Raw genomic sequence first — 144,179 nt, 5'->3', positions numbered from 1 at the left:
TGTGTGTGTGATGTGTGTGATGGCTGCGTGTGTGTGTGTGTGATGGCTGGGTGTGTGTGTGTGATGGCTGTGTGTGTGTGATGGCTGCGTGTGTGTGTGTGTGATGGCTGCGTGTGTGTGATGGCTGCGTGTGTGTGTGTGATGGCTGTGTGTGTGTGATGGCTGCGTGTGTGTGTGTGTGATGGCTGCGTGTGTGTGTGTGTGATGGCTGCGTGTGTGTGTGTGTGATGGCTGCGTGTGTGTGTGTGATGGCTGCGTGTGTGTGTGTGATGGCTGCGTGTGTGTGTGTGATGGCTGCGTGTGTGTGTGATGGCTGCATGTGTGATGGCTGCGCGTGTGTGTGTGTGATGGCTGCGTGTGTGTGTGTGATGGCTGTGTGTGTGATGGCTGCGTGTGTGTGTGATGGCTGCGTGTGTGTGTGTGATGGCTGCGTGTGTGTGATGGCTGCGTGTGTGTGATGGCTGCGTGTGTGTGATGGCTGCGTGTGTGTGATGGCTGCGTGTGTGTGTGATGGCTGTGTGTGTGTGATGGCTGCGTGTGTGTGATGGCTGCGTGTGTGTGATGGCTGTGTGTGTGTGATGGCTGTGTGTGTGTGATGGCTGTGTGTGTGTGATGGCTGTGTGTGTGTGATGGCTGTGTGTGTGTGATGGCTGCGTGTGTGTGATGGCTGCGTGTGTGTGTGATGGCTGCGTGTGTGTGTGTGTGTGATGGCTGCGTGTGTGATGTCTGCGTGTGTGTGTGATGGCTGCATGTGTGTGATGGCTGCGTGTGTGTGTGTGTGTGATGGCTGCGTGTGTGTGTGTGATGGCTGCGTGTGTGTGTGTGTGATGGCTGCGTGTGTGTGTGTGTGATGGCTGCGTGTGTGTGTGATGGCTGCGTGTGTGATGCATTTGTGTCAAAGCTGCATGTGTTTGTGAGCTGCGTGCGTGTGAGCTGCGTGCCTGTGTGTGAGCTGCGTGCCTGTATGTCATTATACAGTATGGAGCATCATGTGCGGTCATTATACAGTATGGAGCATCATGTGCGGTCATTATACAGTATGGAGCATCATGTGTGGCCATTATACAGTATGGAGCATCATGTGCGGCCATTATACAGTATGGAGCATCATGTGTGGCCATTATACAGTATGGAGCATCATGTGCGGCCATTATACAGTATGGAGCATCATGTGCGGTCATTATACAGTCTGGAGCATCATGTGCGGTCATTATACAGTCTGGAGCATCATGTGCGGTCATTATACAGTCTGGAGCATCATGTGCGGTCATACAGTATGGAGCATCATGTGTGTTCATTATACAGTATGGAGCATCATGTGTGGCCATTATACAGTATGGAGCGTCATGTGTGTTCATTATACAGTATGGAGCATCATGTGTGGCCATTATACAGTATGGGGCACTGTGTGGCCATATTTTTTTGTTTATAATTATTGTATATGAAACAGTGTGATCGGCAGTGCTAAATGGGTGTGGTTGGGATGTGGATATGGGTGTGACTAATTATGAATGGGTGTGGTCAGAGGCGTGGCCTAAAATTTGCCGCGGCGCGCAAAGCGCGCCGCAAACTTTGTCCCTCTTTCCCATCTTCAAAAGTTGGGAGGTATGACTCACCTCCGCTCCGCGCTGGATGAACAGCGAGAATGAACAGCCAGGATGAGGCAGCTCGGCCACTCCCACACTGATAGCAGGGGCGCCGCGCTCTCGGCTGAGCACGGGCGCTCCCTGAGACAGTGATCAAAGAGCTAAGCACACACACTATCACTGTCAGACTAGGCTGCCTGGCTGTTGCCAATTTCAATGCTGGACAGGACAGGCTGCAGTCTAGTCTGACAGTGGTAGCAGTATAGCAAAAATGCCCACCCCCTGCCTATGGATTAGTCCTTCCCTTCCCAGCAGCCCCATTTAGCAGTCTGAGCGCGCTCAGACTCAGAGGGCAGAGGGCACTGACACACTGAACAGGTGAGGGGGTCTGAGGGATGGGATGGGTTGGGCTAGCCTTTTTTTTTGGATGGGGACCCCCACACCTGCCCCCCCCCCAACCACCCTTGGGGCATGCTGATTTGGCATGCCCCACAGCATGAAACCCGGGAGGGGGCCCAGCTGACTTACCTCATCTTTGGCAGTCTGGTGGCATCCTCACCCAGGCGAGAAGTGTTGGAAAGAGTTATGGCAGTAACTGTATACCTGGCAACCAATAATTTAGCTTTTCGAGGATCGTCAAATACATTGTTTACACCAAATAATGGACATTTCCTTGGGCTTATAGAGCTTCTTGGAAAATTTGAACCAGTAATGAGAGATCATTTAAAACGAATTACTTCCCAGGAAATCCATACACATTACTGTGGAAATTTAATTCAAAATGAAATTATCTGCTTGATGGCCTCTCAGGTGAAGAAATGTATTCTAGAAAAAGCCAAAAGATCTAAGTATTTTTCAATAATGTTGGACTGCACACAAGATGCAGGTCACACTGAACAGTTGTCATACACCTTAAGATTTGTTGATATAGATGATGATCACGTAGCAATAAAGGAACATTTTATTGGCTATCGTCCTGCTACTGATACATCTGGGGAAAGTCTCGCCAATCTCCTTTTAGAAGAGATTAGTAAATGTGACCTGGAATTAGAAAATGAACTGGCAGAAAAGCTGAATTATTCGGAAGCTATTAATGCTTTTGCAGCGGCTAAATCTAGAAGAGTCAGTTTCTCATAAATCTGCAACCTACAATTTTTAGGATCTGTTTCCAAAATAATTAATAGATATTATTTACCTACAACTTTGTTCTCACCGTTAATAATTAGCATACTTGTCCCTTTTCCCCAAGTTCTATATAAGTTAAAGGCAAATTATAATTTATTAAAAAAAGGGAAGATACAAGCCTGCTCTCTATTTATTACTCAAGCCCACAAAAATAATGTTTATTATTTTCGGTGCCGGGGGGGGGGGGGGGGGGGGAGAAATTTCCTACTCTCGCCCTGTGTCATTTTTGGGCTAGAAACTGCCCTGACGGCCGTATTACGGACGTATAATACGTTCCGTATTGTCTTACGCCAAGTGTGACGCCGGCCTTACGGTCAATAATAAAAATCACTGTCTCTTATGAACACCAGCTACAAGTGTACCAGTATGTCATAATTCGGTAAGGGGTTAATGGTATTTACTCTGATTCTAGGTCTCTTCTGAATTGTTGGCCCTGTGTGACCCCATCAACGCATGATTTTGTAACCAGTGCTACAGCCATTTCTCCAAAGAATCTCAGGAACCGTTTTCTAGATGATAACGCCAGGCCGCAATATGGCCTTCAGTGTCTCCATAGTTGTGCCTCATTGAGCACACGTGGATCGTCACTCATTCTGTGAATCATGTATTTCATTGTATACAATACATGTATTACATTACCATTAGGCTATGTTGACATGTTCAGTATTTGGTCAGTATTTCACATCAGTTTGCATTTGTGTGCAGGTGGTGTCTCCAAGCATCATCAGAGCTGTGTTAAATTTGATGCAGCTGGCTCAGCCCAGCAATCAGTATTTGTAAGTCAAAATCAGGAGTGGAACAATCACAGGAAAAGTATGAGGGTACGTGTCCACGTTCAGGATGGCCGGCACTTTGAACGGAGCGGAAACTCGCTCCGCCCCTTCTGTAACGCGATGATGCCGGATGTGTTCATTGCACACATCCGGAACCATCGCACCCCACACATAGGGCCCTGTGATTTACCTTGCGGCGGCGCAGCGTCGCCGCAAGGTAAACGGACATGCTGTGATCTAAAAAGGCGCGCCGCATGTCCGGAATCGCAGGTCCGCCGGATGCATGTTACCACGCATAGTGGAGACGGGATTTCATAAAATCCCCTCCACTATGCTGTAACATCTGGACGCTGCGGGTTGAACGCTGCTGCTCCACGCAGCGTTCAATCCGCAGCTATTCCGGATGTAATACGGCACGTGGACACATACCCTAAGGCTACTTTCACACATCCGTCTTTTTGAAGACGTTGCAATGCGTCGTTCTGTGCAAAAAATGCATCCTGCAAAGTTGCCCGCAGGATGCGTTATTATGCACATAGACTTGTATTACCGACGCATCACGATGTATGGACACACGTTCCATACATCGTGCACTGGATGCGTCAGTAATTGGCGGACCGTCGTCACAAAAAAAAGTTCAATGTAACTTTTTTTTTGCGACGGGTCCGCCATTTTCGACAGCGCATGCTCGGCCAAAACTCCGCCCCCTCCTCCTCGGACTGCAAAATGGGCAGCGGATGCGTCCATCCGCTGACCACGTGTTGCAGACAATTCACAACATCCGTCGGTACGTCAGCCCGACACATTGCGACGGGCCCGTACCGACGGAAATGTGAAAGAGGCCTAATAGAAACATGTCACCACTTCTGTATTTTTTTGTATTGGCTTACAAATACTGATGTAAAATACTGAAGGTGGGAACATGGCCTTACTTTTTTTTTTCTCATGTGCTATGACTCTGCTATGTGCTTCACACTACCCCAGGAGCAAAGCGTGGGTGATTGCTGGGCTGAGCCAACTGCTTCCAATTTAACACAGCTCTGATGATGCTTGGAGACACCACTTGCACACAAAAGGCATGTAATAAGGGAATGTGAGCAGAGAGAGGAATTTCTGCATGCTGGGTATTTCTACTAGCTTTTAAGCAGTTTATATCTTGAGGTTCTGTGCATCCTTCTATCAGGGATAGTCCGGGGTCCCACTAGCATGACGCGCCCACAGGGCAGTGAGGTACTCGGTACCGGGTCCGGTCGCAGAGGGGGGATGTCATGATGTCTGCGACCCAGTCCATGGCCCTGGGCATCATCGTTAAAAGGGAAAGGTCTTTAAAAGGGAATAAAGCTTATGTTCGTGACTCCACCTGTGGTATTCGGTCAGTGGGGACCGATGCTGCTTTAGGGGTCCTCTGGGGTGATGTTATGGCAGCTAGATGGTATAACTTCCCACAGGTGAAGTGTATCCCCAGGGCTCCCGATGTGTAGATGGTAGATGGTGAATGGCGCAGTAAAAAACGAGGACAGAGTTTTGCAGTCTCTTTACCTTGTTTACTGAAGTCTTCAGGCAGCCACAGTCCAGGGCACCAGATCACAGGGCAAGCAGGGTCCAGCCAGCTTGGAGGCAGGTTAGGAGTCCCCTTGTCCAGGTGGAAATCAAAGCCTTCCTCTAGCGCCATGGTGTTGTAGTCCCTTACTGCCTATGGCTTCAGATAAGGTCCTCACAGATGTTCTCTCTCTGTCCCCCATATAGGATAGGACATAACCCGTATGACTGGTGACTTGAGTATGTTTATAGGGACTCTAGCACGCCCCGGGCTCTAAAGGTGTGACCGTGTCTCCTGGGTATTAAGGCGGACAGGTAACGTGAAGTTCAGCTGTCCTGTCGGTCTCTGATGTAAGTCGTAGAGGGCCTTACAACCTCGGTGTTCCGGCTACCGGTCTCTGAGCCTCAGAAGGAGGCAGCCTGCTCGTGGCTGGTCTCCCGCTGGTCTCCTCTCCTGTGCTTCGCTCTCCTACATGCTCACTGCAATGTATTCGGCTTTCTGTATGTCTCTTTCCAGGAGCTGCTGCACTGTGGCTACACAGCTCTGTAAACCCTCTTCTGCCTCAGACTGATCCAATCTGTTTCCTGGCAAGAACTGTTCTCCCTTTCCCTCCAAACCTACCTTATATATGGGGAGTCACCTAGTAAATATGATCAAAAGCTCCCCCTGGTGGCCTGGAGTGTGAATGTGTTGCATGCTTGTGTTTACATGGCGACAGTTATCCCTTCTTGCCTCCAAACGTAACATCACTCTCCCCGTGAGGAAAGCAATGCTACTGTGACGACCAGGACCCTGGGGTGCCACACTAACATATCTCATCCAATGCAATATGCTAATGACACTCAGCTCCTGCTCTGCTGCAAGCGTGATCCGAGTGTCAGTGCTCTGTGCTTCGATCCACCAACATGAGAGAATCACAGCACAGCTGTGGAGGAGATGGAGAAATTAATTTCTCCTTCTCCTGTGCTGCCGATGGGAATCTCACTACACTCTGGTGATATTTTAGCATGCAATTGCAGCATGCTACAATTTTTTTTCTGCCCAGTCGCAGTCCGAACAATGCAGGAAAAAAAAACAAGCAAAGGATTAAATTGGTAGAAATGCAATCCAATTTTTAATTGTATTGCATTCGTCCGATTTAACCCCAAGAAGTAACGAGCCTTTAGTAGAAATATCAAAGCACTACGGCCATATATCATTCGCAAGTCTAATATTTACATTTAGTCCTATTTAAGAAAATACTAGTCGACCTGGAATATATATATATATATATATATATATATATATATATATATATATATATATATATATATATAATGTGTTTCACAAAAGCAGGCAGCACTCCATGTTCTTTAAGACAATATGCAGGTGTTTATTAAGCCCACATCTCCATGCAACGTTTCGGCTCTAAGGGCTCATTTCCACATGCGAGGCACACGTCCGTATCTCGCATGTGGAAACCAAGCTGTGGAGCCGGCACTTTGGAGCGGAGCTGTGCGGCTCCATGTGTTCCTATGCGGCCGCACGCTCCGCTCTGGAGTGCCGGCTCCACAGCTTGGTTTCCACATGCGAGATACGGACGTGTGCCTCGCATGTGGAAATGAGCCCTTAGAGCCGAAACGTTGCATGGAGATGTGGGCTTAATAAACACCTGCATATTGTCTTAAAGAACATGGAGTGCTGCCTGGTTTTGTGAAACATGTGGACTGAAAACAACCAATGGACGGGTTGTCTGGGCTTTGCACCCGAAGATAAGTAGAGGATTTGTGCTGTTCCAATTTTTTTCTATTATATATACTGTATATATAATCTCATATAGGTGGGAGAACTGCAGCAAAGTCTGATGCGTTCATAACAGTGCAACTCTTGCAAAAATTGAGAGACTACTGCAAAATGTTGTTTGTCTGATTTTTCTCTTTATAGGTATGTTTTTGAGTAAAATGTAAATTGTTCATTTATTCTGTAAACTTCGGACAACATGTCTCCGAATTTCCAAGCAATAAATTTTGTATGTTTTTTTTTCCGAAAAGGAGAAATGGTCAAAATAAAAACAAAACAAAACAAAACCGTGCTTTCAGACCTCAAATAATGCAAAGAAAACAAGTTCATAATCCTTTAGAAACAACAATACTAATGTTTTAACTCAGGAAGAGTTCAGAAATCAATATTTTGTGGAATAACCATGATTTTTAATCACAGCTTTCATGCGTCTGGGCATGCTTTCCACCAGTCTTTCACACTGCTTCTGGCGCAAAACTTTAAGCAGTTCTTTTTTGTTTGATGGCTTGTGATATCCATCATCCTAGTGATTACATTCCAGAGGTTTTCAATGGGGTTCAGGTCTCGAGTTTGGGCTGCCCATGACAGGGATTTGATGTGGTGGCCTCTTAATTTTTGCCAGAGCTGTATATATTGGGGAATACACTTCTGTATTATATGGTCTATTTCAGAGGTGCAAAACATTTTATGATATCAGAGTTAAATTGCCACACTGAACCACTTGTGAAGGTTACCTAAAGGGAATCATTCACAGCATAGGTTTCACCGCCCAAACTGTTTAAATGTCCATGTAGCTCTTTCAAAAACATGTCCATTCATACTTTCAGCTAGCCAGTCCATCCCTCTGTTATTGAAAAAAAATCGCCATTTCAATTAATATGCAAATGAGGCTGAAGTGCTTTCGGGGAGATGAAGCACTTCCTAAGCCCATCTATCTCTTCAGCTCTATTCTCCTCCTAGTGTCACTTTCTTTGGCTTGACTGACAGATCCTTTTCTGGAGGGAAAGGCTTAGGAAGTACTTTGTCACACCTAAAGCAGTTCAGCTTAGTTTAAATATTGACTGAAATGATGATTTCTTGGTGACAGAGGGGCCACACAGAATGGCATTGTGGGCTTGATATGTCTCCCGAATAGCAGGTTGTGCATCCTTGGTCTATATAGATAGTGCAGCAAGGTGCTTCTGCTTTATGTCAGCTGCAGCAAATGGAAGTACATAGTCAGAAAAGTGTCTATAGACTAAATGTCTGCAGGAGTTGATGGCTTAAGGCCCTTTCACATTGTGTTCTTCCCCACATTCAGTGGTTCTGTTGGGACTTATGTCTGAACCCCGCCACAAAACAAAATTCGGGCATATGCACCGACAGGGCCATTGACTATAATGGTGCAGACGGAGTCACTGTGTGCTCTGTCGTGCATAATTTTCGGGTGACTACTGGAGGCGTAGTAAACTGCATCTGGGTGTCCCCCTCCAGTAGGTATACACGCCCGAAAGTCATGCACAACAGGTTATAACTGATTTTCTAGTCCCCAGCATTTAGACATCTTATGTCCAGCTTGTTGTCAGTCCACAAACATCAATCATTTTTTTTATATAATCATTTTCCAAAAATATTTCCCACTTTAACAGTAACTAGAAACATATAATTTAACTTTTTCTGAAGACTTTATACCTACTTTCATATGGTATTATGGTGTTTTATATGTTACGGGTAAATAACTGAGCCATATGTACATAGGCTGTATGGACACAGAGTCACAGCAGCTCCTCTAGTTTGTTATTCTCTTTACCATGAGAGTTATTGCGTCTAGAGAAAAATGACTCCATAACTTGACTTTCGAAGGCAAATGCCATGATTTTTTTTTAAATTCTGTATTGTCTATATGAAATCGGAGCCATGCGAAATACAATAGGACCCCACTGCAGTCTATATGTGCAGGGTTAGGTACCATCCCGAGGTACCTGTGTGTGCACAAGCCTAAAAAGAAATAAGATTTTTTGCTCTGTTGAGCTGAATAAATCACAGATTTTTACCTTGTGCTATTGCAGATGCCTATAAATTACATTTCCTGTACGTTACGGATAAGAAGTGTATATATGCATCGATAAAAATTCCACTCTTGTCATAACACCTCTAGTTATTGTCCAGCACCCCCATAATGTTTTATACCTGAATAATGTACAAAAGCCTGAGCACTACCTGTTTGCCCCTTGCTCCTGGAAATAGTTCTCCCCTTATTTTCTAACTCTGATCAGTCATAAAAATAAGCATTCATAGCAATGAGGTGCTGCACAGTCATGTGTGAAATTTCTGTGCATGATAAAGTACCAGCGTACTGCGATCCTGTCATTTTTATATAGTGCCGAGGATATAAACAATACAGTACAAGGTAAAATCCGACAGCCTCCCTGAGTTATGGGCCCTGGGAGATTACAATCTACTTTTATTAAAAGAGACTCAAATGGATGATTCTGCTTAGGATTCCAAAGAGCTAGTATAAGGTATAAACATGTGAAGAACTACTAGTCTCAGCATGTACTGCCAGCATTTGTGGTTGAACTGTACAAGAAAACTGGAGTGGAGTTCTCAAATTGACAACAGCAACTCTACAAGCCAAAAATTGTTCAAGACAGTTGTCACTTTTTATCCAGCTGTATTATTGAGCTTTACATTTTTTTTATTTGGTGCCTGTTAAGAAGCATCATCATACTGAACTTAAGATAAATTAGTATGAGCTCACTTAGTGGATTCTCTATGGTCTTCCTTTGCAGCACGGACCAAAGGTGATGGGGCAGTGGGTCTTGATGGATAATAAGTGGATCAGCAAGGACTAGGACAGCAGGGTATGCAGGATTTCAGACAAACAAGCAAAGCAGGTAGCACAGGTGTGCAAATACACAAGGGAACAGTAACTGAATAGGAAACGGGTGTCTTTCAGCAGGGCAAAGGTTAATCACAGAAATTAGGGAGTAGTAAATGCTGTTCGGTATCTTCCAAGAGGATAATGGTTAATCACAAGTATAACAGAAGAATAAATGTAGTCTGATATGTTCCAGCAGGAAGGAGGTTATTAGCAGTGATGTATACCCTACTGGAACTTGTAGCAAGGATATGGTCAACCGGAGGATAGCAGTGAAGTATAATTTAACTGGAGACGCGGTTGTAGGCATACATTATCTTGATTGCAGAGGCCAGGTGCAAACCGCACTGAGAACAATTGCGAGAAGTTGATAACTTGCTTGCTGAGAGGTAGGTGTGAACAAAACCTAGTAAGCTGGACAAAGCTTAGAAATAACGCTGGTTGTAGCATGAAATCCAGGAGTGGAACAGGAAATGACAGACACCTGGTTGGAGCTGAGCAAAGTGTAGTATTAGTAATGGCAGTAATGATCATCTCATATGAACCAAATGAACCTTTTTGCAAACCCTGTACTCATTATAATTGCATGCTTCTAGGGGAAAAAAAAACATATATTACAGCATGAAATGAAGAGTGCTATACTATTTTTCCTTAATTTCAAATAATAACTGAGGCACATAGAAGTCATGTGAGGCTCTCGCGCAACTATATGTGCTGTATCGTGGCTCCATACAACTTGATGGTTGTAATGAGCTGTATTATGCTTGTCATATGCCTGATTAAATCATTAGATCCAGTGGGAAACTTTGACTAAAGGTTAAACCAGAAAGAAGGGTATCAGCGACTGTTCGTTTTATACCCTTAAAAGGGTTGTCCAGCCTAATGACATTGATGATCTATCCTCTTGAGCAGTAGTTGCAGTTCACAGCACTGGTCACTACACAGAAGGTGCACCTCCTGTTGGTGGTGCTGGATATCAGACTACCCAATTATCTAATATTGATGACCTATTCTGAGGATGGGTCATCAATATTAGTAAGCCTGACAACCCCCTTTAAACCTTTGCATGGAGGTTTGAAATTCTTCAGTCCTCAGGTAATTTTCTTGGAATACCGTAATCTCTTAAATTAATAGTTGACACCAAGGCAGGCAGGATATTAGAAGCCACTGTACAAAAACGGTAGGATTGTACGTAGAAAAGGCTGAGTCTAGCGGAGTATTGTTGTACATGGAGATGATGTAGAGTTCAAGATGTCCAGAATCCAACAAAATGAGTTTCGGGAACAAGCCCAAAAAACATAGGCTTTGAGTAGAGTCATGGTTAGGCACTAGCCCTTTTAAAAGCCAGGAGCTGGCAGGTTTGAGAGGTAGCCAGTAGGAGAATGCCAATGACCCACAGAGGATTTGGCATCTTGTTAGGTATCCAAGTTTAAAACATCTCCATTAAATGATAATAAATAAGTTAGGCTGGAATAACAATCTACTATTATACTTTAACTTGTCGTATGTTAAAGAGGTTGCACAATAAAAATAATTTATGACCTGTAAATGTAGGATGGGAATGGTCATGGAGCAGTAGTGAAGATGTGTGACCACCGCTCCTATTGATAGTGACTGGAGCAGTGGTCAACATCCTCACTACAGCTCCATACACAAAGGACACTTTGGGCTCCTTGTTCTCCTGGGTGAAGAGGGTTACAGCGGTCAGACCACCAGCGTCAGGTCAGACCAACATTTATTACATATCTTGAGGATAGAGGGCATATGTTTTTTATATGACAACCTCTTTATATTCGTTTTACTTTTCTAAGTACTTTTTTTTTATTTAAAATGATATTTTATCACCAAAACGGATGGGCTATCTGTTTTTATAAATTAGATATAAAATAAAATCTATTATCACACTAGCAAAGATTATTCTTTATTTCAAAGGCTAAAGATGATTCCCTTTTATTTGTAAGCTAAGATGAATATCAGCATTTATGGGATTTACTGTATATTGTATTTATGCCTTTCATCGTTTCATGTTCCTCCGTTATTAAGGAAAAACCTTGAATATTCATGAAATCTGATGCTACAGAACCTATAAGCTATCAAACACGTTTTAATATTTAAAAAAATGTTTTTTCTTCACTGTTTTTTTCTTTTATCCTTTGTTTAACAGACGACAATGGTGCTGGCCAGCATAACATCAATAAGCAATGTTATAGTGAGCCAGCATTATATAGAGACATTTTGACGAATCCTTTTTCGTACCTTCTAAGCAACTGGAAACAAATTGTTTGTGCTTTTATTCTTTTAAAGCTGTCTGGATGATAAAATATTCACATCAAGTTGCACATGGAGCGAGTTGTAAGATTACCACTGACAAGAAATCCATATGGGGTCCTTACTGATAATATAGTTACTGTGAGAATATCATTTGACAATGTTTGTCCCTGTTTGCATATATTACAATTCTGGTTCTGAATATTTGCAGAATAGATACTTAAAAAAAAAACAACTTCGGAATTTTATTCAAAAGACTACTTGCAAGAACAAGATTATTACAAGTTTTTATTTATTTATTTTTTTAGAGTTTTTATCTTTAGGGGCTAAAATAATGTTTTTGGGTCTATAACTTGAAGATATAAAACTTTACAATGTACTTTCCTTACCTTTCTGTGCCTATCCACCTCTATGCATCCTGACCAGGACTGGCCTTAGGGGGCAGGCAAACTAGGCCTTTGCCTAAGGCCTCCACTCCCCAGGGGCCCCCAGCGTGCAGCACACCACACGTCCGCTATTGGGCCCATGAGTCAGGGGAGCCTGGCTCCGGGCCCCCCTTCAGGATTCAACTGTATCAGCATCATAGATGCCGATACAGTTGAAAGCAATGCTGGAGGAGAGAGCGTCAGCTGATGCTCCATCTCCCATCATTCCCCATTTGTGTCTGACGTCTGTTGCACCAGGTCAATAACGTCACTTCATCACGCACCACTCTGTGCCAGCAGTAGAGTTGCTATGACCAGAGCATTGTGGGAATGGGGAGAGGTCAGTATTGTATTTATTTATTTTGCATTATACTATATGAGGTTTCATTATACTCTATCAAAGACTATAGGCTGTGCCATGTACTGTATGTTTATTATGGGGACTGCATTATACTCTATCAAGGACTGTGGGGAGTGCATTATACTATGTGTACTATATGGGGACTGCATTATACTGTATGGAGAACTATGGAGTGCATTATACTGTAGGTAGGACTATGGGCAGTGCATTATACTGTATGGATGACTATGGAGAGTGCATTATACTATATGTAAGACTAGGGGGAGTGTATTATACTATATGGAGGACAATGAAGAGTGTATTATACTTTGTAGAAGACAATGGGGCACATTATACTATATGGAAAACTATGGGGCAGATTATACTATATGGAGGACTATGGGGTGCTCATTATACTATATGGATGACTATGGGGTGTGTATTATACTATGTGAAGGACTATGGTGTGCATTATACTATATGGAGGACTATGGGTAGTGTATTATACTATAAAGAGGACTATAGCGCTATATAAAAATAAAGATTATTATTATATGGAGGACTATGGGGCACATTATAATATATGGAGCACTATGGGGCACATTATACTATATGGATGACTATGGGATGTGCATTATACTATGTGGAGGACTATGGGATGCATTATACTAAGCAAGCAAAATGCTGCCTATTCACTGAGTGATTGTATTGTTTATGCTGAAACAAAAATCATTGTTCTCAGTAGCACATCGCCGATGTAAACTGTAGATATTCTGCTGATAACATATTGTATGTGCCCCCATACATTGAGGCAATGTGACTGAGCTGCAGAACATGATGCAACCGATAGGCCCTTCTTGAGGGCTTGTGCGCAAGACAGTTTAGATCGGACAAGTGCATCCTTTGTTTTCACTGGTAACAGTCATACCTGTGTCTATGGGGCTGTGCACAAGTCCGATTTTTTTCCTCAGCCAGTGTGGTCCGAGGAAAAGTATTGCAGCATACACAATTTACCATCGAGAATTAGATGGCACTCGGCTATTTAAGTCTATGGGTCCATGAAAAAAAAAATCGGACCGCACTCAGGTGACATCCGAATGAGGTCCTATTTTCACGGACTGACATAATGTAGAAGGTGAAGAAACTTTTTATTTTTCCTCTCCACTTTCGAAAAATCAGATCCTATGATCAAGCTCTGATCAGAGTCTGGAATGGCATAATCGAACCGTTTTTCTTGGTCGCAGAAAAACGATTGTGTGATCCTAGCCTAAGAATGATAGGAAAGTCCTTTGTTTTGGGCTGCAAAGTGAATTACGGTATTACCATCCTTCCCAGGCATTTATGAAAATTAAGGCACCTCTTTTTAATTGTGCTCAAGGAAAAATGGATGTTCTTCACTAGTGTGTGGGATCTGGTTTTCATTCATTTTTTGGTGCATGTGTCGGTTCTTACCATGAGCGTGGCATCTGTTTTTCTCGAATGCAAAAATGTTTCCGAGCTTGAGCTTCACTAACCCTTTAAATAGTAAAAAAAGGGAACAGCACCCTATGGACACATGAATGACATACTTGCCCTGTTTTTCCATTTTTTTTTTTAAATAAGCAAATTCCAATTCAAGGGTTAAGGAAAGGGTTCATAGTATAATTAATTTCTCTGAAATTCTCCATCCACCAAATAATTTAGCCAGCACCCATGTGGGGTGTGTTATTTGCATTTCGCTAATTGTGTTAAATAAAATTCGACTAACTGCAATCTAAACTTTCTTCATTAAGCCAATTAACATTCCTTGCAGCCTGTAATTTAGAAAAGCCACCAAAGGCTTCACTAAAAGGTTTTCTTGTGCCTTAAGCAGGTCTAAGGAAAGGGCTAGCATCTGTCTGGGGTAACACTGGCTCTGGTGCGCCGCAGGCAGTCAGAAGTACAGCAGATGCTCTCCATGGTCCTGAAAGCTTCAACCCACGGGTCATGCTACAGGACAAAATTAGCCATGTTTGCGTAAAGAATGTTCCCGTGTTAAGAATTTCCTAAAAGTCCGAGGAAAGTCACATTATTCAAGGATTCGCATTTATTTTTTCTGCTTTTTTGCTTCACATGGGGGATTAGTCTAGGGAAAACGCTGTCTTATTCAATAAAGAAAAGGATGATCGGCTTATAGAAGTTTCACAAAATGTGCAAATTACATCATAGTGCGAAAAAAAGACACTGCGGTACCAAATTGAGTGGTGAATGGGGTGAATTCAGTTTTTATAATTTACATTTTTGCAATTTACATTTTTAAATGATATCTTTGCTTAAACCAGTGAAAAATAAAAGTCACTTTGTTTTGAGGCAAGAATCCAGTGCCTGTGTGAATGCTACGTACTGCCTACCTGCGAATATGAATCCTAGGGAACATCAGGGAATTCTGCACTAACAAAGGCCACTTACTGTACCCTCACTCTCATTAACCTGCTACGTATCCATAGGTCAGAGTATGTATTTTCATGTTTCTGTTATTCCTTTTTGCAATGTATTGTCCTTTCATCGATCCCTTGACCAACAAAAACATATTTCTTTTTAGGCTTGTGCACACAAGAGTATCACAGTCCAGGGGTCTGACAACCAGCACCCCCACCCGTCAGCTGGTATCAATTCAATAAGAGCTGAACCTGCAGTTCTCAGCTATGACCCATAGATAATGTCCTCAGCCGTGCTGTTCTGGTCCATACGTTGTTCACATCTGGCCATTGCCGGAGTTTATAACAGCTGATTGATGGGGGTGCCGGGTGTCGGACCTCCTATGATATTGATTATCTATTCTACATGTTGAAATGGCTATCGGTTGAACGATGCTTTGGCTGATCATTCGGCTGACTGCCTTTTCAACCATTTCTCCCATACATAGGAGCACACGTTCAGCTGAGAGAGGCGCCAACAGACACCTCTGCCGGCAGCTTACCTCCAGGAGTACAAAGTGATTGGCAGTCCAAAATCGGGCATATTCAATCGATATCTCCCCCAACAATCAGTTGTCTGATGTCCCGCTACACATTAGAGTGTCAGCCGTACTCTTCAATATCGGTGGGTGCAGCCGACATTAATCTAATGTACAAGAGGGGTTTATGGATAGGCCATCACATCAAAGTCAAAAACATGACCCCTTTAACCCCTTTACAGCCTATGACGTATAGGTACGTCATAGCTCGCCTCCCTCCCTTTGATACGGGCTCCGGCGCTGAGCCCGCATCTTTCCCGGCACATGATAGCTGATTTGATCAGCTGTCATGTGTCCCTAAAATAGAGACACTATGGGTCTTTGAATATGGTGTCATTTTTATTTTTTTCTACAAACTTTGGAATTGTTTTTCACCACCAAAAAAGAACCTATAGATGTTTGTTATCTACGAACTAATAATGACCTGGAGAATCATTGTGGCAGGTTTTTTTTAGCATTTAGCAAATAGAGTAAAAACAAAAAACAATTATAGAATGCCACATTTTTTGACATTTTAATGCATTTGGATTTTTTTTCCCCCATTTTTCAGTACACTATATGGTAAGATCAACCTTTCAAAAGTACAACTCGTCTCCCGAAAAAAACCATATTGACTAAATAATAAAAAACGTTATGGCTCCGAGAAGACAGGGAGCAAAAACGAAAAGGCAAAAAAGGAAAATCTCGAGGTCATGAAGGGGTTAAACTGCTGTAGCTGTAGGTGGGTGTTAGGTGTCAGTTGAGGGTCTAGGGTGTTAAATAATAGCTGAAAAATCTTTTGGCAGTCAGATACTGTATGTGTATATCGTCCCCTGAAATGCAAGTACAATCGCACCAATACAAGTCCTTTATAAAAGGGAAGAGGGTCATGTGACACATCAAACTTATTGAGAATTTCACAAGAAAAACAATGGTGTGCTTGGTTTTAACGTAACTTTTTTCTTTCATGAGTTATTTACAAGTTTATGACCACTTAAAAAAAGTGTTGAAAGTGCTGCTCATTGGGTTGGATTGTCAATGGAACCCTCTTTTCCCACTCTTGACACACTGATAGCAACACCGCAGAAGAAATGCTAGCACAGGCTTCTAGTATCCATTTTATTTCATAAACTTGTAAATAGCTCATGAAAGAATAAAGTTATGTTAAAACCAAGCACACCATTGTTTTTCTTGTGAAATTCTCAATAAGTTTGATGTGTCACATGACCCTCTTCCCATTGGAAAAATAAAGTTGGATCCAAAATGGCCGACTTCAAAATGGCCACCATGGTCACCACCCATCTTGAAAAGTTTTTCCCCCTCCCATATACTAATGTTCCACAAACAGGAAGTTGATATCACCAACCATTCCCATTTTATTTAGTTGTATCCATATAAATGGCCCACCCTGTATATGTAGCCTTTCGTTACATGACTCCTCCTAATTTTACATGTTCTGTGGATTTTGTGTTATTTTACAGTTTTCTGCACCAAGATCTGATTTTGTATCATGTATTAGTTAACATATTGTATGTTAGGTTAGAAAAAGCTACATTTGTGCAAATAACAGTGCATTAAAAAAAGATCAGTTGTGTTTGCCAATATCAGGTGCGTTAACTATCCAATACCTACAGAATTTCATTATACAGTATGTGCTAGATCCTGCATAGTAATTAAGTCTTTTACGTGGCACAGTAATATTTATATTTTTAAAAGTGAAGTTTTAATGTGTGTGCAATGTTAAATGTGTAGGAACATTCTTCAAACAAACCCTTTCTTGGAAGGACTATTAGAAATATCAGGCATGCGGTCAACGTGCCGACAGTCCAGGATGGGGATTGTATGGAGAATGGCTTGATTACAGGGTCTGAGGCAGGACTAGTCTGGTGGAAAAGACATCTTGCCGGTCTAGTCCGGTCTCATTATCATATGCCAAGCAGCACAATAAAAGTTCATTTTTATAGATATAAATGTTATTGTGCCACTTAAAAGGTCTTATTAAAATACAGAGTGCGTCATATATAATGGTTGTGGTCTTAGACACATTGGTGACCTGAAAAGTTCTCCTTAATGTAAAGAATAAAGAGAACTATGCTGTATGTGTCCAAAATAGCATCAATCTTATATAGCATTGCCTCCCAATAACAGCACCAATGGCATGTGACAGGCATCCTCCATAATAATGCCAATTGTATACAAAAGTGTCCTCCATAATAATGCTAATTCTATACAACAGTGTCCTCCATGATAATGCTAATTCGATACAACAATGTCCTCCATAATAATGCTAATTCGATACAACCGTGTCCTCCATGATAATGCCAATCTACACAACTTTTTGTGGCTTACCCTCTTTGTGACGTGTGTCAATGACTGCCTTCTGGACATTTGTCAAGTCAGCAGTCTTCCCCATGATTGTGGAGCTACTGAAACAGACTAAGAGACCTTGTTAAACGCTTAGGAAGCCTTTGCAGGTGTTTTTTGTTAATTATTCTAATTTACTGAGATAATGACTTTTGGGTTTTCATTGGCTGTAAACCATAATCATCAACATTAACAGAAATAAACATGTGAAATAGATCACTCTGTTTGTAATGACTCTATATAATATACGAGTTTCACTTTTTGTATTGAAGAACTGAAATAAATTAACTTTTTGATGATATTCTAACTTTGCGAGAACCACTTTTATAATGTGATGTGTAATTTGAATAATGTCCTGCATCTTGTGTATATTGTGTCATGTGAAGTATAAGATGTTTGCTTATGCAAAGTATGCAGTAATGTTACTGTAATCAAAAAGCCACCATGTGTATACAACTTGAGAGTATAAAACTCTCCCCGGATGCCCCAAGGGCCTCCACTTTACTGGACAACTCCAGAAATATTGTGACGCAAGCAAATGGAGTACAGCAGTCCAAAGTATCATTATAATATAATTTATTAATCAGCAAATCAGAACAAACAAACATTCAAGTATATCTGCTGTCAGCAGAAAAATACCAATCAGGAAGGCAGTACATAAAAGATATGATGGTACATTAGGTGGGATGTGGAAAGGGTAAATAACACCCCTAACTGATGCACATGGTATAACGTCAATAAAGTATGTCACAGGGAAGTAATACCATAAGGCACTAACGTATGTGCGTAATCCCCGCCCCAATGAACATACAAAATACAATTGGCAATATTGATTATGTGCACTTACCCATGGTACAGAGGGAACCCAACCACAGACCACCTAAGAGCCCTGGACGCGCGTTTCGCGGTAAGCTTTTTCAGCAGGGAACTGAAAAAGCTTACCGCGAAACGCGCGTCCAGGGCTCTTAGGTGGTCTGTGGTTGGGTTCCCTCTGTACCATGGGTAAGTGCACATAATCAATATTGCCAATTGTATTTTGTATGTTCATTGGGGCGGGGATTACGCACATACGTTAGTGCCTTATGGTATTACTTCCCTGTGACATACTTTATTGACGTTATACCATGTGCATCAGTTAGGGGTGTTATTTACCCTTTCCACATCCCACCTAATGTACCATCATATCTTTTATGTACTGCCTTCCTGATTGGTATTTTTCTGCTGACAGCAGATATACTTGAATGTTTGTTTGTTCTGATTTGCTGATTAATAAATTATATTATAATGATACTTTGGACTGCTGTACTCCATTTGCTTGCGTCACAAAGTATGCAGTAATGTACAGTACAGGATGTGATAGTATAGGATAAGCATTATAAGTGTAAGAGGCTTAGTGTACAGGGATGTTTTACAATGTTAGTATGAAGCTGTAGGCTGCCCTGGCCCAGGTAGCTGGCAGAGACAGGGAGAGTTCTGATACAGTTAATGTTTGGGAATAACCTGCAGTGGGAGGGCAAGTGCCAGGGAAGAGTCAATGAGAAGTTGCAGAGCAACGAGTGTGCAGTGCTGCAAAAGGGTGATCCACAGATAGAGATGGAAACTGACTGAAGAGACATTATGAATATCTAAGCAGAGCAACGCAAGCAGATGCCCCTCCAGACCCGCCTGTCATGCAGCTGCAGTGCAGTACAGCGCAACCTCCACCATGGGAGCTTGATAGGGAAGTGAGACTGCACACACTGAGCAGCAGAACCGATGCCACCTAGTGGCAAGAGAGTGGTCAGAAAAGCCGAGTCAGAGCACGAGATAGCACGACAGTACAAAAGAATTAAGACAGAATGGATAGTCAGGACATAGCAAGAGATCAGTAAACCAGGATGGGCAAAATACGGTACAATAGGGACAATCCGAAACGGAGTCAAAAGCCAAGCCAGGAGGTCAGAACCGGAGAATCAAGCAAATCAACAGACAGACACTGGGAAAGGGCAGACAGAGGGAGATAACAGACACAGGACAAGTCAGGGTTCACGGCAGGTCAAATTAAGGGCTTCCAGAGTCAGGTTCACACGCCGAAGGCAGAACTATAGCTGACACCACCCTCAGAATACCTGGGAACTAAATAGCAAACCTGATCCCAGAATGAGGCAGAGCAAAGTTAACCCTTGACATGATCCGCCCAGAGAAAGAGAAGACAGGACTAAACTCCGGAATGGATCATGACACCGCCTTAGGGCACGAGCATATCATTAGCACAAAACTGAAAATAAAGATTAAAGAACACCCATAAGATGGATTTCATCACCCAGTTATCATTTTAATCAATATAACAGCGCCGACCTGACACTGTGTGTAGGTTACTGTGCACAATCCTGCTGACAGGTAGTGTACTCACTATCCCTTGTACATAACCCTTATTAAGTTCAGAAAAGTTCCCACGTTTGCATGGAAATCTCCTTCATTGATCTGTGGAAGTCATGGTCCTGGCCATCCAATACTATCGGCTAAAAGTGGCCTGCATGGGCACAAGGCCAAAAGAATATGGAGCGCCCCCACACCGCCGCAGGGCCGAGGGGTACCCGGAGCCGGGCCTCTAGGTCTCAGTCCTGGGGTTGTCACGGTGGCTAGACCCGGTCCGTGGCCCTGTCCGTCAGTGGGGGGACGTCCGGTGAAGTAGGTGCTGTTAACGGTGGTGTAGCGGTGCAGTTGTGGGGTGCAGGTCGCGGTAAATAACGAGGACACCAGGTTGCAGTCTCTTTACCTCTTTACTGGAGATCTCTTGGTCCTCAGTCCGGAATCTGGCCCACCAGGCTGCGCAAGTCCGGCCGGTCCAATGGCACCTCCAGAGTTCTCCTCACAGGTGGAAATCAGTGCCTTCCTTCTTAGCGCTGTGTGTTGTAGTCCTTCCCTGCTGTGCTCACGGAAAGTACCCCACAACTGTTGTGTCTGTTTCTTAAGTTCCCTCACAACTCGATTAGATGTTCCTCTCTTATTCCGTCCCTCCCTGGTATTCAGGTTGGAACGGCACCCGTTTGTCAGGTAGGCCTGGAGTTCTTCCGGGACCCTAGAGACGCCCCTCTCCCGCAATTGCCCCCCAAGACTTCATAGGTGATATGTGGTAGACAGCCCGCCTGAGACTGACTGTCCTGCCGCTGTTTGGAGTATGGCTTAAAGCTGTATATTATTCCACTCCCTCGGCGTTCCGGCCACCGGTAATGCGCCTCAGCAAGGTGCTGCCTCTTTCAACAAAACCCCTGCTGGTATTCTCCGTCTGCTTGATCTCGTTTCTCACTCAGCACAATCTATCTCGCTTCTAGTCCTTTCTTGGGCACCGCCGCTATGCTGAGCAGGCACGGTCCCGTTACGTTCTTTCCAATGCCAAGCCTCTGCCAGGGTCCCACCCCTGGCAGAGACCCTACTGTCTCTTCCTCCACAACACCCTCTCTCACTAGGTGTTGCTTCGTTCAATCCAGTCAGCGTTCTCTCTAACTTCCTGCCTGACCCCCAGTTTACCCACTATGGTGGGGAGTGGCCTAATGAATAGCACCCTTAGCTCCCCCCGGAGGCCCAGCTGTGAAACATATTGGTGTCTGTGATACCTGATTGGAGGAACTCCTTCAGTGCCATCGAACGCACCATGGCTCCCCTTAGTGGCGGAGCCACAGTACTGCAACGACCAGGACTCTGGGGCGCTGCACTCCCCCCTGGTTAAACACAGTACTCCGGGACTGGGAAGAAAACAACAATACAGGTTAGCAAAAAGACATACAAATTTGTTGAGTGCAAAACAATAAGCATACTTGAACAGGCTTCCCTTTATGGGAGGTGAGGACACTTTAACGTTACAAAACATAATCAAATATCATAGCAACAGGCTACAATTTACTCTCATTACCCAACCGGGTATTCTACTAAGTGCAAATGCTGGAACAATAAATTAACATTGCCTTTAAGAAACATACACTCTTAGTTTATCAAAGGCCTTCCTATAATCACATTACAGGGCAAGGTAACTCTTCATTCTCCTACTTTTGAACCTGCAGGACCGCCTGTCCCTATGGCACCAGACCTACTGCCTCTCCTTTCTTTTACAGGACCGCCCCGTTCAGCCAGGGCCTACTGCCTTTCTCTACTATACATAGTATAGACATAACATTCCTTTCAGTTTGAGAACATGGAGCCCACTCTGCCTGGCTCCTATAAGGACTCACTCACTAACCCCTACGGGTCTACTTTCTGTCCTTAGTAACGAACTAACTTTCTATGGGGACGCAGGGTTTACCTTCTATCCTCACCTTCATTATTACTTTCTTACGTTTCTATCCATGCAGAACTCTAGTCCACCTCAACAGGCTTTCTGCATCTTTCCTTTTGAAGAACATTATTCAAACTTCACATTTCAAACATATTAAACACATATAACTTTTCATGTAAAACGGTTACATTTCTTGCAAAGCATCATCATGACATTACTGTTCGGAAACAGTATCACTTTCCAAGTTCAATTCTAACCTCCCCTTTAAGAGGAGATCAAGTCTCTCTGAGGTAGCTCTTCTTCTCAGCCTACCAGTCCATACCAGAGCTCCGGAATGGCATCTTCGCAAAGTGTCTTTAACTAAAACCAGTAGGAAGCATCTTTAAGAAGGTGCAAACTATTTACAGGAAAGTTTGAATCATGCACAGTCCATGATTACTGCAGTTTGTGTAACTTTGTGCAAAACTTCTGGAAAACAACAATAGTGACCCCGGGTCAACAAAGGGGTCACCTTTTAAAGTTTACCCTGGACGGGTTTAGCAGCAACAGGAACAAAAGAACAAACAGTAACTATTTACATTTTCAGGTTTCCGAGGTTTACTCTTTTTCAGGCGGCTCGGGCTCCTGCCCCCCAACCACAGTGGTGCCAGCGTCCGCGGTTCGAACGTGAAGATGAACTCGACTGGCCAACTCGGTGGCCGCAACCAGGCGCACCGTTGCGATGGTGACAAGATCGGGTGCTCCTGGGACCAGGTCCGAGGCGGTAAGGGTCGCGGCTCCAGACATACACCGCCGAACATTCCGTGCATACCACCCGAGCGGGTTCTGGTGGCGGCTGTAGGTCACCGAATCCCCCTTTTGCAATGGTTCTCCACTTCGGCCACAGCAGGGAGCCCTCACGTTACAGTGCGCAACAAAAACGTCAGTATCCAATCCTGGCTCGTGTATGAGGCCCCACCCTCTTCTTGCATGGTAGGCCAACACAGTGCCCCGCCTTGTCACGTCTCTGTCATCCCATGCCGGAGGGGATTGTTGTATTCTCGATGGACCCATCGGCTCGGCCTCTTTCCGGCCTTTCCACTGTAGAATCAAACACTGTCTATATTGTTCCCACGTAAGCACCGCAAGAGTGGACCCGTTCTCCTGGGATCCATCTGTCCCAACCCAGGGGCTGTCCCACCGAAGAACTACTCCATCTAGACTCACATCCACGGGCTCTCCCACTCTAGTCGACAGCGGTGGCACCATCCTCCCCAGGTCACCAGGGGATAACACCATTAACCCTGCCGAGAAGGGTCGCCCTTTACTGAGATGGAGGTGGGTCGTGGAAGCGGACTCGTGAGGGGGAGCAGGGGCGTCTTCCGTACCTACGCCTGATGTGGTTCCACCGACGTCGATCCGGTCCGCTGACAAGAACGCTGGAGTCGGCTGCTGCTCGGACCGCGGCTCTTCCGATGCGGCCCCCGAACGCTGCTCCGCTCGCTGTGGTTCCTCCTCCTCTAACTCCGAGGTCGGGATTGGTGGACGTAGCTCCGCTGTCAGGTCCGCAGGCTCCTGGTCCGTCTCTGGTGAAGGAGGGCAGGCCGGGATCGCTCCTTCCTTGCTCAGGCACTCGCTGCTCATCATCGCTGCCTGATAGTCGGTGGCAGTGCATGCACCTGACTCCGCCATTTCTCCGAGGTCGGGCTTCTCCATCTCCTGCTTCCCGCTGTTGCAAATCAGGAGGTTGTCCTCTGCCTTGGGGCAGGTCATCTCCTTGCAGCCCGAAGCGCAGAGGGCGGTATCCATTTCTCGCGCCATTCTGGTAGTCTCCTCCCATAGCACGCCCTCCTTCTTCTCCAAAGTAGCAATGGCGGCGGCTTTTGGCGGGAACTTCTATTGGTCAATGGTAGCACACAGTCTCTCGATAAAGCTACAGTTCATGCACAACAAATCACAGTCTCTAGGCACACATGACCTGACTCTTCAGGCTTAAGTAGATCCTGTTCGTGACGCCAAGTTGGAGCGCCCCCACACCGCCGCAGGGCCGAGGGGTACCCGGAGCCGGGCCTCTAGGTCTCAGTCCTGGGGTTGTCACGGTGGCTAGACCCGGTCCGTGGCCCTGTCCGTCAGTGGGGGGACGTCCGGTGAAGTAGGTGCTGTTAACGGTGGTGTAGCGGTGCAGTTGTGGGGTGCAGGTCGCGGTAAATAACGAGGACACCAGGTTGCAGTCTCTTTACCTCTTTACTGGAGATCTCTTGGTCCTCAGTCCGGAATCTGGCCCACCAGGCTGCGCAAGTCCGGCCGGTCCAATGGCACCTCCAGAGTTCTCCTCACAGGTGGAAATCAGTGCCTTCCTTCTTAGCGCTGTGTGTTGTAGTCCTTCCCTGCTGTGCTCACGGAAAGTACCCCACAACTGTTGTGTCTGTTTCTTAAGTTCCCTCACAACTCGATTAGATGTTCCTCTCTTATTCCGTCCCTCCCTGGTATTCAGGTTGGAACGGCACCCGTTTGTCAGGTAGGCCTGGAGTTCTTCCGGGACCCTAGAGACGCCCCTCTCCCGCAATTGCCCCCCAAGACTTCATAGGTGATATGTGGTAGACAGCCCGCCTGAGACTGACTGTCCTGCCGCTGTTTGGAGTATGGCTTAAAGCTGTATATTATTCCACTCCCTCGGCGTTCCGGCCACCGGTAATGCGCCTCAGCAAGGTGCTGCCTCTTTCAACAAAACCCCTGCTGGTATTCTCCGTCTGCTTGATCTCGTTTCTCACTCAGCACAATCTATCTCGCTTCTAGTCCTTTCTTGGGCACCGCCGCTATGCTGAGCAGGCACGGTCCCGTTACGTTCTTTCCAATGCCAAGCCTCTGCCAGGGTCCCACCCCTGGCAGAGACCCTACTGTCTCTTCCTCCACAACACCCTCTCTCACTAGGTGTTGCTTCGTTCAATCCAGTCAGCGTTCTCTCTAACTTCCTGCCTGACCCCCAGTTTACCCACTATGGTGGGGAGTGGCCTAATGAATAGCACCCTTAGCTCCCCCCGGAGGCCCAGCTGTGAAACATATTGGTGTCTGTGATACCTGATTGGAGGAACTCCTTCAGTGCCATCGAACGCACCATGGCTCCCCTTAGTGGCGGAGCCACAGTACTGCAACGACCAGGACTCTGGGGCGCTGCAAATACAAACATCAACACTCAGCCAGGACCCACACAATGTTCCCGTTAAGTGCCAGAGCATGACGGAATGGCAGCCGATCGCGACTACCGCTCTCGGACTCTTTACAACAGGGCCAATTTTGTGTGAGTGTCAACTGCACCATGTAACAGTGTTGACCGCAAATACCCTTACACATTGCTACTCATTACTCCCAATATTAACCATACACATTGCTCCCTACATAATGCTCCCCATAAATTCCCTCATACAATACTATCTGCAGTGCCACATTCATCACCTAATGCTGTCTGTGTGATACTGCTCAAAAAAATAAAGGGAACACTTAAACAACAGAATATAACTCCAAGTAAATCAAACTTCTGTGAAATCAAACTGTCCACTTAGGAAGCAACACTGATTGACAATCAATTTCACATGCTGTTGTACAAATGGAATAGACAACAGATGGAAATTATTGGCAATTATAAAGACACCCTCAATAAAGGAGTGGTTCTGCAGGTGGGGACCACAGACCACATCTCAGTACCAATGCTTTCTGGCTGATGTTTTGGTCACTTTTGAATATTGGTTGTGCTTTCACACTTGTGGTAGCATGAGACTGACTCTACAACCCACACAAGTGGCTCAGGAAGTGCAGCTCATTCAGGATGGCACATCAATGTGAGCTGTGGCAAGAAGGTTTGCTGCGTCTGTCAGCGTAGTGTCCAGAGGCTGGAGACGCTGCCAGGAGACGTGGAGGGGCCATAGGACGGCAACAACCCAGCAGTAGGACCACTACCTCTGTGCAAGGAGGAACAGGAGGAGCACTGCCAGAGCCCTGCAAAATGACCTCCAGCAGGCCACAAATGTGCATGTGTCTGCACAAATGGTTAGAAACCGACTGCATGAGGATGGTCTGGGTACCCGACGTCCACAGATGGGGGTTGTGTGCACAGCCCAACACAGTGCAGGATGCTTGGCGTTTGCCACAGAACACCAGGATTGGCAAATTCGCCACTGGTGCCCTGTGCTCTTCACAGATGAAAGCAGGTTCACACTGAGCACATGTGACAGACGTGACAGAGTCTGGAGACGCCATGGAGAGCGATCTGCTGCCTGCAACATCCTTCAGCATGACCGGTTTGGCAGTGGGTCAGTAATGGTGTGGGGTGCCATTTAATAATAATAATAATAATAATAATCTTTATTTATATAGCGCCAACATATTCCGCAGCACTTTGCAGTTTAACAGTTTCAAACACAACAGTCATGAGTAACAACGTTAACAATACAATAATTAAAGCAAAATAAGACGACCCTGCTCGTGAGAGCTTACAATCTACAATGAGGTGGGGGAGACACAAAGTACAGGTGTGTATTTCTTTGGAGGGCCGCACAGCCCTCCATGTGCTCAACAGAGGTAGCCTGCCTGCCATTAGGTACCGAGATGAGATCCTCAGACCCCTTGTGAGACCATATGCTGGTGCGGTTGGCCCTGGGTTCCTAATGCAGGACAAGGCCAGACCTCATGTGGCTGGAGTGTGTCAGGAGTTGATGAAGGCATTGAAGCTATGGACTGGCCCGCCTGTTCCCCAGACCTGAATCCGATTGAGCACATCTGGGACATCATGTCTCGCACCATCCACCAACGTCACATTGCACCACAGACTGTCCAGGAGTGGGCGGATGTTTTAGTCCAGGTCTGGGAGGAGAACCCTCAGGTGATCATCCACCACTTCATCAGGAGCATGCCCAGGAGGTGTAGGGAGATCATACAGGCACATGGAGGCCACACACAATACTGAGCATCATTTCCTTGTCTTGAGGCATTTCCACTGAAGTTGGATCAGCCTGTAACTTCATTTTCCACTTTGATTTTGAGCATCATTTCAATTCCAGACCTCCGTGGGATATCAGTTGTGATTTACGTTGATCGTTTTTAGGTTTTATTGTTCTCAACACATTCCACTATGTAATGAGTAAAGGTTTACAACTAGAATATTTCATTCAGTGATATCTAGGATGTGGGATGTTAGTGTTCCCCTTATTTTTTTGAGCAGTATATATATATATATATATGTATATATATATATATATATATATATATATATATATATATATATATATATATATATATATACACACACAGAGAAAGTGAGAATGATATTGAGACATTTCTATGTATTTCATTCTTCAGTTTCATTGTGCTACAGTATATTCGGTTTCATGTCAGGATTCTTGATTTGATATGTAAATGCACCTTGATCTTGCATTGAATGCATTATTCAGGAGTCTGCTGACAGTTTCCATACAGAAGCATATTAATTATTAAGCGATATATTTTGTAAAATCTGAGGCACAATACAGATTAACTCATCATTTGTGTGGTTAAGGTCCAGATGTTATTAGCCACCACTGGCAGCAATATGAATCCATATGAATTATTTAAGGATAAAATAATGCGCTATATGTGGTGGATGGAAGGGACGACGTTTTGTCAGTAATTTCGAAAAAAAAAAAATGAAATATTTAATTTTTTATCAGGCGGTGAGAATATCCCACAGTCCCCATCTACCCGGTGCATCGTTAACACATTAATATAAAAAATGTGCATTTTACGAAATAATAGAAGCCGGGTTTTATGTATATTTGATAATGATCATATTATTTATGGGGCATTTTAATTGATTTGAAATGACAGCTGCCACCTAATAACACACGTTCAGCCACGGATGAATCTCTGAAAGCGATTAGGACAGTTTTCCTTGTAGAGGTTGGGAGGAAATAGTTGACGTCTTCTCTGCGCTGAGAACTCTTGTATTATCTATGATTAAAATGTTCTTATTCTTGCTGTTAGTCAGTGTTGTGCCCGACCTCCTCTTTTTTTTTTTTCTAACATGGTCCATAAATTAGTTAAAGCAATTATAAAGTTATGATTTAGTAAGAAAGTCATCTTGGTACATGTAACGCAAGGTGCCAAGTATTTTTCTCTCCTTAACCTTCTGACCATTATCACTCCCTCAGTATTAAACCACTCATCCCCCAAGAACACAAAGTATATTTTAAGAAAATATTGAAGAAATTATAATTTGCCCTTTGACTCCATAGTTTTTTTTGTTGTTGCTGAAATAAAGTTATGTATTGTGAAATTTTCATTTTTATTTTTCTGTTGCATTTTTAGTAATTATTTTGTTACCCTAGCCCTAAACTTAGTTATAGCCTTAGCCCTAACTGTAGTTAGGGTTTATAAAAAAAACATAAAATGAATGAACACCATATTGATTCAATAGTTTTTTCTTTCATTTGCTGCTTAGCCTGTAAATCTTCTTTGCTGCCTATGCAGAGTGCAGCAGTTGAGATGAGTTTGCTATTGACTATTGCGTTCGGCATAACCAGAAACTGAGATGACAAAGCTCACTGCTTTATACTGAGGTTTTTAAACTTCTGCTGACTTTATTGTCTTGTAATGAGCTTGGTTCACTGCCTATGCACAGCACAGCAGCAAATGACAAAATCATTTTGATCTTCATTGGCGGCGCCGGGATGGTACTCACTGCACCAATGCACCGCCCCAAGAAGATGCTTTGCTTGCCGGCCCCTCTCATTGGACAGTGGGGGCAAGGGGGGTGTAAAATTTTGTGCCCCCATAGACTTTGGCCAACGGGGCAACTGACTTTGTGGCTGACACTGTAAGCCACTGCCCTGTTCTCATCTTACCCCTGCTGTCTCTTTTTCCTCCTTATAGGGAACCCAAAACTGAACCTGCAGTTTCATCTGCCCGTAGCATGTTCTAGAGCGGGAAGAGCTGAACAGATTGATTTAGTTTTATGGGAAAATATTTAGTGTAACTTATAATTTATTGATCTACAGTAAATCCCTCCTAATTCTTGGTTAGGAGTCTAGAGTTCAGTCGAAACCAATGATTGACAGCCTTCCCGGGTAATCACTGATTTGATTTGCCCACTAGATTTTTAAGAATGAAGATCAATTAATTCCAAGTTTATTTTATTCAATTTATTACATGTATTTATTATTTAATTTATTCATTTATTGAAAATCAATAATTTACAAGATTAATTTATTTCACTAAAACTATATATGAATCTGCTGCTGTTTAATGTTTGATAGGTAAACCTGTCAATCACTCATTGGTACCTCCCAAGCCCAAAAGCAGGAGTGATTTAGGTCAATTAATTGCAAGTTATAATTAATAGTTTCCTACAAAAACTATGTATCAATCCCCTCAGTTGCTCCTTCTGTAAAACCTGCTGCTGGCAGATCTCGCTGCGCCAAGGTCCTTTTCAGTCTTACAATTACCGTATTTCAGTATGCTTTTAAACTCTAACTTGGAAAATGCAAAGCTTTCTCAAACCTGTCATTACGCTTTAAGAAAATGTTAATGGGGTTGTCCACCGGCTTATCCTCCTTACTACAGGTTATCATTATCCGATCAGTGGTGGTCCGTCACCTGCACCCCTGACGATCAGCTGTTTGCATCTCTGGTGTTACCTGGATGTAATCCGTGCACATAGCTGGAACCGCGCGACTCTCTACACTATCTAGTGGCCACTCTTAGGTACTGCAGCTCAGCGTCTAGCCCTTTAAATAGGACTTATCACTTGCCATATAAATGAATTTGTCTGCCTATTCTCCTGAATCTGGCATTGGCTTTTCTTTTATTCCTGCTCCTGTTCCTCTTCTCTGTATATAAATCTAATCTTGTTAGCCAAGTGGGCGTGGTCATAAACTCTTCTTCATGGGGTCTGTCATATACAGGCCATAGCTCAGGAACGGAGGGGTGCAGGAACAAAAGAAAACCGCCGCCGGATTCAGGAGAACAGCGGCATTTATATAACAAGAAGAAGAATGTTGGCACTTCGTTCTCCCGGGTTCAACACTTTATTGGAATTCCGTGTGCAAAAATGCCAATAAAATCTACAAACCATGTGACGCGTTTCGGAATACAATGACATCTACATCTGTATGCCGAAACGCGTCAGAAGGTTTGAACGTTCTATTGTCATTTTTGCAATAAAGTGTTGATCCCAGGAGTGCGGACTCTTTTCTACTTGTTATATGTTTCCTTGCCTATTCAGGCTGTCGTGCACCCAAGATGTTATTGATGCAGGTGTGATGAGCTGTCAATGTTCATGTTGATCAATAGTATTTACACCAGGTAAAAAATATGCATATTTAGGGCAAGTGACAGGTCCTCTTCCATAGCACCTGAGATGCAGCAGGCAGCATCACTAACACATTGTGGATTACACATCTATATTGCAATCTATTCCAGAAAAAAATTCATATTTCCTGACCGGCCACAAGGGGCAGTATTGCACCTGCTCGATGCCCCCATGCTTCTGCTAACCCTAATGCCTGTGCATGTGAATGTCCTCTGCTATCTTGTAGGAGCTGTCCTCTGTGGTTCGCTCCTGTCCATCACACACGCCATGTATTGTAGTAATGCATTCGCTTTCCCCTGTAAATGTAACCTTGCACCTGTCAACCATGACTGTAATTTCCCATTAAATTGTGACTCATTCTTAAGAGTTACTGATTTCGCTATCCTACAAAATGTTGTGCCTCCTCCAGACTTTGCCACATTGCTAGCTACAGTTCCCCTGCTAAATATGTATGAACTATAGATCACATTAAATATGGTAGGAAATACTGAAGAGCGTGCCGGCCTCAGCACAGGCTCAGGGGGAAATGTCAGGAGTTATTTTTCTGGACCAGACATTGTCTCTATGGCTGCGCAGCTTTTGTTCTCTGCCCATGTTAACGTATTTCAACCAGATTCCTATTTTAACCTTTTACATACATTGTCCGATATGTTCTTCCCTATATTAAATAGGATAGTATATAGTTAAAAAGCAAAGCTAAATTATAGAAAAACACAAGGAGCTGGTGCAACAGGGTCTCACTACCGTAAAGTCCTAGGAGGACCCCTAATTAGTTATAGATGTTCAGTGATTAGTGATCAGCGAACGTGCTGGGATAAGGTGTTATCTGAGCATGCTCGGGTGCTAATCGAGTGTCTTTGGCATGCTCTAATATTATGTTCCTGTCCCCGCGACTGCATGCTCCTGGCTGTTCGACAGTTGCAACACATGCTGGGATTACCTATCAAACAGACAATCCCTGCATGCATTGCGTCTGTCGGGGACTAGAACATATTATTCGAGCACGCCAAAGACACTCAGTTACCACCCGAGCATGCTCAGATAACACCTTATCCAATAACGTTCACTCATCACTATCGGTGATCCATTCCAGACCATAGATATTGACATGCATGCATGTGGCTCTCTCTTTGATACGTAAGGGCGTTACTTGCTCTTAACCCTCTGTATTCCACGGAAAAAACCCAGTAACCTCATTGCATTTATTTAAAGAGGCGCCAAATTCCATATGGTTGTTGGCGCCCCCTGGTGGGCATAAAATAAAGTCCTCATACAATTAAATGACATGGTCTCAGCCTCCTGATTATTATACGTGCGCACTCTATATCATTATGTATATTATGCATAGTAACCCCCTTTCTTTCAGGAGGAGACTGATGGTACAGTACATCAGCCTAGCAGGGAGAGGGCTACCAGGATTGGAAAATAGGTCATATCATTATTGTTATGGGTGTCACAAATATCATGAGTGCAATAAAAAAGTAAAACAAAAAGGCACAAATACCAATAGACATTACTGAAGAGGATCTGATACATGTCAAGCCTTCTGTCTATTATATGGCTGTTATAGGAGGTGTAAGACGGATCCCCCAATTACAGTAATTCAGTTTTTTACATGGGTTACATCCCTTTAAGTATCAATTTTTCTGCATTTGTTCCAACTGTGCATTGTCCCTTTACTCTGACTACAACCGCTGCACCCTGCTTATGCCCTAGGGTTGGCTTGCAGGTCATTGTGGAAGAGCGACTAACCCGGATTTATTTATTTACTCGCTTATACGGCACCATCATATTCCGCAGCTCTTTACAAACATCATCCCTGTCCCCAATGGGGCTCACAATCTAGATTCCTCATCAGGATGTTTTTGGAGTGTGGGAGGAAACAGGAGAACCTGAAGGAAACTCACGCAAACATGAGAACAATCAGGCTACTTGCAGATGTTGTCCTTGGTGGGATTTGAACGCAGGACCTCAGCGCTGCAAAGCAAATTGGCTAACTACTGAGCTGCCCGTTGATATGGCTGACAACAGATTTGTCTTTTTTTTTTGGCTGAAGATAGTACACTGCTCAAAAAAATAAAGGGAACACTTAAACAACAGAATATAACTCCAAGTAACTCAAACTTCTGTGAAATCCAACTGTCCACTTAGGAAGCAACTCTGATTGACAATCAATTTCACATGCTGTTGTGCGAATGGAATGGGCAACAGATGGAAATTATCGGCAATTATCAAGACACCCTCAATAAAGGAGTGTTTCTGCAGGTGGGGACCACAGACCACATCTCAGTACCAATGCTTTCTGGCTGATGTTTTGGTCACTTTTGAATGTTGGTTGTGCTTTCACACTTGTGGTAGCATGAGACGGACTCTACAACCCACACAAGTGGCTCAGGTAGTGCAGCTCATCCAGGATGGCACATCAATGCGAGCTGTGGCAAGAAGGTGTGCTGTGTCTGTCAGCATAGTGTCCAGAGGCTGGAGGTGCTACCATGAGACGGGCCAGCATCTTTTCCTTGTCATGAGGCATTTCCACTGAAGTTGGAGCAGCCTGTAATTTGATTTTCCACTTTGATTTTGAGTATCATTCCAAATCCAGACCTCCGTGGGATATTCATTTTGGTTTACATTTATAATTGTTATGTTTTATTGTTCTGAACACATTCCACCATGCAATGAATTTAAATTTGCAACTGGAATATTTCATTCAGAGATATCTAGGATGTGGTATTTTAGTGTTCCCTTTATTTTTTTGAGCAGTGTGATATATGACATTGTGATTGCATTTTATCACGTACTACTGTCCTTTCTTAGGTATTTATGGCATATCCACACGAGAGGCCACCTTTAGGACTTGGACCTATCTATAGAACCCGGCGGTGTCTCTGCCGCTGTGAATGGGGAAGTGGCCATGCATGCAGAGCTCTGTTCATTAACTTCAATCCCACTTCCACAAATACTTAACCATTCTCCGCTATATTCGCCACTCCAGAAGAGTGAATGGATTGAGTTGAGTATGCGCTGCCACCTCTCCACTTATACCATTTACAGAAAGACCTTTATTTAAAGGGTTATTCCCAAGATAGTAAGTTATCCCCTATTCCTAACATAATTTGCTGATTGCTGGGTTGTCTAACTACTGGGGAGCCCAACTATCCAGAGATCTGGGCTTTGGAGCTCGGGCAGCGTCCCTGCTTTAATAAAGTGGAGCACTTCTGTTTTCATTTAAGATAGAACTCCGTAAAGACCAATTACCTGGTTTTAGGGGACAAGATAGCTGGGGGTCCGTAAGTTATCAGTAAGGATCAGTAAGTTATTCCCTTACGGTATGGATAGGAGATTTACTATTATGGAGAGAACCCTTTAAGGGGAACATGTCGCCTTGGAAAGCGCATGTTAGGTTAGGCTATGGGTTGAACTACATGGACTTAAAGTCTTCCTTCAACCTTAATAACTATGTTACTATGTATTTAACTGTTTCCTGACTGCCTTACGGAACAAAAAATTTAGTCTGGGGAGTTGCTGGCTTTCAGTCATGGGGGCATGCATGGAATAAATAATAATAAATCAGCTGATAATAAATCCATTGATTGATGGCCGCCTCTGCACAGGTACACTGTAGAGCGAGCTGTCAATCAAAATGCTGGGGTGTACTTACAGCCAATCACTGTGCACTGAGCGATGACTGTAGCTGATCTGTACACGCCCCAATAACTGAAAGCTGGCGGCTTACAGGAGGAAATATGTTATCCCAGTAGCCATGCTTTCAGAACAATGGCCAGACAGCATTGTAGCGCTAGTTACCTGGAAAGATTAACCCCATATCTGCAGGTTTTCCAAGGTGACCACTTATTTTTAAGAGAACTTCTTGACCCTCCACTTTACTCTGACGTAGAATCTTATGTGCGTGGATAACTTTAGGTTACAAGAGTTTATGGTGATGGGACCCTGTTGTTATTGCAGTCTCATCACATCCCCAATGCTATGCAGCACATTACAAAAAGCCTCTATCTCCGTATATTTCATTCCTATTATTTTCAGCAGGGGAAGAGTTACTTAGCATGGAATGACATCAGCACGCAGTTGTTAAGGGAGGCATAACATTTCAGGGAGAGGTGGAACAGTCGTCCCCAAGGGATCCAATGCACCATCTCCTGCTGGGACACCACATGTAGTTTCTCTGGTCTGATTAGCCTCTGACTGAGCAGTTCTTGCACCAGCCTAACGGGCAGGTGTCTCCTGCATTTAGGGCATTAAACGTCTTCACGGCCTCGTGGAGCGGCAACATCCTGCGCCAGTTGTGTATAAATCATACACCTGAATTAAGATGTTTATTTCTGGTGTATGCTTATGAATATTCTAATAGCGCACATACCACATGAGTGATTTTATAAGCAGTGAAACACCCCAGCTGAACAAAGACATAGTCAGCGACTGCGTGTGCGGTTCCGTTGCCCACCAATAGGTGTCAGTATTGATTGTGCCACTTATACAGTATCTACAGACACCTTTGGGTGACGGTATATTTTAGATTTGGTAATGCAAGAAATACGCCGAGAATCATAGATTGCAGCAAGTAATCATGTTAATGGTTCAATGCACAACTGTTTTTTTTTTTGGTGGAGGTAAAAAAAAATTCAAGGAATGAAGTGTTAGTACCGGGCAAAGAAACAATACAAGTAACAGAGAGTATTGTTGGGAGATCTAGTCACCGACAAAGGTGCTTGAAGTTTCTTCACAGAAGGTTGCCCTTCTTGTGGCTCATTAAGCATCAGGTATGCAGGTCTTCCTGTATACAGCTGAACTGTCAAACATTCTGACAGTCATTTACTGGGACATTAGGCAGCTAATGAAGTCAGTTCAATATCTGCTGCCACATGCAGGTGAAAGAGACAACTTTTTAAGATTCAGTTTATGTTTAACTGTTTCCATGCTGCGCTGAATAGCAAGATTTGTATCTGGTTTTCTCACATTTATCAATCGTACAAATATCAACATTGTTACAAAATATGGATACAAGTAAAGCTGATACATTATTAATTAAAGGATTTGACTATTGAAACTAATGCTATGGCTGTATAGGTCCTAATTGAAGGAAACCTATCATCACGTTTTCAGCATATTTCCCCATACTGGAATGCTGTAATAAAAAATCGCCAATCCATTCTGCAGATCCCCCAAAATAGCTTTTATTATACATCCAGATGGGACAGCCTGGTCCGATGGGCATCTCTGGTCTTGATGCAGCACGGCCTCTCTTCTTGCCATCTCCATCCACCCTCTCTGCTTCGTGTGGATGATGTATCCTACGTCATCCACCCAGTGGATCAAGACTTGAGACACCCATTGGACCAGACCACCTATTTTCACCTAATAAACATTTCTTAAAATATCCAATACTCTTTTTATGTATAGTTTTATTTATTTTTCTTTAAGGAATGTGTCACACACATTTTTTTAAATGATAAATAATTCCACATAGAAGGAACAAGTACCGCCACAAAATGCCCAGACCACATATTACCACCACATAGTGACCAAATAATACCATATACAAGGAATAACTACCGCCACACCATGAAATGAACAGACCACATATTACCAACACATAGTGACCGAATAATACCACATACAAGGAACAAATACCACCACACCATAACCAGACCGCATATTACCACCACATAGCGACTGAATACTAATATACTGATCATTAATGAAAAACCACAATACTAATATTACCATACCCAGGAGCTCTGCGCATAGTATACAGTGTATAGTGTCAATGTCCAGGTAATACAGTGATCACCAGTGTCATTATACACAGGAGCTCTGTATATAGTATACAGTGTATAGTGTCAGTGTACAGGTAATACAGTAATCACCAGTGACTTTATACACAGGAGCTCTGTATATAGTGCATAGTGTCCAGGTAATACAGTGATCAACAGTGACATTATACATAGTGTTGTGAATTTGCTTTTTGCTCCCTCTAGTGGTTACTAGTTTTTTGACTCTGGTTTTTCTGTCATTCCTTTTATCCGCACCTGGGTCGTTAGTTAGGGGTGTTGCTATATAAGCTCCCTGGACCTTCAGTTCAATGCCTGGCAACGTAGTTATCAGAGCTAGTCTGCTGTGCTCTTGTCTACTGATCCTGGTTCCAGTTATCTCAGCTAAGTCTGCCTTTTGCTTTTTGCTGTTTGTTTTGGTTTTGTATTTTTGTCCAGCTTGTTCCAAATCTATATCCTGACCTTTGCTGGAAGCTCTAGGGGGCTGGTGTTCTCCCCCCGGACCGTTAGACGGTTCGGGGGTTCTTGAATTTCCAGTGTGGATTTTGATAGGGTTTTTGTTGACCATATAAGTTACCTTTCTTTATTCTGCTATCAGTAAGCGGGCCTCTCTGTGCTAAACCTGGTTCATTTCTGTGTTTGTCATTTCCTCTTACCTCACCGTCATTATTTGTGGGGGGCTTCTATCCAGCTTTGGGGTCCCCTTCTCTGGAGGCAAGAAAGGTCTTTGTTTTCCTCTACTAGGGGTAGCTAGATTCTCCGGCTGGCGCGTGTCATCTAGAATCAACGTAGGAATGATCCCCGGCTACTTCTAGTGTTGGCGTTAGGAGTAGATATATGGTCAACCCAGTTACCACTGCCCTATGAGCTGGATTTTTGTATTCTGCAGACTTCCACGTTCCTCTGAGACCCTCGCCATTGGGGTCATAACAGTTTGCCAGGCCAGTATTAAATGTTTAATGCATTGCAGAAGAGGGATTATAAGAAAGAAGATTCTGAGTTTTTTTTTTTTCTCCTTCCCCTTTACCTCAGAGTGGCTATGCTTGCTGCAGACATGAATGTCCAGACCTTGATTACAAGTGTGGACCAGCTGGCTACTCGTGTGCAGGGCATACAAGACTATGTTACCAGAAATCCTAGGTCAGAACCTAAAATACCGATTCCTGAACTGTTTTCCGGAGACAGGTTTAAGTTTAGGAATTTCGTGAATAATTGTAAATTGTTTTTGTCCCTGAGACCCTGTTCATCTGGAGATTCTGCTCAGCAAGTTAAAATTGTGATTTCGTTCTTACGGGGCGACCCTCAGGATTGGGCTTTTTCGCTGGCGCCAGGAGATCCGGCATTGGCTGATCTTGATGCGTTTTTTCTGGCGCTCGGTTTACTTTATGAGGAACCCAATCTTGAGATTCAGGCAGAAAAGGCCTTGCTGGCTATGTCTCAGGGGCAGGACGAGGCTGAAGTGTATTGCCAAAAATTTCGGAAATGGTCCGTGCTGACACATTGGAACGAGTGTGCACTGGCCGCTAATTTTAGAAATGGCCTTTCTGAAGCCATTAAGAATGTTATGGTGGGTTTTCCCATTCCCACAGGTCTGAATGATACTATGGCACTGGCCATTCAAATTGACCGGCGGTTGCGGGAGCGCAAAACCGCAAATTCCCTCATGGTGTTGTCTGAACAGACACCTAATTCGGTGCAATGTGATAGAAAAACCGCAAATTCCCTCATGGTGTTGTCTGAACAGACACCTGATTTAATGCAATGTGATAGAATCCTGACTAGAAATGAGCGGAAAATTCATAGACGCCGGAATGGCTTGTGCTACTACTGTGGTGATTCTACACATATTATCTCAGCATGCTCTAAACGTATAGCTAAGGTTGTTAGTCCTGTCACCGTTGGTAATTTGCAACCTAAATTTATTCTGTCTGTAACTTTGATTTGCTCACTGTCATCTTATCCTGTCATGGCGTTTGTAGATTCAGGTGCTGCCCTGAGTCTCATGGATCTCTCATTTGCTAAGCGCTGTGGTTTTACTCTTGAACCATTAGAAAATCCTATTCCTCTTAGGGGTATTGATGCTACACCATTGGCAGCAAATAAACCGCAGTATTGGACTCAGGTTACCATGTGCATGACTCCTGAACACCGCGAGGTGATACGTTTCCTGGTTTTACATAAAATGCATGATTTGGTTGTTTTAGGGCTGCCATGGTTACAGACCCATAATCCAGTCCTGGACTGGAAGGCTATGTCAGTCTCAAGTTGGGGCTGTCGTGGTATTCATGAGGATTCCCTGCCTGTGTCTATTGCTTCTTCTACGCCTTCGGAAGTTCCGGAGTATTTGTCTGATTATCAGGATGTCTTCAGTGAGTCTGAGTCCAGTGCACTGCCTCCTCATAGGGACTGTGACTGTGCTATAGATTTGATCCCAGGCAGTAAATTTCCTAAGGGAAGACTGTTTAATCTGTCGGTACCTGAACATACCGCTATGCGTTCATATATCAAGGAGTCTCTGGAAAAAGGACATATTCGTCCGTCTTCTTCCCCTCTTGGTGCGGGATTCTTTTTTGTGGCAAAAAAGGACGGATCCTTGAGACCTTGTATTGATTATCGGCTTTTGAATAAGATCACTGTCAAATTTCAGTATCCTTTACCGCTGTTGTCTGACTTGTTTGCCCGGATTAAGGGTGCCAAGTGGTTCACCAAGATAGACCTTCGTGGTGCGTACAACCTTGTGCGCATTAAGCAAGGTGATGAATGGAAAACCGCATTCAATACGCCCGAAGGTCATTTTGAGTACTTGGTGATGCCTTTTGGGCTCTCCAATGCGCCTTCAGTTTTTCAGTCCTTTATGCATGACATTTTCCGGAAGTATCTGGATAAATTTTTGATTGTTTATCTGGATGATATTTTGGTTTTTTCTGATAATTGGGATTCGCATGTGGAGCAGGTCAGGTTGGTCTTTAAAATTTTGCGTGAAAATTCTTTGTTTGTCAAGGGCTCAAAGTGTCTCTTTGGTGTACAGAAGGTTCCCTTTTTGGGGTTCATTTTTTCCCCTTCTGCTGTGGAGATGGACCCAGTCAAGGTCCGAGCTATTCTTGATTGGACTCAGCCCTCGTCAGTTAAGAGTCTTCAGAAGTTCTTGGGCTTCGCTAACTTCTACCGTCGTTTTATCGCTAATTTTTCTAGCATTGTGAAACCTTTGACGGATATGACCAAGAAGGGCTCCGATGTAGCTAACTGGGCTCCTGCTGCCGTGGAGGCTTTCCAGGAGTTGAAACGCCGGTTTACTTCGGCGCCTGTTTTGTGCCAGCCTGACGTCTCACTTCCCTTTCAGGTTGAGGTGGATGCTTCGGAGATTGGGGCAGGGGCCGTTTTGTCGCAGAGAGGCCCTGGTTGCTCTGTTATGAAACCTTGTGCCTTTTTCTCTAGGAAGTTTTCGCCTGCCGAGCGAAATTATGATGTGGGCAATCGGGAGTTGTTGGCCATGAAGTGGGCATTTGAGGAGTGGCGTCATTGGCTCGAGGGTGCTAAGCATCGTGTGGTGGTCTTGACTGATCACAAAAATCTGATGTATCTCGAGTCTGCTAAACGCCTTAATCCGAGACAGGCCCGCTGGTCATTGTTTTTCTCCCGCTTTGATTTTGTTGTCTCGTATTTACCAGGTTCAAAGAATGTGAAGGCCGATGCTCTTTCTAGGAGCTTTGTGCCTGATGCTCCTGGAGTCGCTGATCCTGTTGGTATTCTTAAAGATGGAGTTATCTTGTCAGCTATTTCTCCGGATCTGCGACGTGTGTTGCAGAGATTTCAGGCTGATAGGCCTGAGTCTTGTCCACCTGACAGACTGTTTGTCCCGGATAAGTGGACCAGCAGAGTCATTTCCGAGGTTCATTCCTCGGTGTTGGCAGGTCACCCGGGAATTTTTGGCACCAGAGATCTGGTGGCCAGGTCCTTTTGGTGGCCTTCCTTGTCAAAGGATGTGCGGTCATTTGTGCAGTCCTGTGGGACTTGTGCTCGAGCTAAGCCTTGCTGTTCTCGTGCCAGCGGTTTGCTCTTGCCCTTGCCTGTCCCGAAGAGACCTTGGACACATATCTCCATGGATTTCATTTCTGATCTTCCGCTATCTCAGGGCATGTCCGTTATCTGGGTGATATGTGATCGCTTCTCCAAGATGGTCCATTTGGTTCCTTTGCCTAAGCTGCCTTCCTCTTCCGATCTGGTTCCTGTGTTTTTCCAGAACGTGGTTCGTTTGCACGGCATCCCTGAGAATATTGTGTCAGACAGAGGATCCCAGTTCGTTTCCAGGTTCTGGCGATCCTTTTGTAGTAGGATGGGCATTGATTTGTCGTTTTCGTCTGCTTTCCATCCTCAGACTAATGGACAGACGGAGCGAACCAATCAGACTTTGGAGGCTTATTTGAGGTGTTTTGTCTCTGCTGATCAGGACGATTGGGTGACATTCTTGCCGTTGGCTGAGTTTGCCCTTAATAATCGGGCTAGTTCCGCCACCTTGGTTTCGCCTTTTTTCTGCAACTCTGGTTTCCATCCTCGCTTTTCTTCGGGTCATGTGGAGCCTTCTGACTGTCCTGGGGTGGATTCTGTGGTGGATAGGTTGCAGCAGATCTGGAATCATGTGGTGGACAACTTGAAGTTGTCACAGGAGAAGGCTCAGCGCTTTGCCAACCGCCGCCGCGGTGTGGGTCCCCGACTACGCGTTGGGGATTTGGTGTGGCTTTCTTCCCGCTTTGTTCCTATGAAGGTCTCCTCTCCCAAATTTAAAACTCGTTTTATTGGGCCTTACAATATATTGGAAATCCTTAATCCTGTATCTTTTCGTCTGGATCTTCCTGTGTCGTTTGCTATTCACAATGTATTTCATAGGTCCTTGTTGCGGCGGTACATTGTGCCTGTAGTTCCTTCTGCTGAGCCTCCTGCTCCGGTGTTGGCTGAGGGCGAGTTGGAGTACGTGGTGGAGAAGATCTTGGATTCTCGCCTCTCCAGGCGGAGGCTTCAGTACCTGGTCAAGTGGAAGGGCTATGGTCAGGAGGATAATTCCTGGGTGGTCGCCTCTGATGTTCATGCGGCCGATTTAGTTCGTGCCTTTCATGCCGCTCATCCTGATCGCCCTGGTGGTCGTGGTGAGGGTTCGGTGACCCCTCACTAAGGGGGGGGTACTGTTGTGAATTTGCTTTTTGCTCCCTCTAGTGGTTACTAGTTTTTTGACTCTGGTTTTTCTGTCATTCCTTTTATCCGCACCTGGGTCGTTAGTTAGGGGTGTTGCTATATAAGCTCCCTGGACCTTCAGTTCAATGCCTGGCAACGTAGTTATCAGAGCTAGTCTGCTGTGCTCTTGTCTACTGATCCTGGTTCCAGTTATCTCAGCTAAGTCTGCCTTTTGCTTTTTGCTGTTTGTTTTGGTTTTGTATTTTTGTCCAGCTTGTTCCAAATCTATATCCTGACCTTTGCTGGAAGCTCTAGGGGGCTGGTGTTCTCCCCCCAGACCGTTAGACGGTTCGGGGGTTCTTGAATTTCCAGTGTGGATTTTGATAGGGTTTTTGTTGACCATATAAGTTACCTTTCTTTATTCTGCTATCAGTAAGCGGGCCTCTCTGTGCTAAACCTGGTTCATTTCTGTGTTTGTCATTTCCTCTTACCTCACCGTCATTATTTGTGGGGGGCTTCTATCCAGCTTTGGGGTCCCCTTCTCTGGAGGCAAGAAAGGTCTTTGTTTTCCTCTACTAGGGGTAGCTAGATTCTCCGGCTGGCGCGTGTCATCTAGAATCAACGTAGGAATGATCCCCGGCTACTTCTAGTGTTGGCGTTAGGAGTAGATATATGGTCAACCCAGTTACCACTGCCCTATGAGCTGGATTTTTGTATTCTGCAGACTTCCACGTTCCTCTGAGACCCTCGCCATTGGGGTCATAACAACATAGGTGCTCTGTATATAGTATACAGTGCATAGTGTCAGTGTACAGGTAATACGGTATTCGCCAGTGACATTATACAGGAGTATATAGTATACAGTAGAACAAAGTCAAGCTCACCATAATCGATAGCATTAACTCGGAGCACGGAACTGCTGTGTCGGGACATGTAGTAATCAGAAGAAATGGAGAATCCAGCTCAACGAGGTAGTGAAAAAACCTTTTCTTTATTCACTAGAAAATGTGCTCAATAGAGGATAAAACATCAGCGTAGACAGTGAATAAAATGCGATATCAATGCGTTTCTGGTGACCATGCACCGTTAATCATGGCACTGTCCAAGTTGTAAACCACATATTGCAGAAATGGATTACCGCGTGCGACATCTGCACTTCGGACAGATGAGGTATATGGTTGTTTATTATTTTTCTTTTTCTTTTTTTTTTACAGGGGACAAGGGCTTTAATGGAATGGGCATAAGGTGAGTATAACTGTGCTTTCTTATTTTTATTGCAAATAACAGAGTCAGAGTCTTTCTTTCAAATAAAGGATTTTTTTGTGGCTGTGTCTTTTTTACAATTAAACTGTGGGGTTAGTAATGGATAGGCTCCTTATTGTTAACCTGAGGGCTTGATGTCAGCAGCCAGAAAACAACTGAAAGCAACCCCACAACCATTATTGCACTTGCCTCCTGTCAGTTTTGCCAGTGCTGGTTATCAAAAATAGAACAGACCCCGACGTAATTTATTAATTTGTAGCGCACAGGTGTCGACTGATGAATACTTCCATCAGCGGCACCTACTCTCGCTGTTATCAACCACAGCAGGCGTAGGCTGATGGGAGTACTACTTTCTCATCAGCCGAAGCCTGTGACTGGCCACAGCTGCTGGCTCACGCTGTCATATGACACCACATGAACCACAGCTCTATGACCGTCGGTAATAATTTTACCACCAATCAGAGTTGCCGGTGTTTCTCACGCTGTCATGCAGGTATTCGATATGGACCCCAAACTTTACTGTTTGGGGTCGCCCATCTCTAATCCTCTCTGTCTCCAAACCCACCCTATATTCATTTTCCACTGCATTCCCTCACCCTCATTTCATCATTGGCTCTCCCCACCCTCAATTTTGTATTATTTGTTGCCCCCCATTCATCATTTACTGTCCCCCATCCCCAGTCTCAATACACCATCATTTACTCCCCCCACCATAAATTTATCATTATCATTTGCTGTTCCCTACCTTCATTTCATCATTATTTGCTCTCCCCACCCCCCACCTTCAATTCATCATTTGCTGTCCTCCAACCCCACCTTCAATGACAGCATCATTTGTGCTCCCCCACACACAATACATTATTATTCACTGTCCCCCGTCCCACACCCTTAGTTCATCATCATTTGCTCCCCACACCCATACCCTATTTCATTTTGTGAAAAAAATAAGTAACGTTTTTCATACTTACAGTACATCTCAGATGATCCCTTGCAGGTGCAAGGTGGCGCGCGTACATGCCGACATATACCCGATGACGTCATTGCATAGGCGCCGTCACCAGTGTGTCACAGAAAAGGCAGACTGAGCTACCCTGGAACTGCTGTGCTTTTCTGTTTTGATGGCCATGCAGCACCAAGAAAGCTCGCAGGGCCAAGATATGCGCAGGCACACCATACTTTATTATACCCTGAGAAGAAACAAAAGAGGGGGGCCCAGACTGGGTCTGTGCCCCCTCTCTTTACTTCTGCTCACCGGGCCCCATACAGCATTTAGGGCAGTAATGCCCTGATGGCAGCCCTGCACGCCGCCCATTACTGAACGCTGGTGGCTTCCAAGAGAAGATATGTTCATTTTCTCTCAGTGGCTTCTGCTCACTGGGCCACATACACCAGTAAGGGCAGTAATGCCCTGAAGGTGGAATGGGTGGCTACACATTACTCCCTCAACTGCAATCAATTGGAGTGTTACATCCCCAGACTTCATAAGTCCTATCCATGCATGGCCACATCTTCGTCACCAGATAAGTCATTAGGGACCCCCGTTTTTTTGGTAGGGTTTTCAAAGGTAAGAAGTATATAGTTACCTATATAGTAGGGACTGCCAACTCTATTTGCTGAAATGCAGCCCCAAACTCAGAAGGACCCTCCACCATGCTTCACTTTTCCTGCAGACAACAATTATTGTGCCACTTTCCAGCCTTCAGTGAACAAACAAACATTTTGACTCATCAGTCTAGAGCACCTGATGACACCCATTTTCTACACCCAACTTCCTATGTTTTCATGCAATTGTTGAGTCACTTGGCCTTGTTTCCATGTAGAAGGTATAGTTTTTTAGCTGCAATTCTTCCATGAAGATCATTTCTGGTCACACCTCTCTAAACAGTAAAGCTGATGAGCTGATGGCACTGCTGAGCATCTTCCGGTTTCCAAACAAAGTAAGCATGATGTGTCTTTCATCTGCTGCACTAAGTTTCCTTGGCTGATGACATTCTTTTTCGTGGACCCATAGACTTGAACGATTGAGTGCCATCTGATTATCAGAGGAAAATCGTGCATGCCATGATTATTTTTCTAGAATCACTCGGTCCGAGGAAAAATTGGACATGTGCATGGCTCCATAAAAATAACATGGGGATAAGTTCTATTTGTCAAATCCGCGGATATCACTCATCCTATTTATACAGTCGTCTGCACGAGCCTGTAGGCTGACAAATCAGAATAAATTCCCGCTTACACCAATACAGTGCCTACTCGGGTTGATGTTCATTCCCTGCACTATATCTATTGCATGTGTCCATATCGTGCACATCACAATCCAATTATAACGTCCACCCACATAACTGTACTTCGAATTAATCCAATACAAGTTTTGTTCTGAAACCTCTACATCAAGGTTGACCCTCTTCTCGACCACAAGGCATAAATTAATGTCAACACGGGATAGTCCTTGTTCCATTAAATGAGGTCGGGTCTTTGATGTCAGACATGCTCTTGTGCCCTTTGCCATAACCAGATTCTGGCTTACAGTGAAATCTAATTCCTAGTAATGTGAAATAACTGGAAGAATCAGCTCGCTGTCATTAACATTACTGATTAGACTAGGAATATCCCTGACAGGTGAAAATAAATTTAGTATATAGTTAGCCATAAAGGCAAAAAGGAATGATTTCCAAGGACTGCCGTCCATACTAAAATAAGGAGCAAATCCTTTGCCTACAGCATTTGTTATGGCATGGCTGCATTTCAGTCTTTTATTGGTTCATTCCAGTGTCCTACACCATAACTATCCTCGCTCCACTTAGCATGTTTTCCAAATCTTGTACTAATGAAAATTCCTGAAATAGAGATTGAGTTTTCAGCTTTACATCAGTTTGTCAGCTGGCAATTTTCTTTTTTTTTCTCATTATGGAACCTTGTTTGTGTAATGTAGCCTACATTGTCTTAATGGGGGAACTATGGTGTGCAGTTACTAATGTCGTCTGCAGAGGTATATACACTGGCCGATAAAACTTCAGATTCTAATTATAATGACTAGTGATGAGTGAACGTACTCGGATAAGGCGTTATCTGATCATGCTCTGGTGATAACCAAATTTCTTCGGCATGATTGAATAATATGTTCTAGTCCTCGCGGCTGCATGTCTCGTGGCTGTTTGACAGCTGCAACACGTGCAGGGATTGCCTAACAAGCAGGAAGTCCCTGCATGTTTGGTGGCTGTTTGTTAGACAATCCTTGCATGTGTTGCGCCTGTTGAACAGCCGTGAGACATGCAGCCGCAGAACCTCAAATATATTATTTGAACACGCCGAAGACACGAGGTTAGCACCTGGGCATGCTCGGATAACACCTTATCCTCATCACTAGTAATGACCCATTGTCACTATAATTGTGTGATAGGAATGGGTTGAACGACCGAACGATTTCTAAAAAGAAATGCTCGCTTATTGTAGATCAAAATTGTTCAGATTGAGCAAAAAAACATTTTGTTCATCTTTTGAAGTATAAATCTAATGTAATGGAGATCATTTGATCGGCCAACGATGAGGCCGGCAAAAAGGAGCAATGGAACGATCGTTATTCAATCATTTCATTAATGATAATCATATGAGCACTCGTCAGACATTGTTTACTAGTCCTGAGTTAAAGGCAGTGAGTGATGAGTCAAGTTTATCACAGTGGCACACCCTATGTGATACCTTTGGTACATCTTCCAAGAAGTTAAACGCTTTACGGTTACTTATGTCAACTTGTAGCTGACTAAGGTTTGACTAATAATTTGGTACATTTAGTGCAAATTACCACTTTGCCATGTCCTACTTCACGCAGAAACCTTGTGGCGTAAACATCAAATATCTTTGTCTTAAGAATGCTAGATAATGGCGGCAATGTAGGATCCTGTTTTTGTAATGGCATACATGGTCTTTGGCACATTGGTGAGTTATCGTCCTGATACTCCTACATTTATTATCATTGGTGGGGGTGCCAGGTATCGATCATAGACAGCTGTATACCTCCTCGCATGGCGAGCTATACTGGCGGTCGTTCTCTTGCTAGAGTGGACTTTGATTGCAGCCTTGAGCACTTTTTATATGGGTCACATCAGACTTTTTTTATGCAAGGAGGAAATATAGATGCAAGTTAGAATTAAAGATAGTTTTAAGCTACTTCTAGATGGTTACATTGCACCTATATTTTACAGTCAACATAATGGACTTTACATCTGAGACCCCCAATGTTCTCCACTTTCAAATATCTAAAAATAAAATAATAACTCTAACTTTTTTATATTATCAACCTTAGATAGTTTGTATCATGAAAATAAGTCATCACTTGCCCATAGAAGAGGGGTACAGGAAAGATATATATCTTTGTACCGTGTTAGCCAGTAGATAGAAAAATATTTAGACTTGAGAGTCCTGAGTGGTTGATACCTTTTAATGTCTAACTGAAAAAATGGTAACAAATTGCAGCTTTAACTACTCATGTTTCTTCATCAGGCATAGATTTGCCTGATGAAGAGACCTGAGTAGTCTCGAAAGCTGCAATTTGTTACCATCTTTTCAGTTAGCCATTAAAAGGTATCAACCACTGAGGACTCTCAATTCTAAATATTTTTCATAGAAGAGGGGATCATTTATTGATCGTGATGTATGACTTCCGGGACTACCACTTGCGGCGCCCCCACGCGTAGGGCAATGGGGATACTCGGTACCGGGTCCTTCGCTGCTCTGGGGATGTCACGGTGGCCCAACCCGGTCTACGGCCCTAGTGAGGGGACGTCCACTTGAAGGGGTGTAGTGTTGTTGTTATAAGAAGTTTGTACGGTGTCGCCACCTGTGGTATTCGGTCAGGATGACCGACGCTGCTTAGGGGTCTGCTGGGGTGATGGAATGGCAGCTAGATGGTATACCTTCCCACAGGTGAAGTATGTCCCCGGGGCTTCCCAGTAGAGTAGATGGTGATGGTGTAGGTCGCAGTAAATAACGAGGACACAGGGTTGCAGTTTCTTTACCTTTTACTGTAGACTTCAGCGTCCACAATCCAGAGCACTGCTAACAGGGCTGTCTGAATCCGGCCAGTCCGAAGGCACATCCAGAGTTCCCTTTGCAGGTGGAAATCAGTAGCCTTCCTACTAGCGCCTGTGTGTTGTAGTACTTTCCTGCTGAGCACCACGGGATAGTCCTCACAACTGTCGTGTATGTTTCTGATATTCTCTCTCCGTCCCCCAGATGATATGGATAGGACGACCCATAAGACGGGGTAGGCCTGGAGCTATTTTATAGGGACCCTAGAGATGCCCCTCTCCCACAATTTGCCTCCGTTGTCTTCATTAGGTGTAAAGGTTGGGCAGCCAACTTGGAATTAACTGTCCTGCCGTAGTTCAAAGTAATGCGTAGAGCCAATTACTCCCTCGGTGTTCCGGCCACTGGCTACGCGCCTCAGAAGGATGTTGCCGATCTCGGGGCAGACCCTCCTCCCGGTGTTATCTCCTTGTGCTGTGATCTCGTTTCTCACTCTCCACAATATACTTCGCTTCGTGTCCTTTCTTAGGATGCTGCCGCAATGAAGTGCAGGTGCAGCTCCGTAACGTTCTAACTCTCGCTCTGTCTCTGTCAGGATCCCACCCCTGACAGGGACCTCTGTCTGCAGCTCAGATGTTCCTCCTTCTCCTCCTGTCTGCCTGACAGGTCTTCCCTGGGTCAAACCCAGTAGCGTTCTGTCTGACTTCCCATCCAACCCACCAGTTTTACCCAAGTGTGAGGAGTGGCCTAGTACATAGAACCTTTGCTCCCCCTGGTGGACTGGAGTGTGAAGTGTAGTGTGTGACTGTGATACCTGATCAGGTAAACTCCTTTAGTACCATCAGACACAACATCACTCCCCCTGGTGGGAGAGCGACATTACTGCAACAACCAGGACTCTGGGGTGCTGCACACTGATCAGCGGAACAAGGGGAATTTTATGTAGCGTCAGTGCACATCCCTGACCGCCGCTGCATTAATTCCCTGTGGGTCTGCTCGGCACTGTGTTTTGCTTTTTCTGGCAGTTGCGATTGGGCATGCGCCCTACCATTCAATTCTATCCTGTGTTCTGCCAATCAATGGAGTTCCCGCAGCTATAGATATGTAATAACTTATTTTCACTGGACAACCCTTTTAAGTAAATGACTCCCACAGCTGCATATTACCTATCACAATTCCAAAGCATTGCTTCTTTTGCAGTTTTTTGGATTCATATCTACCTTTAAAGTACAGATCATCTGTGGATTGCACCATGGGTTAATTGGAGGCTGGTTGACCTCTCCGAGATGACATCTTGCGCTAGAGGAGAAAACAGTCATTTTCGGAGAGGAAGGTGATGTGCTTTGGGAAACCGTAGTGTTATCGACTTGAATGAAACCCTGAGTTCTGGAAGCTGAATTTTTATTTTCCATTTCATCATTTCTATTATTATGTTTCTGTTTTCAGCAGGTTGGAATATTAAAGCAGCTGAGAACAGGCAGAAAGCAAGAAATAAGAGATCTGAGGGAAATTATCAGCCGGCTCTTTCCTTGCACATTCCGAAGAGCGCCTGCTCCAGATTGAGAAATATGTGTGTCTGTAAGATTGGATTGTGCAGTGAACAGTAGCAAGAAGTGAACGGTAATAAATCATGGCGTCGTGAGACAGTGGGAGAAGCGCCTTCAAAACCCCTGCCGGAATCAGTCTGAAGGTGACCTTAACTGAATGCAGACAGAAAAATAATAAAATCAACACGTATTTATACAAACAAACCGTTGTTACAAGCGCGAGGAACAAAGAGTCGAAACCTGGAAATGTTACCTTATTTTACCATGTGAATACAGGTCATGTAGCAAAATACAAAGGATAGATCCGTGCAAAGCTCATCATTGCTCAAATGCACCGACATCACCATCTTCTGGGTATAGTCATTTAGAGAGCTGCCCCTAGTGTAAGCCCATTCTCTTAGAAATGATCCAATCTTCAGAGTGAGCCATAACCAGGATACATTAGATAATAAATAGATACATTGACATACATTCTATTTGGCATTAATAGAACAATGATGCCAACCTTCTATAGTTCCAATGTTTTGGATGCAATCCAAGAAAATTTGTGGTCGACCCAGGCTGGAAAAGCCAGCAAAATTGAATGATTGAATCATTCTGGATAGGCCGAAGGAGGAGGTCTTAAACGTCCCTGTGGGTATGTTATTAGATATTCACTAAAACGTCCCTGTGGGTATGTTATTAGATATTCACTAAATCAGTGCCAATCAGGAATGGGTAAGGAGCAAAATTCATTACTGCAAATACAAGTAATATATATGGTTTCCCTTTCCTAATGATTTAGAAGAGCTAACAGTCTTCGAGGGCCACCAGACTTTCCTCTAATGGAAAGTTTCAAGATAAAGAAGAACCAGATATGTTGAATTTCAACAGATTCAGTCATTTATTTCACCAAAGATATATCAGTTTTATAGTTGTCTAGAGGTGACAGTAGGGTTTAGAAATGGCCCATTTCTTGCTATACATTAAAAAATGTGCACCCTCATTTGACAGTGCATGAGGAATAGCCAACAGCAACCTTGAAAGTCGTGGTGAAGTTTAATCAAAAGCACAGCTTATTTCTTCAGGATATACTGCTACACCTCTTCAGAGGTTATAAGTGGTATTGCACTCTCCAATCAAGTGACTATGGCCGAGCTGAAATACCAAGCACCACACACAACCAGTAGACATCTGTAGAGCTGTCTAAGGAAGAAAGCATCTGTGCTTTTCTAAACCTGGACAACCCCTTTCAAGCGTCTAATTATCAGAAAGGGAATTTGTGACTTTTGACACCTAATCTGAGAGCAGCATAATGTAATGTTTGTCTTACGTGTTTATATACTAACATATCTGTCCCAGACCACCTAGTGGACCTCAGGGTATACCATGATAATAGTAAGGTCGGAGACTCGGGCCTCTCTACCATCAAGAGTACCCCCAGGGCAGGGATAGTTAGAGTCCCAGTTCCAGGGACAGTTTGAGGCCCCTCCTTCCTTACCGAAGACCGTCACAGTGTGACACTTAAAAAAACCTCTCGAATCTCTCTGGTAGTTTGCTTCAAATGTATTAGGCTGGAATTTGTGGAATTGTCTAGTTGTGCAAAATATTGCACTTTGGGTAGGTACTTATTAATAATGCGGTGCAATTTTGGTCTTATGGCACGCTCTTTACTTTGTTTGCCAGCATAGGGGCATTTAGTACCTTGTTCATCTTAGCTATATGTATATTGGCTTTGCCTAGAGACACCCGGTTTAGCAGCCAAAGCATGCTGAAAGCCCTCTTGTGACATTTAAAATGGGCATCTTAAAGGGTAATTACCAAGAAGTTTAGAAGTTACCCTCTAACTAGAGGATAGGGGATAACATCCCAATCGCTGGGGATCTTACCACTAGGACCCCCACCAATACCGAGAATGGGGCTCTGCAGAGCCCCAGCTAAGTGGAGTCTGATCATGCCTATCTCCACTGCATTCATTCTCAAATGGATCGCCAAAGATGGCTGAGAGCTGCTTTTCGCTGATGTCCAGCACTCCCATTAAGAATGAATAGGGCACATGCGCTAACCCTGTGAATGACGGTTCTTGCGCAAGAGGGGAGCAAGTGACAGAGAAGAGTGACAGAAGGCCGGTGGTGGGCAGGGAAAGGGTGCAGGAGGCCGGTGAGCTGTAAGAGCAAGGCCAAGCCCCTTGCATTTGCGGTTCATTAACATAAAAATTGGAATAGGGATTTTTGTTTGGGGTACAAAAACCTGCTGACATTTTCCCTTTATCCTGGTACAAATGTCCATTGCCAACCTAGTAGAAGGAAAGGGGAACGAACAGTTAAACCAGCAACTTGGCATTCAGACCTGAACAGTTTTTGTTCTCCATATCCCAGATAACACCTTACTTATTTTTTTTTCCTTAGCTGAAAGACCCTGGAAATATCTGATATAATTTAAGACTTTTTCTTAGAAGTAAAAAAAATGGTTGCCAACTCCTCCCTTGCCCCTCGGAGAATGTTCCAGGATTACAGTTTTTACAGTCTAGTTCATTATTTCAAAACATGATGGAAGCAGCTATTTCACAAAGGAACAGCGAGGAATTCTTATCTCGTTTGTGCAGCGACTATTGTAAACGCTAATCCACCTGCTTAGCTAACCCCAATAACGCTATTAGTGCATGGCCTCTCATATCTTCTCCAGTACATAATGTGCTACAATGTTCTCATTCACCATGCCCCATTCCAGAAATTTCACTTAGCAACCTGCATTAGGAGAAGGAAAACACTCCACAGACGGCATGTCCAGTGCGAGGGGTTTATTGGCTTAATGGGACCTCTGCAGATAAATGCTGGGGAGTATGGAGCAGCTGCTAATTACACCGACCCTCATATACACATTATATGTATTTAGTGGGACTAATTACTGAAACGAACATCAACCATAGCTGTTATAATTATCGATGTATGAGTGCGAACACCTAGATAACCGCAAAACTGTGAAATGTAGCAAAGTTGAGTTTCCGCAGCTTATTTGGATAGAGCAGTGTACTTTGAAAGTGTCCCCAGAAATTGCAGTTTTAAAGGTTTAGTTTGGAAACAAATCGCATCAACGAACAGAGCAGTCAGGGCTATCTCAGCCTAAACAGAAGTGCCTATAATGTCAGGCTGTGCCAAAGTGACTCTAGGTCCTTCGAGGGACTATCGCCTCCCTGTCATCATGCCAACTGCATGGGTGCACCAGTGACTTTGTGGTGGAATTGTTTTGCGCCAATGTAAGTCACAGCAACAATACAACATTGATAGCAACAAGTGTAGATGGAATGAAGGACTTATTACGGAGTGTCCAGATGGAAGACAAAGATATTGACTACTGCCAGATACGACCGGGACACATTTGAGATGGACAGCGACAAACTGGAAGTTGAAAGGACTTCAACCTACTCTGATCAATGATCACTCAAGATGCATCGATGACACCGCAAGTCTGTGGGAAAATAGCTATGGACAAATCAACAATGAAGTCACTGGACAAGGTCTTCCAATCGAGGGCATTTCACTGGCGACGAAGACATGGCTCGGACATAGTTTGGTCTTTTCTGTAGTAACACATGGATGTCAAACCTGGACGATGAAAAAAAAGACAGAAAAAGAATTGACACCTTCGAAATGTGGTGCTGGAGAAGGATGTTATCAATACCATGGATGGCAAGAAGAACAAATAAATCAATTTTGGAACAAATCAAGCCAGACATGTCACTGGGAGCAAAGATCACCAAGCTACGACTTGCCTACTTTGGACACATAAGAAAAGAGCAATCACTGGAGAAGGACATCATGGTCGGAAGAATAGAAGAAACAAGGCGAAGAAGACTAGCAACTCGATGGCTTTATATTATCAAGATAATGGTGAAGATGACCCTATCTTGGCTGCACAAGATTGATCTTCCTACAGATCGTTCATCCATCAAGTCACCAAGGCTCAAGACCGAGCTGAAGGTCACTAAATAAATTAGGTCACAGCAGAGATCAAATGATAGAAAGATCTTGAATACTGGTGTCAGCACCATCACCCAGAGTGACTTTAGATGACAGCTGTTTCCTTAGGGTCTTGATTATAATACTGTATATGTGCATAAAACAGAATGCATTTCATGTCTAAGTGGGAGTCGTCATCAGAGGCTTGCATAATCCATACAAATATAATTCACAGATCCCTACTTTTTCTTGGATGTCGAAATGCAATGTGTAAGTTATGTATTCTAACTGTAGCAATATAGAGAATGGTACCAAGCTCAACAGTTGTAAGTCCCCAGCCCATTCTTTCACTGTTTGACTGTCTGTGCAGTCAAGTCACTGAGCTGTCAGTCAAGTAGTGGAAGGTGGAGCTGGGTGGAGAAGAGAGAAAAAGAGAGCAGGAGGAAGAGGCTTGTGAAGTGCTTTGCCACGGGCTTGGGAAGTGCTTTTCACTGGCTTGTGTGAAGTGCTTTGTCACTGGCTAGTGAAGTGCTTTGTCACTGGCTTGTGAAGTGCTTTGTCACTGGCTTGTGAAGTGCTTTGCCACTGGCTTCGGAAGTGCTTTGTCACTGGCTTGTGAAGTATTTTGTCACTGGCTTGGGAAGTGCTTTGTCACTGGCTTGTGAAGTGCTTTGTCACTGGCTTGTGAAGTGCTTTGTCACTGGCTTGTGAAGTGTTTTGCCACTGGTTTTGGAAGTGCTTTGCCACTGGCTTGGGAAGTGCTTTGTCACTGGCTTGGGAAGTGCTTTGACACTGGTTTGGGAAGTGCTTTGACACTCCCAAAAAACTGAAGCGTCACTTGCATGTGAATTAAAACAGCTATTTTCAATCAGGGATCAACAAATTACATGAGTGATAGTGAGGATGGCATAACATTCAAACAGCAATGTGACCATGTTAAGTCTTTGGGGGGATGGATCGTTCTGACAGATTCCTTTTAACCTTGGCTCTATATTTTGTTACTTTTTCACTTCTATTCAAAATATTTTTTTATGTTGTGCATCACTGGGGACAATGATCTGTGGTGTGACATGATGCATGAATGGACAAGGAAAAATTGCACAAGTTGTCAAAATTTCTGACTTAACATATTAGACAGTATCCCTTCCTTATGCCATACCTAGAACAGGCTGTTAATAAATATAAAGCTGCTGCTACAAAAAAAAACAAAAAGTGTGAAAAATCATAAGAAATGTATTTAAACATTTTCAAATGTATCTAAATAAAATGCATAAATAAACAAATATCAAATTGCTAAGATGTCATCTCATTGCTCCATTATTTTATATTATTTTGAATCCAGACTCTCTGATGTTTTCTCTGTCATTCCCAGTAGTGTTCTCTGTTCTGGAAGAGTTAAAAAGAAAAAGTTGAATTATCTCTTATCTAATTCTGGCTCTGCCACCACATGCTCCCTTCTGCAAATGGTAGACAGGAAAGAGTGTCCCCAAGGGAGGATGACACCACTGCTGTCTGCCTGTCTGGGTGGTATTCAATCTATTATTCATTGCTGTGGTGGGGGGGACGTACTGCTCTTCCTGGAGCAGATGTGACCTCACCATCTAGTCACCAAAACAGGCAATTAAGTGAGAAGTCATTTATAATAACAAGTGACATATCTTTGTGAAATGCAAGGCTTAACCCCTTCAAGAGCAAATTCATCTCATCTGTTCATCAGGATGTCGAGGAATTCCAAAGAGCAAGGACGTTATCCGAGAAGTATCGTTTCTCCTTGCGGAGATCGACAAGCATGGACAAAAAGGCCAAAGAAATTAAACTATCTATCTATCTATCTATCTATCTATCTATCTATCTATCTATCTATCTATCTATCTATCTATCTATCTATCTATCTATCTTTCTCTCTCTCTTACCTGTAGCTTACTATGGACATCACAATTACACATAAAATGTTGACAGTAAAAACTATGGTAGCAATTACGATGCCCAAAATGATATATTCAACTCCTCAACATCATTAGGAAAATGGATCTTACATGTTTCAAAATCGCGATTGATCATTAATCATAACCATGCAACTGTGACATGTATGTGGCAATCTGGCAGGTGATGAAAGACGATTTACTGAGAGGCGTGCAGAACATGGAGCGTGTAGGACACTGTATTTTCTCCTTTTGTACATGGAGTGAAGAATTGACACATTTGCATACTGGTTTATATATTTACTTGTAAGGTTGGCCCACCTTAAAAAGTCTACAGTCAAGGATGCAATTAAAGTAGGAGAGGGATACTTGGTGTCTGGCTCAGCCAAAACTTGCCATTGGGCTGTCACCCAGCTATTGCCTACAAGTTACTATGAAGTTTTACTTCCCATATTAAAACATCCTATTTAATAGGTAGCAATGGGCAAATCAGGTTCCCAATATGGTGCCATTCTCAACTGGTATTTTGTTCTCCTTTTGAACCCAATACACACTACTTGGAGACAAATATTGGTCTACATGTCTTAAAAATTGAATTCAGGTTTCTTATTCAGCCATCTAGCCCAATTGCCCCCTGTATATAACATCTGAAACATCGCCATGCCGTCTGTCTTTACTACCATGTGACAGAACGGGCCGGAGGTGCAGAGCTCACCAATACCAGTGCGGTCCTATAATAGGAGCTACTGGGGTAACAAGTCCGTTCATGATATTTCTTCTCTCCTACATCTTCCCCATCACCTCTGAATGATATTATAGAGAAGTGGAAGAAACTGCAGCAACAAAATGTAGACCCCATTAGAGGGGGGATGAGTACTGAGGAGCAGAAGGCAGAAAAGTCACCAATGCTCTGATAACTCCATAACTGCAGAGTTCAGACCTCCTCTGGTATTAATGTGGCACCCCATGAGTCTGGTTGCCACAGTGGTATTGCCTTCCTCAGGGGGGGTGATGCCATGCCTCGAAGAAAGAGGGATCCCCTTAGCAGGTAATACAGTCAGCATGCAACACCTTTCCTGACTCCAGACCAGAAGGGGGAGCTCTAACCTGGTTTTCAGGGGAACTTCCCTATAAGTTCTGGTCTGGAGGCGGGGTTAGTGTGAGTCAGACAGCAGACAGTGAAGGAGGAAGAGGCAAGTGAGAAGAATCTGTGGGATAGGAGCTGCGACTGAGCTCACCCCGGAGTCTATGGTTGTGTGGGAACTGCCGGTCCCACAACCAAATCCAGAGGGCAGGAGATTGCAGGTCTCCTGGCTCAATTGGACACCCGAAGGCACAGCAGCATATGAGAGCCCGGAGTCACCACGAGGAAGTGACACCTGGTACAGGCTCAAGCTGCCAGCCATGTGGGCAGTGTTTAACTTAGTGGACAGACTGTGAGAGGGACTTGAGGAGAACTACAAGTACCAAGCACCCATAGAACAAGGCAGCAGGGAGGCCTCCAACCCCACCTGGCTAGGTGGACTGAATTGCTTCCAGGCTGCCCATATCTCCATCACCAGCTGTGACTTGTGCCCCCGGACTGCACCTTCAACCTGAGATTAAAGGTAAAGAAACTACAGTCCTTTTGTCCTCCACTCATTTCCTGCACCCTCATTCCTGCACCCTAATGTCCACCATCCCTCAAACTGTTCTGGTAGCCCTGGGTCCCCGCTCCACCTGTGGGGAGCCGAACCATCTCAGCTGCAACACCACCGGCCCCAGCGGTCCCCTAAAGCAGCGCCGGCCATCTATAGCCGAACACCACAGGTGGCGTCACGTACAATCCCTTATGAACTTCCCGTTTCTTATTTTGATTGCGCGCCCAGGGCCACGGACTGGATCACCGCTGCCTTGACCACCCCTTTAAGAGCCGTCCAACCCGGTTTTGAGTACCCCACGGCCCTAGTGGGTGTTGCATTAACATCTGCACAAACACTGCGCTCCCGATTCATGAACGAGCAGCTGCATGTAGCTGTACATCACCAAGCACAATGCTGAGCGTCAGATGGAGTGGTGCAGAGGCAAAGCTAGAGTTTCAGGTCAATGCGCAAAACACCTGAGTGGGCCCCTAACCAGGTAACCTTGATTACAACTATGGTGGTGCACCCTAATTGTGGCTTCAGGGGAACCTCAGCAGAGGACCACGGTATTACTGAAAATAAATCTCTATACAAAGACCAAGAGTAATATTACTGCCATATGGTGACATATAGTGGTAGACCCCCACAGTAATCCGCACACTGTATAATGGCCCCTACAGTAGGCCCCACACTTTATGATGGACGCTTCATTCGTTTTTTTTTTTTTTCGTGATACCTTCATTAACTTAGATGATCCATTGCTGATCCAAAAACTTCTGATTGTTCACACTGCATTTTTTGGGAACACCTTTTTTTTATGTTATTAGGGGAAACTAAAAGTACAAAATGTATTAAAATTGTTATAAAACTAGAAGGCTCTAGAACAAGTGAGTAATTAAAATACAAATCTGATTTTAATATTTTCTTATAATTTAGGATATGATTAATGGGAGTGAGTCACCACCTTCTGGGACTCCTTTTATCCCATAGAAGTTGTGGATCTTTCTGCTCCCAGTGAAGCGTGTTATGTGTCTTTCCAGGTGATCTCAGGAGAAGAGCATTAGAGCATGGTGTCTTGGGACTTCATGTTGTGTCTGCCAGCATTGCAATTATTCTGTATACAATGAAGTCACAAGAGAGAGCCTCGGCGCCTCTCAGACGCTACTCTCCCCCTGGTTGTTTACTCTGCAAGAGGCAATTGCATTCACTAAGCTCAGACTGTATGTGAGCGATACACATTGCCTTGACAGGAGTTCAAATCCTTTCAAAATCTGGTTTAGTGGAAGAGGCGATGGCTCAAAAAAAGTCCCCAATCTATAGCACAAAAGTAGCAGTTGCTACTATTGGAGCCATTAAGTCAATAAAGCTCTTTGGTTCCCAACCTAAATCTATAACAGGTCCCCACATGCGCCATTTAGAAAAGTGGTACCTTATGTAGCTCAGGAGCTTTTTGGGGGCCAATCAGACCATTACCTCTGCTAACTACATAATATATCATAGTCGCCAACTCCCCCTAGAATAATGAGACACCTCCTGGGAGGGCCAGTAATGTTCCCAGACCCCGTTAAACCTGCCTTAAAGTGGTTTTCCAACAAAAGTTCATTTTATTCACTAGATCTTGAAATCAAAATAAGGTCCACAATAGGAAGTGATTCAAATTTTTGTTCCTATGCTGAGATAATCTTATAAATGTGCCCCTGCTATGTACTGACCGTATCTGACCGTGCAGGAACACGGTCTGATCATACCACAGCTCTAAATGAGTATACAGACAGGACAGCATGGGATCACTGCTGATTCTTTTTGTGAAGTAAAATATTTCTCTGCTTGTTTTTAAACCATGTTTTACCTCACAGAATCAGCTGTGATCTTGTCCTGTCCTGTCTGTATCCTCTCTTTTGCTTCCTCCCCTGCCCAGGAGGGACTGTGGTATGATCAGACCATGTTCCTTCATGGTCGGGCACAACCATTACCCAGCAGGGGCACATTTATAAGATTATCTCTCACAGGGACATTTGTTTTAATCCCATCCAATTGTGGAACCTATTTTTATTCCAACATATAGTGAATAAAATGAACTTTTCTATGTGGAAAAAACCCTTTTAACCTATCCAGAAAATGACTATTCTGGAATCTTTCTCCAGGTATTAAGTGAAAAGAATCTGGGTTTGGATAGCCAGGAAATGAATGTTGATAAGCGTTACTTAAAAAATCAGGCATGGCAGACATTTACTGACTTCAAGTGCTGCAAGTAAATTTCACTTTTGGGTGCTTGCTATGACAGAAATCTGTCGTTACACAAACATCAAAAAAAGAAAAGCATGTTGCAAAATCTGTGCCGGTTCCTGGCCTTTTTGTTCCTGCTCCAGCCGCTGAGTGGCGATGCGCCTTTGTTGGAGGTGATGGGTGGCAGCATTGGATCTGTTTAAGTCCTGGGACGTTTGGTGCCTCTAGATCAAGGAACTATGGGGTTAATTGTCTTGTTTTTTATTACTCCTTTCTGAGAGATTTGAGTGGGGTTGCCTGCTATTTAAACCCCTTGCTCTCTGACTTCCACTTCTAGTCTTAGTTTTGCTACCTGACTTTTCCCAATCCTCCTGTTTTCTGACCTCGATATGAATTTTGACCATCCTCTTGTCTTACGAATCTGTTCCTTACTCTTGGCTCTGACCTTGCTTGGTGACCCTTCCTGCTTCTGGATTGTTCCGTCGGCAGCCCTTCCATGGAAACAGTCCACTGGACCCCGGTGCAAGACCAGATCCCTGTACAGAAGCTAAAGGGTGAAGGTCGGGGTACCTCTGGAATCTGACAGACGGAGTGGCTTGTGCCAAGTCTGTCCAAAGCAGCCGTTTTGAGCCTGTGGCTCTTACAGTCGTGACACATGTTCATTCAGCTCACCTAGTTGGTGCTCGTGTTCCATTCTCCAAGTAAACGCTTAACTCCCAAGATAGTGACAAGCTCTTGATGCTCAGGCTGTGACTAAGGACCACTAAGATCAAAAATGTGTTGACTGGGAAGTACCATTCAGTTGTTGCCAATGTTTTATAATTGATTCACTACTTTTTTTTCTGGACTTTTATACAAAATGCAAATAAAGTTTGCAAGATTATTTGGCGCATCAAGTAATGGTTGGAATCTTGGAATTAAATGCTACAGTTACACCCCTGCAAGGTCTGATGCATGTTGGGGTATTAGAACCATCTAACAGTTAATTACCAATGTGAGTTTACACTGTTACTTTCCTCTATAATTGGGGTTTTCCCCAAATGCCAAACAAAATTAATCTATGCCCTATGGTCAAAGTCTGATCTCACAAAAGGGCAATTTAGCCTGGAGTGCTATGACAGCGATGAATCTTAATTTACTAGGAACTGTTGTGAACTCTGTTTTCAGGCTTCCTCTTGTGGTCACTGGTGGTATGGTGTGACTTTTGCTTTGGGCTCCCCCTGGTGGCTTTGTTTGTTATCCTGCTGGTCTCTGGCTATCAGCTGGTTCGTTATCCTCGGGGAGGTTCCTATATAGCTCTGTTTTACTGCCACTTGTTGCCGGCTTTCGATGTAATCAGTGCTACTCAGATTCCTTCTGACTACCTTGCTCCCAGTCCATCCAGGACAAGCTAAGTTTTGTTTGCTCATTTTTTGATCAGCAGTGTTTATCATGTTTTCTTGTCCAGCTTGCTAAAATGTGATTCCCTCGCTTGCTGGTTGCTCTAGTGGACTGAGTTTCTCCCCACACACCGTTAGTTGGTGCGTGGGTTCTTGAAATCTCAGGATGGATATTTTGTAAGGGTTTTTTATTGATCGCATAGACCCCTGCTCTATTTTCTGCTTTCTAGTACTAGTGGGCCTCTTTTGCTGAATCTGATTTCATCCCTATGTATGTGCCTTCTTCTTACTTCACCGTTAATATTTGTTGGGGGCTTCTATATCTTTCGGGATTATTTCTCTGGAGGCAAGCGAGGTCTTTCTTTCTCTTTAGGGGTAGCTAGTTCCTCAGGCTGGCTCGAGACGTCTAGGAATTTTTTAGGCGCATTCACCGGCTACCTCTAGTTGTGTTGGATAGGTTCAGATTTGCGATCAGTCCGGTTACCATCTCCCTAGAGCTTGTCCTACGTTTATTCACTTGCTGGTCTATTTGTGATCCTCAGCCACTAAGGATCATAACAGTACAGCCGGCCGGCAACGTGTTGATTGCATGGCAGAAGCAGGAGAAAAGAAGCCTTGAGAATTTTTTTTTTTTTTTGTTGCCGTGTGTCTAGCTGCTGTGGCTAGCTTCTCTCCTCTTAATCTTGGTGTGGCTCTGAGTTCAGCTGCTGACATGGATGTCCAGAGCTTGGCTTCCAGTCTGGATCATCTTGCTGCTAGGGTTCAAAGTATTCAGGATTTTGTTGTTCACAGTCCTATGTCTGAGCCTAGAATACCTATTCCGAAGTTGTTTTCTGGAGATAGATCTAGGTTCCTGAATTTTAAGAAAAATTGTAAGTTGTTTCTTTCTTTGAAACCTCGTTCCTCTGGTGGTGCCGTTCAGCAAGTTAAGATTATCATTTCCTTTTTGCGTGGTGACCCTCAAGATTGGGCTTTCGCATTGGCGCCAGGGGATCCTGCATTGCTTAGTGTGGATGCATTTTTTCTGGCCCTTGGATTGCTCTATGAGGAACCTAATCTTGAGAACCAGGCTGAAAAAGCATAATTGGCCCTCTCGCAGGGGCAAGATGAAGCAGAGGTGTACTGCCAGAAATTTCGGAAATGGTCGGTGCTTACTCAGTGGAATGAGTGTGCCCTGGCTGCAAACTTCAGAGAAGGTCTTTCTGAAGCCATTAAGAATGTCATGGTGGGGTTCCCTACGCCTGCAGGTCTGAATGAGTCAATGACTCTGGCCATTCATATTGATCGGCGTTTGCGGGAGCGCAAACCTGTGCACCATTTGGCGGTGTCTTCTGAACAGACACCTGAATCTATGCAATGTGACAGAATTCTGACCAGAAGTGAACGGCAAAATTATAGACGGCAAAATGGGTTGTGCTTTTACTGTGGTGACTCAGCTCATGTTATCTCAGCATGCTCTAAGCGCAAAAAAAAGGTTGATAAATCTGTCACCATTGGTACTTTACAGCCTAAGTTCATCTTGTCTGTTACCCTGATTTGTTCCCTGTCATCTTACCCGGTTAATGCTTTTGTAGATTCAGGTGCTGCCCTGAGTCTGATGGATTGGTCATTTGCCAGGCGCTGTGGTTTTGATTTGGAGCCTTTAAAATTCCCTATTCCACTAAGGGGAATTGATTCTACACCATTGGCTACGAATAGACCTCAGTACTGGACACAAGTGACCATGTGCATGACTCCTGTTCATCAGGAGGTGATTCGCTTTCTTGTATTGCATAATTTGCATGATGTTGTCGTGTTGGGTCTACCATGGTTGCAGACTCATAACCCAGTCCTGGATTGGAAAGCTATGTCTGTGTCAAGTTGGGGTTGTCAGGGTATTCATGGTGACACTCCTGTGGTGTCAATTGCTTCGTCCACTCCTTCTGATGCCCCTACGTTTTTGTCAGACTACCAGGATGTATTTGAGGAGCCCAAGCTCAATTCTCTACCTCCTCATAGGGACTGTGATTGTGCTATAGATTTGATTCCTGGTAGTAAGTTTCCTAAGGGACGACTTTTCAATTTATCTGTGCCGGAGCATGCTGCCATGCGGAGTTATATAAAGGAGTCTTTGGAGAAGGGACGTATTCGCCCGTCCTCATCCCCTCTTGGTGCAGGATTCTTTTTTGTGGCTAAGAAGGATGGTTCCCTGAGACCTTGTATTGATTATCGCCTTTTGAATAAAATCACGGTCAAATTTCAGTATCCTTTGCCATTGTTAACTGATTTGTTTGCTCGCATTAGGGGGTCTAGTTGGTTCACCAAGATAGATCTTCGTGGTGCGTATAACCTTGTGCGTATAAAACAGGGTAATGAATGGAAAACTGCATTTAATATGCCTGAAGGCCATTTTGAGTACTTGGTGATGCCTTTTGGACTTTCTAATGCTCCTTCAGTCTTTCAGTCCTTTATGCACGACATCTTCCGTGGATATCTGGATAAGTTTATGATTGTGTATCTGGATGATATTCTGTTTTTTTCGGATGATTGGGAGTCTCATGTTAAGCAGGTCAGGATGGTCTTTCAGGTCCTGCGTGACAATGCTTTATTTGTGAAGGGCTCAAAATGTCTTTTTGGAGTCCAGAAGATTTCTTTTTTGAGTTTCATTTTTTCTCCTTCTACTATGAGATGGACCCAGTCAAGGTTCAGGCTATTCATGACCGGACGCAGCCTACATCTGTTAAGAGTCTTCAGAAGTTCTTGGGTTTTGCTAATTTTTACCGTCACTTCATAGCTAATTTTTCTGGTGTTGTTAAGCCTTTGACGGATTTGACCAAGAAAGGTTCTGATGTGACTAATTGGTCCTCTGCAGCTGTGGAGGCCTTTCGGGAGCTGAAGCGTCGGTTTTCTTCGGCTCCGGTCTTATGTCAGCCAGATGTCTCACTTCCCTTCCAGGTGGAGGTTGATGCTTCCGAGATTGGAGCGGGGGCTGTTTTGTCGCAGAGAAGTTCCGATGGCTCTGTGATGAAGCCATGTGCTTTCTTTTCAAGAAAGTTTTCGCCTGCCGAGCGGAATTATGATGTCGGTAATCGGGAGCTGTTGGCTATGAAGTGGGCATTTGAGGAGTGGCGACATTGGCTCGAGGGAGCTAAGCATCGTGTGGTGGTCTTGACTGATCACAAGAATTTGATTTATCTTGAGTCGGCCAAACGGCTGAATCCCAGACAGGCTCGTTGGTCGTTGTTTTTCTCTCGTTTTAATTTCATGGTCTCGTACCTGCCTGGTTCGAAGAATGTGAAGGCTGATGCTCTTTCTAGGAGTTTTGTGCCTGACTCTCCTGGAGATTCAGAGCCGGCTGGTATCCTTAGAGAAGGGGTGATTTTGTCTGCCATCTCCCCAGATTTGCGACGTGTGCTGCAAGAGTTTCAGGCGGATAGACCTGACCGCTGTCCACCGGAGAGACTGTTTGTCCCGGATAGATGGACCAACAGAGTCATCTCCGAGGTTCATTCTTCGGTGTTGGCAGGCCATCCTGGAATATTTGGTACCAGAGACTTGGTGGCCAGGTCTTTTTGGTGGCCTTCCTTGTCGCGGGATGTGCGTTCCTTTGTGCAGTCTTGTGGAATTTGTGCTTGGGCTAAGCCTTGCTGTTCTCGTGCCAGTGGTTTGCTGTTACCTTTGCCTGTCCCGAAGAGGCCTTGGACGCACATTTCCATGGATTTTATTTCAGATCTCCCTGTCTCTCAGAGAATGTCTGTCATCTGGGTGGTGTGTGATCGTTTTTCTAAGATTCCATTTGGTGCCCTTGCCTAAGTTGCCTTCCTCCTCCGAGTTGGTTCCACTGTTTTTTCAAAATGTGGTTCGTTTGCACGGGATTCCTGAGAACATTGTTTCTGACAGAGGATCCCAGTTTGTGTCTAGATTTTGGCGGTCCTTTTGTGCTAAATTGGGCATTGATTTGTCTTTTTCGTCGGCCTTCCATCCTCAGACAAATGGCCAAATCGAGCGAACTAATCAGACCTTGGAGACTTATTTAAGATGTTTTGTTTCTGCTGATCAGGACAACTGGGTTACTTTTTTGCCGTTGGCCGAGTTTGCCCTTAATAATCGGGCTAGTTCTGCTACTTTGGTTTCTCCTTTTTTTTGTAATTCGGGGTTTCATCCTCGTTTTTCCTCGGGTCAGGTGGAGCCTTCTGACTGTCCTGGAGTAGATGTTGTGGTTGATAGGTTGTATCAGATTTGGAATCATGTGGTGGACAATTTGAAGCTGTCACAAGAGAAGGCTCAGCTCTTTGCCAACCGCCGTCGCTGTGTGGGTCTCCGACTTCGCGTTGGGGACTTGGTGTGGTTGTCTTCTCGCTTCGTTCCTATGAAGGTCTCCTCTCCTAAGTTCAAGCCTCGGTTTATCGGTCCTTATAAGATTCTGGAAGTCCTTGGCCCTGTGTCATTTCGTCTGGACCTCCCGGCATCATTTGCTATTCATAATGTGTTCCATCGCTCGTTGTTGCGGAGGTATGTGGTGCCTGTGGTTCCTCCGGTTGAGCCTCCTGCCCCGGTGCTGGTTGAGGGAGAATTGGAATATGTGGTGGAGAAGATCTTGGATTCTCGTATTTCTAGACGGAGGCTCCAGTATTTGGTTAAGTGGAAGGGCTATGGTCAGGAGGATAATTCTTGGGTTGTCGCCTCTGATGTTCATGCGGCCGATTTGGTTCGTGCCTTCCATGTGGCTCATCCTGATCGCCCTGGGGGTTTTCATGAGGGTTCGGTGACCCCTCCTCAAGGGGGGGTACTGTTGTGAACTCTGTTTTCAGGCTCCCTCTTGTGGTCACTGGTGGTATGGTGTGACTTTTGCTTTGGGCTCCCCCTGGTGGCTTTGTTTGTTATCCTGCTGGTCTCTGGCTATCAGCTGGTTCGTTATCCTCGGGGAGGTTCCTATATAGCTCTGTTTTACTGCCACTTGTTGCCGGCTGTCGATGTAATCAGTGCTACTCAGATTCCTTCTGACTACGTTGCTCCCAGTCCATCCACGACAAGCTAAGTTTTGTTTGCTCATTTTTTGATCAGCAGTGTTTATCATGTTTTCTTGTCCAGCTTGCTAAAATGTGATTCCCTCGCTTGTTGGTTGCTCTAGTGGACTGAGTTTCTCCCCACACACCGTTAGTTGGTGCGTGGGTTCTTGAAATCTCAGGATGGATATTTTGTAAGGGTTTTTTATTGATCGCATAGACCCCTGCTCTATTTTCTGCTTTCTAGTACTAGTGGGCCTCTTTTGCTGAATCTGATTTCATCCCTATGTATGTGCCTTCTTCTTACTTCACCGTTAATATTTGTTGGGGGCTTCTATATCTTTGGGGATTATTTCTATGGAGGCAAGCGAGGTCTTTCTTTCTCTTTAGGGGTAGCTAGTTCCTCAGGCTGGCTCGAGACGTCTAGGAAATTTTTAGGCACGTTCACCGGCTACCTCTAGTTGTGTTGGATAGGTTCAGATTTGCGATCAGTCCGGTTACCACCTCCCTAGAGCTTGTCCTACGTTTATTCACTTGCTGGTCTATTTGTGATCCTCAGCCACTAAGGATCATAACAGTACAGCCGGCCGGCAAAGTGTTGATTGCATGGCAGAAGCAGGAGAAAAGAAGCCTTGAGAAATTTTGTTTTTTTTTTGTTGCCGTGTGTCTAGCTGCTGTGGCTAGCTTCTCTCCTCTTAATCTTGGTGTGGCTCTGAGTTCAGCTGCTGACATGGATGTCCAGAGCTTAGCTTCCATTCTGGATCATCTTGCTGCTAGGGTTCAAAGTATTCAGGATTTTGTTGTTCACAGTCCTATGTCTGAGCCTAGAATACCTATTCCGAAGTTGTTTTCTGGAGATAGATCTAGGTTCCTGAATTTTAAGAAAAATTGTAAGTTGTTTCTTTCTTTGAAACCTCGTTCCTCTGGTGATGCCGTTCAGCAAGTTAAGATTATCATTTCCTTTTTGCGTGGTGACCCTCAAGATTGGGCTTTCGCATTGGCGCCAGGGGATCCTGCATTGCTTAGTGTGGATGCGTTTTTTCTGGCCCTTGGATTGCTCTATGAGGAACCTAATCTTGAGAACCAGGCTGAAAAAGCATAATTGGCCCTCTCGCAGGGGCAAGATGAAGCAGAGGTGTACTGCCAGAAATTTCGGAAATGGTCGGTGCTTACTCAGTGGAATGAGTGTGCCCTGGCTGCAAACTTCAGAGAAGGTCTTTCTGAAGCCATTAAGAATGTCATGGTGGGGTTCCCTACGCCTGCAGGTCTGAATGAGTCAATGACTCTGGCCATTCAGATTGATCGGCGTTTGCGGGAGCGCAAACCTGTGCACCATTTGGCGGTGTCTTCTGAACAGACACCTGAATCTATGCAATGTGACAGAATTCTGACCAGAAGTGAACGGCAAAATTATAGACGGCAAAATGGGTTGTGCTTTTACTGTGGTGACTCAGCTCATGTTATCTCAGCATGCTCTAAGCGCAAAAAAAAGGTTGATAAATCTGTCACCATTGGTACTTTACAGCCTAAGTTCATCTTGTCTGTTACCCTGATTTGTTCCCTGTCATCTTACCCGGTTAATGCTTTTGTAGATTCAGGTGCTGCCCTGAGTCTGATGGATTGGTCATTTGCCAGGCGCTGTGGTTTTGATTTGGAGCCTTTAAAATTCCCTATTCCACTAAGGGGAATTAATTCTACACCATTGGCTACGAATAGACCTCAGTACTGGATACAAGTGACCATGTGCATGACTCCTGTTCATCAGGAGGTGATTCGCTTTCTTGTATTGCATAATTTGCATGATGTTGTCATGTTGGGTCTACCATGGTTGCAGACTCATAACCCAGTCCTGGATTGGAAAGCTATGTCTGTGTCAAGTTGGGGTTGTCAGGGTATTCATGGTGACACTCCTGTGGTGTCAATTGCTTCGTCCACTCCTTCTGAAGCCCCTACGTTTTTGTCAGACTACCAGGATGTATTTGAGGAGCCCAAGCTCAATTCTCTACGTCCTCATAGGGACTGTGTTTGTGCTATAGATTTGATTCCTGGTAGTAAGTTTCCTAAGGGACGACTTTTCAATTTATCTGTGCCGGAGCATGCTGCCATGCGGAGTTATATAAAGGAGTCTTTGGAGAAGGGACGTATTCGCCCGTCCTCATCCCCTCTTGGTGCAGGATTCTTTTTTGTGGCTAAGAAGGATGGTTCCCTGAGACCTTGTATTGATTATCGCCTTTTGAATAAAATCACGGTCAAATTTCAGTATCCTTTGCCATTGTTAACTGATTTGTTTGCTCGCATTAGGGGGTCTAGTTGGTTCACCAAGATAGATCTTCGTGGTGCGTATAACCTTGTGCGTATAAAACAGGGTAATGAATGGAAAACTGCATTTAATACGCCTGAAGGCCATTTTGAGTACTTGGTGATGCCTTTTGGACTTTCTAATGCTCCTTCAGTCTTTCAGTCCTTTATGCACGACATCTTCCGTGGATACCTGGATAAGTTTATGATTGTGTATCTGGATGATATTCTGTTTTTTTCGGATGATTGGGAGTCTCATGTTAAGCAGGTCAGGATGGTCTTTCAGGTCCTGCGTGACAATGCTTTATTTGTGAAGGGCTCAAAATGTCTTTTTGGAGTCCAGAAGATTTCTTTTTTGGGTTTCATTTTTTCTCCTTCTACTATTGAGATGGACCCAGTCAAGGTTCAGGCTATTCATGACTGGACGCAGCCTACATCTGTTAAGAGTCTTCAGAAGTTCTTGGGTTTTGCTAATTTTTACCGTCACTTCATAGCTAATTTTTCTGGTGTTGTTAAGCCTTTGACGGATTTGACCAAGAAAGGTTCTGATGTGACTAATTGGTCCTCTGCGGCTGTGGAGGCCTTTCGGGAGCTGAAGCGTCGGTTTTCTTCGGCTCCGGTCTTATGTTAGCCAGATGTCTCACTTCCCTTCCAGGTGGAGGTTGATGCTTCCGAGATTGGAGCGGGGGCTGTTTTGTCGCAGAGAAGTTCCGATGGCTCTGTGATGAAGCCATGTGCTTTCTTTTCAAGAAAGTTTTCGCCTGCCGAGCGGAATTATGATGTCGGTAATCGGGAGCTGTTGGCTATGAAGTGGGCATTTGAGGAGTGGCGACATTGGCTCGAGGGAGCTAAGCATCGTGTGGTGGTCTTGACTGATCACAAGAATTTGATTTATCTTGAGTCGGCCAAACGGCTGAATCCCAGACAGGCTCGTTGGTCGTTGTTTTTCTCTCGTTTTAATTTCATGGTCTCGTACCTGCCTGGTTCGAAGAATGTGAAGGCTGATGCTCTTTCTAGGAGTTTTGTGCCTGACTCTCCTGGAGATTCAGAGCCGGCTGGTATCCTTAGAGAAGGGGTGATTTTGTCTGCCATCTCCCCAGATTTGCGACGTGTGCTGCAAGAGTTTCAGGCGGATAGACCTGACCGCTGTCCACCGGAGAGACTGTTTGTCCCGGATAGATGGACCAACAGAGTCATCTCCGAGGTTCATTCTTCGGTGTTGGCAGGCCATCCTGGAATATTTGGTACCAGAGACTTGGTGGCCAGGTCTTTTTGGTGGCCTTCCTTGTCGCGGGATGTGCGTTCCTTTGTGCAGTCTTGTGGAATTTGTGCTCGGGCTAAGCCTTGCTGTTCTCGTGCCAGTGGTTTGCTGTTACCTTTGCCTGTCCCGAAGAGGCCTTGGACGCACATTTCCATGGATTTTATTTCAGATCTCCCTGTCTCTCAGAGAATGTCTGTCATCTGGGTGGTGTGTGATCGTTTTTCTAAGATTCCATTTGGTGCCCTTGCCTAAGTTGCCTTCCTCCTCCGAGTTGGTTCCACTGTTTTTTCAAAATGTGGTTCGTTTGCACGGGATTCCTGAGAACATTGTTTCTGACAGAAGATCCCAGTTTGTGTCTAGATTTTGGCGGTCCTTTTGTGCTAAATTGGGCATTGATTTGTCTTTTTCGTCGGCCTTCCATCCTCAGACGAATGGCCAAACCGAGCGAACTAATCAGACCTTGGAGACTTATTTAAGATGTTTTGTTTCTGCTGATCAGGACAACTGGGTTACTTTTTTGCCGTTGGCCGAGTTTGCCCTTAATAATCGGGCTAGTTCTGCTACTTTGGTTTCTCCTTTTTTTTGTAATTCGGGGTTTCATCCTCGTTTTTCCTCGGGTCAGGTGGAGCCTTCTGACTGTCCTGGAGTAGATGTTGTGGTTGATAGGTTGTATCAGATTTGGAATCATGTGGTGGACAATTTGAAGCTGTCACAAGAGAAGGCTCAGCTCTTTGCCAACCGCCGTCGCTGTGTGGGTCTCCGACTTCGCGTTGGGGACTTGGTGTGGTTGTCTTCTCGCTTCGTTCCTATGAAGGTCTCCTCTCCTAAGTTCAAGCCTCGGTTTATCGGTCCTTATAAGATTCTGGAAGTCCTTGGCCCTGTGTCATTTCGTCTGGACCTCCCGGCATCATTTGCTATTCATAATGTGTTCCATCGCTCGTTGTTGCGGAGGTATGTGGTGCCTGTGGTTCCTCCGGTTGAGCCTCCTGCCCCGGTGCTGGTTGAGGGAGAATTGGAATACGTGGTGGAGAAGATCTTGGATTCTCGTATTTCTAGACGGAGGCTCCAGTATTTGGTTAAGTGGAAGGGCTATGGTCAGGAGGATAATTCTTGGGTTGTCGCCTCTGATGTTCATGCGGCCGATTTGGTTCGTGCCTTCCATGTGGCTCATCCTGATCGCCCTGGGGGTTTTCATGAGGGTTCGGTGACCCCTCCTCAAGGGGGGGTACTGTTGTGAACTCTGTTTTCAGGCTCCCTCTTGTGGTCACTGGTGGTATGGTGTGACTTTTGCTTTGGGCTCCCCCTGGTGGCTTTGTTTGTTATCCTGCTGGTCTCTGGCTATCAGCTGGTTCGTTATCCTCGGGGAGGTTCCTATATAGCTCTGTTTTACTGCCACTTGTTGCCGGCTGTCGATGTAATCAGTGCTACTCAGATTCCTTCTGACTACCTTGCTCCCAGTCCATCCACGACAAGCTAAGTTTTGTTTGCTCATTTTTTGATCAGCAGTGTTTATCATGTTTTCTTGTCCAGCTTGCTAAAATGTGATTCCCTCGCTTGTTGGTTGCTCTAGTGGACTGAGTTTCTCCCCACACACCGTTAGTTGGTGCGTGGGTTCTTGAAATCTCAGGATGGATATTTTGTAAGGGTTTTTTATTGATCGCATAGACCCCTGCTCTATTTTCTGCTTTCTAGTACTAGTGGGCCTCTTTTGCTGAATCTGATTTCATCCCTATGTATGTGCCTTCTTCTTACTTCACCGTTAATATTTGTTGGGGGCTTCTATATCTTTGGGGATTATTTCTATGGAGGCAAGCAAGGTCTTTCTTTCTCTTTAGGGGTAGCTAGTTCCTCAGGCTGGCTCGAGACGTCTAGGAATTTTTTAGGCACGTTCACCGGCTACCTCTAGTTGTGTTGGATAGGTTCAGATTTGCGATCAGTCCGGTTACCACCTCCCTAGAGCTTGTCCTACGTTTATTCACTTGCTGGTCTATTTGTGATCCTCAGCCACTAAAGATCATAACAAGGAACTGTCATTGTGTAAATGAAAAATTCCTGGGGAGTATCAAAACTTAAGATCATCGTCCATCTTTGCTATATATGTATTTTCATTGCTTCTGTAGTCTCAACATTCAAGAGTGCTGTACAGAAAATACCACCATAAAAGACAGAAGAAGAATCGATGCCTTTGAAATGTCCTGGAGAATGATGTTATAAATACCATGGAAGGCAAGAAAAACAAATGAATCAATTTTGGAACAAAACAAGCCAGCCATGTCTCTCGACGCAAGGATCACCAAACTACGACTTGCCTACTTTGGACACATAATAAAAAGAGAGCGATCACTTAAGAAGGATATCATGGTCGGAGAATGGAAGGAACAAGTCAAAGAGGAAGACCAGCAACCCGATGGCTTGATCCTATCAAGATAATGACAGAGAAGACCCTGGTGGAAGTATCTCGGCTAGCGCAAGATCTATCTTCCTACAATGTGTTCATCCAACAAGTCAACCATGGCCCGAGACCGAGCCGAAGGCCATTGAATAATAAATCAGTCCTTCTCCCGAATAATTTTAGAGTCTGAGTACCCTATCTCAGAAATACGCTCAATATGGCCCATTTCATAGAAAGCCAATGAACCCATCAGTATTGGTTTTGAGTGCAAGAAGTAAACAGAAAACCTAAAGAAAACCCCGACACTCATTTGAAGAACATGCAAACTCTATTCACATGTTGAAGTTAGTCATATAAAACCCATGATCCCAGAACAACAAAGCAGCAGTCCTTATTTTTCTTTAAATTGCTTTTATTTTTAAATAAACAAATGAAAAAAAACAAGGTAACAAACAATGACATATACCAATGGCGAACAGAAACCGAAAATGGCCCCTTTGTAAGAACAATATATGGGTCCTTTCAAGTCAAATAGCTCATCATAATGCAAAATTTAATTTGGTTATGAGATGCTAGAGGGTCCTCTTACCTTTTGGACCACTGTGTGGCTGCACATGTTGCATCAATGGTATCCGCCCCTGACATCCACACTTCAGGCAAAAACATATGTCAATTCAATAGCTCGACACTATGTATCTTACTGAAACACATTGCACTAATGCGATGGACTATAAAATGGGCTGTGAAACTGGAAGTTAGGGAGTACGTGGCTGGGTCCATGTGGTATACCTAGGAAGGCTGTGTAGACTGGATTACAAACTGTAGGTCACAGGGAGATTGGTCCTGGGTGTGTAAAAGAAGAGACAATCTGCATGAAGAGACACTCAGGAGAAGTGTGATTGAGCTGAGGTTGGTAAGTTAGGCTACTTTCACATTAGCGTCGGTACGGGGCCGTCGCGCTGCGTCGGCCCGACGTACTGACGCATACTGTCTTAAGACGCTTCCGCTGCTTCATTGAAAGGTCCGGGGAGGAGGGGCGGGAGTTTCGGCCACGCATGCGCGGTTGAAAATGGCAGTCCCGACGCACAAAAAAAGTTACATGTAACGTTTTTTTGTGGCGGCGGTGCGCCAAAACCCGACGCAACCGTCGCACGACGGTTGCGACGTGTGGCACTGCGTCGCAATGCGTCACTAATAAAAGTCTATGGAGAAAAAACGCATCCTGCAGACAACTTTGCAGGATGCATTTTTTCTCCACAACGACGCATTGCGACGTGCAGTGCACGACGCTAGTGTGAAAGTAGCCTTAAAGAGAGATAATAAAAAGTAAGTGCAGGGTCGTCTGATGTCACTTGTAATATCAGGAAGGAGAAACGATTATCATTCTGACAAGAATTGTGTCTCCCACCAGTAACTTGACATAAATAGTCAATCTTTGGCCCTTTAATGGGTCCCCACTTGAAGTGCCGCTTTAAATTTGGGTGGCATCAGTTCTGGGATGCCCGTAGAAATGACTAGGGGTTGACTTGTGATGTCTTCTAAGGGCAGCATCATCGGGATGGATCACTGATGGAACCCGAGGGTGGACAGATAACGCACCATTAAATAGTGTTTGAGAACCCTGAAATAATTTACATCCAGAAATCAGGCATACATACGCCATGAGGGTGCAAAGGTTCAGTTGCCCCAAAAATACCAAAACGTTATTGTTGATAAATGACAATGATTGGATGCAGGAGAAGAGTAAATACAACGATTAACAGTATGCAGTTCAGCAATTCATTTTTGAAGAAATAACACAATCTGTCCCCAAGAAATAAAGATTAATGAAATCTTTAAATGAGGTTGTAACTGCAGGTTAAAGAAGGACATTAAAAAATATTCTCCCTCCTTCGGAGCCCTCGGTTCTGCTGTTTACCTTCCTGAGGAACGTGAAATTAGATTTTATTTGTCTTTTCATTGTGTGATTATTTTAGCGGATTTGCTTTTGTTAAGCAAATATTCCCACATTTTCAGGTGCATAAAGTTTGTAATAGTATTTATCCTGTTTTATTGTTATCTGCACTTTGTGCATAAATTACCATTCATTTGCATAAGATTGTTTCAGCTTTGCTTGTTTGTATGTTTAGGAATTCTCCTTTGGTTTGGAACAATAATATTCCATTGACATAAATGTTGTTTTTATTAAAGTGTCAAAAATGAAAATGTGTTTAAATTATGAAGCATTACGGCTCCAGTTAGCAAGTTCTACTCAGGAAAGCAATACTTTACGGGATTTCTAAGACGCATATGTTTAAAACTAGTCTCTGTCAGTAATTTGGTATGTACAGTGTCAGCGATGTATTAATTAGTGATGACTTAACGTGTTCAGATAAGGTGTTATTGGAGCATGATCATGTGCTACCCCAGTGTCTTTGGTGTGCTCGAATAATTTGTTGAAGTCCCCTTGGCTGCATGTCTCACAGCTGTTCGACAGCTACACATGCAGGATTGCCTAACAAACAGGCAATCCCTGCATATGTTGCAGCTGTCAGTCTCGAGACATGCAGCTGCGGCGCCTCAAAGATATTTTCTGAGCATGCTGAAGACACTCGGTTAGCACTCGAGCATGCTCGGATAACACCTTGTCAGAACACATTCACTCATCACTAGAATTAATGTATATAATAGCATATCCATAATTAAAGGGACTTGAATTATTGGTGACAACTAGTGATGAGCATAAGTACATGTGGGGGTTGCCTGGTTGCTAGGGAATCCCCACATGTAGTCAAACTGGCTAACAGATGTAAATCATTCAGCTGTGGTGATTAAAACTAAATCTCCGAGCACTAAAAAATACTCAGAGGTCACCCGAGCGTGCTCGGGAAATCTCGAGTAACGAGTATATTTGCTCATCACTAATGACAACCCCTTTCAGAATATTGCCACTTGCTGTAAACAGTGGATTTTGCCAGGGGTAGCAATGACCTCATGTCAGGCATCTCAAAGAAGGGAAAATCTGATTGATATGGATGGCTCTATATTGGTCGCTCAACATTTTGCACCAAAGAGAGTCCCCCCTTCTTTTCAGCATGTCAATTTTAGAATTTGCTGAACAGGAGCCCCACGGACATCTTCCTACTTGTTGTCATTCAAGGCCCTTCATTTGATTAGTTGGCTTTGTGCGAAGTCTTGTGTGCATCACAACACAACGATGAAGTCGTTCTTGGCTGGCTGCCGGTGATTCACAGGTGTCAAGTCCAGTGGCCGCAGAATATTGATTGGGCTGCAAGACTAGGCCTCTAGTCATGCGAATCAATTAGCTCCAGTCAAAGTGTATATGCATAAAAGGGTTAATGGTTGTCTCCATGAGGCCACTAGGCACATACACCATATAGTCCCTCAAATTGCCCTACTAGTGAAAGCATCTTTTGCAACAAATGAGTAAATAGGGCCACAATCCCTTTGTGATTTTGTCTTGTAGCATATACTTTACATAGAAAGTAGTGTGTGTTAAGCGTGCCTAGTAAGCAGGTCTTATACATTTACCACCTACCTAGCAGGCAGTATGGTGGCTCAGTGGTTATCCGTTATGATCTGGTGACCTTGGAGCCGCATGAAAACTTTCTCTGGAGTCGGTGGAACCTGTACTGACCGCAAATCCTGAACTAACACCGCAACTAGAAGTAGCAGTGGGGTGTGCCTAACAAACCCTAGACACCTCGACACAGCCGGAGGACTAAATACCCCTATAGATGGAAATAGGAATGCTATCTTGCCTCAGAGCACACCCCCAAAGGATAGGCAGCCCCCCACGAATAATGACTGTGAGTAGGAGAAAAATAGACATACGCAGGTAGAAAACAGGATTTAGCAAAAGAGGCCACTCTAGCTAAATAGGAAAGGATAGGACAGATTACTAGGCGGTCAGTATTAAAACCCTTCCAAAAATATCCACAACAGATAATACAAAAAGTTCCACAATCTAACTAAAGACATGGAATGTATATCTGCCACTCCAGAGAATCCAACAAGACTGAGAAAATACTGACACAATCTAAGCTGGACAAGAAAACACAAGGAATAGCACTGAATTGTGAAGCACACAGCATGTGTGCCACAGGAAAAAAACCCAGACACTTATCTTTGCTGATTTGGCAGAAAGGCAGGAGGAACCAGGCATAGGTCCTACACCTCCCAACAACAATTGACAACTGGCAAGGACTAATGAATCCTGCACACCTAAATACCCCAGTCAGAACTGCAATCAGCAGACACACCTGACCAGGACTGCAACCCAGGGACAACTGCATTACCACCTACTACCACCGGAGGGAACCCAAAAGCAGAATTCACAACAGTACCCTCCCCTTGAGGAGGGGTCACCGAACCCTCACCAGCGCCCCCAGGCCGATCAGGACGAGCCAGATGAAAGGCATGGACCAGATCAGCAGCATGGACATCAGAAGCAAAAACCCAAGAATTATCCTCCTGGCCATAACCCTTCCATTTGACAAGGTACTGAAGCCTCCGCCTCGAAAAACGAGAATCCAAAATCTTCTCAACCACATACTCCAACTCCCCATCAACCAAAACAGGGGCCGGAGGATCAACAGAGGGAACAACGGGCACCACATATTTCCGCAATAAAGATCTATGGAAGACATTATGGATAGCAAAAGAGGCCGGAAGCGCCAATCGAAAAGACACCGGATTAATAATCTCAGAAATCCTATAAAGACCAATAAACCGAGGCTTAAACTTAGGGGAAGAGACCTTCATAGGAACATGACGGGAAGACAACCAAACCAAATCCCCAACCCGAAGTCGAGAACCAACACACCGACGACGGTTAGCAAAACGTTGAGCCTCCTCCTGAGACAACACCAAATTGTCCACCACATGAGCCCATATCTGCTGCAACCTGTCAACCACAGAATCCACACCAGGACAGTCAGAAGGCTCAACCTGCCCAGAGGAAAAACGAGGATGAAAACCAAAATTACAAAAAAAAGGCGAAACCAAAGTAGCCGAACTAGCCCGATTATTAAGGGCAAACTCGGCCAATGGCAAAAAGGCCACCCAATCATCCTGATCGGCAGACACAAAGCATCTCAAATAAGTCTCCAAAGTTTGATTAGTTCGCTCGGTCTGGCCATTTGTCTGAGGATGAAATGCAGAAGAAAAAGACAAATTAATGCCCAGCCTAGCACAAAAGGCCCGCCAAAACCTAGAAACAAACTGGGAACCTCTGTTGGACACAATATTCTCCGGAATACCATGCAAACGAACCACATGCTGAAAAAACAACGGAACCAACTCTGAAGAGGAAGGCAATTTAGGCAAAGGCACCAAATGAACCATCTTAGAAAACCGGTCACAAACAACCCAGATAACCGACATCCTCTGGGAAACCGGAAGATCAGAAATAAAATCCATAGAAATATGCGTCCAGGGCCTCTCAGGGACCGGCAATGGCAAAAGTAACCCACTAGCACGGGAACAACAAGGCTTGGCCCGCGCACAAGTCCCACAGGACTGCACAAAAGAACGCACATTGTTATGACCCCAATGGCAGAGGGTCTCAGAAATAGTTTCTAAGTCTGCAAACACAAAAACCAGCTCATAGGGCAGTGGTAACTGATCTGACCATATATCTAATCCTAGCACCACAAATAACAGCAGCCGGGGAACGTGCCTACGTTGATTCTAGACGTCTCGCGCCAGCCGGAGAACTAACTAACCCTAGAAGGGAAAAGAAAGACCTTTCTTGCCTCCAGAGAAAAGACCCCAAAAGTTGGATACAAGCCCCCAACAAATAATAACGGTGAGGTAAGAGGAAAAGACAAACGTAAGGATGAGCTAGGTATTTAGCAAAGAGAGGCCCACTAGCTAATAGCAGAATATAGTAAGATAACTTATATGGTCAGCAAAAACCCTATCAAAAATATCCACGCTGGATATTCAAGAACCCCCGAACCGTCTAACGGCCCGGGGGGAGAACACCAGCCCCCTAGAGCTTCCAGCAAGGTCAGGAATCACATTTAGTACAAGCTGGACCAAAAATGAGAGCAAGCAAATAACCCAAAAAACAAAGAAGCAGGACTTAGCTTAATTTTGCATGAACCAGGACCAGCAGATAGGAGCAAACAAAAAGGATTTGATTACAACGATGCCAGGCACTGGACTAAGGATCCAGGAGGTTTATATAGCAACACCCCTGGACTAACGACCCAGGTGGGTGCAAACTGAGGAAAGAAAATCCCAGAGTCATATCACTAATAACCACCAGAGGGAGCCAAGAAGTCTAATTCACAACAGTACCCCCCCCTTAAGGAGGGGTCACCGAACCCTCACCAAGACCACCAGGGCGATCAGGATGAGCAGCGTGAAAGGCACGAACTAAGTCGGCCGCATGCACATCAGAGGCAACCACCCAGGAATTATCCTCCTGACCATAGCCCTTCCACTTGACCAGATACTGAAGCCTCCGTCTGGAGAGACGAGAATCCAAGATCTTCTCCACCACGTACTCCAACTCGCCCCCAACCAACACCGGAGCAGGAGGCTCAACAGAAGGAACCACAGGTACAACGTACCACCACAACAAGGACCTATGGAACACGTTGTGAATGGCAAACGACACCGGAAGATCCAAGCGAAAGGACACAGGATTAAGGATTTCCAATATCTTGTAAGGACCGATGAAGCGAGGCTTAAATTTAGGAGAGGAGACCTTCATAGGAACAAATCGAGAAGACAGCCATACCAAATCCCCAACACGAAGTCGGGGACCCACACCGCGGCGGCGGTTGGCAAAACGCTGAGCCTTCTCCTGTGACAACTTTAAGTTGTCCACCACATGATTCCAGATCTGCTGCAACCTATCCACCACAGAATCTACCCCAGGACAGTCAGAAGGCTCCACATGTCCCGAGGAAAAACGAGGATGGAAACCAGAGTTGCAGAAAAATGGCGAAACCAAAGTAGCGGAACTAGCCCGGTTATTAAGGGCAAACTCAGCCAACGGCAAGAAGGTCACCCAATCATCCTGATCTGCCGAAACAAAACACCTCAAATAAGCCTCCAGAGTCTGATTAGTTCGCTCCGTTTGTCCATTAGTCTGAGGATGAAAGGCAGACGAAAACGACAACTCAATGCCCATCCTAGCACAAAAGGATCGCCAGAACCTGGAAACAAACTGGGATCCTCTGTCAGACACAATATTCTCAGGAATGCCGTGTAAACGAACCACATTCTGAAAGAACACAGGAACCAGATCGGAAGAGGAGGGCAGCTTAGGCAAAGGCACCAAATGGACCATTTTGGAAAAGCGATCACATACCACCCAGATGACAGACATGCCCTGAGACACCGGGAGATCAGAAATGAAATCCATGGAAATGTGTGTCCAAGGCCTCTTCGGGACAGGCAAGGGCAAGTGCAACCCGCTGGCACGAGAACAGCAAGGCTTAGCTCGAGCACAAGTCCCACAGGACTGCACAAATGACTGCACATCCCGTGACAAGGAAGGCCACCAAAAGGACCTAGCCACCAGATCTCTGGTGCCAAAAATTCCCGGATGACCTGCCAACACCGAGGAATGAACCTCGGAAATGACTCTGCTGGTCCACCTATCAGGAACAAACAGTCTGTCAGGTGGACAAGAGTCAGGTCTACCAGCCTGAAATCTCTGCAACACGTGTCTCAAATCAGGAGAAATGGCTGACAAGATAACTCCCTCTTTAAGAATACCAACTGGTTCTGCGACTCCAGGAGAGTCAGGCACAAAGCTCCTTGAAAGAGCATCAGCCTTCACATTCTTTGAACCTGGTAAATACGAGACCACAAAGTCAAAACGGGAGAAAAACAATGACCAGCGGGCCTGTCTAGGATTCAGGCGTTTAGCAGACTCGAGATACATCAGATTTTTGTGATCAGTCAAGACCACCACACGATGCTTAGCACCCTCGAGCCAATGACGCCACTCCTCAAATGCCCACTTCATGGCCAGCAACTCCCGATTGCCAACATCATAATTCCGCTCAGCAGGCGAAAACTTCCTGGAGAAGAAAGCACATGGTCTCATTACCGAGCAACCAGGGCCTCTCTGTGACAAAACGGCCCCTGCCCCAATCTCAGAAGCATCCACTTCGACCTGAAAGGGAAGTGAGACATCAGGCTGGCACAAAACAGGCGCTGAAGTAAACCGGCGCTTCAACTCTTGGAACGCCTCCACGGCTGCAGGAGCCCAGTTAGCAACATCAGAACCTTTCTTGGTCATATCCGTCAAAGGTTTAACAACGCTAGAAAAATTAGCGATAAAACGACGGTAGAAGTTAGCAAAACCCAAGAGCTTCTGAAGACTATTAACTGACGTGGGTTGAGTCCAATCATGAATAGCTCGGACCTTGACTGGGTCCATCTCCACAGCAGAAGGGGAAAAAATAAACCCCAAAAAGGGAACCTTCTGTACTCCAAAGAGACACTTTGAGCCCTTAACAAACAAAGCATTCTCACGCAAAACCTGAAACACCATCCTGACCTGCTCCACATGTGAGTCCCAATCTTCAGAGAAAACCAGAATATCATCCAGATAAACAATCATAAATTTATCCAGATACTTCTGGAAAATATCATGCATAAAGGACTGAAACACTGAGGGCGCATTAGAGAGCCCAAAAGGCATCACCAAGTACTCAAAATGACCTTCGGGCGTATTAAATGCTGTCTTCCATTCATCTCCTTGCTTAATGCGCACAAGGTTGTACGCACCACGAAGATCTATCTTGGTGAACCACTTGGCACCTTTAATCCGGGCAAACAAGTCCGACAACAGAGGCAAAGGATACTGAAATTTAACAGTGATTTTATTCAGAAGCCGATAGTCAATACAAGGTCTCAAAGATCCGTCCTTCTTGGCCACAAAAAAGAATCCCGCACCAAGAGGGGAAGAGGATGGACGGATATGCCCCTTCTCCAGAGACTCCTTGATATACGAACGCATTGCGGCATGCTCAGGTACAGACAGATTAAATAATCTTCCCTTAGGAAATTTACTACCTGGAATCAAATCTATGGCGCAGTCACAGTCCCTGTGAGGAGGCAGAGCACTGGATCTGGACTCGCTGAATACATCCTGATAATCAGACAAATACTCAGGAACTTCCGAAGGAGTAGAGGAAGCAATAGACACCGGCGGGGAATCAGCATGAATTCCCTGACAGCCCCAACTTGACACAGACATTGCCTTCCAATCCAAGACTGGATTGTGGGTCTGTAACCATGGCAGACCCAAAACGACCAAATCATGCATTTTATGCAGAACAAGAAAACGAATCACCTCCCGATGTTCAGGAGTCATGCACATGGTTACCTAACAATATAGTACACGTCACTCTGTAATCAGGTGGTGCTTGGAGAGGGATACCACCCCCTTCAACATATAATCAAAAAACTCCGGCACTCAAAAAAATTGTCTGCAATTAAGATTTATAATCTTAATTGCAGACAATTTTTTTGAGTGCCGGAGTTTTTTGATTATATGCACATGGTTACCTGCGTCCAAAACTGCGGTTTATTTTCCGCCAATGGCGTAGCATCAATACCTCTAAGAGGAATAGGATTTACCAACGGTTCAAGAACAAAACCACAGCGCTTGGCAAATGACAGATCCATAAGACTCAGGGCAGCACCTGAATCCACAAACGCCATAACAGGGTAAGAAGACAATGAGCAAATTAAAGTCACAGACAAAATAAATTTAGGTTGCAAATTACCAATGGCGACAGGCAGGGCCGGCTCCAGGTTTTTGAGGGCCCCGGGCGAAAGAGTCTCAGTGGGCCCCCCCTTTAACACCTACCACGATTCATGATCGCATATAACACAGCCACATAGTATATAGCACAGCCCACGTAGCATTTAACAGCCCATATAGTATATAGCACAGCCCTCGTAGTATATAACACAGCCATGTAGTATATAGCACAGACATGTAGTATACAGCACAGCCCCCCTCCCCCCAAGAATGGCCCCATAGTCCAGTACTCACTGTTATAGTTACAAAAAAAAAACACTCCTCACCTCTCAACGTGCCCGCGCTGCTCCCTGCTAAGGTCTCAGCTGCTGCCGCTGCACTGCCACACACACATTGAGTGCGCGATGACGTCATCGCGCACCCGCAGTGGCAGTGTCAGAGTGGGGAATGATGGGAGAGGGAGCGTCAGGTGACGCTCTCTCCTTCATCATTTGCTTTGAACTTTACCAGCAGACGCCGGTATAGTTCAATGCGGCGGCGGGGGAGTTGGCACTGGCGACAGGCGAGCCCCTGATGTGCCACTAGCTGAGGGCCCATGGGAGAGCGGGGGCCCTAGGCAGCTGCCTGCCCCTAACGCCGGCCCTGAATGGGCCCCCCTGTCTCGCCAGGGCCCCGGCACTTGCCCGGGTACGCCGGGTGCTGACGCCGGCCCTGGCGACAGGACTGACAACCCTTGTTAGGCGTTTAGAGCATGCTGATATAACATGTGTAGAATCACCACAGTAAAAACATAATCCATTCTGACGTCTATGATTTTTCCGCTCATTTCTAGTCTGAATTCTATCACATTGCATTAAATCAGATGTTTGTTCAGACAACACCACCAGAGGATTAGCGGTTTTGCGCTCCCGCAAACGCCGGTCAATTTGAATAGCCAGCGCCATAGAATCATTCAGACTTGTAGGAATGGGGAAACCCACCATCACATTCTTAATGGCTTCAGAAAGGCCATTTCTGAAATTTGCGGCCAGAGCACACTCATTCCACTGAGTAAGCACGGACCATTTCCGAAATTTTTGGCAATACACTTCAGCTTCATCCTGGCCCTGAGAAATAGCCAGCAAGGCTTTTTCTGCCTGAACTTCAAGATTGGATTCCTCGTAAAGCAATCCGAGCGCCAGAAAAAACGCATCAATATTTGCCAATGCCGGATCTCCTGGCGCTAGCGAAAAAGCCCAATCCTGAGGGTCGCCCCGTAAAAAAGAGATAACAATTTTCACTTGCTGAGCTGGATCTCCAGATGAACGGGGTCTCAGAGAAAGAAACAATTTACAATTGTTCCTGAAATTCCTAAACCTAAATCAGTCTCCAGAAAACAGTTCAGGAATAGGTATTTTAGGTTCAGACATTGGACTACTGGTAACAAAATCCTGTATGCCCTGCACACGAGCAGCAAGCTGGTCTACACTTGTAATCAAGGTCTGGACATTCATGTCTGTAGCAAGCACAAGCCACTCAAAGGTAAAGGGGAGGAAGAGAGGAAAAAAAAAAAAAACTCAGAATTTCCTTTCTTATTATCCCACTTCTGCAATGCAATAAACATTCAATGTTGGCCTGGCATACTGTTATGACCCCAATGGCAGAGGGTCTCAGAAATAGTTTCTAAGTCTGCAAACACAAAAACCAGCTCATAGGGCAGTGGTAACTGATCTGACCATATATCTAATCCTAGCACCACAAATAACAGCAGCCGGGGAACGTGCCTACGTTGAGTCTAGACTTCTCGCGCCAGCCGGAGAACTAACTAACCCTAGAAGGGAAAAGAAAGACCTTTCTTGCCTCCAGAGAAAAGACCCCAAAAGTTGGATACAAGCCCCCAACAAATAATAACAGTGAGGTAAGAGGAAAAGACAAACGTAAGGATGAGCTAGGTATTTAGCAAAGAGAGGCCCACTAGCTAATAGCAGAATATAGTAAGATAACTTATATGGTCAGCAAAAACCCTATCAAAAATATCCACGCTGGATATTCAAGAACCCCCGAACCGTCTAACGGCCCGGGGGGAGAACACCAGCCCCCTAGAGCTTCCAGCAAGGTCAGGAATCACATTTAGTACAAGCTGGACCAAAAATGAGAGCAAGCAAATAACCCAAAAAACAAAGAAGCAGGACTTAGCTTAATTTTGCACGAACCAGGACCAGCAGATAGGAGCAAACAAAAAGGATCTGATTACAACGATGCCAGGCACTGGACTAAGGATCCAGGAGGTTTATATAGCAACACCCCTGGACTAACGACCCAGGTGGGTGCAAACTGAGGAAAGAAAATCCCAGAGTCATATCACTAATAACCACCAGAGGGAGCCAAGAAGTCTAATTCGCAACAGCACATCACGTGACAACAAAGGCCACCAAAAGGACCTACCAACCAAATCTCTGGTACCAAAAATACCAGGATGACCAGCCAACACAGAACAGTGAACCTCAGAAATCACTCTACTAGTCCATCTGTCAGGAACAATCAATTTCCCCACAGGACAGCGATCAGGTCTATCAGCCTGAAATTCCTGAAGAACCCGCCGTAAATCAGGGAAAATGGCAGAAAGGACCACCCCTTCTTTCAGAATGCCGACCGGTTCAAGGACCTCAGGAGAATCAGGCAAAAAACTCCTAGAAAGGGCATCAGCCTTAATATTCTTAGAACCCGGAAGATACGAAACCACGAAATCAAAACGGGAAAAAAACAAGGACCATCGAGCCTGTCTAGGACTCAGCCGTTTGGCAGACTCGAGGTAAATCAAATTCTTATGATCGGTCAGGACCACAATACGGTGCTTAGCTCCCTCAAGCCAATGTCGCCACTCCTCAAACCCCCACTTCATAGCCAACAACTCCCGATTGCCGACATCATAATTGCGTTCAGCAGGTGAAAACTTGCGGGAGAAGAAGGCACACGGTTTCATCAAAGAACCAACAGAATCCCTCTGAGGATAGGCAGCCCCCCACGAATAATGACTGTGAGTAGGAGAAAAATAGACACACGCAGGTAGAAAACAGGATTTAGCAAAAGAGGCCACTCTAGCTAAATAGGAAAGGATAGGACAGATTACTAGGCGGTCAGTATTAAAACCCTTCCAAAAATATCCACAACAGATAATACAAAAAGTTCCACAATCTAACTAAAGACATGGAATGTATATCTGCCACTCCAGAGAATCCAACAAGACTGAGAAAATACTGACACAATCTAAGCTGGACAAGAAAACACAAGGAATAGCACTGAATTGTGAAGCACACAGCATGTGTGCCACAGGAAAAAAAACCAGACACTTATCTTTGCTGATTTGGCAGAAAGGCAGGAGGAACCAGGCAGAGGTCCTACACCTCCCAACAACAATTGACAACTGGCAAGGACTAATGAATCCTGCACACCTAAATACCCCAGTCAGAACTGCAATCAGCAGACACACCTGACCAGGACTGCAACCCAGGGACAACTGCATTACCACCTACTACCACCGGAGGGAACCCAAAAGCAGAATTCACAACAGTTATCACACTGTGACCTATTTCATAAAAAGCCAAATAACCCATAGTCTGATAACCCATACAGTAATCAGTATGGGTTTGAAGTGTGGGACGAAAACAAAATACCAGGAGAAAACCCGCACAGACATGTGCAAAACATGTAAACTCCATTCACATGTTATAGTTAGTCATTTGAAACCCATGACCCAGTATGGCAAGGCAGCAGTCCTTATTTTTATCGTATTTTTTTAATTGTCTTATTTTGCGAAAAATATGAAAAAAACCCATTGCAACAAAACAATGATGTAGAAACTTCAGGCAAGCCATTGTCACGTATTCAAAGACAAGTGCAGAATATTTTGTAAAGAAAAGTATGGTATATATCGATTCAATGGATCAACACCATGTATTTTACTGAAACACAGTCCACTAGTGTGATGGACTATAAAATGGGCTGTGAAACTGGAAGTCAGGGAGTGTGTGGCTGAGTCTTCAAGCTGTACCTAAACATTCTGAGTAGATGGAATTACACACTGTCGGTCCCAGTGAACTTGGTCCTGGGTGTGTCACAGAAGAGCAAGGATCTGCACGGAGAGAATCTCAGAAGTGTGACTGAACAGAGACAGGTCAGAGAGGGTAAAGAAAAGTAAGTACAGGGCCATCTGATGTCAATTGTAATATCAGGAAGGAAAAAAAAGGATTATGCAGGCATTCTGACATGTGTTTTCAAAGTAAGTACACCAGCATGAACAGGTCTTATGCCTTTATTCAATGTAATCTCACCAAGAACAACATCTGCAAGGAGTTTGAATGATCTCCCCGTGTTTCTCAAGTTTTTTCTAACACCCCAACGACAAAGAATTTAGATTGTTAGCCACAATGGGGAAAGAGATGATAATGATATCTGTAAAGCGCTGTGGAATTAATGACGCCATATATGCGAGTAAAATAAATGAACTACTTAATGACTTAAGATGTAACATATAGAAGATGCATTGCGAGAAAATCCAAGCTCCCTATATAGAAGTGCTGCCTCATTAGGCAGTAATAGATTGCAGCCACCAAGACATTGCGAGATGAGACTTACATATGGGTATATGATGGCAGATCCTTTAAGAGGGTTGTCCACAATTATTATTATTATTTTAATATAGGCTCAGAATGACGGTAAAAAAAACAAAATTACTCCCTTTGGATCACCCACTATTCCTCTGTTACAACTTCATGGGTCCTTTGACGCTCTAATAGAATTGAAGTCTCATCTGCTCATCAGTGGCACATCAGATACGGGATAATTTTTGGACACTTATAACCTTTGCGTTACAGTGGGTTTCATTGTGTATCTTTCAGTGCCGTGGATGCCTCTGATAAAATGGAAATGAATGAACTGAATATGGAGTATGTAGTGAATAGGAGGGTGGCACTGTGTAAATTAGGGAAGAACATTCCATCTAACACTTTTCTCTGAACTCTTGAGAAAGAGCAAGAAAACTGTTCTGACAGCATTCTACAATCATCCGTGAAAGCGTGAACCTTCCTCCAGAGTATGCTTGATTGCAATCACCCGAACAAGAGTCTACCGTCACTTGATAGCGGTGTCAAACTTTCAGTCTTGAAGTTTTCCACCTGCGGTAGAAAACATGTCTATAGAAGTCTTCCCAAAATCTATATTTATATCCAGCTTTATACGGGTAATTGTAAGCAAACATGGCAAAACTTCACAGCTGAGCTCTGTGCTCGGAGACCAAGTCCATACCGCATGTGTGAGCAGTATCTGTAACCTGTGAGTTCAGCTAAAAAGAGTACTCCCGATAGTCAAGAGTTATCCATGTAATGACTTTCCTACAATTCACCAAAGGCTGTCACTCAACTTAAGCATGTAAAGAGATGAAACACTATGTCCCGCCCATAGATCTTAACAGCAAATTTACATATTAAGAAAACCGTGGATTTCCCTGTAATAAGACATCGGATCACCGATATCAAGGCATCATTTTATTCATCTTTAAATGACTTGGATACCCATATATACAGAATAGGATTGATCCTACTTTCAGATTCCCTTTAAAAGGAATAGGCTACAAGTCTACAGTCACTCTATGTGACCACTGACTTGTTAATCCTCACATTGTACGCACTGAAGATTCACCGGTGCCAGCACGTGACCAAAAATATGCGATTTGCATACATGCGGTCATGTGCCAACTAGACGTGTGCTGCCTCACACAATGCAAGTGTACTGAGCAAGGCCGGACACAGTCTAGTCGGAATGTGGCCGGAATTATGCAAATTTCATACTTGCAGTCATATGGCTGCCCGTTCCTGGGGAATCATCACAAAGCACACTGTGCATGATGTGAGGATTCACAAGTCTGCTTGTGACTTGTGACCTAAGGCTGGACAACTCCTTTAAGAATGCCGATTGCAGCTGATACTGGGGAAGAAGGACCAGATTGACATCCTACCGCTACCTGGTTCTGTGGCTAAATATTCAGTTGGAAGAGTGCAGCGTTGCTGAAGGCTTTTTAGGCACCATGAAGAGCTGCCAACTCTTTTGGGAATCATTGAGGTTTTTCTTTTCCTCCCTGGAGATTCGTTGCAACAATGTTGGCAACTACGACATAAACATTATAAAATAATGAAAAGAATTGCATAATTTGACAATAAAAATGTGGTTTCTGCCACTGGGCACCACTTAGTCTTCGGCTTGTCCTGTATGGCTCAGCAGACCCGTGCTGGCATGATAACTATAGTCCTACAGTCACGGACTCGCAACGCTTCACCGGTCATAATGAGAGAATTCACAATATATGATTGTGATTCAAAGTGGGGCTTGGAGATAACGTCAAAATATCCCCCCTACATGCGAGCTAGCCCCCGAACCCGTGCATCACATTATACAGGAATCCTGACTGTAGTTTCTATGGAAACTTTCCTTGCATTTTGCAAGGCGGCTTGTTGATACTTGTATGATATTGCTGTTAAATTATTCTTTAATATAATATAGCCAGACATTTTTTTTTTCTCCGAATCCCTTGAGTGTTACTGAATAAAACAGAAAATTGTCAAAAGTTTATGATTGTATTATATCCACAGAGTAAATGATTTTTTCCCTTTGACAACTCCCCCCCCCCCAACCTTGTGGAAATTGATAGCGTGTGACGTCCACTTTATAGCCACCGTGGCAATAATTCATACGGTCAGTATAAAAACGGCTAAATGTTATCTTTTTAATATAATTAAAAATGACCTTACTCGGTTATCCGTGGCCTTGAAATATGGATATAACTGCGTTTTTTCTTCTTTTTTTTTGCAATTTCTGCAGGAAATGTAATATTCATTTAAGCTTTATTGGGCAAATATATGAACATCATAAAAAGAGCAGAAGGCAATTAATATTAATACTGTTACTATCTGACTGATTTTTTTTCTCTGATGAATGAACTTTTAGAAGAAGTTCTGTTTTATCGCCACGGTTCTCATTGGTTGAAACAAAGCCCTTCTTGATGTAAAACTTCATGAAGTTGAGCTAGTAAAATAATTTTTCAAAAATGTAATGCTAAAATATCCGTCTTTTTAGTTTCATACAGAAGGAATCATCATGACGAAGAAAAAGGGAAGACTTTTAAATGCTGATACCCTTAGCTCCAAAATCTTTACGATTTTTAAGCCTCATCCAGATGCCATTTTTTTCTTAAAGGAAAACAAAAAATTGAGCAAGAGAATGCGTTGGTTAATGCAATGCATATGCGCGCATTCACACTGTGGCTATTTAACAAGCAAAACCTAAGATACAAACAAAACAATCAAATATCCTGTAGTAAGAAAATAGATAAATAGTAATAAAGACTATAAAGGAAACTAGTTTTATCAGTAAAAAATACAGAATCAGCCCAGAACTACACGTTACTGTTAGTAACACACTACATCGTCATGGATTAAAATCATACAGGGCACGCAAGGTCCCCCTGCTCACACCAGCGCATGTGCAGGCCTGTTTGAAGTACTCCAGTGACCATCTGGATGATCCAGAGGAGGTATGGGAGAAGGTCATGTGGTCAGATGAGATCAAAATATAAGTTTTTGGTATCCACTCGACTCGCCATGTTTGGAGGAAGAAGAACTATGAATACAACCCCAAGAACACCATCCCCAACTGTGAAGCATGGTGGGGGAAACATCAAACTTTGGGGGTGCTTTTCTGCAAAGGGGACAGGACAACTGCACTATATTGAAGGGAGGATGGATGGGGTCATGTATAGCGAGATTTTGGCCAACAATCTCCTCATAGTAAGAACATTGAAGATGGGTTGTGTCTGGGATTTGTGTACAAAGATTTTTGTACCAAATATTAAGTTCTGTTTTTCTATTGTATCAAATACTTATTTAATTCAATGAAATGCAAATTAATTATGTAAAAATCATACAATGTGATTTTCTGTTTTTCATTTTTAGATTCGGTCTCTCACAGTTGAAGTGTACCTACAATAAAAATTACAGACCTCTCCATTCATTGTAGGTGGGAAAGCTTGCAAAATTGGCAGTGCATCAAATACTTATTTTCCCCACTGCAGTTGTCTAATGTCAACCATTATGAAAAGAGTGATTGGTAATTGGTGGGAATTTAGAGCGAAGAGAACATCAAATGATCATCTAACGTCTATATTATGGTGGATCTTCTGTGCCATGGTAGAATAGGTGCAAATAAAAACTGTAAAGTCCAAATTTTACCTTGACGTGTCTTTCCAATCAAACAGAGCCTAAAAGAAGACCTGTAGATACTTCTAGAGCAGAGAATGACATTAGCTATTGGGCATATACAGTGAGAAAGCTCATAATATAGTCAATTAGGACCTCTAATTTAACTTTTATCAGACCATTACAGAGCAGCATTGCTGGTCATACATTTAGAGACTGACAATGCTCACAGTGACACACTCTTGAGAACTGTTTACTTATTGTCTGAAAGCCTTTACCTCACAAACAGTTCTATGTTTCTCTATGTTTGTTGTTTGTTTTTGTAAATCATGGTGGTTAACCTCTGTCTTTGGTGGAGTTATCTAATATTTGTGGGCTTTTATAGTCAGGGTTCATGGCTCATTGTTTGATGTTTGCCTGGTTTCTCTGTTTCATCTTATCTTGAAAGCTGGCCACTGGAAGGGCAAGGTGAAACTAGAGTTACTACATAGTGTAAATCACTATATAAGGCCAGAGAAACATGACTAAGACAGAAGCAGTACCTTGGGTATCTGTACTTACTGTATATGTGTACAGTGTTGTGATACTTGCATAAGTAGTGATGCCCCTGCAACGTTGTGAATTTCCCAGAAGTTCTCTGTCTTGGTGTTGCTTCTCTGATATTCCAGATGGATGTTTAAAAACCTCTTGGTGATGATGTGAGTATATCTAGTCAATCTTTATATGTACTTACTTAACCTTTGTATGTTAAAATATACAAAATTGTACACAATCGTACTATTCCTTTAATTTTGTACTTTGAAATATAATTATATTGCAAGTAGCCTTCTTTAAAGCTGTATCCAAACCTTAGTGTTAAAAACTTGGCAATACAACCGGGCAAGCACAGAGAGAGAACATATGCATTTATAAAACCCAACAGAGGAAGAGAAAAAAATCTACAATGTGCAAGTAAGTCCCAACATTTCAGGCTGCACTACATCTTATATTTGCCTACAGATGCAGTGAAAGTTCCATAAGTTACTTAAAATATCTGATAATGCAAATTATTTCACACAGGTTACATATTCACTTAAAATCTCCAACCTGCCCCACAGTAAATTCAGAATTACTCAATTGCTGTTATTATGAACCTGAGTTGTATGACACCATGAAATCATTGCATCTATGGACATATTAGTCTTTCACATGGTTTTTCTTTCACTTACCGTACTTGGTGTGTTGTAATGGATCTGGTCCGGATGCAGCTGACAAATCATTTTTGCATCTTTTTTTGGTCCTGAAAGAGTTTCTGGCTACAATCCAGTTGCTGGTGTTATTTATATAAAGCTGCCAAAACCATGTGAAATCATCTCTTGACCTCTATTCCTATATACTGTATATAACAATTGTGCGTGTCATGCAGACAATGCGACAGATGCTCTCAGATGCGCACAGAATCCCAATATTGATAAAAATTACATTCTTTCTTTCTCCACAATATATATATATATATATATATATATATATATATATATATATATATATATATATATATATATATATATATATATATATCACAGAAATATATACAGTGGCATGTAAAAGTTTGGGCACCCCTGGTCAAAATTTCTGTTAGCAAGCAAGTTGAAAGTGAAATGATCACTAAAATGCCTAAAGTTAAAGATGACACTTTTCCTTTGCTTTTTAGGTATATATATATATATATATATATATATATATATATATATATATATATATATATATATATATATATATATTTTATTTATTTTTTATTTTTTTTCATCTTTTCATGTTTTACATTTTAAAATTTGCAAAAAGGAGAATGGGGTGATGCAAAACTTTGGGCACCCTTGGAGATTTGCTCAGATAACTTTGACCAAGGTTTTAGACTGTAATTCGCCTGTTAGGGTTATGGCTTACTCACTCTCATCATTAGAAAAGGCCAGGAGACACACATTTCCCAGGATTATAAAATCCCAGACTCCAGGCAGCCTGGAAACGAGTTGAATTCCCTTTGCCAGGTCAGTTTGGGAGCCTTTCTGCCTATGGCTTCTTTCAAGGCCCTCTCTCACTCTCTGTCCTGAGACAATACCTGCATGGTAGGCAACGCAAGCCGTTTTCAAGGGGTCTCTACTCACGGTGACCCCGGGCTGTGTATGTTACTGTACCTCAGGGTGTAAGTGTAGGCAAGTTACTTTCAATCTCTTGCCCTCCGTTTTCTGCTGTGGGGCATAAAGTCCCACACAGCTTCAGACTCCCAGTATCTGGTTCCTGCACTTCAGTGTGGAGGGAGCCCAATAGCAGCTCTCTCCAGCTCCTCACTTCTCCTGTGCTCCTTCCTCTTTACTGTCTCACACAATCTAATCTAACTCCTCCTCCAAGCCAGAATATATATATCTAGGGAAGCTCCCCTGAAACCGGGTCTAGAGTCCCCCCTTCTGGCCTGGAGTCAGAACACTAAACAAAGAAAAAAGAAAGATCCGTGCATAAGAGACACATACCCCAAATAATACAAGAATCCAGTATCCATAAATATATGTGCAAAATTTATTACTAGACCAAATCCCACAATAAAAACAATTATATGACCGGCCCTTCTGCTCTCGCGCGGTCTGTATTTGATATCCCATCTTCACTGCTCATGCGCCCGTCCTGGCCAGGGTGGACTTCCGGGTATGTACCGCTGTGTCTTTCTTCACACACCGTTCTTACGTTACACCTGATTTATCCACTGTTTATGGTTGTTTGACCCCTTCCCCTGACACACTTCCCCTGACGAAGCTGCATCGGGCAGCGATACGCGTGGGGCTTCCCATGTCGCCTTGGTCCTTTAACCACTGACCCTTTACACTTGGACGTACACCTCTGTTTTGCCTTATCTGGTGATCGGATACTTATCTGTTTGTGGCGTCGCTTTCCTCTCCCTCCTTCCTGCATTATCTGCAGCGTCCGCTCATTTATGCTTACCTCTCTATATTTTTAGGGACCTACTTCTTTATCTGACAGAAGGGACCACCTGTATACATCTGTTCCTTTTTGTGGCTCCTTTTTTGCTCTTGTTTTACCTCTTTGGAGATGCCCAATATGAGGTTATAAATGGCTATTTATTCTTTTCCTTGTACAATTGGTGCAAATCTGTAGGGTCATTTGTGTACTTGCATATACACTCACCGGCCACTTTATTAGGTACACCATGCTAGTAACGGGTTGGACCCCCTTTTGCCTTCAGAACTGCCTCAATTCTTCGTGGCATAGATTCAACAAGGTGCTGGAAGCATTCCTCAGAGATTTTGGTCCATATTGACATGATGGCATCACACAGTTGCCGCAGATTTGTCGGCTGCACATCCCAAAGATGCTGCATACAAGGCAGGATGGATCCATGCTTTCATGTTGTTTACGCCAAATTCTGACCCTACCATCCGAATGTCGCAGCAGAAATCGAGACTCATCAGACCAAGCAACATTTTTCCAATCTTCTACTGTCCAATTTCGATGAGCTTGTACAAATTGTAGCCTCAGTTTCCTGTTCTTAGCTGAAAGGAGTGGTACCCGGTGTGGTCTTCTGCTGCTGTAGCCCATCTGCCTCAAAGTTCGACGCACTGTGCGTTCAGAGATGCTCTTAGGCCTACCTTGGTTGTAACGGGTGGCGATTTGAGTCACTGTTGCCTTTCTATCAGCTCGAACCAGTCTGCCCATTCTCCTCTGACCTCTGGCATCAACAAGGCATTTCCGCCCACAGAACTGCCGCTCACTGGATTTTTTTTCTTTTTCGGGCCATTCTCTGTAAACCCTAGAGATGGTTGTGCGTGAAAATCCCAGTAGATCAGCAGTTTCTGAAATACTCAGACCAGCCCTTCTGGCACCAACAACCATGCCACGTTCAAAGGCACTCAAATCACCTTTCTTCCCCATACTGATGCTCGGTTTGAACTGCAGGAGATTGTCTTGACCATGTCTACATGCCTAAATGCACTGAGTTGCCGCCATGTGATTGGCTGATTAGAAATTAAGTGTTAACAAGAAGTTGGACAGGTGTACCTAATAAAGTGGCCAGTGAGTGTATATTGCTTGATATGGTTTATCTCGATATTGTATTAGTGTGTTTCTTATTTATATTGGACCTTGTGTGATGTGTTCTGGTTTTAAATTGTTTTTATTGTGGGATTTTGTCTAGTAATAAATTTTGCACATATATTTATGGAAACTGGATTCTTGTATTATTTTGGGTATGCGCCTCTTATGGACAGATCTTTCTTTTTTCTTTGTTTACAAAGCTTCATCGTGCATTGTGCAGCAGCCCTAGTATTGTATATTTCTAAATAAATATGCCCTTTAGTGGTGCGCTCCATTCTCTTGTTTTTCCATGGAGTCAGAACATGTTGCATGTACAGGTTACCTGGCAAAGGGATCCTCCTTGTTTCCAGGCATGGCATCACCCTCTCCTAGAGAGAGGCTGTACCACTGTGGTACCCGAACACCTGGGGTGCCACAACAGATCCACAAGTCACCCACAATGCAGCTGACACTCCTATAACCCCACTACCCACTACCACACTGTTCACAATTAGCTCACACTCCACTCTTGATCATGCTCAATTGGTGATGTGCATCTGGCATTTCTCACCTAATTAAGCGTGCCAGAAAACCTTCACCGCAACACACCTTGCAGGCCAAGCGTCTCTCTTACTAGCTTCTATTGTGCCAGTACTACCCTAGTAGAAAGCCACTCGACTTTGGAACATGACTTGGGTTGAAGTGACCCAAGAGTGAAGCTGTGGCCAGGCAAGGCTTGAAGCTGTTGACTGTGGACTCAGAGTGGGTCAGAAGAAGATACCCATAAAATCCAAGTAATGTGGCATTTAGCCACCACCCAAGTGCCTTGGTCCATGAAAGGAACACAGGGTCTGTACCAGGCTTATGAAGGTGTGAAAGAGGAGCATCTGATGTTAGGAGGGACTGTGATTGGCTGGCAAGGTGTTTTTGCATTATGACACCTATGGAGGAGAACCACCTATCACCCACCGCTCAACCACCATCTTATAATTGCACAAAGGCTATACTCAGCTAATGTCATCCAGTGATTGCTATGCATGCAATTCAGCGAGTGACATAAAATCCACAGTAAATCACATATGTGACCGTTTCCTTTAACCCCTCACCTGCCTGAAGGCCATTGCATTAGCTGCATAATTAGACAAAGTGCTTGTAATAACATAATGGAGCGCGACGGCCTCTAAATGCACAGAAGACCCATCCACGCTGCTCCGGTGAGGCATGCTACAGCACAAAGCACACTTGTAGGAAGTTTCTAGAAATATTGCACTGCAGTCATTATGCTAATGGCATAAGGAACATCAATTGTCCTTAAGAAAGAGCAGGATGGGTTGTGCAGTAAATGCCAGTGGATGAATGATGAGCTTATTGCAGGGATGCTGGCTCCATCCTGCCTCCTCTCTACATTATCCTGATGAATTTTTATGGCCCTGCCTTTATTCCTCTTCTCAGTGGCTGCACGGAAAGGTTTATAGTTTGCAGGTTTTCTGGCTGATTGAATGCAACTGGCGTACTTGCAGTGTAGAACAAAACAGGTACTTGGCTCGAAGCCTTAACCATTCACGCTCCTCGAATTAGACGCCGTCTCATAGATTTTAGACTGGCTGAAAATGTTACTGAATTCAATATCATTCAGTGACCTTCACATCAGTAAGATGGTGCGAAGAGAAGGCAGCCGTCAGTCAACGACACTGGAATTCTCCTAAGACGACGGGCAACGCTCACCTATCTATGCAGTCTTTTTAGATTTTTGTTCAGGCTACGTCCCCACGGTCCTAAATTTGGTAGAAAAAAAACTGCAAAGAATTTGCATCAGAATTCACATGAGTTGCAGGCAGATTTTTCCCAGGATATGCAACTAATACATTGCGAAAGGTGAAATCTGTGGCAGAAATCACTGCAGATGCTAAACTTTTTTTTCCGCAGCTTGTGGATCATCTTTGGAAACATTTCCCCCATTTTGCTGCTCTTGCCATATGAACATCAACAAAGGCAAGTTTAGCAATCATTCAGACGAGCTGAGAGCATATGAACAGCACACAAACCAGTGCAAATCAATGGCGTAGTTGACATGAGAGATTTTACACATGGACCGATGAGTCACGTGATAAAAAAAATCACAGCGTGTGCTGGTCTAATCTGTTCTTTGGATGAGACTCGTCCATCAAACTCAATGAGGGATACACACACAGCCATCATCCGTCCGCATGACATCTTTTTTTATGGATCCATTGCCATTATTGATATGGAATCTATATTTCTGCAATTACTACAACCCCTGGCAAAAGTTATGGAATCACCGGCCTTGGAGGATGTTCATTCAGTTGTTTAATTTTGTAGAAAAAAAGCTGATCACAGACATGGCACAAAACTAAAGTCATTTCAAATGGCAATTTTCTGGCTTTAAGAAACACTAAAAGAAATCCAGAACAAAAAATGTGGTAGTCAGTAATGGTTACTTTTTTTAACCAAGCATAGGAGATAAATTATGGAATCACTCAATTCTGAGGAAAAAATTATGGAATCACGAAAAACAAAAAAACACTCCAAAACATCACTAGTCTTTTGTTGCACCACCTCTGGCTTTTATAACAGCTTGCAGTCTCTGAGGCATGGACTTAATGAGTGTCACACAGGACTCTTCATCAATCTGGCTCCAACTTTCTCTGATTGCTGTTGCCAGATCAGCTTTGCAGGTTGGAGCCTTGTCATGGACCATTTTCTCAACTTCCATCAAAGATTTTAAATTGGATTGAGATCCGGACTATTTGCAGGCCATGACATTGACCTTATGTGTCTATTTTCAAGGAATGTTTTCACAGTTTTTGCTCTATGGCAGGATGCATTATCATCTTGAAAAATGATTTCATCATCCCCAAACATCCTTTCAATTGATGGGATAAGAAAAGTGTCCAAAATATCAACATAAACTTGTGCATTTATTGAAGATGTAATGACAGCCATCTCCCCAGTGCCTTGACCTGACATGCAGCCCCATATCATCAACGACTGTGGAAATTTGCATGTTCTCTTCAGGCAGTCATCTTTATAAATCTCATTGGAACGGCACCAAACAAAAGTTCCAGCATCATCACCTTGCCCAATGCAGATTCGCGATTCATCACTGAATATGACTTTCATCCAGTCATCCACAGTCCATGATTGCTTTTCCTTAGCCCATTGTAACCTTGTTTTTTTCTGTGTAGGTGTTAATGATGGCTTTCATTTAGTTTTCTGTATGTAAATCCCATTTCCTTTAGGCGGTTTCTTACAGTTCCGACAAAGACGTTGACTCCAGTTTCCACCCATTCGTTCCTCATTTGTTTTGTTGTGCTTTTCCTGTTTTGGAGACATATTGCTTTAAGTTTTCGGTCTTGACGCTTTGATGTCTTCCTTGGTCTACCAGTATGTTTGCCTTTAACAACCTTCCCATATTGTTTGTATTTGGTCCAGATTTTAGACACAGCTGACTGTGAACAACCAACATCTTTTGCAACATTGCATGATTTACCCTCCTTTAAGAGTTTGATAATCCTCTCCTTTGTATGAATTGACATCTTTCATGTTGGAGACATGATTCATGTCAGTCCACTTGGTGCAGCAGCTCTCCAAGGTGTGATCACTCCTTTTTAGATGCAGACTAACGAGCAGATCTAATTTGATGCAGGTGTTATTTTTGGGTATGAAAATTTACAGGGTGATTCCATAATTTTTTCCTCAGAATTGAGTGATTCCATAATTTTTCCCCTATGCTTGGTTAAAAAAAGTAACCATTACTGAATACCACATTTTTTGTTCTTGATTTCTTTTTGTGTTTCTTAAAGCCAGAAAGTTGCTATTTGACATGACTTTAGTTTTGTGTCATGTCTGTGATCAGCTTTTTTTCTACAAAATTAAACAACTGAATGAACATCCCCCAGGGCCGGTGATTCCATAATTTTTGCCAGGGGTTATATATTTTAAATTGTTGATGTATAAAAAAAGATGTCATACAGATATGAAAATAGAAATTTGTCTGAAAAAATTACTAATGTTCAGGGCTTGTGCCGTAATAATCAGACAAGTGTTATCCGTCCTTTTTATGGATAGCACTCATCTCTATGTTATTCAATGAGGCAGTGCACACCTCTGATGTTTTTCTTGGACTGATTCGGTCAGAGAAAAAAAAAATCGCAGCGCGATTTGCCTCCGATTGGAATGCACTTGGCCATTCATGTCTATGGGTCCATGGAAATAATTAGACCGCAATCATATGACATCTGATTGTGTTCCGATTTTCTTGGACACATTGCACGTAGAAGATGGAGAAACTTTTTTTTTTTTTAGAAGAAAAAATAATGTCATCTCACTCTCCTTGGGGATTGATTCAATGACATCAACTCCCACCGTGCAGCAGGGAAATTTAAACAAGAAAAAATAGACGGTCCACCATCCAAAAGATCTCCTAAAAGTCTATTTCTCCAGTCACCTTCCACAACAGCAGCATCGGAGGATGTCTCCCCAATCTAATAGGGGACAGGAGACACAAAGAGGTTAAATAACCCTCCCATTCCTGCAATCACCAGTGTTTTTCCTGTCCCCTATGGGGCATGAAGAGGTTCTAGATGGTGCTACCATGGCTGGCGATCAGGAGCACCTTAAGGATTTTCCTATCATATGCCGGGCAGCTCAGTTCGGGGGCTCCTCTCTCCTCCTCTAAGGGCTGCTCCCGTCTACTGGTGTAGGTCCCTTGCTGTCCCGGATCACATGATTTTATGGGTGACTTAGCATACCTCTTATCTATCTCTTGTTAGGGAGACAAGGTCCCTGCCCCTAAGAAGGATAAGGTGCCCAGCCACAAGTGCAGGGTATGTGCTTCCAGGCATCCCACTTCATATAAGAAGAAGCTCTGTCAGCCTTGCATTGATGATGTATTGTGTGCCGAATAACCTTCTCTTCTGGACAGCCTCAAAACCCTCATCAAGCAGGAGGTTCAGACCTCTATGGCAGCCCTTTCCCGGACCCCAGTACCACAACCCCTTCCTCCTAAAAAGAAGTTGGCACCCGCGGAATCTGACTCTGACTTGGGCTAAGTCTGTACCTTGGGTTCAGAAGATATTTGGGAGAATGAGGGTTCCTATTCCACCCCCAAGTCCGAGAATAAAAAATATTACTTTTCTTCCAAAGATTTGGAAGAGTTAATTGGTATGGTGAGCTGTACCATGGGGGTTGAGGAAGAGGAAGTGAGATACTTCGTACAAGATGAGATGTTCGGAGGGCTGAAGCCTAAAGATCAGAAAGGGTTTCCCATCCATGAGAATATTAAAAACCTTGTCCTTCATGAGTGGGGTTTCCCTGAGAAAGGGCTTAGCATCCATTCAGAGCTGAGGAATCGCTTCCCCCTAGACGGGGATTATTCCCTATGGGAAATCCCTAAAGTGGATGTGCAGGTGTCCAGGGTGGCCAAAAAGACGGCCCTTCCTTTTGAAGATGCGTCCAGTTCAAGGATCCCATGGATCGGAAAATCGAGAGCTTACTTCGAAAATCCTGGGACACCTCCACCAATATACTCAAAACGAACGTGGCCTCATCGTGTGTCACCAGATCACTATTCCACTGGCTTCGTACGTTGGAGGATCACCTTACTCAGGGGACTTCTAGGGAGGAGATACTTGACTCCTTCCCCCTCCTTCAGAAAGCAACGGGGTTCCTTGCTGATGCCTCTGCAAAGTCCGTCTGGGAAGCGGCTAGATCCGCAGTTCTTGCCAACTCGGCCAGAAGAGCACTATGGCTGAAGTCTTGGGGGTGATCTTACCTCCAAAACTAAATTTTGCGCCATTCCCTTTCAGGGACGCTATGTATTCGGCCCAGTCCTAGACGAGATTCTAGAAAAAGCCATGGATAGAAAGAAATCTCTTCCCGAGCAGAAAACTTCTAAGAAATGATTCTTTCGCCCTCCCCTTAACCAGTCCTCCCAGAGGGAGTTCAGGGGGATGGGCAAAACAGGCCGATGGAGTTATCCCAAAGGTGGTAGGTCCTTTTGGTGGCCTTCGTTGTCACGTGATGTGCGTTCTTTTGTGCAGTCCTGTGGGACTTGTGCGCGGGCCAAGACTTGTTCTTCCCGTGCTAGTGGGTTACTTTTGCCATTGCCGGTCCCTGAGAGGCCCTGGACGCATATTTCTATGGATTTTATTTCTGATCTTCCGGTTTCCCAGAGTATGTCGGTTATCTGGGTTGTTTGTGACCGGTTTTCTAAGATGGTTCATTTGGTGCCTTTGCCTAAATTGCCTTCCTCTTCAGAGTTGGTTCCATTGTTTTTTCAGCATGTGGTTCGTTTGCATGGTATTCCAGAGAATATTGTGTCCGACAGATGTTCCCAGTTTGTTTCTAGGTTTTGGCGGGCCTTTTGTGCTACGCTGGGCATTGATTTGTCTTTTTCTTCTGCATTTCATCCTCAGACAAATGGCCAGACCGAGCAAACTAATCAGACTTTGGAGACTTATTTGAGATGCTTTGTGTCTGCTGATCAGGATGATTGGGTGGCCTTTTTGCCATTGGCCGAGTTTGCCCTTAATAATCGGGCTAGTTCAGCTACTTTGGTTTCGCCTTTTTTTTGTAATTTTGGTTTTCATCCTCGTTTTTCTTCTGGGCAGGTTGAGCCTTCTGATTGTCCTGGTGTGGATTCTGTGGTTGACAGGTTGCAGCAGATTTGGGCTCATGTGGTGGACAATTTGGTGTTGTCTCAGGAGGAGGCTCAACGTTTTGCTAACCGTCGTCGGTGTGTTGGTTCCCGGATTCGGGTTGGGGATTTGGTTTGGTTGTCTTCCCGTCATGTTCCTATGAAGGTCTCTTCCCCTAAGTTTAAGCCTCGGTTTTTTGGTCCTTATAGGATTTCTGAGATTATTAATCCGGTGTCTTTTCGATTGGCGCTTCCGGCCTCTTTTGCTATCCATAATGTCTTCCATAGATCTTTATTGCGGAAATATGTGGTGCCCGTTGTTCCCTCTGTTGATCCTCCGGCCCCTGTTTTGGTTGATGGGGAGTTGGAGTATGTGGTTGAGAAGATTTTGGATTCTCGTTTTTCGAGGCGGAGGCTTCAGTACCTTGTCAAATGGAAGGGTTATGGCCAGGAGGATAATTCTTGGGTTTTTGCTTCTGATGTCCATGCTGCTGATTTGGTTCATGCTTTTCATCTGGCTCGTCCTGATTGGCCTGGGGGCTCTGGTGAGGGTTCGGTGACCCCTCCTCAAGGGGGGGTACTGTTGTGAATTCTGCTTTTGGGCTCCCTCCGGTGGTTGTAGGTGGTAATGCAGTTGCCCCTGAGTTGCAGTCCTGGTCAGGAGTATCTGCTGATTGCAGTTCTGACTGGGGTATTTAGGCGTGCAGGATTCATTAGTCCTTGCCAGTTGTCAATTGTTGTTGGGAGGTGTAGGACCTCTGCCTGGTTCCTCCTGCCTTTCTGCCAAATCTGCAAAGATAAGTGTCTGGGTTTTTTTTCCTGTGGCACACATGTTGTGTGCTTCACAATTCAGTGCTATTCTTTGTGTTTTCTTGTCCAGCTTAGATTGTGTCGGTATTTTCTCAGTCTTGCTGGATTCTCTGGAGTGGCAGATATACATTCCATGTCTTTAGTTAGATTGTGGAACTTTTTGTATTATCTGCTGTGGATATTTTTGGAAGGGTTTTAATACTGACCGCCTAGTAATCTGTCCTATCCTTTCCTATTTAGCTAGAGTGGCCTCTTTTGCTAAATCCTGTTTTCTACCTGCGTGTGTCTATTCTTCTCCTACTCACAGTCATTATTCGTGGGGGGCTGCCTATCCTTTGGGGGTCTGCTCTGAGGCAAGGTAGCATTCCTATTTCCATCTATAGGGGTATTTAGTCCTCCGGCTGTGTCGAGGTGTCTAGGGTATGTTAGGCACACCCCACGGCTACTTCTAGTTGCAGTGTTAGTTCAGGATTTGCGGTCAGTACAGGTTCCACTGACTCCAGAGAAAGTTTCATGCGGCTCCAAGGTCACAGATCATAACAGGTCCCCTATTATATCCAGACTTGAGCAGATTGAGCCCTGCGGCCTGGCTACTGAAGCCAAAATCTTAAAAGCTAAAGGGCTCTCGGACGGAGTAATATAAACCCCCCAGAAGAGTAGAAAGCCAGTGACCAATGGCATCTATGGCAAAGTTTGGAAGAGATTTTCATCCTGGTGTCTCCCGGATACTTCTGACCCTCTCCATCCCAACATCGCACAAATTTTAGACTTTCTCCAAAAGGGGTTGTAGGTAGGGCTTTCACCTAGTACACTAAAAGTGCAGGTTTCAGCTCTCAGTTCCTTTTTTGATCAGGATTTAGCGGGACACCACTGGGTGAAACATTTTATGACCTCTGCAGCTAGGATCCGTCCTAGGCTTCGTAGTCAGGTTCCCTGTTATGATCCTTAGTGGTTAAGGATCACAAATTACTCCAGCTAAGTAACATACATAGGACAAGCTTTAGGGAGGTGGCAAACTGGACTGACCGCAAATCTGAACCTATCCAAACACACTAGAAGTAGCCGGTGAACGTGTCTAAAAATCCTAGACGTCTCGAGCCAGCCTGAGGAACTAACTACCCCTAGAGAGAAAGAAAGACCTCTCTTGCCTCCAGAGAAATAATCCCCAAAGAAATAGAAGCCCCCAACAGATAATAACGGTGAGGTAAGAGGAAGGCACATACACAGGGGTGAAAACAGATTTAGCAAATGAGGCCCACTAATACTAGATAGCAGAAAATAGTAAAGGGGTCTGTGCGGTCAGTAAAAAAACCCTTACAAAATATCCACACTGAGATTTCAAGAACCCCTGCACCAACTAACGGTGTGGGGGGAGAAACTCAGTCCCCTAGAGCAACCAGCAAGCGAGGAAATCACATTTTAGCGAGCTGGACTAAAAACATAATAAATGCTGATAATCAAAAAATGATCAAACAAAAACTTAGCTTGTCTTGGAGAGACTGGGAGCAAGGTAGTCACAAGGAATCTGAAGAGCACTGAATACATTGAGAGCAGGCAAGGAACTGAGTATCCAGGTGAGCTAAATAAGAAACCAACCAAGGATAACGAACCAGCTGATGCTGCCAACCTGCAGAAAGACAACACTACACAGTACCGCTTGTGACCACTAGAGGGAGCCCAAAAACAGAGTTCACAACAGTTCCCCCCTTGGATTTGAACATAGTACTTCATAGTCTAACCCAAGATCTATTTGAACCCCTATCATCCACGGAGTTAAAGATCCTGACCCTCAAAACCATTTTCCTAGTAGCAATTACTACCGCCAAACGCATAGGGGAGTTACAGGCCCTGTTAGTTCAGGAGCTCTACTTAACTATCGCTACAGACAGCATTATCTTTCGATTAGATCCCTCCTTTATGCCTAAAGTAGTCTCGGACTTCCATAGAGGTCAGGATATCGTGTTACCCTCATTCTGCCCAAATCCGTCTAACGCGAAAGAAGAAATTTTTCACACCCTTGATGTTCGCAGGGCGGTTCTCTATTACCTCCAACAGACCGAAAATTGGAGGCTTGACCAAAACCTATTTATTCAATTCTCAGGACGAAATAAAGGCAAGAAGCCTGCGGCTTTCCTGACTTGAGCGTGACAGCATGTATTTCTATGCAGCTATCACGCTTGGGTGAGGAGAGCCGCCGGTCAGTCCGCTATGATACTCCATGTTATAAGGACCCTTAGATCACAAAGTTCACTTTTTTTCAGGATGGCAATTAGGTGAATTTCGGACTGGTGATCTAAAGTGGCCCTAGGTCTCCAGTTCCCATGCAGACCTTTGTGTCTCCATGGTTACAGACTACCAATTTAATTTTTGCAGTCAAACGCGGTTTCTTCTATCTCTTCCAATCTACCGAGAGAAGGACAAGCCACAGTTGCCCATAGAGTTCTGATTTGTCTTCCTTTGGATCAAAAAGCTTCTGTAGGTCAAAGTGAAGCTGAGCTTGATGGACACGCTTTCAACCCGTGTAACGATATAAGGTTGTTCTTCGAGAGTTAATATTTCCAATGAATCGATGCAGGACACCGTGTCCTGGCTTTCCCTTATCATAAAAGGGAAACTAAAGCATTTCATCCTAATTTATTATAGCTCACAGTAATTTTCTCCTTTCTTCCACAGAAACAAAAACTTATCTCTCAGAAAGTGGCTGTAGAAGGCAGGGTAGGTCAGCGAGAGAATACCAACATCTTTTACTGCTTTCAGCCGCCGCCGCCGTTCACCAGCGAGGGGAGATTGCTGATTTAAGGCTGCTGATAAGCTTTTTTTCATTATTCTGTGCATTACATTACGCAGGTACAGAAGACCCACCGGTTAATAAGAAACCAATGTCAGTGATTGCAGAATGTGCAGAAACAAAACACGTTTTAAGCAAATTCATTTTCATGTCAGATACATTTGCTGTAATTTATTTTCCTACCAGTTTAATTTGCATTTAAGGAACCTATTACGCTTTTGGCTAAAATATGCCCTTCCCCCGAAACACATTATCCATTAAAATGATATTTGTAATATCAGAGTAAAAAGCTGCTGGCGCCGGCGATGGAGAAAAGGTTACTGGTCTCCATTCAATGAAAGAAACTGAAATATAGGAAAGGGTTTTATTATCTCGGAGATTTTTATGTCATTGTGACAAGTTTAGATCATTAAGGCTTTATGTACACAGGGATTTATTTTTTTTTGGCAACCCTATTTTCTGACTCATAAAGAATATTTTTTTATATTTTCTGTTTTCTTACAGAGAAGCCTAAAAATGCATGAAGAAAATTCATCTAAACAACCAGGGGCATACATAGAAATCATAGGACCCCGTAGAAAAAGTCCTAATTGGGCACCCACCACCCATTTTCTCCCAAAAGAAAAAACAATTGGCTGAGTAGGCAGGATCTTGATGTCCCACAGACCCCATACAGTATGATTGTCCCCATAGTCACCAACAAAGTATGATGACCCATGCAGTCCCCCACAAACTATGATGACCCCAAAAGTCCTCCACACCATGTGATGGTCCCCACAGCCTCATATACAGTATGATGGTTCCCACATCTCCCCACTCAGAATGATGTCTTCACTGTCTCTCTACATACACAGTATGATGTCCCCATAGTTCCCCTATTCACTATGAGACCCCCATACAGCATTATATCCTTATATCCCACAAACACAGCATGTTATCCCCCACAGTTCCTAAAACAGTAAGATAGCCTATATTGTCCCCCACAAAGTATGATGACCCCAAAAGTCCACCAGTGTGATAGTCCCCAGAGCCTCATATACAGTATAGTATGAATAGTATGGTGGCTTCCACACCTCCCCACTCAGAATGATGTCTTCACTGTCTCCCTACATACACAGTATGATGTCCCCATAGTTCCCCTATTCACTATGAGACCCCCATACAGCATTATATCCCTATATCCCACAAACACAGCATGTTAGCCCCCACGGTTCCTAAAACAGTAAGATGGCCCATACAGCCCCCCACAAAGTATGTTGACCCCAAAAGTCCTCCACACAGTGTGATGGCCCCCACAACCTCATATATAGTATGGTGGCTTCCACACCTCCCCACACAGAATGATGTCTTCACTGTCTCCCCACATGCACAGTATGATGTCCCCATAGTTCCCCCATTCACTATGTGACCCCCATAGAGAATTATATCCCTATATCCTACAAACACATTATGATAGCCCTCACAGTTCCTAAACCAGTAAGATGGCCCCATACCTCCTCTGCTCAGTATGACAAACCCCACAGTCCCCCACACAGTATGATGTCCACCCACAGCCTACCAACCAGTATGATGTTCCATATACAGTAGTTTCACCATACATTATGATACCCCCCATACAGCATCATAGCCCTGCAACCCCTTACAAATTATGATAGCCCCCACAACCACTAATACAGTAAGATGACCCCACACAGTATGATGAACCCCACAGCTCCACACATAGTATGATGGCCCCCACAGTCTTCCATACAGTATGATGTCCTTATGTAGTTACCAAATACATTTTGAGCTGTCCATTCTGTATCATGGCCCCACAGCCCCCCTACACAGTATTGTAGACCCCCATAAACAGTATTGCAGCACCCACAGTTTCCTCCTCCAATTATTGACAACATAAAAAATTACTTAGCCCCATTACACTATTATGTTCTCTGTGCAGACTGGGGCTGCATGCATGATTTAGTGATGGCATTGCACATGCTGCGCTGAGACGTACACTCACTCACAGGCTGAATGCTGAAACGGGACGCCAGCAACACTCGATTCCACCATGGTGTTCAACTCTATCTGCAACCTGAGGATGCCGATACCATTGAAATTGTGGGTGTAGAGTCTGCTGCTATTAGTGGTGCACCTCTGAATGCAAATGCCACCGTGGAACCAAAAAATGCACCAAAAAGTGTGAAAAAAAGATACAAAAAAAATAAAATAAAACAAAATACAGAAAAATGTTTATTTACTTTTTTTATTCACTCACAATAATCTAACATTGGAAATTGATGTTTTTGGCTACAAAGAAAGGTAAAACAAAAAAATGCCACAAAAAAGTACTTAGAAATGTGAAACTTTTTGCTCAAAAGAAAACATACAATGGCAGAAGTACCAAAGAGGCGCCATATGTGATTTTATCTCCGTTGCGCTCTGTTTGAGTTTCTTTTAGAACCTGCAAAATGATGGAATTTTTTTTATAATCTGCTTCAACATTGCTCTGGCGATCGGTCGGGCCAAGAGTGATGAATAAGTTATCCCCTATAAACATGATACAAAACCTTTAGGCGATATTCACTTGACTCGAGTTCTAGAAAATAAAAAAAATCCAAACGATTGTAGATTTAGAACCTCGAAAGATTCTAGATTATTATTTAATTTTTTTTAGAAGTTTAAAAAAAAAAAACTATTTATATTTCAATTTTAGAAACTAGTAGACTGAAGAATATACAGCCATTGTCAGCGGTCAGAGAAAAGTAATTCCGCCAGTACAATCCTATAATCACACGGGTCAGTATAGCCGGACACCTTTTTTTGTAGTGTGAATAGAAATCCCATTAGAGACACGTGACCAGGAATGAACAGCACACCTAAAGGTTAAATACAATGTAACATTATAAAAGCCTTTTCAGTTCTAATGGATGGTTGAACACAAAAGGATTCTTCTATGCACCAATAATACGTAAGGCATTAGCCAAGTCCGCCGGCTGAAATCACCAACTTCTTATTACGAAGGTAAACCAGAATGCTTCGAGACTTGGAAAAACAACTTGTACTGACCTGTCTGTCTCGTATGTACTCAACAAGAGACTTTTGTCAACAATTAGATATGAACTAGCATTAGTTTCTTTCATATCCTCTTTAGAATTTTGGATAAAACTGCTCCGATTCTACTTGTACAGACTGTTACATTTTCAAGATGTATAACTCTTCTACAGCATATCCATTGGTAACTTGTGCGTACCAACTGGACATAACATTACAACCACCTGCCTAGTATGGTGAATATTCCCACTTGTTCTGCCAAACATCTTTGATCCCTGAAGGCTGGAACAACAGAAAACCATTGAAGGTGTCCAGTGGGGTCCGACCACCAATCCATGTCCTCCATGAATTGGATTTGTTTTCCTGCATAAGATGGAGGATTGGATTGAGATCTAAGGAATTTGGAGACAAGTTCCTGAATAATTTTTGCAGTGACAGGAGGCATTACCTGGCTGAAAGAGGCCACCGTTATTAGGAAATACTGCTGCCATGTAATGATGTACTGGGTCTGTACAATGTTTTGGTAAGTGGGCAGCACGGTGGCTTAGTGGTTATACTGCAGCCTTGCAGCACTGGGGACCTGGGTTCAAATCCCACTATGGACAACATCTGCAAGGAGTTTGCATGTTCTCCCTGTGTTTGCATGGGTTTCCCCCGGGTACTCTGGTTTCCTCACACACTCCAAAGAAATACTGATAGGGAATCTACTGTACTTTTCGGACTGTAAGATGCACTGGACCATAAGACGCACCCAAATTTTGGGGTGGAAAATAGCAGAAAAAATATATTTTATAAGATGGGGTCTGTCTTATTGTCTGAATTTAAGGTATCTTACCTGAGAGCTGGCAGTGGTACAGTGGGGTCACAGAAGGCAGGGTCCCTTTCTCAGGAAGCTGGCGGAGCAGAAGTGGGGCAATGCTGTAGTCCCGGGGTGTAATGCTGCAGGTCCAGTGTCGGCGGTGAGACAGAGCTGGAGCAGGGTCCCATCCCAAGGATGCTGGCGGTGGCAGAAGTGGGGCAATGCTGCAGTCCCGGGAAGCAATGCTGCAGATCATGGAGCAGGGTCCCTTCTTCAGGATGCTGGCGGCAGAAATGTCGCAATGCCGCGGCACGGTGTCCACTGTGAGCAGAGCCAAGTGCATCACCAGTTTCCCTGTGGCCATCTTCCTGAAGCCATGGGCCACCGGAGGCTTCAGGAAAATGGCCGCCGGAGGCCACACGTGCACAGATTGAAATCCCGGTGGCACTCGGCTTCAGGAAAATGGCCGCAGGGAAACCGGTGATGCTCTCTGCTCACTGTGGACATCGGGCCGTGGCGCCGCCACATTTCTGCCCCCGGTATCCTGAAGAAGGGACCCTGCTCAGGTGCATTCCGCACCGCCTACCACCACAGCATCGCCACACCTCTGCCGCAACCCCCAGTAAGCCTGCGTTCGCACTATAAGACGCACCCCCCATTTTCCTCCCAAATTTTTTTGAGAAAAAGTGCATTTTATAGTCCCAAAAATATGGTAGATTGTGAGCCCCAGTGGGGACAGTGATGATAATGTATGTAAAGCACTGCAGAATATGATGGCGCTATATGAGTAAAGCATAATAATAATAAGTAGTATGTGTCATGTCACGTGAATTCCAGGACCTATGGTTTCCCTGCAGAGCAGAAACTAAAGTATTACATGCCATGTGCCAGCTTACATTCATTCCATAGTTCATCCCGGTTCTATCTCTTCGTCAGGTCAGTGATGCCCACACAGCCAGCCATCCACATGATGTCCATTAGAGTAGCCATCTTCTTCCATTAATCTACAAGTCTGGCCACTCGACATTTTACTGCTTAATGAAGGGGTTCAAAAACTCTTGTTCTCAGCCCATCCTGACGCCACCTTCAGTCCATCAACTCTTTTGTCTTTTATTTTTTATCTCAGTTGCAGGTCTCCGGCCTCTTCCAGCCACGTCTTCCATTCACTAGGCCTCAAGTGGAGCAGGACGCATGACAGTGATGGCCCTAGTGAATGGAAGACCCAACCAGAAAGGGCCTAGAACAACGACAGAAGACAGAAGAACCGATCAGAGGACCAGCGGCGTCGGCACGGGCGGGACAGGAGACGTAAGAGTCGGAGGAGCATCGGTAGCCGGACAGTTATGGGGAGGACTGAGGAGAGGTGAATATAAGAAGTTTTTTCACACCTTTTCCCAATGAATTTATTCAATGCAAATTAATTTACTCCCAGAATGGAGCAAATCTGCCCCAAAATCAAATTTCAGTCTTTATCTCAGTAAAACTGGCAGTCCTTTCAGTGGATTTAAATATGCACATTGTGCCCTAAAAACACCTTTTATTTTTTATTTCTTTACATTTTTAATTACTTGGAATGAAGTCCATATTTAGATCTTAGTAAAACAGTATCCACACTATATCATGTATGGAGAATTCACTAGAGGGAGCAGCAGAGCATTATTTGATCATAATACCGGTGCTCGGCACTAAATGTTTCATGTGTATGAAGTATTAGTACTAGAGAACAGAAATACCATGAGATGTTAGCCGGCAGCTTGTGAATCTGGGGCAAAAAATCTGACCTGACGTCACTTGCAAGAAAATTATTGTCTTTAGAGAACCATTGCAACCATGCAAAAAAAAGCGTTAGGGTATGTTCGCACATAATGAATTTGCTGATTTTTTTTTGCGGAAAGATCTGGAACTGTCCCATTTATCTGAAATAACCGTATTCAGACGAATGGAACTGTCACACAAGAGAGTTGGATCGATTATGGTAATGACACTCGATCATCTCTGAGTCGAGTTTGATTAGACTGTCAGCATAATGTGATCCGATTCTCGTGGATGCAAGAATAGTAGAACATGGAGAACACAATTTCTCCATGAGTCTGTAAAAATTAGACTACACTCGAATCTCATCTTTTTTTTTTACTCCTGTTGCTGCAACGGTAAAGATAATTTAGCTAATAGTCTTGATTAAAAATATTCTACCGTTTTACGTGTACACCTCCTTTGTAGATTTTTGAGTCTCCATTGTTATAGACTACAAACAAACCCTGTGTCACGACTCTGTTGTCGGGTGTCCTGGGACCAGGGGCTCCTTCCCTGTGCCTAACACTAGGGGTGCCTAGCTCGCTCTGTTCCACGGATTACTTCTGATGGTGAAGATACCAGGGCCACGTACCTTGCCTTAGCTCCTGAATTCGCCCTCAGTCTGTACCCCTCCCCTACCCAGGGAAGAGGGGAGTAGAAGTGTAATCATAAAAATATACTCACACAAACAACACAGGAATACACTGGGGAGAGGAGGATGGTGTAAAACCAAAGTAGGAGAAGGAGGGGAATTAGCACACACCCAAAACCTAACAACAGACTCAAATATATCCACAAAACGCCTTCTCAAACATCAACCACAAACCACCATCCCCTAACCATGCAGCATAAGCTACTCTGACAATGAGTGCTAGCCAGGGCCAAGATTATATAGGAGATGGGAGTGGCTAACAGTGAACAGCTGAGAGCCTTAATGCAGGAAAGCTCCCAGGAGCTCTCAACTGAGCCGATTAACCCCTGCACTGCTAAAAGAAACCTGCATTGTTTAATATGAAAGTGAAGTGCTTCTAAACAGTGCAGGAGTAGGAGAAATCAGGCCCTGCGGTTTTCTGGCTCCTCTTTGTCACGGTAAACCCGTGACACCCTGTGTGTAGTCGGATTTTCAGTGTTCTTCCCTTCCACCCGCTTCTTCCTTTTTTGATAGCATACTCTGCAAAATCTGGGGGAGAGAAAACATCATGGGGATTATACTACATACTGGATTTGTTTCTGACCAGTAGCCAAGAAGTCACATACATCTGCATGGCAACTGTATATACAAACTGGTTGAATATTTTTTAATCATGAATGTAATAATGATAAAATAATGCCGAAATAGAAAATGATAAAACTCTGTTCATAGACTTATAAAGTGGATCTGTAATCAGATTTCACAATACATCATTAAATAGATCTCTTAGACCTGATAAGGAAGGTGTACTTGCGCTGCAAATCCATGTCAGAATGACTGTATAATCTTGATTTTAAAATGGGCAAATTATAAGCCCAACTATAAAGTGAGAGACCTCATGAATCCAAGTGTTTTCGTAATGCACAGACAAAGCCTGAAAGATAGCTGCAGCTTGCACTGAGCAGCATGAGATTCAGCAGCAGGGAGGAGGGACACTGAGGAGCTGTCAATCAGGCTAGGTGGGCGGAGATTAAATGTAAACTTTCATAAAAATATATAGCCACTCTGAACACGGATTTTCACAGTAAGTACACCATCTTTATCAGGTCTAAGATATCTATTTAGTACTGTATGCAGTTTGCATTGTGAAATCTGGTGACAGACACACATTAATTGTAAACTTCTGGATCATAGTCCTGTTTCACAAAAGTCTTCAACTGAACATTATATTTGCAGCAATTCTCTAGCATAATGGATAGGGAACATTGCCAAAAGTAGCACAAAGCAATAGTGAGAAATCCATTGTTTCCCTGCAGGTGCCTTCGGCAGCTTGTATCCTATGACTGGTGCTGTGACCAGCACATATTCCAATAGTAATGATATATCAGGGGATTACTCACATTGCAATTCCCCTTGTGTAATGCCTAAAAAGTGCCTGTAATTCTAGAACAAAAATTATAATCGCTCCTTAGGAAATCAGAAGTGTTCAGTCTAGCCTGCTTATTTTGGGTGTTGCCTATTATTTTGGTGTTACATTGGTTCTATATGGCATGACGTCAGTGCTGGGCTGTTATTTCTGGGCCATTCTGAAGCCGCTGTTGCTGCTCCCCATCCTCTCTTAGGGCTCATTCGGATGTCAGATTTTTTTAAAAAAAAACAGACCAGTGATTTTAACCAGAGTTTGGTTTGAGTTTCATCAGTTTTTTTTTTCCACTGATGAGATAAAAAAAATCTCCATCTTCTCCAATCTTTCAATTAGAACATGGATGGCATCCAAGTTGTATTCAATTTTTCCACGGACCCATAGACTTTCACTGCTGATGAGGCAGGGCAGATCTGAGATTTTTTTTTTATGCAGCGATTGGCCACGTATCTCGCATTGCACACACCCATTCAAGTCAATGGGTGTGTGCAAAACATCAGACTGCACTCAGATGTCATCCGAGCGCAGTCCAATATACACCGAGACAAGCAACGGAGAAGATGGAGAGTTTAATCTCTCCTTCTCCTCACTTGTGATCCAATTCTATCATGCGAGATTCAGCATCTAAGGGTGGCTTTGAGTGACTCAGCGCAAAACAGAAGAGAGGATTTTCACAAGGTGTTTAACTCTGTTTTCAAGAGGGTTATCCACGGCTTAATTTTTTTTCTATGGGACTAAGCACTTATTGGCAGATAGTTGCTAACTACCTACCTGTTCTGCCGTTTGATGATCTCTCCTGGCTCAGGGATTTGGTCACAGATCACCCCTGCTGGCAATTCTGATGCTTCCTCGGTAATCACATCGACAGAGCAGTTCCTTTTCTTCCCCTCTGTTCTGTAATAATAATAAGAATATTTTTTATTTCTATAGCGCCAACATATTCCGCAATACTTTACATTTCAGTTTTGTCAATGGCATGTCACTGCCGACGTCATATTCAGTGACAGCCGGCTCCATGCTGTGTTAGAGAGGGAATTAAAGAGCAGAGTGGAAGAAAAGGAACTGCTCTGTCGATGTGATGTCACAGGAAGTAGGAGAATTGCTGCCAGGAGAGGTCTGTGACCGCTCTGAGCCGGGAGAGATCGTTGTACCGCAGAACAGGAAGATAGTTACCACCCGCATGCCGGAAAGTGCTTAGCCCCAAAGAAAAAGTCACGGACTATCCCTTTAAGTAAGTGACAGCTCCTCTGTAAGGTGTGCTTTTCTCCTTCACACTCCTTTGTGTATTAGTCAGCAGGGGACGACACTAAGCACAAAAGACGGTCACCATGCATTTAATGAAATCTGAGAACTGGAGTTCATAAGAGAAATGAAAATCAGAGCCAAGGAAAAACTATCATCAATGGCCATCAGCATGAAATCACAAAAAAAAGTTTTTAAAGATTGTAAGTGGATTTACTTTTTAAGCTGATCTCACCGATCCTTGCCTAATTGCGGAATCACAAAACCTTCATATGAAAGACTAAGAGCGCCACCTCCCTGTATTTGTACATTGGGTTACAGTTGCCAGATTTCGGGATCTGCCTTTTCACGCTCACGTTATTTTGTCGGCTGCTCATCCCCATCCTGTGATGCCGATATGTTTCTACTGAATTGATTTACTCCCCATCCTGTATGAATGAGCAAATTATTGGCTAATTTAGAAGTCATCATCTAGGAGCCACCTGCTTGTTTGGGGCGCCAGGTGTGTTGGCAGAATTTAGCGCCGTGCTCCGATTCCTTGTACATGACTCCGTTCTCCTGTTGCATTGGCAGGCTCACAAATACCTGCTTTATTTCTCTGCATTTGGAGCTGTATATGTACAAAATCCGATTTTTCATTTTTTGCTTCGCGTTAGATGATCCTCTTGTATTGTGCAAAATCAAAAATGGAGGGGGACGAAAACAGATAAAATTAAAAATGTCGTCCGCTACTATATATTATTGCCCCCAACATACTGACCTACTGTATCTCCAATTTTCCCACTGCAATGTTTCCATAGCTCTGATGGTCTGTCACTGTTTCAGACAATGATTGGCTGCAGCGGTCATAGTGACCACTGATTGGTTGCAGTGGTCAGATCTCATCCATCATCATCATCCAGTGCAAATATTATATAGAGTACTTTTGTTGGTCTGACAGTGTCAGGATACAACCCATCTTGTCCTATGGCTTTCCAAGAGATAAGTGGCGCCATTTGTATAAGACTTATTGATATGTGTACATGGAAAATGGTTTCCTGCGTCCAATGAGGGTACAATATACAATTCTGTATATCCATGGAGCATCCAGTCATTTTCCCTTCTTTTCTTTCTTTTTTTTTATTTTTTAGGAAATTACTGTTGGCTTATGCAAATATTTTCAAGCTCTAGTAATGCAAAGTTCACGCTACAGACTGACCCTAGCTATATGCATTGCTGCGGTCTGGTTGGGACAGAAGCTCACAATAGGGCAATACCGACACAAAAATGAGGGAGGCTGCGAGTGATGGTAGTGCTCATCTATGATGGTTGTTCTGGGCACAACAACAATTAATCACTTTAGTATAGAATTATTTTGTATTAACCCCCCCAAAATCTCTCTAAAGTGCCGGCCACCAGATGTCTCCTTTCTGTCTAATGTGCCTGTTGTCAGGTATAATCCACCTTTAGTGGCAGAGACTGAGGTGGATTACAGGAGGTGGAAGGTGAGTCTTTGTGTTTCCATTTCTGTATTCCTTGTTGCCAAACTACAGTGGGTGCTTCGTGGGTGGTCTGGGGGTGTTACTGGGATAGGAAGGTACATTCCCATGAGGAAAGGAGTATGGTTGAGGAGGGGCTTAAAAAGGAGTCTGTTAACCTAAAAATGCTTTTCAAACAAGATGCGCCTTGATTCAGTACCTGAGAAAATAACTATTAATTAGCATACCGATGAGGGGGCTTTGGTGCACCTGTGACGAGGCCAAGAGCTTGGAGCACCATTATTTCCCATGTTAAGGTCTACACACCTCTTCTAATTGACATCACTCACTTCCAAGTGCGAGTGCGGCCTAAAGTCAGGCGACATGTGTGCACTAACACTGCCTGTGCCCAACCGTGCTCACACACAGTGGCTGGGCGCATTATCTTCATTGTCTCCGCTCTGCTGATGCCACTTGCTATACTTCCTGGTGAATCAGTCACCGGTGAAGAGACGAGGAAGAGAACGCACCCTGTCATTGAGTGTCCGGACGGCCGCGCACAGGCAGTGTCAGTACGCTGGCTGACTTTAGGTAGCGCTCTCTCTGGGGAACGAGCATTGTCAATCAGAAGCAGGGAAGCCGCCAACATGCAAAATGAGCGATCGTAGCGGTGCACCAAGCTCTTGGTCATAGCAAAACCCCCTCATTGACATACAAATTAATAGTTATTTTCTCAGGCACTGTATCAGTAACAGGTACAGTGCTAGTATGATTTTTATGGGGGCTACGTCCTCAATATCACTGTATACCTTTCTTAAAATGCATTTTGGGGGCTTTCACTCTCCCGTTAACCATCCCTAGAAATGTTGCCACCTGTGCTTTTATCATGACTAGTACTATGTCAGGCCTCATTGTGCTGACCAGGTCCGAAGTGCAAAAATTAGGAAAGGTCACCCAATGCTTTTGCAGCCTAAGGAAGAAAAATATATTTTATAAACCCCCCGATCCAGTTTGATGGGTGTCTCGGGTTTTGCTCTGTGCCTCCTCTCTCCTCGCAATCGCCATCCTCCTGCCCTGCTCCATGTGGATGACGTGTCCTACCTCATGTGCACAGCACCCACAAGCTTCCTCTTGTGCAGACATTTTCCGCTCCACAACACACAGTTCTGTAATGCGCATGCACAGAAGAGGACAAAGAGCTCCGATGACCCGGAAGTAAAGATGGCGCATGCGCACTACAGCACTTTGTGATGCCCTCAGCAGGAAGCAGCATAGTACGACGCCTGCGCATGAGCAATATCGGGGGGTGCTGTGCCTATGATGTAGGACGCGTCATCCATAAGAAGCAGGGTAGAAGAATGGCGATTGCGACGAGAGAGGAGGTGGCGAGCCAGACCAGCAACACTCATCGGACAGAACTATGCGGTATGGGGGGATTATAAAAGGTATTTTGGGGATTTTGCAAAGTGGGTAGAGGACTTATGTACAGGATGCTAGACTATTATAAAGGTGGCAGGTGTAGTTTATGTTGGGAAAACCTGGTTACCCAAGAGTTGTCCAGAGTGAACCATTTATGGTCCATTTATATCCCAATAGTCATGATTACATAATGATCTCAATGAGGTCCTCTGCTCCTCAAGCCTCAAAGATGTCTCTGGTTCCTACGGATCCACCAGCCCATTAGCCGATCGCCCTGCTTGAGTGTAGGTCACAGCCGGTAGTGTTTCATATATGCATTGATATTATAATGGCGCCTTTCCTATGGCTGCTGTTAGAGTTGACGTCTTTTGGGAGATTGTTAAATTGTTATTTTGTTCTTGATATAAGTCGGGGTCTTATTTCACCTGACGATTATGATGAGGAAACCTCTCAAGCACAGATGGATGGTAAACACAAAACACAACTCTTATCTTGCCAGGGAGAGGGAGAACTAATTGGGATGATGCTTCTTGCAAGACAAAGCCTTTAAGAGGATGTGTTGGGTCCCTCTGGAACCTCTCCAACACTTCTCCGAACATTCTTCAGTACTTTGTAGGAGATTTTCTCCTTATTGAAGCATTCAGCCATGGAAGTAATTGGCAATAGATGCTCATCATTAATTCACATAAAATACTATTTGGTATGCCTCATGTAATGTTGCATTTAAAGTGACAGAACGGACCGAATAGACAGCTCCCAAATAATAGCGTTGCAGTAGCAAGTGTAGGAGATTTTACAGGAATTTGCATGCTGGTGAGTTTTTCTGCTGGAAACATGATCGTGCTGTGGATTTGTAATTCTGTAACATTCCAATTTTGTTGCAAATTTTTATACTTTATATGAAAAAAAGCGTGAAATCCACTACATCTGCTCTACATCCCACATTTCACCATTAATCTGCAGCAGAAAATGTTCGTCCTTTGTTGACCTGACCTTACATGTGAAATTGGAGGTCTGTGGAAAGGGGAAACAAAATATTAGGGGAAGGAACACAGTTATTAGTTTTGACTCCACCATATATAGTACATTAACCCTCGACATAATCCAACATACCGCCATCCCTCTTACATCATATGACCACCATTTAAACTGGTTATTCTGGACTTTTTATTACTATGTGCCTAAGAACCAACTGACGGGTAGTTGATAACTACAGGCAAAGAGCAGTCACGGACCGCTCCTGCCAGCGATTCATCAGCTACCACTGAACATCATGTCAACAGTACAGCCACTTCTCTTCTGCTCTGCTGATGGAGTGTGACTGCCCATGCCATGCAGGAAAGATCTATATCCTTGTACCGTGTTAGCCAGATAGAATGATATTTGGAATTGAGAGTCCTCTGTGGTTGATACCGTTTAATGGCTAACTGAAAAGATGGTAACAAATTGCATCTTTCGAGACTACTCGGGTCCCTTCATCAGGCACAGACTAATACAAATTAGCACTCTCACATAATGGTAGTTCTGCTTCACGTCACCTGTCTTATCTATGGCATTTATTCTGGGCTATATTGTGCATAAATATGTGTTTTTTCAGAATTTGTATTAGTCTATGCCTGATGAAGGGACCTGCATGGTCTCGAAAGCTCGCAATTTGTTACCATCTTTTCAGTTAGCCATTAAAAGGTATGAACCACAGAGGACTCTCAATTCCAAATATTATTGCCCATGTCATGCTGATTAACAGCCGGCTCCCTGCTGCCTAACTACGGGGAGCCAGCTGTCAATCAAAGCAGTCAAGCCCTGTCAACAGAGCGGCCCAGAAGCAGAAGATCTGCTCTGTTGATGTGGAGCAGCTGAATCGCCAACAGGACCGCTCTGATCCAGGAAGGTCGTTGGCAAGTACCTGCTGTTTAGCTTTTAGACACATAGTAAAAAAAAGTCCTGGAAAACCTCTTTAAAGAAGTATCCCAAGAAAAACCTTTGTAACCTACCCAGAGTAATAAAGGTATAATTCCTGGGAACCTGTCAGGTGTGACCTTTACCGAACAGGAGAATGGGGGTCCAGTATCCCCTGTGTGCATAGATTGATATTGTCTTGTTTACACTCGTTCTTGTGATAGTTGGGGGCCCTAGTGGTTTATGTATTTATTATCTAATCTGTGGACTAGCAATAAATGATTTTCATAGATAACCTCTAAGAGTTGTTGGATGGGAAATCTTTAATTTACTTTCTTCTGCTATCTCCCTCTTTTCCCACCAAGATCTAGAGTTCATTTTTTTTACAGACTCCACATTTCCCTCCATCCCCTCAATATATGTAGAAATCTCATTTTACATCTGGTAAGCTATGTATTAAGATCCAATGGCTCCTGCTCCTCTCAGTCCCCTGCCCCCACTTCCATCTTTTACCTATTTTACAGTTTATCATTGGCATCCTCCTAATTGGCACCCTAGACTGTCACCTACTCTGCCAACTTCTTTTCTCAGCCCTGGACCAGGGTAAAAAAATTGGATTTAAGTGTCTTAAAGATTTAATTGTTTTGTTTTTCAAATAAACTCGTGGATGGTATTGTGTCTCAGGGCTCAATGAATCACTGAAATCAATCTTAAACACATGTGATAATTAGTTTTCCAGGTGATTCTAATTAAAGAAAAACTACTCAAAAATGATGTTCCACATTATTATGCAGGTCACAGGTTTCAAGCAATATGGGAAATAAAAAGGATCTCTCTGCTGCTGAAAAGCGTTAAATAGTGCAATGCCTTGGACAAGATATGAAAAAATTAGATATTTCACGAAAACTTAAGAGTAATCATCATACTCTGATGAGATTTATGACTGAAACAGAGCACAGACAGAGTTCATGCAAATAAAGGCATAATGAGGAAGTTTTCTGGCAGACAAATTCATTGGATTAAGAGAGCAGCTGCCAAAATACCATTACAAAGCAGCAAACAGATATTTGAAGCTGCTGGTGCCTCTGGAGTCCCTCGAATCTCAAGGTGTAGGCTCCTTCAAAGGCTTGCTGTGGTGCATAAACCTACTATTCAGCCACCCCTAAACAGTGTTCACAAGCAGAAATGGTTGCAGTGGGCCCAGACATACATGAAGACTAATTTTCAAACAGTATTGTTTACTGATGAATGTCGAGCAACTCTGGATGGTCCAGATGGATGGAGTAGTGGATGGTTGGTGGATGGCCACCATGTCCCAACAAGGCTGCGACGTCAGCCAGGAGGTGGAGGAGTCATGTTTTGGGCTGGAATCATGGGGAACCAGCTGGTAGGGCCCTTTAAGGTTCCTGAAGGTGTGAAAATGACCTCAGCAAAGTAAATAGAGTTTCTGACTGGCAACTTTCTTCCATGGTCTAAAAAGCAGAAACGTGCCTTCAGGAACAAAATCATCTTCATGCATGAAAATGCGCCATCTCATGCTGCAAAGAATATCTCTGAGTCATTGGCTGCTATGGGCATAAAAGGAGATAAACTCATGGTGTGGCCACCATCTTCCCCTGACCTCAACCCTATAGAGAACCTTTGGAGTATCATCAAACAAAAGATCTATGAGGGTGGGAGGCAGGTCACATCAAAACAGCAGCTCTGGGAGGCGATTCTGACTTCATGCAAAGAAAAACTCTCCAAAAACTCACAAGTTCAATGGATGCAAGAATTGTGAAGGTGATATCAAAGAAGGGTCCTATGGTAACATGTAACTTGGCTGGTTAGGATGTTTTGGAGTTAAATAGCTTTTTTGTTCAGTGAATGTGACCTCCTAATGCTGCAAATTCCACAAATGAGCATTTTCAGTTCTTTAAAACATATTAAATGTTTAGAAATTCTACTGTGCGTAATAATTTGGAACAGTGCATTTTGAGTTTTTATTCATTTTGGAGATTATACTATTATCATTGGGAGGTTTCTTCAATAAAATTCGATGTATACTCTAATGGGTGATGACTTTTATTAGACTGACTGTCATTTGCACTGACCATTTAGGAAAATCCGAGAAAAATGTCATTTGCATAATAATTTGGAACATAGTGTAATGTGATAAGTCACATTTTATAAATTCTTGTCTTTCCCCAAAAAATAATCCCAAAGCGCTGGTCGCCACTAGATGTCTCCCTTTTGTCTAACTTGCAGTCTACCGCCTGTTGTCCAGTGTAATCCGTCACTAGCAGCAGAGACACAAGACAGATTACAAGAAGCCATGGCAGGTATTTACTTCTACAGGAAGTTGTGGTAGATCTTTGTCTTTGTGTTCCTGCTCTGTTGTCAGTAAAACTGCATACAGGCATAACAGAGAGGCAGACTGTCAAGTCAGCGCAGGCAAGGATTTGGACAATGGTAGACAAAATGTGTTTTGGGAAATTAGATAATGGAAGTTCATGTATCTATAGTGTGTGGTAGAATACTAATGAAAACAATCTACCTGTTAGGCCTACCAGGTGAAATGAACCCTCCAAGCCTGAGGTCTGGGCTGGGCCATGGGCGTCGGTACAGCAAATAGGTGAAGCACGCAGGACAGGGATAGCTGGAATACTGGAAACCGCAGGCAGTCGGGTGACATCCAGGAGACTGTGGACAAGCAGCTGGGAAGCTGGGTTTGCAGGCAGGCTGTAGATGTCCAGGAGATCACAAACAGGCAGCCGGAATGCTGGAAGCCGCGGGTAGGAAGGAGAAGTTCAGGAAAACTTGGACAGACAGCTGGGATGCTGGAAACAGCAGGCAGGCAGGAGATGTCCTGCAGACCACAGACAGGCAGCAGAGCATGTCAAGTTGTACCGAGAAACTCAGAGTCTTAGTAGCACTGAAGTATTAATACCAAGACGTGTATGGTGTCTTGGTAGGCCTCATATAGGTCCGAACAGATGCTCTCATGGGATCACACCAGGTCATTTGCAAAGCCCGATGTGGAACACAACAGAGTCTAGCGGAACAGACTGAGGGAGGCAATGCACGGACACTTGCATAACAGCACCCACTGAAAACGTATGGATGGCAAGTTAGTTACAAAACATGAGATTCAGGATAGTCCCAGAAAGTGGGGGCAGCGTTAAGGGCAGGCAGCCACTAAAGCCTTTAAGAGGAAGTTCCAGCTCCTGTTGTACTGGCAGACTGCAAATAAAAATGAACCGCCCACTCAAAATGAGTGGCTGGCAAATTGTAGAACTTGAGAATCTTGACAGTCCCTGGACATATTAGTCTGGTATGTGCATCAAAAGCAGTTTTAACTGTTTGTGGAGGATGAGTGCAACAAGGTCATGCTGTTCTGTGCAAAAGGATGGGCACGCTTCAAAAACATTCTAAATTAAAGGATTTCTACATCCCTTCATTATGTTTTCTGTGCATGTATAAGAAAACGTGTTGCAATGCTGAGGAATCATGAATATATGGCCGGTAGAAAACTGACAGTATTTAAATGAACGTCATTAGGAGACTCATAAATTACCAGGATTTCTTAGTTCTTGTGGAACCACTGGTTCAACGTTAATTAAACAACTGGAGTGTCTTGTGCATATGCGGCTCGCTCCCCCTCACGTACATAGATGAGTATCATTATGGGTGGCTGCTTTGCTGTTTAATTATTTTTAAGCTGATTTTTTTTTTAATGCTGCAGAGTTTTTCTGCTTGGCTTGCACTCCCTGTATTACAGGTCCCAAGGTATTTACTAAGTAGGATTCACTCTTGGGTAGCGTACAGTAATCCCAAGTCTTTTCTCCTACGGAGCATGTTCTTTTTACCGCACAGTGTCACCTTGTCGTGGAGGGTGCTGGGCTGGGGTCTGATAGAGACGCCCCAACTTGGGTTTATTTTATAGAGTATATAGGGAAGGTACTTTAATGGTCAATGTGGTTTAAAAAAAATTAACCTGCTATAATTACTTTTGGTTAAACTAAGATGGACGTCCCATTCACTGAGGGATCAGATTACAGCTGCCTGTTGAAATCTACGGAGAGGATAACAGAGAAGGAGGGAAGTCTGTGTGCAGTGCATGGGCAACATCATAGCAGCTAGTCTCCACCCCACTAGCTCAGAGACAACTGAAAATTAGGGAACCTAATATTTATCAAACATAGGATCCAGCACTAATTAAAGGGGTTGTCTGGGATTTTAACATTGATGGTCTATCCTTAGGATAGGTCATCAATGTCTGATAGGCGGAGGGTGTGACAACCCCTTTAAAAACAGCATTAAGCTGATGGGAGGAGTGCACAGCCAAATTTGCTTTATATATAATTTATAGATTTACATTTATGGATTTAAAAAAAGAAAAAATGTAGTAGATTTTTTTTCTCTTTTTTAAATCCATAAATTTCACCCCCGATAAATGGCTCCGCAGGCAGCCGCTTCCTCTGCCGTCACTTCCCATGCATTTTAACAGAACAATGGTGCACAAGGACCCCCTTTTATTAACACACAATTTACTAATAGGTGAAACTTAGCTTTTACATACATCCTTAAACATGTTGTCCAAAACTAGAAAAACATTGCTAATCCTTTAAAGGGGAAGTCGATGTCTGCACATTTCATTGCACAGTATATGACCCATTCCTTTAAAAGAGTATGTCCTTGATTAGAAATACATGGCTTAATGCCTCCTAAAACAGCGCCACACCGGTATACAGGATGCATTTGGTACTACAACACTGCACAATTCACTACTATAGAGCTCAGTGTCAATGCCAGAGACAAACTATAGACAGGCAAGAAACCATATTTCTCTAATCACTCTGGACAATCCCTTTAAAAGGAATATGTAATATACATAAATTATATGTGGACAATATGTATATGGATTATATGCGTGGATATTGACTCCCACTATAAAATGGTAATTAACTATCAGTAGAAAAGTCAGAAGGAATTATTAATTGAAAGAAATCGGGTAAACTTAAAAAAAAAAAAAAAAAAACGTTAGAAAAGTGACAGAATATTGGCAAGGCTGGAATAATTTTTTTTTGGCATGATGAAGGAATCTGTCATCCCTTTCCATGTCACATTAGCTTGTCTTTGATGCCATCATTATCATAGCACAGCGAACAATAATGAAATGAAAAGAACTCCGCAGGACCCGGAGAAAATACAAACACAATCATTTTTCACAGAAAACACCTAATTACAAGTGCCATCCGCAAACGAGACCAATTTTTTTTTTCTTTAAATAAAAGCCGACCGCGGAGATATAGTTTATTTAATCACTTGCTCTACGGAACCTGACTGCCGTCGGAGGGCTGGAACGAGATGACAAGGTTGCGAAACAGATTGCAAAAAAACAACAAAAAAAACCAAACAAGAAAATAAATGATTCACTATTTGTAAACACATCCAGGTCCGGTAAACGAGGAAACCTTCCCAGGTCGGGTGGACGGGTGACGGCCGCCACTACGCCCCTTACATGCTCGGAATCCCGAATGCATTGGTCATTCCGCAAGACAGTGTCATATGAAGGTCATTAGACAGTAATAACTTCCATGACGGTACGGAGCGGCTATGATGGGTCACCGGCTCACTTTTCCCTTAATCCTAATCATTTGTCCATTTGTCAGCAGCGCCGAGCCGAGCTTCAGGTAGAAACCTATCTAGGGAATGTACAAATTCAATAAAATACGGGGGAGGGTTCCGCTTGACACTAAGATGGATTCATTTTTTGGAAGAGCCGGTGACAGATACAAATGACATCGTAAATGAAATAAATCTATAGGTCCTTATTGATTGTGATGGTGTGTAGGTACCATTTCTTAAAGACCAAAATCCGGAGCTGGGAGGCTTGTTAACCCTCCAGGTACTGTTTTAGCATTTCTACCATTGTAGTGAATTTAGAGCTAAAGAAATTCTTTACCTTTTTCTGCTTCTGTGTCTTTAAGTTCTTGTGCAGACGACCGTATATTCTCAATCAAAGAGGATCGGTCCGATTATGCTAACCACAGTCTGATCAGACTTTGATAAGAGTGTGATCCGATTTTCCCGAATGTGGAGAAGTAAAAAAAAAAAAAAAGTTTCTCCATCTTCACCATTCAGCCTGTCCGTGAAAATCGTGCTGCACTCGGATGCCATCCGAGTGCAGTCCGATGTTCTCCACGGACCCATAGACAAGAGTAGGCGAGTGCCATACAATTATCTGAGACAATTCTTGAATGCTGACATTTTTTTCAACTCGACCCGAGGAAAAAATTGTGGACACCCTCATTGAATAACATTGGTCCAAGAGCGATCCGATGTTTTGACGCCTCGCACTCTGACCACAAAGACGGTCGTCTGCAAAAGACTTAATAGTGATCAGAGTTCATTTTTTTTCCAATATCAAGCTCTTGTCATGAAAGGTAGTTTGAGGGGTCAATGCCGTACTTCTTTTTTGCCAGTTTGCACCAATATTTTGCTAAATCCATTGTTGAAACAATATGCTAATGAGGTGCAAGTGCAGTGGCCGGGCCCTGCACGTACAACTCTCCTGCCTCCCTCCCTATTTCTCATTCAGTTTCAACTATGGATTTCTTTACAACAGCAAAACGGATTTGTACAAGAAAGGTGAGGATGCGCTCAGGGTGAAAGCCCCTTTACACACATGCCATAAGTTTGGGGTACAAAATTCTGATGATAGATTCCCTTTAAGAGTCTTACCCCCCTTATTTAAGAGAATGTTAGTGCATGATACTTTTCTTTAAGGATGGTACAAGAAAATGTCAATCCTAATTCATCGCCCCACTTACAGCATAATGTATTTCTTTTTATTTCAATGCAAAAATGTACTAATCATCAAAGCGCCCTCCAGTGGTGGCGAAAGGTAGCCAGAAATATGACTCTCTCAATATAAATGATGCCTTTTAAGCACAGCTAGACCCTAAGGCTCTGTACACATAGAAGAAGCAGAGAAGCAGAGGGGCAGCATTGATTATTCTCAGGTCCGCCTGGGTTTATTGAAAAAAAAAATAATTAAAAATTCTACATGGAGAACTTATTCTTCTTTTCTCAAAAACGGAATCCATGCGGACCTGATAATAATCCCTGGGGGCCCTCTGCAGATCATTTTTGCACATGACTTCCATTTGTCTGTTGCAAATCAACTGCCTTATACTGTAAGTTTGCAATACATTTTCTAAAAGTGTCCCAATATCCAGGTAACACGCAGGTTACCAGTACAAAGCTGTGAAGGTGGTGCCGCTCACCCAGAGTCACGCTGACCAGTTTCCAAACACATCTGGAATGTGTGATTTCCCACAGGCTGTGATGTGTCATTTACAAGTCCGCTCTCGTGGTCAAAGCTTTTACTACTGCAAAACAACAACAGCATTTGCTAATTTTGATAAAAAACTACATTTTTCATGGCACCTATCACGTGGTGGTAATATTGTCTTTAAGGGCAGTTGCAGATGGCCGTAGATTCTCTCATCTAAGAGACTCGGGTCGATTATGCTGATCACACTCTGATCAGAGTGTGATCATTGTGTGCTTCGATCCGAGAAGATGGAAAAAAATGTCTCCATCTTCTCCATTGCTTGGAAACCGAACTGCACTCAGATTTCATCCGAGTGCAGTCTGATGTTTCCCACTCAGTCATTGACTTGCATGGGCCAGTGCGATCCGAGTATCAGATCAAATTCAGGCTTTTTTTCCCCTTGGATAGACGCTCTACGATGAAAAAAATATGACATGTCCACTGCCCCATAGAACAACATTAGTCAAAGTGTAATCCAATGTTTTTCGGACAGAAAATATGCTCGTCTGCTTCTACCCTAATAGTGGTTCACCAGCCTGGAGGCGTCTTTACTGTTAGGTCCTACTTTAGGAGAATGGTGATTTTGTAAACCCCATCGTGACAATCAAAACAATGAAGGAGGAGAAGGAGAGCAGGCTGGACATGTGGCGAAATAAGTCTTCATCACAGTCTCCAAGAGCCATGAAAGCATGAAAACGCAAGTCATTCCCATAACTGAGTAATATCTTACTGCTTCTTTTTCGTCTCCTCCATTTCTTGGCTGCCGTTACCCATTATAATATGGCTAGATGAGATGCCATGTGTAGCCTTGACTCAATGACCTAATGATTTATATAAGAAAACATTTCAATAAGCATTATGTAACGGGATCCATGCTTGTTAGCTGGAGCGCCTGTCAGTCACCGTGCATATGATATCCAATTGAGGGGAGCTATGATGCTTTGGCATCGCAAAAGGTCTTTTATTCCCTTAAGGAGAAAACATTTCTATTGCTCCTATCTCAGAGTTAATCGTAAACGTAACTCCTAGCAGAGAACAGCTAATAACTTTTATCCGCAGATCCGAGTCTCCGGGTCACTGGTGCTCTAGTGTAAAGGTTACTTGCCAGGAGCACATGGATATTTTGTAGTATGAAAGAATATTCTTAAAGAGAATCTGTCATGGGAAAGGAACTTCATTCTGTGCTGAAGACGTGACACGGGATAACTTGCTTCATTTATAGGTTCATTAGATAAAAAGTGTTAACCTTCACAATCCCAATATACACCTTGATATACCTCTTATATAATACTAGATGGTGGCCCGATTCTAACGCATCGGGTATTCTAGAATATGTATGTATGTATGTATGTATATAGCAGCCACATAGTATATAGCACAGGCCACGTAGTATATAGGAGCCTTGCAGTATATAGCAGACAAACAGTACATGGCCTGTGTTATATACTATGTGGCTGCTATATACTGTACATACATACATACATACATATTGTAGAATACCCGATGTGTTAATACAGGCCATGCAATATATAACAGTGGCCTCGCAGTATATAACACAGCCCAAACAGTATATAACACAGCCCAAACAGTATATAACACAGCCCACATACCGTACTATATAACACTGGCCACGCAATATATAACAGTGGCCACGCAGTATATAACACAGCCCAAACAGTATATAACACAGCCCACATACTAAATAACACAGCCCACGCAGTATATAGCAGCCACGCAGTATATAACACTGGCCACGTAGTATATAACACAGGCCACGCAGTATATAACACTGCCCACATAGTACATTGCACAGCTCACGCAGTATATAACACAGGCCACGCAGTATATAACACTGCCCACATAATATATAGCACAGCCCACGCAGTACAAAACACAGGCCACATAGTATATAACAATGGCCACATAGTATACAGCAGCCACGCAGTATATAACACAGCCCACGTAGCATACAGCAGTGTGGGCGCCATATCCCTGTTTAATAATTAAAATAAAAAATAATTATTTACTCACCAGCCGGGATCCATCGAAGCTCTGGAGATGCGCGCGCGGCTGCCGCCATCTTCCGTTCCCAGGATGCATTGCGAAATTACCCACATGACTTAGCGGTCTCGCGAGATCGCTAAGTCTTCTGGGTAATTTTGCAATGCATCTCTGGGAACGGAAGATGGCGGGAGCCGCGCGCCTCGGCAGACTACGGAGGGTGAGAATAGCAGGTTTTTTGTTTTTTTTATTATTTTTAACATTACATCTTTTTACTATTGATCCTGCATAGGCAGCATCAATAGTAAAAAGTTGGGGACACACAGGGTTTATAGCAGCGATAACGGAGTGCGTTACCCGCGGCATAACACGGTCCGTTACCGCTGGCATTAACCCTGTGTTAGCGGTGACCAGAGGGGAGTATGCGGGCGCCGGGCACTGACTGCAGGGAGTAGGGAGGGACTAATCGGACTGTGCCCGTCGCTGATTGGTCGCGGCAGCCTTGACAGGCAGCTGGCGAGACCAATCAGCGATGCGGGATTTCCATTACGGAAGTTGCGGACAGAAAGACAGAAGTACCCCTTAGACAATTATATATATATAGATTATTCATGCAAGGTGTTCAGTGATTTGGGAGAGAGTTATAATAAATTAATAGCAAGCAAGAATTATGCATATAATATATACACTCACCGGCCACTTTATTAGGTACACCATGCTAGTAACGGGTTGGACCCCCTTTTGCCTTCAGAACTGCCTCAATTCTTCGTGGCATAGATTCAACAAGGTGCTGGAAGCATTCCTCAGAGATTTTGGTCCATATTGACATGATGGCATCACACAGTTGCCGCAGATTTGTCGGCTGCACATCCCAAAGATGCTCCATACAAGGCAGGATGGATCCATGCTTTCATGTTGTTTACGCCAAATTCTGACCCTACCATCCGAATGTCGCAGCAGAAATCGAGACTCATCAGACCAAGCAACGTTTTTCCAATCTTCTACTGTCCAATTTCGATGAGCTTGTACAAATTGTAGCCTCAGTTTCCTGTTCTTAGCTGAAAGGAGTGGTACCCGGTGTGGTCTTCTGCTGCTGTAGCCCATCTGCCTCAAAGTTCGACGCACTGTGCGTTCAGAGATGCTCTTAGGCCTACCTTGGTTGTAACGGGTGGCGATTTGAGTCACTGTTGCCTTTCTATCAGCTCGAACCAGTCTGCCCATTCTCCTCTGACCTCTGGCATCAACAAGGCATTTCCGCCCACAGAACTGCCGCTCACTGGATTTTTTTTCTTTTTCGGACCATTCTCTGTAAACCCTAGAGATGGTTGTGCGTGAAAATCCCAGTAGATCAGCAGTTTCTGAAATACTCAGACCAGCCCTTCTGGCACCAACAACCATGCCACGTTCAAAGGCGCTCAAATCACCTTTCTTCCCCATACTGATGCTCGGTTTGAACTGCAGGAGATTGTCTTGACCATGTCTACATGCCTAAATGCACTGAGTTGCCGCCATGTGATTGGCTGATTAGAAATTAAGTGTTAACAAGAAGTTGGACAGGTGTACCTAATAAAGTGGCCAGTGAGTGTATATATACCATGTATATATTTACAGTATATGTATATGTACACTGTGTATATGTATATATATATATATATATATATATATATATATATATATATATATATATATATAATTATTTATATATCATATATAGTCTGGAAAATAAGTATTTGATACACTGCCGATTTTGCACGTTTTCCCACCTACAAAGAATGGAGAGGTCTGTAATTTTTATTGTAGGTACACTTCACCTGTGAGAGACAGAATCTAAAAATTAAAAAACAGAAAATAACATTGTAGGATTCTTACATAATTAAATTGCATTTTTTGCAGGAAATTAGTATTTGATCACCCACCAACCATCAAGAATTCTGACTCTCACAGACCTGTTAGTTTTTCTTCAAGAAGCCTCCTACTCTGCGCTCATTACCTGTAGTAATTGCACCTGTTTGAACTCGTTACCGGTATAAAAGACACCTGTCCACACACTCAATTAATCACATTCCTACCTCTCCACCATGGCCAAGACCAAAGAGCTGTCTAAGGACACCAGGGAAAACTGTAGACCTGCACAAGGCTGGGATGGACTACAGGACAATACGCGAGCAGCTTGATGAGAAGACAACAACTGTTGGCGCAATGATTAGAAAATGGAAGAAACACAAGATGACTGTCAATCTTCCTCAGTCCGGGGTTCCATGCAAGATCTCCCCTTGTGGGGGTAAAGTTGATTCTGAGAAACGTCAGGAATCAGCCCAGAACTACAAAGGAGGACCTGGTTAATGACCTGAAGAGAGCTGAGACCAGAGTCTCAAACATCACTGTTTAGTAACACACTATGCCGTCATGGATTAAAATCCTGCAAGGCACGCAAGGACTCCCTGCTCACATCAGCACATGTCCAGGCCCATTTGAAGTTAACCAATGGTTGATCTAGAAGAGGCATGGGAGAAGGTCATGTGGTCAAATGAGACCAAAATAGAAAGTTTTGGTATCAACTCCACTTGCCGTGTTTGGAGGAAGAAGAAGGATGAGTACAACCCCAAGAACACTGTCCCAACCATGAAACATGGTGGGGGAAACATCAGACTTTGGGGGTGCTTTTCAGCAAAGGGGATAGGACGACTGCACCGTATTGAAGGGAGGATGGATGGGGTCATGTATCGTGAGATTTTGGTAAACAACCTCCTTCCCTCAGTAAGAGCATTGAAGATAGGTTGTAGCTGGGGCTTTCAGCATGACAAAGGCCCAAAACACACAGCCAGCATAACTAACGAGTGGCTCCGTAAGAAGCATTTCAAGGTCCTGGAGTGGCGTAGCCAGTCTCAGACCTGAACCCAGTAGAAAATCTTTGGAGGGAGCTGAAACTCAATGTTGCCCAACGAGAGTCCCAAAACCTGAAAGATTTGAGAAGATCTGTATGGAGGAGGGGGCCAAAATCCCTTCTGCAGTGTGAGCGAACTTGGTCAAGAACTACAGGAAACGTCTGACCTCTGTAATTGGAAACAAAGGTTTCTGCACCAAACATTAAGTTCTGTTTTTCTGTTGAATCAAATACTTATTTCATGCAATAAAATGCAAATTAATTATGTGAAAATCATACAACGTGATTTTCTGGATTTCAGATATTATGAATGCTATATTATGTAAATATGAAATATTGAAAAATGGAACTACAATATTGCTACAGAAAAAATACAGAAAAAAATAAAGGTACTTAGCATAAATTGGCCAATTCATGAGAGCCCAACAGCCATCGACAAGGTGTACCTTATTGTTTTTTCTGTAATAATATTGCAGTTCCATGTTTCAATATTCCATATTTACATAATATAGCATTCACGTATTTTCTATGGCAGTAATGAAGTTCTAATTTTCTGAATTCATTGTTTTTAGCATTTCAGAGGACAATTATTTATTGACTTGGTTGTCCTAGCCTCCACCTGTTCACACTAGTTTGGATGTGCCGATCAGTTTTTTCTCTTTTTATCAGTATAAGATCAGTGAATGTCCAACACCGGGCACAACCACCATTAGCGGCAGTGTACAGAGCCGGACTACCACCGTTCTCTACACTCTCTAGTGGCTGCTGTCGGTACTGCAGATGAGCATTGAAAACATGATTTACGCGAGTATGTATTGCATTACATGGCTTCCAATTTATTTTATTTTTAATTTCTGCTTTGATGGGAGCGGCTGATACTTTGAAACAGGGCATTATCAAGGTATAAAACTTCTTAAAAAAAAGACCTGAAATGTCTATATTAGTTAATACTTGCATTCCCTATAAAATAACATTTCTGGGTCATCTTTTTACTTTATTAGAGCAATGTGTCAATGCTGTTATTCCTCCTGGGAATCCAATAAGTTGTCATGATGGGAAAAAAAACTTAAAAAAAGACATTAAATTTCTCCTAAAATTGTTGTATTAGTAAATACTTGCATTTCCCAAAAAATAAAAATGCTCTGATATTCCGCTTGGAAATGTATGGCTACATTTAGACTTGTGCATGTTATTCTCCTTAACAGTGGGACATAATCCTGCACGATCTGACAGTCTCCAATCAGGAACGGCAGGGCCAGACTTTATAGAGACCCATTCTATTGACACAGGCTCATTCCAATAGAACTGAATGGAGCGGCGCTTGGCCATGAGTGGTGCTGGTTTTAGCAAGGATTCATCATGCATGCCATTATATATTCCTGCCAGGATCACAATACTACAGTGATTAATATTCCAACCAGACAAGCTCACCTTAGCATTTAGTAATAGAAAACGATGCTACAATTATTGCACGTTATCTACTTCAAATACTCAATAACAGAAACAATATGTTATTTTAATGCATTCTTCACTCGACTTTCCTGTGATTGTCAGCGAATATTATTGAATCCCTGCAGCTTTATCATCTCATAAAGCAGCTCTGCAATATCTGATCTTATAATATGCATTATAAACTTCCATCCGCAACGCGAACTTTCATGTACAATTGTGAAGAAAGGCTTCTATTCTGTTGGGATTCAATGTTATTTTTTGTTTTTGCTTGTCAATGGGGAAATACCAAATACCACAACCTCGGACCCTTTTACAATTGCAGAGGTATTTTTGCCATTGAGCGAGATCCTTTTTTTTTTTTTGCAGAACTAGTTTAAGCCTACATGCCAACAGTTCTGATTTTGGCAAGATAATCCTGGTAACAGGACCAGGAAAGGAGTAGGGTCTATGCAAGGTTTGCACAAAAGTAGACATTTTGGGGGGATCACATAACACAGGGTTTGTTTGTAGTCCGCTTCCTTGCAACCAGATCTGCAAAGGACTTGGAGGTCTCAAATAGAAGAAATTGCTTCATTCTTAATTTTAGATGCATTGGAACAATTAAAAAAAATGTTGCAAAAGTGAACATACCTTTTAAGATTAAAGGGGTTGCCCGGGACTTTAACATTGATGGCCCTTCCTTAGGAAACCCGACCCCCCTGCCGATCAGCAGCTCTCGATGTTGGCGGCGGCAGGAACTGCTCAGTTACTGCACAGCTCTGTCATCTGAGTAGTGGATGACGCCGGGTTCTGCACATTTGCCCCCTATTGATTCGAATAGGGGGCGGATGTGTGGTCACATACAGCTGTGGTCACTATATAGTCGACGGAGCTGTGCTGTGCAGCTCCATAACTTAGCAGTTCCGGCAGCCACGACACAAGGAACAGCTGGGGTTGCTGGGGGTCGTACTCCCACCAAATAGACACTGATGTCCTATCTTAAGGATAGGCCATCAATGTTAAAGTCCCAGACAGCCTTTTTAAGAAAAATGAGTTCTCCTGAAAATGTGTGCGAAACCACAGAAAAAAATCAATCAATACGATTTGTGCCAAATGATGAACTGTGTACTGCTAATGTGATACTACTCACTACTCACGGACAAACAATGAGGCAGAGAAGTCACACGCTCCTGAGTCAGCCCCAAAAAAGCATCAAAAGGATGTGGGTCACACGGACCCAAAGACAACGACCAGTAAGTCCAAATATAACGATGTATGTAAAATTAGATAACTTTATTTCTTCACAAAATTCATATAAATTACAAAACATACATCATATAAACAAAGTGCAGGTGAGTATCAGGTACTGCAAGGTGTGCCAAAACACCGCATAAATGTAAAAACAAACAAATTAAGGGCGCACGGAACCCAGGACACACACACCCGTCATGATCAAAGCATGTGCCAACCAGAAGCTGATAAATGAATAAATATATTGCACATATTAGGCTATATAAGCCCTCACTTGGACCCAACAACAGGTCCTCTTAATGCAGATAAGATAACAACAATCCAGTGGGGAAAATCCATTCAGGGCACAAACAGTATAAGTACAATTTACCTCTAAGTAGAGAGCAGGGTGGGATGTCCGCAGGGTCCGTGCGTCCTCCCCGACGCACGTTTCGGTTTAACACCTTCCTCAGGGGGCATGTTAAGTGAGGCTAGGTACGTAGTTAAATAGTCACATATACAGGAAGTAACCGGGAGCGACCCGGAAGTATCTAACGGTGACTATAGCAACCGCTTTGTGTTCCCCTAGGTAGCTTGCAGCGGCCATGTGATGGAATATTATAGATCGTAGTGTGCGCCGCAGACCGCCGACCACCGGACAAGCACAGGGCCCTGTGAAGTCCAGTGGCGGACGCACATACGGCGCAAACACCGACCGAGAAAAGTGGGCGAGCATGCGCATGCGCGGATGGTCCGCATTACCAAAGCCGCCATCACACTAAAGGGAAGACGCTGCCCAAACAGTGGTGAGTATCAAAAATAATATATAACAGATATCAAAACAATGGTACACATTAAGGACGCATTAGGACAAATGGAAGGTCATAAATAATATACATAAGTCACAAAAATAGCAGATAACCATTTACAAATTACATGCAGTGACTTGCAGGACCAAAAAAGGGGGGAGGAGGGAGGGGGAAAGCTACACCAAAATTAAATCTCCAATATGGATATACATAAATGAAGCTCCAAAAAAGTCCGTTCAGACATCCTACAGATATCACATGAATTTCAATGATATCACATTCTGTGCCACAAAGGGCTCCATAATAAGAAATATTGGTCTACAGGATGATTAGAACAAGGGGCTGATAATCAGTCTGTAGATAAATATTAATATAATAGAGCTCCAAACAGTCCTTCCAGACGTCCTCAAGATGTATTGGAGATTGTAATGGCGTAGAAGCTTTGTGCCTAATAAGGCTCCATAGTAGAGGGCGTCAGCCCACAAGATGCTAGATGGTGCCCACATCCATTTGTCCACAAATATCAGGGAGAACAAAAACAGAAGACAACTATACTAAGCCTAAAACACAAAACACAAAAGTACATAGATTAATACGATAAATAAAAACAGGAATAAAAGAAAAAACAACAAAAGAGTTAATAAAACAACGGTGTACCGCAAATATATACCCAGAGGGCGATGATCACAAGAAAGGTGAGAAACTTAATGACTCATTCAGGCCCCGTGGATGAACCGTGTCCAGGGTCCATATCCAGCGAGACTCTAACTGGGCCAGACGTTGGGAAATATTGCCCCCACGAATCCCCGGATCTAGAATATCAATACCCTTGACACGCAGATCTTTACTATTACATCCATGGTGCATTCTAAAATGTCTAGGTATAGTTTTCAGGAGGGTTACATCCTCCTGGCTGCTAGCCGCCTGAATGCCACGCACGTGCTCCCTGACCCGCACCTTAAGCTGGCGTGTAGTAAGTCCAACGTAGATCAGGGAGCACGGACACGTGGCATAATAAATGACGTTCCTAGACACACACGTGATCGACCCATCGATTCTAAAGGTCTTCTGCCCAGTTGAATCAACAAACGAATCACTGTGATCAACATTTATACAGGCGACACAGCGACCACAAGGCCTGCAACCCCTCCTAGCAGGGATATCACTCAAAAATGTTCTGGGAGGAGCAGCATCATAGTGACTCCGTATTAACCGATCGCGTAAATTCCTAGCACGCCGAAAAGTAATGGCAGGTTTTTTGGGGAGGATTTTAGCCATAGTAGTATCCGTCATCAATATAGGCCAAGCTCTTGTAAGGGCAGCACGTACTGCCTCAGATTGAGTATTAAAGTTAGTAATAAATCTTATCACTCTAGAGTCATTCGTGCTACTACTGGCCCGATAGAGAAGGGAATTCCTATCAGACCATTTCGCTCTGTGATATGCCCTTTTTATGGCCCTATGGCTATATCCTCTTTCCGCAAACCGTTGCTTAAGTTTCTCTGCCTCCACCTCAAAAATTTCTGATGTAGAACAAATGCGCCGAAGACGCAAAAATTGTCCCACAGGCACAGCCCGAATCATGTGATTTGGGTGAGAGGAGGAGGCATGTAGCAGCGTATTTGTTGACGTTGGTTTACGGAATATATTCGTGCTGATACTTCCGCCAAAATCCCTGCGGAGAGTCACATCCAGAAACTCGATCTCGTCTGGATGATGTTTAGCGGTCAGGCGAATATTGAGGTCATTAATATTTACTGCCCTAAAGAAAGAATCGAGTGCTGACGGTGTACCCTGCCAGATAAGGAAGACGTCGTCGATGTACCGCATCCAAAGAAGGACGCAGTCCACCGACGATGACCGACCATCTGACAGGAAGAGGTCCCTCTCCCACAGCCCCAGGAACAGGTTAGCGTATGAGGGGGCAAAGGCCGCCCCCATAGCAGTCCCCTGGAGCTGTAGGTAGAGGGACCCCTTAAAAGTGAAAAAATTATGAGTAAGAGTAAACTCTAATACTTCCAAAATTAGAGCCCTGAAGTTGGGGGAGTAGTCGGATGAACCCAAAAAGAATTGAACGGCACGTAGTCCGTCACTGTGTCGAATGTTCGTATATAAAGACTCGACATCAGCTGTAGCCAGGAGGGTGTCTGTGTCAAGTGAAAGACCGTCGACCGTCCGAAGTAGCTGTGTCGTGTCCTTCAAGAAGGAGGGGAGACCCGCCACCAATGGCTGTAAGATGGAATCTATCCATTTGTTGATATTCTCCAGGAAATTCCCTCGTCCTGAAACAATTGGGCGTCCAGGGGGGACATCGATGTTTTTGTGTATTTTGGGGAGGAGATAAAACGTAGGGATCTTAGGTTCTTTAACCACTAAAGCTGTGGCCAGTTCCTTCGTAATCACCTCCCCATCCACAGCAGCTGAAAGAATAGCAGATAGCTGTGCACAGTAGGCGGACAAGGGGTTAAACGTGAGCCTTTTATAGCAAACCGGATTTCTTAGTTGGTGAAAGGCCTCATGTTCATACATGCTGATAGGCCAAATAACAACGTTACCCCCCTTGTCCGCCGGCTTGAGAACAACACCTGGGAGCTGCTGCAGAAGGCGGAGTCGTTGTCTCTCCTCCCCAGTTAGATTGTCCCCCTGGATGTGTTGGGGGATTTTCAAAAAGTCATTGGTGACCACCTGCACAAAAAGATCAATAGCACCACAATTGGATAGAGGGGGGAATTTCCTGGAGCGAGGTCTAATGGCTGGGGGTATCCTACCTCCCTCCGTGGCTGTGTGTTCATCCGACAACTCCTCCAGGACCCTCAGGGCTGTTTGCTCTTCATCTGTAGGGAAAAGAGTGTGTAAATTATCATCAAAATGATATCTCTTAAATAGTAACGAGCGGGCAAACAGATGAAGGTCCTTTACAATAGTGAAGGTATCTAGACCCGCTGCAGGGGAAAAAGACAGACCTCTCTGAAGTAAAGATAGATCAGATGGAGTTAATTTATGCTCACTCAAATTAATCACCTTATTCCCATTTTGTCCATCATCAGGAGATCGACCACCCTGACGTCTGTAAGGATGGTAATTATGTTTACGTGGTCTCTTGTATCCCATCCCAGAGCGGGTCACCATGGACGATGTAGATACATCTGAAGTGTCCCCAGCTGAAGAGACTGATGAAAAGGATCCAGTCCGATTCTTACCATAGGGCTGTGATGTAGTTTTTACCCACCGATATACCGTTTTCAACTGGTAGTCCTTAATGTCCCTATTAAACTTATGGGTTTGATTATCCTGTATTTTTTTCAGTGTCTGGTCTAAGATCTTCTCCAGACCAAGTTCGAATGTCTGGATTTTGGCCTCCGTACAAATAGCCCTAAGTTCCGCCTGTGCCACGTCAATGCTCTTATCTAAGTCTTCAATAGACTTGGTGTTCATTTTGATAAGAAGCTGCATCAGAGTTTTAGAACAGCCACTACATGCCTCCTCCCACTCATTAATAAATATCTTATCATCCACTGGGTAAGCAGGAGTTACTTTTACTCGTAGACCTCTAGGGATCATAGAGCGTGCTACATATTTTTCAAGAAATGCCCGATTCCACCATAATTTGGTACGTTTGACCAGTAGAGTCTGAACTAGATTACTTTTCTCATCCAACAAGTGATCATCTGCCCGCTGACCACCAGCAGCACCCTCCCCAAACACCTGTTCCATTTGTCTGAGCCAAACACGTTCTCTGGCTCTGTAGTCCATTTTGTTGTGCAAGAAGCCTGTGCAAAACACAGTAAAAATATAATGAATAACCAAAAAGACAACAAAGAAACACATAGCTAAAACAGATGTCAATATGGAAGTCGTAAGGACTAAACAATGGTATAAGCTATGAAAAGACCTAGCAGGACTATAATGCAGGACAAGTCGCTAATTAGAAGCAGCAAAAGGATGTGGGTCACACAGACCCAAAGACAACGACCAGTAAGTCCAAATATAACGATGTATGTAAAATTAGATAACTTTATTTCTTCACAAAATTCATATAAATTACAAAACATACATCATATAAACAAAGTGCAGGTGAGTATCAGGTACTGCAAGGTGTGCCAAAACACCGCATAAATGTAAAAACAAACAAATTAAGGGCGCACGGAACCCAGGACACACACACCCGTCATGAATCATGATCAAAGCATGTGCCAACCAGAAGCTGATAAATGAATAAATATATTGCACATATTAGGCTATATAAGCCCTCACTTGGACCCAACAACAGGTCCTCTTAATGCAGATAAGATAACAACAATCCAGTGGGGAAAATCCATTCAGGGCACAAACAGTATAAGTACAATTTACCTCTAAGTAGAGAGCAGGGTGGGATGTCCGCAGGGTCCGTGCGTCCTCCCCGACGCACGTTTCGGTTTAACACCTTCCTCAGGGGGCATGTTAAGTGAGGCTAGGTACGTAGTTAAATAGTCACATATACAGGAAGTAACCGGGAGCGACCCGGAAGTATCTAACGGTGACTATAGCAACCGCTTTGTGTTCCCCTAGGTAGCTTGCAGCGGCCATGTGATGGAATATTATAGATCGTAGTGTGCGCCGCAGACCGCCGACCACCGGACAAGCACAGGGCCCTGTGAAGTCCAGTGGCGGACGCACATACGGCGCAAACACCGACCGAGAAAAGTGGGCGAGCATGCGCATGCGCGGATGGTCCGCATTACCAAAGCCGCCATCACACTAAAGGGAAGACGCTGCCCAAACAGTGGTGAGTATCAAAAATAATATATAACATATATCAAAACAATGGTACACATTAAGGACGCATTAGGACAAATGGAAGGTCATAAATAATATACATAAGTCACAAAAATAGCAGATAACCATTTACAAATTACATGCAGTGACTTGCAGGACCAAAAAAGGGGGGAGGAGGGAGGGGGAAAGCTACACCAAAATTAAATCTCCAATATGGATATACATAAATGAAGCTCCAAAAAAGTCCGTTCAGACATCCTACAGATATCACATGAATTTCAATGATATCACATTCTGTGCCACAAAGGGCTCCATAATAAGAAATATTGGTCTACAGGATGATTAGAACAAGGGGCTGATAATCAGTCTGTAGATAAATATTAATATAATAGAGCTCACACGCTCCTGAGTCAGCCCCAAAAAAGCATGTAGATAACCAAGGGAAAAAGCAAAGGTATAAGTCAGGTCACGTTCCAAGTGTCATGGGTTTACTGCGACAGAGAGGAGCCAGAGGACTGCAGAGTCTGAGTTCTCATACTCCTGCACTGAATAGAAGCATATCTCCCCGTAAACTGTTCAGCTTGGAATCTGTGTAGCTTCCAGCTTGGAGGATGTCAGCTGTGCAGCATCAGCCACTCGCCTCTGGTAATCTGGATTGCCAGTGTTAAGTCTTGTACTGCCTGTTGAAGGATTGGAGGATTCGGTGTTTGTTAGAGGTGTTTTGAAGAGTTCTTCTGTGACTGTTGCTAGGTGTTTTGGCTGTGTGCAGTCCCCCTTCAACTCTCCTATTTAGTTTCCCTATCTTTTCTACCTGATGTTACCCTCTGTTATCTGTGAGTGCATATTTGTATGATTACTATATTCATTTATCCTTGTGCGTCCTTCCTTGTTTGTCTGATTTGTGTATATACATACATTGAGGAGCACAGCAAGGTACCTGGCCACAGCATTATTACATCAGAAGTAATCTGGGGAGCAGGGATAGCTAGGGTGTCCTTATCGTTAGTGACAGGGTAGGACCCTCTTGCCTGGGTTATCGTACAACAGAATCATGACAACAAGGGTCAAAATACCAGGAGATAGCAGATCGAAGCAAAAGGACAAGACAGAGGGATAGTCACAACACGGTCCAAAGGGTCAGGCAGCAGAAGATCAGCTCTCAGAACAACAGAATCAGGCAAACACTCACCAGGAAGCACAAACTACATCTGGCAGGGATAAGGGGCTGACAGCTCAGTTAAATAGCTTGGGCAATCTCCAGAACACAAAACACTTGGAGAAAGTCCCACACTTCCCAGGCACAGATTGGACAGCCGAGCTGTCAATCAAAGCACCGACAGCTCAGCATGTCCATCACAAGATTGGACAGCCAAGCTGTCAACGAAAACACTGACCGCTCAGCATGACCCAGTTTCCATAGGATAGCATAACAATCACTCACTGAGCAGAGAAATCATGACAGTTACATCTGCACATACCTGTATAACAATAGTAAATATATTAATGGGTTGTAATTTGGTGTGATGACAAATTTTAGGAAATTTGCTGGACCTTGCGAATTCAAACAATTTGCAATTCAACTCTTGCCAATTACAAAAAAAATGCCCACCTGCATTTTACACAAAGCAAAAGATTGCATAAGCCAGTGAAAGTGCCAATGACCTCAGGTGTGGCTGTCCTGGATTTCCCATAATGCCTCACAGCTATTACATCACATGAAAGGATTAGTATAGCCTGTATAAAAGCAGAAGCAGGGAAAGCAGCAGCTGCTTTATAGTGAATTCAGATAGTGACAAGATGTCCCAGTTCACAATTTAGCCATAGAAATAAAGAGACAAAGCTTATCAGCACTGAATAAACATTACTGGTAGTGTGCGACAGGACAGCAGTAATAAACAGCTAACATCCGTTTACACATAGCCATATATATTAAGATTATTTTGAAATTAATAAAGGTTGTGTTTGCTTTAGCAAGCTTGAAAAGTGTTTAGCAAAGTCCTAGGAGACCTGTTACGCATATTTTTTTTCAGAGCAATTGGAGGCTTTACCGTAATTGAAATTCGCTGCAAATACTGTCGCAGAAAATTGCATTTTTGGAAAAAAAATAGGCAAAACCGGGGAATTCGAATCTCAAATGATTTGCTAATTTCTAATATATGTTATAAAAATGTGTTTCCAATAGATCTTGTCCCTAAGTTGGAACTGTCCAAGGTGCTGAAGCAAACTGGTCATCAATGCTAAATTTTCAGTAGTTCTGAAATATTTCAATTTATATATATATATATACAGTACAGACCAAAAGTTTGGACACATCTTCTCATTTAAAGATTTTTCTGTATTTTCATGACTATGAAAATTGTACATTCACACCGAAGGCATCAAAACTATGAATTAACACATGTGGAATTATATACTTAACAAAAAAGTGTGAAACAACTGAAATTATGTCTTATATTCTAGGTTCTTCAAAGTAGCCACCTTTTGCTTTGATGACTGCTTTGCACACTCTTGGCATTCTCTTGATGAGCTTCAAGAGGTTAAGTATATAATTCCACATGTGTTAATTCATAGTTTTGATGCCTTCAGTATGAATGTACAATTTTCATACTCATGAAAATACAGAAAAATCTTTAAATGAGAAGGTGTGTCCAAACTTTTGGTCTGCACTGTATATATTTCAATTCATATATAAATATATAATATAATTTTTATTTATCCCAAAAAATGTAATTGACCAATCTCTCTCTGTGTGTATTAAACACTGATGGCGTGGTTTTATTTCACTGGATCCAACACTAGAGGCGTGCATTAAATTGCTATGCATGTGAAAGGTGACATGCTGCTTCTCTATATTCAGGTTCTTCATTTCCAGGGAGCTGTATACATCACTATATAATGGGCTCCCCCTAGTGGTGGATATGGACAGGCAGAATTTTATTAATGTGTGAATGGAACTGGCAGATTTAGAATTCTGTATCAGAAAATAGAAATCCCACCAGTATAATGGGTTATGGACAAATTTATATTAAATAAAATTAAATTCCCCAGATCCTGTCCGCCAAACCGGAGCCCTGCAAATGGCCTCCTATTTGCCGACATACCCAAGATCTCTTCTGATTACTTGGGTTGATGTGGAATCATGTGTGTGTTGTGCCCCAACATAATGACGTCCGGGGCCTTCTAATCAGAAGAGGCGCTTGTGATGTCAGCGGTTAGTAGGAGGGTCACAGGGCTAAGGTCCGGCTACCAAAGACTCCTGATATGGCAGCTGGACCACAGTCCTTTGAATCTTTTGCTCATCTTTTCCCACTGGAGTTCATAAGATCACTACAAGTCTGACAGATGACATCGATAGTAATCAGTTGTTATTGGGATAAGAAGCCAAACAGCACAAATGTGGTATGACATGGCACTATTATAACTGAACGAGTGATCATATAAGTGCACAGTTATGTTGAGTGCTCCAAAGCCAAACTGACCTTTTGCCACAACTTTTTACACTGACTAATAGAGATAGGTCCCACAGCTTATGATGTTCATATATTTTATAAGGCACATTAAAAGGGAATGTTCAAATGGGATAATACCTTTATGTGTTAACTACTAAATGTACCCATACACATTAGATAAATATAGGTCAAACTTGCCTATTTTGGTAGGGGCTGGCTGACCATCTTATGTGTATGGCCCCCCCCCCCCCCCCGACTCTTACCCCACAAATGATTTTAGGAATAAGTAGTTAAAAATTAAAACGCCCAATCCTTTTGCTTTAAGCAAAAATAGGCCATTATAAAAATTGGTCGGCACCATCTGTCTACACTCTGCCCATTGAAAACACCTTAACGGTCCTCTGACCATTCATGCTCATGGGAGAATCAGGTGATACAGCTGTCAGATGAATGTGTGTTAGGTCAACAGCTATGTCATGTGTATGGACAGTTTAAAGGGTTATTCTCAAGTTGTCTCTTGAGCAGCTCAGAGCTATGCCCTCTTCTAACAGTCTCTATACTTCCTGGTTTCTGGGCAGGGTGGGCTCTCCGCCTTGAGTGACAGTTCTGGTGAGAAGCAGTACTGTAGTTTTAGCATAAAGCTCAGCACAAGTTCTGCTGTAACGCATTCAGCTATGAAGTTTGTTCTGAGTCTGCACTGCTATCAATATATTTACAAATAGAGATATTGGGGCATTTGAATAAGCACACCCCTCAGAAAAGTGAGATCCGTGATTAAGAAACCTGCTCTGAAAGATGTGGAGCTGGTGATTGTGCAAGATTTCAACAGCAGCTCCCCAGAAGCTGAGAAGTAGGAGGAAGAAGGAAGATACAGCTGAAGAGAGCAGTCTGGTATGTTAAGAGTTAACTTCTCTCCTGGAATGTAACTACTGTGCATACTCTGGTCTGGTAGCCAAGCTCCATGGAAACGAGCTGTATCCTATGTAAGATGAAAGCTGTTATTAAGAAAAAGCAAGTCATTTTCAAATTAATAACTTCATAATAGCCCTTTATATCAGCTTAAACCACCCTAGACTGTACAAGAACTTTATGTCTAATCCTTAAACTGCCCTGTTATGACCTGGTGGTTAAGAGGCAACATGGGACAAGCTCTGAAGAGGTGGTATCTGTACTGACCGCAGTTCCTAATCCTAACACCAACACTAGAAGTAGCCGTGGGATGTTCCTGTCACTCCCTAGACACCTCGTCACAGCCTGAGAACTAACTACCCCTAAAGATGGAAACAGAAAGCTATCTTGCCTCAGAGAAAACCCCCAAAGGAAAGATAGCCCCCCACAAATATTGACTGTGAGTGGAGAGGGAAAAGACATACACAGAATGAAAACAGGATTTAGCAAAGGAGGCCAAAACTACCTAAATAGACAGAACAGAAAAGAATACTGTGCGGTCAGTATTAAAAGCTAAAAAATTCCACGCAGAGTTTACAAAAATAATCTCCACACCGACTCACGGTGTGGAGGGCAAATCTGCTTCCTCAGAGCTTCCAGCTAAGTTGAACATATCATACTGAAAAGCTGGACAAGAAAAAACATAACATTAGCTGAGCGATTAAGTCCACAGCAGGTGGACAACAAAAGAACAAGCAAGGACTTAGCTTTGCTGAAATGGACCGGCAATCAGATAAATCCAAGGAGAGATCTGAATCCAACCAAGAAACATTGACAGCTGGCACTAGCTGAAGCCCAGAGCCAGGTTAAATAGCAGAGCCAGGAGAGACGATCAGTGGAAGCAGCTGCTAATGCTAAACCCAAGGAGCAGCAGTTCCACTCAAAACCACCAGAGGGAGCCCAAGGGCAGAATTCACAAAAGTGCCATTCACAACCACAGGAGGGAGCCCAAGAACGGAATTCACAACACTGCCCTATGTGCAATGAATATGATCAGTGGAGATTTTCAGGTATAGCAATGAGCTTGGCAACCCCCTTTAAAGTCTTGGTATTTACCCCACATTACTGAAGAATGAACCGGTTAGGAGAATCATGTTGATTATACATGTGGCAAAAACATATCCCGTATCCTAGGTTTTATTCTATAAATGCTTTTCTAGTAGAGCATTGTTTAGCAGGATAAGCCCTGTAAGGCATCTACAATTCTTCACCCTGACTGTGACGGTGTGAGCATAACTCTGCATTATTTGGGTTTCCAGATAATTAGAGAGTGTTTAAAGTAAATTTCTGAGTTGAGGGTAATGGAGACGATTTGTAGAGGAACAGATGGCTGGTCTTCATTTGCCTGTTGACAGGTAGCATGTCAGCACTTCAGGTTGTTATCATACAGAGAACAGCAGTTGAGAATCTTAATTAGGACCCAGAAGGGTTTGTTGTGTAGATTTTGGTGCATCTTTACAGGCATACAAAGCTGCATATAAAGAACAAAAAGAGCCGACTGGAGTTATCAGTATGATCGGACTGGGAAAGAAACACATGCTCTTTGCAGGGTGATTTCTCTGCTTGGCTGCCTTTGATACCCAGCTAGAAATGACGACAATCCCAACTATCAAAGGCAAATCAGAAAAGCCATGTTTACCAAAAAATCAGTTGTTCATGAGAGACATGCTGAGCCGGAGAAAAGGGTGAAGCAAAGTAGATTGATGGAAAGGAAGAGAAAAACGGGTTTTAGTTTTGCTGCCAAATAAGTAACAATGAATGAAGTTTGCTGCACAGAACACAAAATAACAGCTGTTAGCCTTCAATAATGCATCACAGTGACAGATAGAGACCAACCTAGAAGTGGAAATTCTTCTAAGAGGATTTAAAGGGTCTGTACTCGGCGCTCTCTCCTTCAGTCTCATAAGCAATAAATGGAGCCAG

The sequence above is a fragment of the Ranitomeya variabilis genome, chromosome 8 (assembly GCF_051348905.1).
Source record: "Ranitomeya variabilis isolate aRanVar5 chromosome 8, aRanVar5.hap1, whole genome shotgun sequence".
Classification (NCBI taxonomy): Eukaryota; Metazoa; Chordata; class Amphibia; order Anura; family Dendrobatidae; genus Ranitomeya; species Ranitomeya variabilis.
Note: the sequence above shows the minus strand (reverse complement) of the source record.